Below are 141,752 nucleotides of genomic sequence, written 5' to 3'. Positions count from 1 at the left end.
AAAACTTAGCAATAATTAGTGGATAAATGGTTAACATTTTTGCGAAAAGTATTGAATACAAAGTTAAATCAGCTAATCCGAATGGATATACAGTTGAAACACTTTGCTAAAATTAATGGATAAATATTAGAAAAGACAGCTTAAAGAAATGGACAGACACTAAAAAATACTTGGCTAGAATGGTGTGTAAATAATTAAACAGTCCAGCTTCACTCTCAGTATCACTCCAAGTTAAGAAAAGAAAAACTTCACCAAACTGATTTAAAAATTAAATTCATTGTTGCCTCACCTAACGTCTACTTTAAAATCATGAGGGATGGTGTCAATGAAGGAATATTTTACTTTACGTCAGACATAAAAGGTTGGAAGAACTGTTTTAGATCATTTCTACTTTGAAGGATATTTCTGGCTCTATCACAAGTTGACTAATGGTGAGCGTACACGGCACATTTTGATCCGTGTGCAATAACACACCTCTGATTTTCAATTACGAATAAGACGTTGCATTAGGCGCAGAAACACTGAGGGTAATGGACTTTCTCTGTTGCTCACAAAGATGGACTTGTCCCTGGAGACCATGGTTTCCATTATTAAACCTCCAGCGCGTCGCCCACCTAGGTTGTTTCCATTACCTCTGCCCAAAGTGAAATTACCTGCATTTGAAACTCAAACATAGTAAAGAAGCAAGAGAGTGGTCAACCACAGCCTGAGCCTCCATTTCTGTCAGCTCGGGCTTTTCAGGTTCTTTGAGAATGCAAAACAGCATCTAGGCCTGACATCCCTCCTGTTTTCATATACAAAATATCCCAGGGTAATGTGCAGCAGCATGTGTGCAGGTACCTAATACATTCACTGGGCACTCTCACAGTATGGATCAGGAACTGGATGATGAATTACCATACTAGGGCCATAGGTAATACACAACAACAAAAAAGAAGGAGGGAACACCCCAGGATGAGTGTTTTGTGCCGCATTGTGCCGCAAAATCTTAGTATTCCTCAGGGGTGAGACTAAAGCGGCTTCTCCTATGATAACCCAACAATTCACAATACCATCTCCAGTCTGACAGCAACTTATGCAGATGTGCGCGGCTCAGCAGTGCTCCACTGAATTGGACGCCCCCTTAAAATGTGTTCAGCAAGCAGGTCACATTGTGGCGGATGAAGCGCTGAAACATTGTCCTTCCAAGATGCTCGGAGCCTTATCACTCACTTACCTGCCCTGTAACAGTGTGTGATGGATAGGGCCAGATTGAACCTGCAGTCGCCTAAACCCAGCCCATCTCATTCAGAGAGAAAATAGGGGATTTGCTTTCCCCCGGGGCTAGATCAATTTTTAAACACAAAAGCAGAGCCAAGTTAGTTGTTTGGGGTCCTATTTCCCGGCCCAGTCGAAGTTAATTGAAGAGTATCAGTCCCTACAGGTTTGATGTGCTCTACAGATATATGTAGGGGAAGACAACGTCACCCTCATCTGGAGGCAAGACAAGGCAGAGAGGTGAAATTGAAAATGTGAAAGTCTGGGTAGCAGCAGAGGAGGAGTGCTGCTGCAGATATAATACCAAATCTATAAAGGACAATTTCAGGCCCCAGACTCTGGAGACTCAGGCGCTCAATCATGAAGTGATTCACTCAGATTGATCAAGGAGCGTCGTAATCACATGGGAATGTTACATGTGGATGACTCGCAGAACTGTCAAGAGATTCAAAGCTGGATTTAATGGATTCGAGGTGATGTGCTTAGAAATCCTTATGGAAGGTGCAAATGGAAACCTCAAAGCATTTTACCAGCATTTAGCAGCTGTCCGGTGGAATTAATGTTTAGAACAGTGGAATTTGGACGAATAAAGACACCATCAGAGGAAGAGAGAGATGGAATTTCCTTTTTATTCTCACAGCAGAAATTCAAAGGACCCGGTTTTATGAAAAAAAGGGGTAATCGGAAATCTACTAATGAACCGCGCTGTTGATAACGGGCCCATATTAAGAAGAAAGTCTAAATGCACTTATAGATAACAAGGCTTTTATTTCAAGTGATTCTCTGTAAAAGCTGAGTGCTCCCTCAGAAATTGAAATAAATGCTGCAAATGTGACATTAAATATTCATAACCTTCAGCTGTCATACAGTTCCTTCCTGTAGAGATATATACAGGCAGTATTGAAAGTATGAATACGCAACAAAAAACTTCAATCCTAAATAATTATTAATAAATATATCATGGGTGAGTGAAATCTATGTGCAGCTCAATATCCCTGTCTGGTATAGATGCCGGGAGATAAACTGCTCTGTGAACCTCTGCTTATTTCCCTGTAATATGGGCTCATAGAACATTTTCATCTCTGTCACACCATTGTCTCTCGGAGCTTTTAATGCGTTCCATTAGACTGCAGACACCAGGACCATTGACATACACACCTTTGTGTGGGAAATCATAAACCTGCTCTTTGAAAACTTTGGATTGAAGTTGGCCTTGAAGCGGTTTGATCTAAAGTTGTGATCAAATTACATTTTACTTATTCTGAACTCTAAAGTTGCACAAACTGCAAAAACGTTCATATTTACTGCACTTGAAATGTGGAAAAAACATGGGTGCTACAAACAACATGTGTTGTGTTTATGTGTTTATATCATTTTCCAATATTTGCAGGATAAGTAAGGGCAAAGAAAAAGGATCAAGTGAGAGAATAAATACTTTAGATGCACGTTAAAAAAAAGAAACGGATTAGTTATAGGTGTTGGGTGCTGGTGAGAGAAAAACACAACATTTGACAAATTCACACTACTTTACTTTGTAATTGTAAGCACTAGCAGCCCGCCAACTCCTGTACCAGCATTTTTTCCAGAATATTTAGTTGTTTCATCTAAATTGTACGAATAATTCTTTACCCTAGAATGGCAGGTCCTCTCTACGAAGAGTGATCCGGCTGGACAAAATAAACATCCTTTGAGTTTTTGTGATAACTGATGATTATAACAGGATCTCTCTCATGTTTAGAAGGGGAGGGTGAAGTGAGGGGCGTTCAGCTGCAACATGCTACTTCACCACTAGATGTCACAAAATTCGACACGCTGAACCTTTAAGTTAGAGTTCTGGTAAGCTTACAGAGTCGAGAACAAATTTTTGAAATTGTTCCGACACCACATGAACATCTCAACGTGTTTGTGAAACTGCTGCATCTTATATCTTGATGCAATATGACACAATAATTTAATAAAACAAAACGAAGGGACTTCTCATTTCGAGAGACTCAATAAGGCTTTAAAGCACTTAATCCACCAGCATCTGGAGGATTTTGTAAATTTTCAGCTCAGCCTAACCTCCAAGCACGGGTTTTAAATTAATAAGTTAATAAGTTAAGTTAATTTAAATAAACAATTTGCCGTGAATCTTATCACGGATTTCAAAAAATAAAAAAATGTGAGAATGCAGCAGCCATGAGAAAAAAAACAAGTTAACATATTATTAAGCACTTACAGGGCGATGCAAAACATGTATAATAGCTAACATTAGCTAAGTGGTTCTCTTTACTTTAACCATTGGTTGTTCAGTAACAGAGTGAGGTACAAGTTGGAGAACTAGGCTTTAACTATAGACTGCAAGGGCACAGGACTCCTCCTTGTAAGTTCATGTCCCTTAAATGAAATAGTTTTGCTTAGATTATGAGATTGATCACTGAGCACAAAGTAAAAAGATAATCTTTCATTACTCTACACCCGTTGCTATAGAGTCTCTTAGACAAAGCTTATTATCATGGCAATGGCACGTAATAGCATGCTAAAGTTATAGAAAAATAGAGTTATAGGAAAATAGAACTGATGAGTTAATAAGATAGTAAATGTGTTGAAGCGTTTATTGAAGAGGATTTGATTTACTTTGTAGAATAACATTAGATTCCATCTGTTATTTCGGTTACAGTTTATTTTACTATCCTTCAGCAAGAGCCAATATGGCAGACTGGTTTTATTCCTTAATATTCGTGAGTTAATAAAAGCCCTATAGTGAAACTGCACACTCAGGAAACCTCAACTTTCTTGACCAGGGGTTTTATGATGCTTTTACTTGAAATGACAAAGCAATAAACACGCAATATAAACAGATCTCATCTCAACGTGCAGCAGTGCACATTGGCCAGAACAGGGCATAGGCCTAATTATACAGTTGCAGCATTTGGGTAGAGCAAGCCGAAGTCTCATGGGTTTCTCCAACAGATGGATCCTGTTAATGGCACGTCTTTGAAGGGGTTCGAATGCTTATTACTGCTGGGAGTTTTATGTCAGAGTACAAGACCCAGTGGTGCCTCTGATGAGAAGACTTTATGTGAAGTCTCAATCACGGCTTTCCTCTTTTCAATCAAACACAGAGCTGATTTTAAATAACTGCTGGAATATGAATTGATCTAAAGCCATTCGTAAATGTTAATGACCTGGACAGAACGGAAGAAAGTGACAAGACTCTGATCTGGGGTCGGAGTCGTTACTTCACTGGCTGAGACCGCAGCAGGTAAGCTGTCAGAGGAATCAGACATAGCTTGTTAAATAGAAAGAACACAGTGATGACACAGTAGTAATGTTTTAAAATAGAAAAACTGAAGGGGCAGAGCAAACTGAGCTCTTCATATTATGAGTGAGGATTGGTGGGAAAGGAGAGAAAAAGAAAAATCCCTCGATCATTTGCCACTTATATGTGTGAGCACAAGTCCCGTTTTCCTCGAATGAATGAGTCTGGTCTGAGAGCACCGACAGAGTCACTGAAACAGGGGAGTTACGGCTGACCAGAAAGCCTTAATAGATGTGTGCCAGTGCTCCCCCGCTGCTCCATGAGAAGCCTGCCATGATGCATGTACATGCATTTAGGCTTATTTACCTCAATCCTGCCAACAGTCTGACAGGCACGTCTCGCTGCTGGAGATGCACTGTCGTTGTCTGGCAACCCCTCGATCAAAGTGTTCTGCGGCGTGGCCGGCACATCGCAAAGGGTGACGCAGAGCACCACACTGCTAATGCAAGAGATAACAGGAAAACGCAGAGACACAGCATCTGCCTCCAATTATCATAGCCTGCCCTTCAGTGTTCATTACCTGGCCTTAAATAATTTAATCATCATTTTGATCTGCTGGTCTGTGGGGCCCTATGGCTCTGCTAGATACATGAATGCATTACTCCTCATCCTCAAATTGATGATGAAGGCAAGACAAAATATGCCACGAGCCACAAGACCTTTCTATTTCTGAATTTTTGGAAACAAATTGGGATCAGTGACATTGAAACGTCCAGTCCGGCTTTATTAATGGAGCTGAAAACTTCCCACCTCTCGGGTGTAAACTGTGATGATTGCAACAGGTGGAAATGAAACCACAGTTTTAACTAAATAACTTAATATGCTTTGGTTGAGTTATTAAATATTTACCTGCAGCTCTCCCACAAAACAGATCTCATCCTAGAGCATCAAATGGGAAAATTAGAGTGGATTTGTTCATGTTTGTCCCATTCAAAGGCTTCCTGTGATTTATTCCAATGGAGGGATCCCGATTGATCATTCCAGTATATTTGATTATTATAGATTGATCAGTTGAAATAGTGAAATTATCAGCCTGTTAATGTGACACCCTTCAGGCAAACCTGGACGTACAGCTGAACAGTACCATTTACGCATTTACCGAGCACAGATTGGCATTTATTTGAAACATCAACACACGGTACCAAGAGAAATACAAAAAAGCACTTTCAAATCAAAACACATTTGAACATCCAAAAAAGATACGAAATCAGGGAAACTGATTCTCTCGAAGTCTCCTGTTTGTCTTTGAATTTTTTAGAGTCTCTGCACAGCAAATCTTTACCCGTCGTTCTGAAACCAATCGCACAAGTCTAGTGTGCACTTTGGTGGTAGAGGGGCAGGTGTCAGGATTGTTGGATGACGCCACATGTCGACATGTTGAGGTTTTCACCTTCAAAGACAGCTGTGTGTGTTCTATACATTCTATTGTTTTATTGACCTCTGGTCCAATACATTGCTTATTAAAATACAGAGGCTATAAAAAATATGTTTTCACTAGTGAAGCATTAATGACCCCTATATTTGTATATACTCGTAAATAATTTAATACATAGATAAATAGATATTCTGTGTGTGGATTATAAACTTTTCATAAAAGCATTTTGTTCTGTAATGCAGGAGTGACTACAGTATAAATGCTGAATTGCTTGAGGGCTGCTGTCCGACCCTGATGTCCTGTAGACTGGGTGAAAGGCCGAGAGTTTACATGCGGACTGGCGCTGGTGATGTGGGCCGATGTCCTCTCTCAGCGTGCCAGTCTCTAGCTCCGCTGGCACTCGTTCTTACTGCAGGTGGCCTGACGCTCAATCTGCCATGTGCCCTCCTCGTATGTGCAGTAGCAGATTGTGCACTCATCAATCTTCACCTCTCGGCCGGCTGGTATGACTGCTGTGTCCGCGTAGCAGTTTGGTCCTGTGGGTGGTACAAGAGAAGACAGGAACATTTTCAGATTGACTTCATGTGCAGTACTTTTTGCATTGTGTCACATAATCGAGGTCAGGCTCTTCACACTGAAAACGCACGATTCGCTTTGGCCCTGTGATTTAATTTATTGCTCACATCCTCACACATCGTCGTCCGAAGGTACAAAGAAAAATCCTCTGTATGTTGTTGTAGAGGTAACAACCGTGTTATTGAGGCTGTACTCATCTGTGGTATTTCTCTGCTACTACGTCCACCAAGGTCGTTGTTCCGTGTGTGAAAAAGCAGTTAAAGGACTAAGCACACAATTCAAAGTCACATTTATTTGTGCCGCTCGAAGGATCCGGATCTGTTTAAAACTCCTTAAATTCACAGATAACCCTCGACAGTCTGGGCCCAGGTGATTATTAAAATATAACAACCTTCGAATCCTGCTGTTCTGTTGATAAGCAGTGACAGTGAATATCAGGATTAGTGGCATCAAAGCATTGACCGAGACTAACAGAGTATTATTGCAAACGCTCAATTTCACACTCACCAAGTGCCGCGGAATACTTTTTCCTTTATCTGCACTGATGTGACCTGCACCACAACCTTGATATTGCGGATAAAACATAAATGCACGGATCGAAGCCAACTAATCATGAGACAAGGTGACGTATGACAGAAGATAGATTCTGTCACTTACAAATGAAAAAATGACAATATTGCATTGTTATATAGCTTATAAAGGTAGATGTTTGCTGATGTCAGCATTAAAGATAATTTGTGATATAGTATAAAGAAGAATTACTGATAAAGAGTGTTTCTGGCTAGCAAGCATTAGTTAAACATATTCATGCCCTTGCTATTGACTTGTGAAGTATACCAATACCATTTATCAGCGAGCTTTAGTTAGCAATATAGACTGCCTCCAATTCCTCCTTATTTCCAGAAATAAAGCGAACCAATCACGAGTCTCAGTTGACATTTCCAGCCATTTCATCCCATTTTTACATTAATGTGATCAGAACAGAGAGTTTTTAGCTTGATCGATGTCCCGTTCCACTCATATGAAGGAGGCAAGGTTTATGACCTATCTCGACTGTTGAGATGCTTTGGTTTCACTTTTGGGGACTAGTCTTGTCGTCCATCTTTATAAACAGAGTATGGTTATCCTAAAGACCTACCAACTAGCCTACAAGCTAGTTAGCGACATTCACTGTTACCTGGTTTCGCCAAGAAGGTTATATGTTCACCCCTGTGTGATTGTTCGTTGGTTGGTTTGTGTGTGTGTGCGTGTGTGTCTGTGTGCGTGTGCGTGTGTGTGTGTTTGTTTGTTAGCTGGATTACACAATAAAACACTACCACAAAATAATACGGGGGGGGGGGGGTACAGCATATTTAGTGGACTAATATCTATGAGCGTGTGGAATTTGGTGCCGCTTAATTGAATTCAAATGGACTGTTTGCCCTTTGGGGAGGAATCCACTCCACTGAGTGCTAGTGTCTACTTTATAACGAGAGTATGTTCTCGGTATTCCAAACATTCATGTACAACAAGTGTAGTTATGTGACTCTGGTTATTGCCATCACACTGAGCACAGCCCCCTATTAAGACAAAAGTTATTTTAGCCTAAATTCCATGGTGAATTCTCTAGTTTCTTTTCTTGGTGTCTCTTCACAGTGGGCCTGTACTTGTCTTCATCTATATGAAAACGCATTGCGAAACAAAGGCCAACGGGACACGAAGCTAGTTAAAAGTAGGACATGACTCCAGTTATTGTTTTACTGCTACTTTTTAGATGCCACAACTGCTGTAATGACCAAATTTGCATATCGGGTTCAGTTAGACATCTCAGCTTGTTTCTTTAAGATAGTTTCACGACATCTCAGTCAGTCAGAAAAGAGAATGAACACGAGAGACCAACTGCGCTGCCCTTCATTTCATTTCTCTCAGAGGAAAATGGGGCCTCACATCTGGGCTTTCATCAATTCTTTCCCAAAATAGTCGTCTGGTTACGGGAATGTAGGAGGCACAGAAGAATAATAGATAAACAAGCATCAGGATTTATGACTTATGTTGTGTCGGTGGTCAGTTTTAACAGAATGAATGAAACCAACGCTGGTCACTTGATCACATGATGAATGTAATATATGAATAAAATATTTTTCAGAGGGGTTTATCAAAGGTGACATCTACCATGAATCTACTTTTTGCCTCATATCTGTTTTTAAAATCCCATTGGCTATTATTGGCATGCTCTTTAGACAACTGGATGACCACTCATGGTTTATGCAGAGGAGCATCTTTATTCACTAAGCCAAAAGCCAAGAGATGCATCCTGGGATTACAGTGATCACACTGAATTTTAAGGATCTGATCCAAATTATAATTATCCCTTCGATTTTTGTGATTCAAGACATGCAGACCAAACCTTTTTGTTTTAATTTGGACTCTGAGTATTTGATTCAGCTCGTTAATGATATTTTGTTTCACACTCCTTAAGGCTCTTATATACTACTACGAGTCCGTTTCTCGGAGAGGTCTCAGCGGGAGACAAAGAGTCTTTTTGATTTTTACTTCTCCGTCAGTCTACGTCCGGAAAAAATTCACCGCCAAACCCATAGGTGGCGCAACGGAAGACGAGCTCAGAGAAGCCTACCCCATTTGGGAAGAAGAAGTCCACGTGTCTCTGTTTACATGTTAGCTTGCGTCCCACACACTGAACCATGGCAACTAACAGAACTAAATAAAGTGACACCCAGCGGGTCAAAATGCTGATGTAATCGTTTCTTAGCGCAGCGGTTCCCCGGTCTTGTTTCCGAACTGTGTTGCTGATTCCACTGCTTGAATCTGCTTGAGGCTACATGTAGCTAGAAGCTACACGGAGCTAGCTCCCCCCCAGCTTCCACACACAGTCAGCCTGGACTCCCGACACTAACTACTACTATCCAGTGTTTGCTTCTAACCTGACGGTATTATAGAAACAGTGTCATGATAGAAGTGGAATTAAAGTCGTGACGGCGGGTTCTTGCACTGTTACCACCGCAGTTAGCATGGTGGCTAGCCTAGCCCGCTAGCCTAGCCCGCTAGCCTAGCCTGCTAGCGCCGTTTTGAAAGCTCGTTCTAACCGTATGTGACCGTGCACACATGTCGTCAGTGCTCGAACAAGCCACCGTCAGCCGGACAACTCCGCTGGCTTAACACACACATCACATTAATCGTAGAATCATAGTTGTGTTTGGGTTTGATGCTACATGGAAGTAAACAGGAAGTAAACAGGAAGTTTGAGGTCCGGAAATACGGAAATGACGTCATACGGAAACGATGTCGTTCGCGGACCAATCACAGCCAAGAGCGGTCCGTCGGGTCTCCAACATGAAGACGGATAGTTAGAAAAATCAGACGTGTACGAAAAGCTGTCCGACGCCCTCGGAGAGGACGTTTCACGACGGATAGGGCGGTCTTATCTGTCCGTAATAGAAAAAACGGAGAGGCATAAATTGGCCTTTAGACCAGCTATGAATTAGGTAGCGCATAAATCTCTCTGAAGGCGGCTCATCTCCATGTAATGTCAAGGTAGGAACGCACAGTGGAATTGTTCACAAAAAACAAATTAAGCACTGTTTTGCAGTGCTTTAATATAGTTTCTAAGTGCAGCCCAAGGGACTGTTCCCTTTTATTATTATTTTGGAGGAAATTGGCTCGCTAATGGAAATGTTGATGTTCGGTAGGAGTTGTTAAGAAGTGAGCAGTGGAAGCAGCCCAGAGATGTGCAAAAAAATGACTACCAGCACAACCTTATTTTGTTGCTCCCCACACTGTGTGCACTGAAGTCCTGTTGTCAACCCCCTTGGTACTATAGCATTGTGTGATGTTTTTGCTTTGTGAAGGAGGCTCTGTCCTCAACCAATGGCTGGAAAAAAGTCCTCATAAATCATCCATTATCTCTAAAGCTGCACGGCAAAATATAAACACAGAGGGAATTGCCTCCACAACATCAGGTATAGCATAACAATAGCTTTTTTCCTTGGACTAACAAGGTCTTGAGCCACTCTGTTGTATAATTAAGATGCTGATAAATGAGGAGTCTTCCAGCTGCAACCGGCGCGTTTCATTGGACGGCGGTAAGCAGAAGAAGCGAGTTGGCACATCAATCAATGTGAACAGTTTGCCGAGGCCTGTCAAAACGTCAACCCTAACACATTTATAAGTCTTCAGATGAACACGCACACACCCTCTCTGAATAACAACTCATCCTGTGGCCCAGACCGCTGTCGCTACTGATTCATCATCATTAGCAGCATTTAGAACACAGTGTGTCAAATAAAAGACGCATATGTCAAGGATACGCTGTGAGAGAAAATGTGAAAAATAATCATGCACTTTACAGAATAAATCAAAAGTACTTCCTCCTGGAGCCAGGATTAAACCCCGGCCTGTCAGCCAGTCATTCACGGTTGCCTCACACTCATTTGTGTTAATTAATGCATGGATTCGGCGCCACTGTGCTTACTCACTGCCATCAACCTATTATTCTGCCATTCATATCACGCCCACCTTTTTGTCGTCGCTTCATTAATATAATATAACCTCATCTCCCCACCACTCTCTGTGGCAGAAAGAGATTTTTATGGGCACACGGCTTCATAAGAGCTTTTCAATGACGCAGAGAGGCAGAGACAAATGGACTGTGCATGTGCATGAACAGTTGGACCCAAACTGTCACTACAGCGTGCCAGAAGTTGGCATGGGCAGCTTGTGAAAAGGATAGCCATTAGCACCTGTGGCTTTTGGCTCTCGAGCGGTGCCAGATAATGGACAGGGAAGCAAGGACACGTCCTGATCATCGTACCCTTTAATTCTGAAGTGTAAAAAACCTGCAGAGCTCCATTATAAGGTAATGGAAGGAAAAGAATGGCAGAAATCACTTACTTAATGCATTTCTTGAGTTCATCTGCATTATAAATGCCAAATAAAAACGACCTTGTGTGATAAAGACATGGAGGCAGGAGAACCTTGTGGGGAGAAACTCTGATTTAACAACAATGTGAATAGTTTGTTTCAGAGATGCTGGCGTGAAAAACATTCTGTCTTTCAAATATGAAAAGAAAATGTTTTTTTTCCAGATTGACACCTGATGTTTGTTTTCATATGTGCATATGTTGTCTCCAGCTCGTCTTCCCATGGATCATCACTGTGGCTGAACAACCCAGCTGCACACAAGCTGCACAACTGTCATAACCAATGTTCTTCACAGGGAAGAAACCACAACCCCTTTCCAGTCAGCTGTGCAGTGTGCAGGTGACAGGCCTTTTACTGGAATACCTTCATACACTTTAACTTCCTAAACACTGTATTTGAATATATAGATTCATATATTGTAAAAACATTTATATAATAATATAAAAAAAATTAGCTTTGATGCCAATCCTCTGCATCTGTATTGTGAAAAATTGATTTGAATGTCACATTGACAGTTGCTTTTATTAAGTTTAGAAAATAGCTCCTAATAAGCCAACCAGAGCTGAAAACCATTCAGTGACCCAGCAACACTATAATTGTAAGGACACAATGTGACTAACTGCCTTTATTCCAGTGACCTTTCTCTGCAATCAGAACATTGAACTTCATTGAAGGAAAATAGCCTCGAGATAATGAAACACGCCCGTGTGATTAAAGATAGAGATAAATAGAGAGAAAATTATTTGAACCTTTTTGGGAATTTTTCAGACGACATGAAATCTACTTTTTCTGCTTTTGTCCTACTTTTATCTAAGAGTTAAATCAGTGTATTCGTAAGTTATTTCTCCTGATTACATCACAGTAAGTGTGTAACATGTGTGTAACATGCAACAGTCTATACACTGTATTCATTAATTGTTATGTTTCTGATTGCCTGGAAATAACTAATAATTTAAAAGAGAAGCAATAACTCATTGATTATGAACTGTTTGCCTAACAAAGTGATCTCTAATAGCAGCTTAGTAACTGTCAAGTTTTGGTTTTATCTGCATGTTAGCAGTGTGAAAATGACTCTAATACGAACAATATTATCTATGAGTTTGGAAGATTGTGTGTTTTGTTCCTTTGATACCATCGTCCATAATCTCATATTACCATACAGGATGATGGAAACACAATTCCCAGACCACAACCGAAATTATTCACAAAATGTTATGTTATTATAGAAGTTATCCAGTTTCCTACTGGGACATGCACCTTGAACCTTTCTGTTTTTTACATAAAATAATTGATGCAAACACATAAAAGTGAGGTGACTTGGCAGAAGGACAGAGGGATGGAGGCAGGTGGTGTTTTTGCTTTTAAACCTGCGTCAGAGGGGAGAATGAAAGAGCAGCAGATAAAAACCAGGCGCGCTTGCTGATTACTCTGGTACATCAGTTAAGCCGATGATGTCACAAACACACACAACAAAACTGAACAAACAGTGCACACATAATTTTGCAAACAATTTCAGTTCTTTGGAGAGGCTAAGATCACTGCAGAAGGTTTATATCTGTTAATGGAAAGCAGTAATATGTCCCAACTTTGACTTATATCAGTCATTTCTCTCTTATTGTTTATTCTTTATCATCTTTCACATGAGTTGCCTCAAGTACCAGGTTCAACCTATCAGGACATTATTCAGTGACGACAGTTACATGGACCTCAGTATTCAGACTATTGTCCTTATTCTGAATATTCGGAGATACATTAATTGAATGAAAGTGTTTAAATGAGTCACATGAATAATCCATTTATATTCCAGTGTAGATGTAAGAGAGCATAATATGGTTACATCCGACTACTTGTTTACACTCGAACCCAGGACATGAGTCATCAAGCAGTTGGTAACTGTCATATGTCCATGATGCAAAATGCTGTGAATGAGTTGTTATAATCCAATTTAGATGGACACAGATCTAGATACTGCAAATAAGTCGTAAGACCCCACATGTTTTCATTTGATTATTGCTTATATAACCTTAACCATGTTAATCAATTAATTAAGAGTCTTAATATTGGAATATTGCTGTCCACGTAGATGTGTCTAATGATGGTTAATGTCTAAATGTTCTGCCTGAAGTCAGACTCTCACATATGGAACCACTGGGTTCTGTTGAGTGTTCACCTAACAGCAAGTATCTCTCAGTCTTAATATATTTCGCAGTACAACTCGACACCTTAAGTGATACCTGACTTTGAAGATGTCAGGTTTCTGATGCTCAGGAGATATGTCATAAAAATTCTGCCGGAGTCCCATATTGTTGTAAATTTGATCTCCTTGGTTAGATTTTTTGAAAGAGACCTTTATACGATCTGCTCTCCATTTTTTACTGAAACCATTTACAAAATAAAACATTTTATGATCTTATCTACTGAAACTCAAATGGCCACATGTTGAATACTGATCAGTCAGAGAGGAAGCAAAGAGTGAGACACAGTAAGAAACATCACAACTTGTTCACTAAATATCAATGGACATTAAGGAGATACAACTCGATTACAAATCAAATGGAAACAATATCTTAACAGTAACAATCTGTAACTTACATATATAATATCTTACTATTTAATGAGACTGAAGTGGTGAATAGTGAGTTCGAATACATCCATGTATTCATGTCTGCCATTGGCAAAAGAGAAGATTCTAACTGTATTAAGCTCTAGTCTTCAATCTGAACAAGTTAAAGGAATAAGCTGCTGATTCTCAGTTAGATCATGTTGAATGAGAAACTTTAGTTGTTCTCCAACAAGAGTAATTCATTTATTGATCATAACCAAACACAAAAAAGCTTGGCAGAATTATCTCAGACCTATGCATGTTTTAAATTAACTATAAGGATACAGACTGAAATAAAACAAAGCTGGATCACAAGACCTTGTTCATGTTCCTCCATTTCACCCTGTTATAGCTGCACACCACTAGAAGCTTTTCAAATTGTACTTAAGGTGATTGAATATTTTCCAGCGCCTACTGCAACAAATGAATATACTTTATAACACTCCTTTGATGCATGCCAGTTGCATTGAGGTTATACCATTACACCTTTATGAAGACAGACACAGATTCATGTCTCTGTTCACTAATGTGCAACTGGGGAGAAAGATTAATGTTATCTTCAGGAGGCTCTTTACTGGGAATAAGATATCAGGAAAAGTACTTTGACAAAGCTCATTGAGGAAATGTACTTAAACAATATTCCCCTGCAGTAATGACAGCTGCAGTCAAACGGGATATGGTAGCTATGGAACCAGCTATTGCAAATATAATAATGACTGAACTGGAACAGACAGAAATCATAAATCTGCAAAAGGAAGGCTCTATGCTGCTCTGCTGGTGATTCTCGTCGTGGTTGATTTAAAGTGAAAGCTCAGAGCTTGAGAAAAACTGCCACAGTCTGTCATTCTTTGGGATAACTTTACTCTGATGTGATGAATTATTAATGGACTTCATGGTTTATATAGACGTCATTCATATAGAAGACCAAGTTACAGGTTTTGTATTTCAAAATATATCAGTTTGAAACCTTAAAAGCTACATCCATACTATGAACACTCACATACACTGAGCATCATTGTTAAACTGCTGAATTTCACTGCACAAGAGCTGTTAAGATTTATTTTCCATATCAATAATGACATGGAACTGTAACTGAGTTGTTGCTGTAACGTTTTTTGCATTTTCCACTGGTTTTCATATTGTGAATGAACCAATCAGGAAGCGAAGGCAGGAGACTTCAGCAAATCCAAACATCTCTGTATTTGCACATCTATACTACAACACAGTCCTCATCTAAAACAAGGACAACACCATTTTCAAATTTCTCTGGTTCAAGTGCTCAAAAAGTCTGGAGTGGTGCGGATGCAGGAGTTGTCTCCGCACGTCGGCTCTCCACTATGATGGGGACCTATCCAAGGGACACGCCTCCTCTATTCCAAACTCAGTGGGATTTGCTCGAGAGAATAAGTGGCACACGTCACCAATGGAGGGTTGTGTGCCATGTCAGGGCAGAGAGCTTGACAGTCAGACGTATACCAGTAACTACCATCCTTGACCGAGACGAATGCTGACTCAGATTGACAAACCACATTATTCCAACGTCCTATTAACTAACAACTTGTTTTTACGTGTATTCCTTAGAAAAAAAAGGAAAAACCCTGCCACATTTTCAAAGGTCCTCTATGATTCATGCCTCTTTTAATTCAAATGAGTCTCCGTCCCTCTTGGCAACAGGCTACGATGTCTCGTGTTGCTCTACTTGAAGTGATTTTATCGCAACCCGCCCCCCCCCCCACTTCCCAGATTAGCATTGACCCTAATGTCTGAGTCTTGAAGAGCACCACTTGTTTTCTCATGCGTTGCCAAGGCGATCCCCCGCAAGAGCAAAGGACAAAGGGGAGGGAGCCACAGACGAGGTGCGGAGGAGAGAGGCTGCTCTTGCATTGATTTATTTTTTCCTCGGCATTCTTCAAAAGCACATGCTGCAAACGAGAGTAAACTTGTCGTACAATTCATAACAAACACTTCCGTGTAGCACTTCATACACATTTTCAGCAGGTAAATAAAAGCATTTATCGAGTGTTTTCCTTTGACTTGAATTGATGAGGTGTTCTTTGGCTGAATCGATATTGTTTAATTAAACTTTATTGAGGCTAGGCAAACGACGGTGACAAACTTTGGAGGGTATATGAAACTATTTAATGGCAGTGTGTTCGACTGCTTTAAGATAATGAGTAAAAAATGATGAGAACCTGGCTCCATTCACAGCTGTTCTTTGATATTCATGAACAACTGTCTGGGGCGGATGTTAGCGATACCTCTCACTTTCATCTTCCTCCCCTGGCTCTTCACCAAGTGTCCCCAGCACGCACACGGGCTGAATAACACATCTGAGACAGGGTGCCCCGCCATAAGCATTGATTCTGCATGCCTGAAAAGGCCACGATAATGCCTGTGCATAATTGATGCACTTATTGAAACACTGAAATACCTCATTGTGATTTATATCAATAGTGAAGGAAATAGTTAAGAGGAGGAGGCCTGTAAATGAGGGTGAAGATGGGAAATGGACGACTTGTTGAATGAGAAGAATTAAGCTCAATTTGTTCTTGTTATCTTTCAATATTTCACCTTATTTGTTCAGCTTTCTGCACTTTTACACTTTCATGTGCTCACTCTATAACTCCACGACACTCTTTCCTCTTGTGGCCGCATTTACACATCTGGATGATTAATTCGTCCCCATTAATGAGCCGAGCTTTGATGCCGACGTTCCTGGGAGGTCTTAACATCTGTCCTCACTTCAAACAACATCTGCAGACAAGACAAACAACAGAACCAGAGGAGGGAGCTCTCCGCCGACCTCCAGTAACCTTATTTTTCATCACCCGCGTTTCATCAGCGAGCGCCGTCTCGTATCGAGTGCTGTGTGATCAGTGGCGGCGAGCGGGGAGTTGACAATCATCGATCCTGGTCATTTAAATCAAGGCGTCTCTAATACCGGGCAAAGAAGCATCGTGGATAAAAGTCAAAGGGAAATTGAATGTATAATCATTTTGATGTTGATGCGAGCTGAAGGAAGATCAGTGGAGCCATTTAGTAGGGATTCTCATTTACCTCTTATTACACCTGCCCAAGATGAGATACCCCCTATGTACGTAACTTTTTCTTGGCATGCTTATTATATTTACTTTATGGTGTCAAGTCTTTTGAGTCAAGTCTTCTTATGGACTATCCCATAATGGATAACTCTATTTTCTCCAGCAGGTGGAAGGTGACAGGCGGTGTGCAGCATCTGACATCTTGCAGCCTTTCCTGCTTGTGGAGCTCGTTCACAGTTCCCACAGTCTACTCTGCATACTAACAGTTGGAGCTCTGATATTTACAGTTTCCTGAATGTGTGAAAAAGAAAACAGAGGGGGCGGAGATACAAGAAAGGGAGTCGTAATGATTGGCACATATTGAAAAATCTAATTATCTTCAACATAGGAATCTAGCTTTATAAATACGGTAGCCTGACTGCTGCACAAATAAGGGGGAAGTGCTGCCAATGGCGTTTTCTGCATCTTCACAAAAAAAAATACCACTGTGTGATTACTCTAAAACAGTGTGAGAGCGAGCTGTCGGAGGCTGCATGGCGATGTGGGAGCAGACTATTAATTAAAGCCTTGTGCCTGCAGGTGTATGTGAGGAAGCTAAAGGGGGTCCTTCTGCAATCTAGTATTTCACTTCCAGAAATCGACAGGGTTCACATGAGACAGAAATTATAACTAAGTCATCCTGACTTTCCAAAACAGCCGAATACAATTCCCACTATTTCGTGCTATTTTCACGGAGTAGGACACGGTCACACACATGGGAATGAAAGATAATCGCCTGCTGAGGTGAATTATGTAGCATTGCTTGCTGAATGCGAGCAGGGCAGAATGTAACGCACACATAAATCAGTTTCGTGGTCTAACGTCCGTTTGGGTTAGGGTCGTTGGACGAGTGGCTTCTAGGTTGCGAGAAAATGGACAGTGAAGATTAGAGGAATATACTAACTTTCATATGGAACATCATAAAGTCCTGGCTGGTTCCTCACAGCTCATATCCATCTTGACTCACAATGAAAACTTCAGCCAATAAATGACAAGGATTATGGAAGTAAGGGGATCTGAGGGGGGTGCAATTTTCTTTCATTTTAGAAGATTCAGTATATTACCTGTGTAGCCTGTCTGATGCAGAAAAGTAATATGACATCCTGTGTGACTTCTAATGAAGAATAAACCTGTATTCCAAGTGTGAACTGTCCAAAAGTGAATAGAAAAAACTGAACAATGCTGCTTTGACAAACCAGAAAGTTAGTTCATGCTCTGCTGAGCTGCATTAGAGATGATGTTGCTACTTAAAGTTTCTCTCAGCACCTCTGACTCTCACTGATCTGACCTGAAGCCGTGACCTCAGACACGACCTCTGGTTAAAATCCAGAGAATTGGCTAAGGACTTCACCCGCAGTTTTCCTTTCACACATACACAAAACAGTGGGAGGTTTTTGGGCCGAGACACGTTCACAACACCATCAAATCCTTGTTCAGGCGACAGGTGGAGCAGCCGGGTGCAGCAGACCGAGGCAGGAAGTGACGTATTAACTCCGCTGCGTATAGATCACGTGATCATGTTTACAACACCCAACACTGTTGTCGGCTCTTATCACCACAAACTCTTTATACGACGTAGTGTTTTTTTCATTTTTCATTTTTATCTTTGCATCTTTCGTGTGTTAGAAGCGTTATTTACCCCCCCCCCCCACACACACACACACACACTCGCTTGAGGTAAATCCAGCGGGAGATGCCCTTTCCCTGTGTTCACATATTGACTTCTCTTGGATTTCTACGGACTTTATTCTAGGATGCCAGGCGGAGAAAGTCTGTAGAAACTGTGGAGCCTCTCACTCAGACACATGCACCTCCTCAGGAACTATTACGGAGGAACTGCAGAGGTTAGCAGATGTGTGAAAGCAGCTTAAGTGTTAAATGACTAACTGTCAAAAGAACAAGCCTGTGTACATTAAAAAAAGGTGTTAAACACAATTCTCAAGGTGCATTTGACAAGAAAGATCAAGTCACCAAGCTCTTAATCCTGTGGTGCGCACCGACAACAGGAGTGGAAGTTCAAATTATGCTGCTGAGAAAACTTGCAAGGGTCTGGTTTTAAATTACTTTCTGAATGTTTGTATTCAGCGCCAATTTAATTAATTCTGAAACTACGGTCCTGCACTTTGTCCACAAACTCCCCAACAAAGCAGTTTTTTTTATTTGCTACCTTTTTGATGTGAGCCACCGCCTGGCTTTTCAAAGCTGGAGGCTATTTAAGTATTTAAAGCCAAACACATACAGAAAACTCATTATTTGTCAGAAACAAATGCGGATTCGTTCAAATTGATATTAAAAAAACATTAAAATGCTATATTTATTGTGACATTACTAGGGTTGCAAAATTCCGGAAATATTCAAAGTTGGAAACTTTCCATGGGAATTAACGGGAATTAACGGGAATAGACGGGAATTAACGGGAATAAACTGGAAATGTTGTGGGTAATTTATACTAACTATATTTACCTTGTCATATACAGAAATAAATATAAACATTTTGTTTTGTCATAGGCTTATTTGAGCCCTGAGGAAACTTTGAGCACTTGACTATATGCTTCGGCATCGTTGTGTCATTCTTAACATAGGTCTTTGCACAGTATTTGCAAATGTACACAGCCTTTCCTTCTACATTGGATGAGGTGAAATGCCTCCACACATAAAATAATGCACGTGTCAATGTTCTGTAGAATAAGATAAGAAAAAAGTTTGTAAAAAAACACTAATGCAACAATTGGAATCGTCTGTAAACATATTTTACAATTGATGGATAAATGAATGGAAATAGGCTAGATGAACTGATGAACAATCCTCAATCAGCATGCTAATATATTTTCCCCAGTAATATCGTCGAAACTTACCTGACTAGTCCTGCACACTACAGTAGGGAAGGATGCTGGGAATTATCTGTGCACGTGATGGAAGAATGCACAGTGGAGGGTTGAAACTCAACGTGCAGTGTGTGCTGCATTCCATACATCTTTAAAATAGAGTTTTGAATGATGTTTTTATTGCTCAGCGTTTAATTTACGTAGTTTTTTTTTTTTTTTAATTCCCAAAATTCCAGAGCTAAACTTCCCATGGAAAGTTCCCAGAATGTTTCCAGAAATATACCGGAAACTTTCAACCCTAGACATTACCCAGTAGACTCCAGGTACAGTGAGGATGTAATCAAAAAATAGAAATTTACAGTGAGGTAGAAATACTTCCAGAACCAGCAGCTGCTCTCACTTTGCTACTCTTATTAAACCCTGGCTGCCTGATAAAAGCAGACATATTTCAAACTGCATGCCCAGAGTTTACAGCACAGGTTTCCACAGCTCCTCCACAGCCAAATGCAGAAGACATTATGTAGGTGTTACAACACGCTGAGTAGTTTCCCTTGTGATGACTAAACTGATCTTAATGTATAAAATCGGCGCAGAGCCTCTTTTTACAAGAGAATCTCAAAGGACGACGATAAATCGAGCATCTCAGACTGTGCCGGCGTTAGCTGTGATCAGGTAACTGAGCTTCTTAGGCACTCTGAGCTCTGCTTATTGTATGGTAATGTGTGGTAATCTTATGGTAATGGGGACTGATACGATCCTTAAACCAAGAGTCCTTATCGGCTGAATGGGGCTATGCATTCGAGTGGGATTCTTCGGTACAGATGCATGCTCTCTCGCCGAGCCCGCCACATCTCATGCACATACTGTACTGCATCTACATCTGTCTCCTTGACGGATGTGCCTGCGACTGCAACCCAGCAAATCCTCTGGGCATTGCACAGGGGGAAAATATGGAGCACTGCCCAAAACTCTGCCCAAAGCACTCTCAGCATAATCAATATGTGCATATATAAAAAGTGGGTGAACAGCAGAAAAAAAAGGTGAACAAAGGAGCAGCGTGTATTCCCCAAGATTATAGGAGGCCAATATTAATAAAGTAAGTGACGCTCCATGACTGCCAATGTTTCCAACTCGTTAACTCCGGACGTCATGACACCGGCTTTTAATTTGAGTGGGACAACCTATGATTGATACTAAAATTATATATTAATTATCCTAATGTCATATTCTGAGCGCAGCCACAGTAAAGTAAGCAGATGGCAGTTTTATGCAGAATAAAGCCTTTTTTTTGACATTCTGTTTATTCCATCCAGATAAATTATTTTCTTGATATATATATTTTTTATTTATCTTCTAAGGAAATATTTTGATTTATCACTTGGACCATCTGTTATTTCTAATCATTTCATGTGCAAATGTGTACAGACATTTCAGAAAAATCTTGCTTGCAGTTTATTCTCAAAAACAACACACTGTCGTCCAATAAGTGGCTCCTACAGACGAAGCATTTTCATGTGGCGTGCGCTGTCTATCTTATTTCTCTAGCGCAGGGATTTATTTATGCACATTGCTTGCTTGCTCTTGTTTGTAACAGACAGCCTGCGCCACTTTAAGATTCCTCGTCAGAGATACATATCGCAACTCATCATTCTTTCTGCTGAAGGAGGCAATGTTGCTGACATTGCCATGTTGCATTAGAGTCACGCCAAGAAAACACGGGGACATAATCTAGGACATGCTGTCTGGAATCGTCCGAAACGACTTCAGATGATCGACTCTGAGCCGCCGCAATCTTCCTCCGACGGGCCGAGGGTCGCAAACCAACAGGATCATAAACTCGCAACCCCTAACACGTAAAGATGCAAGTGTACCTCACCTCTCTGTACCAGAAACAGTAGTGACAGATTTGGAACATACACCACAGCGTCCATCGGATATAGTGAAGAATTATTTGGCATTTGTAGTAAAAATGACATAAAACAGGCGACGACTGATTAACCACATTTTATCTGTGACGTCAGTGAAACAGACCTCATTGCTTCAAATATGCAGTCAGCTCTGGCAAAAGACTGCAAACACTGCAGTGCAGAGCGCCGCGTTGTTTGTGTCAGCGAAAAATGAGCATCAACGTGCTACCTTCGCCCTCATAACTCCTGCTGAGGTGCCCTTGAGCAAAATAATTTGAAGCTATTCTGCGGTGGTGTTACCCAGCAGCCACCGCAGGCAGAGTGGCTGTGCTGGAGCAGAGCGCCCGCCGCGATCTCCTCTCCACTCACCGGTCTTGCAGATGGGGCAGCACTGATCCGGCTCGTACTCCGGGTCCACGCACTCAGTCTGAGGGCAGGCGGCCACCGAGCACAACACCTCTCCACTCGGCTCACATCGGCACTTCTCACATGGAGACACCTGGATAACAGAGAAGGAAGAAGACAGAGAGCAATTAACATCGTCATAAACACAGTTGACAGGTACACATTCACACACACACACACGCACACAGACACACACACACATACATATATACAAGAATAGTCTTTTCCTCTTAATTAATTTCTTGCTATCTTTGTCCCTGGTTCTTTTGTTTGACTCTATGCCTGTCTCCTTCCATCATTCTCTCTATAGCAATCGCTACACACACGAGACACACACACACACACACACACACACGAGACACACACACACACGCTGGCCTGTCCGGCTTGTTTAAGACAGTGTGCGTTCAATGTCACAGAACTACATCTATAGGGAGGTGTTATCCTTCCCACCTTCATTGCCAATAAAAGGCTAATTTTAAGTTAAGCTCAGTTGAGAATTGAAACTCACTCCTCTCACTCTCTGAGGATATGGAGAAATCAATTGAAATGGGAAACAAAAGCAAGAAACTTCCATATTTTTTCTGCGTAAAGAGAAGTAGAGATGAATGACTTTGGTATCCATGGGTAAATATATGGATTCGAAATAGAACAATTTATGGGACAAAGGTAGAGCTGATGACATACCTTTGGAATTACACCGAGCTGCCCCTTACATTACTTCCCTGTGAGAGGCTTCATTTAGCAGCCGCTTGTTTAAAGCCGTGCACCTTTAGTGGTAACAATGGTGCAAAGGTTAATTCTACCACCGTCGCTGTAAATGGTGGAGGCCTGCGCCTCCGCATGGCACTCCACTGTGAAAAATGGAGCGAGGCAGCACTTAGCACAATGCTCCAGAACATAGCAATCAAGCATAAAAACCAGCCTGTTGCTTAGTTTCAAAGAACACCCCCCCTCACACACACACACACACACACACACACCCCTCCACACCCTTCAGCAGGCTGATGTATGCCGCTTGTGAAAGTGGAGCTTTCTGTAGATTTGCCAGAGCAGAGACTTGACATAGAGCTGTCGGTAACACAGCGAGTCAGAAGAAAAGAAGTAAACTCCCCATTAGGCTTAGACTCCTCCTGAGACAGTCGCCAACACAAAGAGACGATGATAAATGCTGCATCTAATAAGAGACGTAACACCAAGTCTGAGTCTCGCTGTTCAAAGACGTGACAGAAGATGAAACTCTTGACAACGTTGCCGGAGCTTTCTCTGCATCTCCTCACAAACAGCCACGTGTGGCCGCGTGCTTTGCAGAGCTGTAACATTACAATAACTCTGCTTCTATTCTGTATATCAACAAACCCGAAAATGAAAACACTCTGCTGAAGCTGCATCGCTAAAGTCAGCCTCTGGTGATATGCGTTGTGAGAGAAAATAAGACAAGTGCTGACCTTTGCCATAATAAATCTGCCTGCCTGCGTGCTTGCATGCTGTGAGGCAAGGTAACTAGTTTCTGTGTAGTGCCTGTGATAAACTCGATTGAGTCGCAAGGAGTGTTATGTCAGCACTTCTTTCAACTTTCAAGTCAAAAAAATGAGTGAATGCAGTTAATGGGCTCACCTTAAACTCCTCCAGGGAGGCGTAGATCTTGCCTCGGAACTCGCAGTAGTTCTTTTTCTCCTTGCACAGGGGGCAGCACTGGCTAGTGTCCACTTTAATGCATCGAGGATGAACCTTGGGACATTCTGGATTGGTGCACATAGGGCCCTCGTCTGTGCAGAGGCAAGGGCACGTGGAGGGGCCCGGCGTGAACTCCTCACCGATGGCGAACACAAAGCCGCTCTCGTCCATGCAGCCTTTCCCTCTGTAGTCTGGGTAGGCGTACTCGTCGATAGCATCCAGGGAGAGGGTGACGTCACTGGTGGGACCCTCGTCTACTTGGTTCAGGTTGTCCTGTTTCCACAGCTCCCGGGAGTTCCCGACCTTAGATCCTTGTGTCTGGATTTTGGGGTATGTGCTGGTGCGACTCACCGAAGTCTTGTTCAGGCTCAAATTATTGATTTCCCTCGGTCGCTGCTGAGCGCCATATCCCAGCGGCTCCTCCCGGGCCTGCTTGTCCTGATGTTTGTCCTCGCTGGCTTGGGTCAACACCCTTTCCAGACGTTCTCGGCTCACTGGCAAGGTCGCTATAGGATTAGACAGAGTGCTGCTCATCAGGAACCCAAGAACAAAGAGAACTTCTGCTGTCATGGCAACGGAGTGCAGCATCTCTCCCCACCACCAGCGAGGTGGGAAAACACCTTGGCTCACATAACACACTTCACATCTCAGGTGTGAGCCAGTCCATCTGGAAAGAGAAAATTAAACTGGGGTTATGTGCTCGGTGGTTTGTCACTTTCTATTCCAGGTGTTAGGTTTGTCTCATTTAGCCCTAGAAGTCTGCAAGAAACTCGGCAGACCTCAGAGCACTGCTCATCATGTCGAACAAACATCCTGCTGAGTGTGACGCAAGCCTGCAGCATCCGAGAATTGGCTCATCAGGACAGGGAGCATTCGTAGGGATGTGTTAGGAAATCGATGCTGCTTATACTGTAACATGTCCCTGCATCAATCACACCCAGCAGTGATGGACTAAGAGGAAAAGAACGCCGAAGAAGGACCGGAATCTAGCGCTCTGAAGCTCCTGCTCCTCTCACAGAACAAAGAATCAGAATCAATGTCGGCATTTTTTGAAACAAATCACAGTCGACTGTACAGAAGCATGAATTGATCTGTAAATAGAACATAATTCTAGTCTGGAAAGACGCATTTTACCAAAGTTGAGGAAAGTAGGCCCATCAGTATCAAATTGAAGCCATATCTGCTCCAGCCTTTACCAGAAACCAAATACTGTATGCACCACAACCTTTTTTTAAAGTAGCCCTCTAAATGTCTCATTGTACTGTTTTATTGTTAAAATTGCATCACTTAGTCTTTCAGTCTTCAGCCCTGTAAAGAGTCAATATTTAACAGCTCATGTCAAGTGGATCGACAGCAGACGTTGCAGAGGCTGTACATTTTTGAAAAGCTGTAGCCACTGTTTTTGAGTTTTTATCTCGTCCTTAACTTGATTTACTGCGGCATGCTGAAATTCAAATGGCTGCTACGACGCTTTGCCGCGTGCGGTGGCCTACTTCCATTCCTTTTCCCTCGTGCCGAACAGTCGAAGTCGCCGCCGAGCTCCGTTTAACGGGGCTGCGGACGTGCTGACATTTGTAGCTTATTATGAAAGGTGAGATTACACCGTATCGACTGACTCTCCAATTAACTGCAGAGTCCTGTCTGCTCTTGTTTAGGAATAATTCACCGTATTGATTCGTTTGTCAAACTCGATGAACACGGCTAATTGCCAACAGAGCTATTAGGGGGGCTAAACAGGAGGTGAAGCGGCGAAGCATTAAGCAAACAGTAAGCAATCACCACGGTATGTGGGAATACGTGGACAGAGCAGAGATACTGTCGGGACACGCGGCCACATTCATTCTGTCTGACTCCTCTCTGAACCCTATGAAGGTTCTCCACATACTATAAGTAATACATTTTGATATTCATGAATTCTGATCCTTTCTGAGGGTGAAGGGCTGAAGCTCACTGCCGACACGCCAGCGGTATTTGAGCGGTGTTTTAGCTGAATTGCTATGTTTGAGGCACAATCCTTGGAGCTGTTTTGGAACTGAAAGGAGGCAGAATGAGGTGCATACCGATAATGCTGCTGCAGCTGAGAGAGAGAGACAAGGAGAGAGAGAAAATGAGAGAGCGATATGGGACCGAGCCTCATTAGTAAAAAGGACCTCATTTGGCTTTTCTCAGCCTCACCTCAGCACCTTCACAGCTGTTAGCAGCAGTCACACAGATACGGCGTCAGGCTGAGCGCCGGCCGACTCTGGCCGCTCGACAAGTGGCTGCAAACTAAACACAGTGCCACCACGAGATCTATATTCTCTCATGGTCTACAGGTCTAATGAAAAGATCTTAACCAGTAAAGAACTGATCGTACTAAAATATAGCTGCGTATCTAAAGCCAGTTTCCTCCGTACCATAGAGCTCTGATGTTGTCCTAAACAACAAAACACACTCTGTGGAGTAGTTTAAGTCCAAATATGTCAAATGTTTACATTGTTGTTTGTGAAGTCAGCCCTCCTAGAAGTTCTTATAAATCCTAAATGTAACAGCAAATATGTTTGGAAAATCATTTGGATTACATTTTATGTTACCATAATGAAGAAGGTGGGTTATTTATGTTTTGCAAGTCACTTTTTTTTTTTAAATAATTTTGTGGTAGAAAAATAAATAATTTGTAGTGTTTACAGCATTAATAAAGATTATGTTCAGAAACTCACAGCATTTTGGTAAGACAAGATCAATTCTGGTCTGCTTTAATCCAGATATTTCTCATATATTCCTTTTCATCCAATCTTAAACAGCATTTTCGTTGACAAAACCTAACCTCAAACTGGAATCCTGGTGTAATAATCCTTCAACTTGTGAACCAATCCACCCCAACCACCTGGTGGTGGCCCTGTCTCTGCACATTGGAGCAAATCCATATCAAAATGTTAGTATTGTGACAATACTGGTGGAAACTAGTGGACCCTTCTGTAAAATGTCTGCAGAAGGTCTGGATTTGTTTTCTATGTCTGTTGATTGTAGACAGTTCCTGTTTACACACACAGTGTTTCACTTTTGTTGTATTTCACTGCTGTGTTAAATTATACCAACAGCACGGGAAAGCTTGTTTAAAGTGTTTAAGCCACAGTCAAAGCCAAAGTTATGTTTCATATATTTAAGGTTCAAGGAGAAGGATTTGGTCGTTGTGATAGTCTGACATATATGACCATGTATTTGTTATTTTATCTCTTATTCTGCCACTGTTCTTGTTTCTGACTTGTTTATAGTGTATTGTAAGCTCATGCATGCTGACTAGATTTTGGTGCTTGACACTTCAAAAAATAAATGTCTTACTACACTTACTACAATGGAAAAACTACTTGTAGAGCATTTCACGGAGCTACATTGGTTGTGTATCAAGAACTAGTTCACTCCTCTAACAAGCTAGTGTTGCTGCCTATGTTTGAACTTATGTTAAGAAAACAATTTAATTAGGATCCCAAGCAGAGGTACGTTATTTGACTATATCTTCTGTATGTTGTTTTTTTATTTTCACTGAACAATCAGTCCGCTTTATGGCAGTGTGGTAAATCAGTGTTGACGTTGCACACACATGTGTTGAGTCTGGCTGCTGTGTGGAAAAGACGAAAACTGAAAACAGCACCGGGGAGAATAAAGTTGTGTAAGAGTGCATCACTAACTAGCTGTTAGCCAGCTGTAAAAACTTGTTGATATATTTATTGCGTGCTGGGCGTTACTGGGCTCAGCTGAGCGGCACATATTTATATTCCGTTCCTTTCCACACAATAATAAGCACAGAAATAGCCGTGCTTCCAGTATTTCTCCACCTGACATGACACGATGCAGAGTCAAGGCGTCGCTAACAAGCCACTCACAGTGGTGTTGTATGGTGGGGGTGAACTGTAAACACTCAGTAAAGCACCCAAAGTGAACTAATCCATGGCTGTAAATAGTCCCCCTGCAGAATGTTCAGTTTACTTCTGTTTGAATAACTTCTGTTTCAAAGCGCAGTACCCAGCTGTTTAATAAGAACACAGAGATGTTTTTGAAAAAATAAATGATTATTTACAGCGACCTGTATATAAAGTTGTATATCTTCAGCGAGAATCAATGGGCTTGAAAAAGTAGGAGAGACAGTTTTGGTTTTGTAATTTTCAGTAGAAAAAATATACAGAATAACACCAGTTATAACTCATAGCATTATACTGTAAGGTTGAAAGTTGAGTATATTCATATGCTCAAAATGTGTTTACAATTTTTACAGTTAAGTTATTTACATACTTACACATTTGAGTATTTACATTGACAGTTGTAACGATGTGTTGAATCTGCCATTTGTAGTTCACTCACATGTACGTCTGAGGCCGTCTGCCTTCTTATTGGTTATTTGCAGTCACATGAGAGTCATATGCAGGATGTTGTTGTGAGATTGATGATCAGGTGTCGAGGACAGAAAAAATGCATTTTAAGAAAGTTCTCCATCCTGTTGTTTCTTCACATTAAAGGGAAAAATGAAAATGCACTCAATATCTACTCTCCACTATGCCGTTAGAGGCCTGGGTGTGTTTCAGTCCCCAAAACACTTCTGGAGTTATTGTAGTTCATTGCAGCCGCTTCTTCAAACGTAATAAAACAACAGAAGAAACACAACATGCCTCCGGTGTTTCAAGTCGATTATGAATGTCGGAGCTTGCGGACACTTGGATGACACCACACGAGCAGTATGGAGGCATGTTGTGTTTTTTTAGTTTTTTCATTACGTCTGAAGAAGTGGTCGCCTGGGCTAAAACACTGTTTACCCCTGAAACTCCAGAAGTGTTTTGTGGACTCAGCACTTCACCCACCCCTCCATCGGCATAGTGGTGAGTAGATGATGAGTGAATTTTCATTTTTTGATTAACTATCCCTTTAAGACTGATCCAACCATCCCATGAACCCTCATGTTACAACAACAATAATCTCCACGACCTCACGTCGATGATCTGCCAAATAAATCATGGATTGTATTCAGAACATCCTCATGCCATCTTAGCATCTTAAATATAAATCATTTATACATGTCTTTATTCTCAGTGAAAGAGCATAATGTCAAATTACTACAAAATATTTTAAAGATTCATTATAAAAACTTCTTCTTACCACTGAGGTTCAAGTGTTAGAAAACTTTCTTATATTTATAGTGTTGCATATAAGCCATTTGGTGAAAGGTCATGGATTTATCTATGCCCTACAGCCCTGCAGAGAATTCAGTGTTTCTTTTCTTTTCCTCTTTTTTTTTTTCTTTGCCTCACTGCTCTTACTTGAATACTTGCAAAGACATTCTGTCAGGAAAGAGAAAAAAACAAACAAACTATGAGCTGACGTCAAATGCCATTCGGTGTCTCTCTACACATCTCTGACGCACTGGGTAAAAGCTTGTGCTACGGCCTGTTACCCTGACAATTGATTTCTGTGTAATGAGCAGGTAATTTGTGACAAACTGCGAGCACTGTTCTGGGAAGTCTCTCTAAGAATCTGAACCTGATGTATGAGCCATCAGCACGGCGAGAGTAAGCCAGAGTCGCACTCCCAAGCCCTGCACAGGTGTGACCTGAAACAGCACCGCACTCCCTACAGCCTTGTACCAACTAACTGTTGGCAGCCACCAAAAGGCAGCATGCAAGAGTTTACATAAGCAAACATCACAGAGTTCGTTCACACTTCTGACACATTTGAACACCCACTTCACAGCAGAAATGTTCATCTCAGTAAGTGGAAAAAACAACTTTCAATTAACACTTGACAGCTCCAAACAAATATCTCTGGAAAGCAAACACTAATTTTTTTATTTCTCGCCCCTCACAGATAAGCGGTCATACAGTTTCCTTGTTGTTCGGCCGCAGTGACTCTGGTCTCTGCGTGGCTCCAAACACTGAAGAGGTCCCAGCAATTACCAAGTGACTTAAAGTGCAAAAAGAGCATAATAAGTGCAGCCACAATGGTCAATTAAAGAAAGAAATATATATACAAGCAAAACGTTAGAAGACAACACAGTGCAGTTGGTATTACACTGTAGACCATAACATACGGCAACATGACAGGGACCTCCTATGGTAAACAAGCATAATGATAACTTCTCAGCTTCACTGTTGAGTTCAACTGAAATCTAACGTCATTTAAAGCTGATCTTTAATCACTACATCATGGTGCGAGCAGAGGCTGTGAAAGTGAAGCGTGTGTAAACTGTCAAACAAGCTGGAAGTGAAATCTATGGGTCTGTTTGTATTACTCAAGCATCTCCGCTCATATCATCCAGGTTGAATGATCCATCTGTATGATAGGTTAAATGAACAGAGTTTAATTTTCTACATCCTCCACCACTGAGCGAACCTCAGCGCTCCGACCGTGGAGGTCAACCAGTGGCGGGGGGGGGACTTCCGCTGGAAACTCAACAGCAGTGCCACAGATCGATGCTTCATTGTGTGATAAATAAACATCACACACTAAAGATCTTAATATGCCTAAAACCTAAGTAAGTTTGTTCATAATAGGGACTCAGATATTAATATTGATCATGTCACCATAAGGTGCATTTCTTTGTTTGTGGAGGATTTTTGGCAAACAACTTGAATATATATGTATTCATACACAGCCCATATTATTTATGAAATCAATAATCTATCATATGGATTTAGGAATTAACAAGCCTGTATTTGATAATCTGGGACACTTGTATAAAAAAAACTTAATTACCTTGCTTTATGCTGCCAAGCTCATTACCATTTCTTAAAAAGGAATAATGTAAAAGGAGAGAAAGAAAAAGAATAAGAAAATGTACAGTTTTAATACAAATGTCATTAATTCATATATGCAAGTACTATTTACCCATTAAGAACCCTAGCTTATAAATAAAACAAAAAATAATTTAAAATAATATATTAAAGGTGTATAATTTTTATTTTTTGTTAAGAATGCTACTTCTGTGTTGAATTTCTATGTTGTGTATGTATGTGTCGACTTCACATCTTCATCGGAGAGAAAAGACATTTCAATCCGGTCATCGTCTTGTTCATATGCAGGATTGAATAAAACAAATATTTTTTCAACTACCGTGCATTTTTACCCAAAAACCCACCACCAAAATATATTTGCGTCTATGTTACTGTGGGATTTTTTCAAAAGGGATTCTTGTTTCTGCTGGGGAAACATTAAATAAGTAGGACATTTGAGTGTAAATGAGGTCAGTTCTACAGATTCTGATGCTGGCACAAAAAGCTGACACCACATCAGTAGTGGTCAGACTGCAATGTTAACAAGACCTAACTTAACAAACATTCAAAATGTCTCCCTCTCCTTAGTGACTGGGAGCTGATCCGGCGTCGGAAACATCCACAGCTTGATATTTTTAATCCTGCAGTGATTTAGTAATTATCACAAATACAGAAGTAGGCTGCAATTGTGACAATGCAGCAGCAGGAAATTATAGTTTTCTAATTTTACTACAATAATGTTGCTATGTGTTATTATGTTCTCCCACTAACAGTGCAAATTTAAATGGAGTTGCACTTACATTTAAATGCTTCCCTGACCATAGAGCAATGAACTCAACATCAGCAGCAGCCGCTTCAGTCATTATCGTCTCTGTAAAAATAAATCTGTCCATCAGAGGCCAGAGTTCTATTTACATCTCCTGCTTTTCACGACGGCCGGTCTGACCGCTGAGGTGCAGCAGCCATGATTAATCAAGCAAGGATTCAACCTGGCTTCTAGTTCACGGTTCGCTGATGCTTAACATCCCATTGATTTATGACTCATACATTATTGTCATTTTCATTACCCAGCAGAGTGAATAAGTCTTGACACAACAACCCGAGCTCAGAGGCACATTTAAGCTGTAGCTTGACTAACAGTGTATACATATTCATTCAGATTTAGGTGGCAGACCGTCACTAGTACAAAATGTTGGTGGTTGAGATGTGTCGAGGTTGACCTGCCTCTCGCTGTGGTCTCTGATGTCACTGAGGAAGGTTTCTTCCTGGGTGGTGGATAGCTGATTCGCTCGCACAATAATTCTATAAATAGGGCCAATTGTACTGAGGAAGCGCTCTCATCTCCAGGAATTTTCCACCTCCGAGCTAAGATGTTTTTGTCTGTTTGTTTCTAATTACTGGTCCTGATAAGAAGAAGCAGCATCTCAAATAAATTGGCACATTTGCAAATTTGATCTGACAGAAAATGTCAGCGACGGAGGAAACGATCCAGCAGCAGAAGTGAGCTTCACAGCATTCTCCTTGTTTTAATTTCAGTTTTGAGGCCATATACACAAAGTAATGACTGCGAGCCTCCAAAACAAGCAACCATCACTCTTACATTCCGGTACATCTGTAAAAACACACCGGGTGTCATTGAGAGGAAAACAATCTACTCAGGGCCAGAGAATAAACTCAGACAGACAACGTGCCCTCGAGGCGGCGTGCACTTTATTTATTGCACATTTCACATTCTCCTACTTTACACTATCATCCCAACATGCCATCGACGGCACATGGGGTCAAAGCAACCATTTACTTTTAGGTCTACTTCAATTTATGACAGAGCAGATCATGGGGGGGATGAGATGTGAAATGTTTAGACAGGGCAGGCTAGTGGGTTGCATCTGACAGCGATGAAGGAAGTATTGAATTAATGATGCCATGCTTTTAAAATTCATTTTTATACAGATAAACAGTGTGAAGTGATGAAATCCAATTAGAGCAATAAGGGACACATAGGCAGGATCCAGAAGTATTAAGCCATCTGCCAGCGAGCAAAGATGGCTGCAGGGCTGTCTAATTGAATTTGATCGTCTGACTTTAAATCGTACGAGTGACCCAAATCAAAAGAAAGTTTGCCTAAACATGCGATGCGAAACCATACGCCCTTGCAAAACTGTCATATAATCTTAGGATTATGTGCAGTGGAACAAGGTGAGAATTTGCTCATATGCAAACGGCTGCCAGGAAGAGTGTGCAGCAGGAAATATGTTATAGAGAGGAGTGTGAATCAGATTTTTATTTTATTTAAAGAAAAATAAAGATGATGGGGATGGCTTTTTGACACATGTCAAAGTGCTGTCATACCCAGATATCTATTGATATTTAATTAAGTATTTTAGAACTGTAAATAATTCCAATAACCACCCAAACAACAAGCTGCCAAAGATGCAAAGATTTTCTAAATTGTCCTCATGCAACCACCTGCTTTGCTATACAGGACTTTAGTGAATGCTGTGTGATGCTGTGTTGTGTGCTGGGCTGTTACATGAGCTGTGTTGACTCTTCGCTTCGTCCTGAAGTCTCTAAGCAGCCAGAGTCTCTGTGCAGCTGATGAAATCCCTATGATGCCTCTGAGAACATCCTGAGTCTCATTTCCATCAACACAGCTGATACCTACTGCATGCACAACCTCTACAGGTGCCTTTCTCTGCAGGTTCCAACAATCAAGCCCTGTCGCTTTCCCTCCTGGAGAATCATTTGCACATGCATGGGTTCAGTGACAGATACGTTTGGATTTGCAGCTGCAGGCTTTACTGTAACCCTCAGAGAGTGAAATCTCCCTCAGAGCCTGATATGAAACACCGGGCAGCTCTCTTCCAAAGTTGATGTGAAACCTGTGCATTCAAGCAGTTTGGTCTAACGTGCAATGAAACCTGAAAACACACACACATGCACACACACACACATGCACACGTATATCATAATTCACCTGTGATCCCCGGGAGTGCGTCCTCCTCCTCCGTCAGGACGCTGGGTCGGAGCCCAGTCCTCGGACAAATGATGTGTGGAGAGGAGATGGGAACTGACGCTCGTTAAACCAGTCAAATGCACTGTGTCCCCAAGAGGATGCTCGCAGGTCCTCGCACAACTTTGATCGGCGGAGGGACAGAGAGGGTGAGAGAGAGAGAGAGAGAGAGAGAGAGAGAGAGAGAGAGAGAGAGAGAGAGAGAGAGAGAGAGAGAGAGAGAGAAGAGAGAGAGAGGAGAGGAGGGCGACGATCCACCCGCCGCCTGTGTGCTCAGGAGCCGCTGCTGCTGCTGCTGCTGATGCCCCTGCTCTCTGCTGGCACTTTATTTTCTCACGGTGACAAAAATAAATAAATTATTAAATCAATGGACGGGGAGGGAGGGGAAGGGAAGGGAGTGGGGGTATGGCAGGGGAGAGGGAGAGAGAGAGAGAGAGAGAGAGAGAGAGAGAGAGAGAGAGAGAGAGAGAGAGAGAGAGAGAGAGAGAGAGAGAGAGAGTCACATTCAGTCGAGGGACCACTAGATGGAGCACCTCGAAATGACCGAGGAACAATAGGCAGTCAATTAACCCAATGGATGTTTCACAGGTCGTCTCTCTCTCTCTCTCTCTCTCTCTCTCTCTCTCTCTCTCTCTCTCTCTCTCTCTCACTCACACACACTCACACGCACGCACACACACACACATACATACACTCATATGCACGTCTGTCTATTGTAAGGACACTCATTTGACATAATCCATTGCCTTGCCCCTCATCCTCACCCTCACCCTCACCCTCACCCTAACCTTAACCTAATCCTAATCCTAAATATAAACCCAAATCTTAACCCTCAAACAGCTCATGGAGTTTGTGAGGACCAGCCAACTCTAAAAGCAAGTCTTTGGGCAGCAAACTCCTACACGGTCACAAATTACCAGACTGAAAAAAAGTTATTAACTTGGACCAATATTGGAAGAAGAGTGTCGCTTCTGCCACAGCTTAGGTACAGCAACCGTTTCAAAAGTGTCCATATAGCCCCGGTATCGATAAAGTCCCTAACCCATACCCAACTAAAAGTCTTCACCCTTAACCAGGGCTTTGTTGAAATGAGGATCAAGGCCCCTAACGTCTAGGCACAAAATGGTCCTCACAAGACATAGTATATATAGAAAGTATACATAGAAATTATGAAATGTATATAAAGTATATTCACGTACGCACACACACCACAGGTTTGCTAAGCTGTCCTTACTATGACTTTGCATTGATTTTCCTTCCCTGTCTACAGCAGCACCAAACTCCTTATCTCTATAACCTTAAACATGACCAATTCATGCCTAACCCTAACCCTAACCTGACCACTATTCACATCTCTTCACTAACCTTAACCAGGAGCTCAGAAATTATATTTGTCTCAGTATGAGCAAGCTTTGGTCCCCTTAAGGTGCACTGGTCAGTATCAAATGCTGGAAAAGGTCCTTCAAAGGTAACAAAAATGAGTACACACACACACACAGGTTTGCATTGACTTTCATTCATTGTACAGCAGCACCAAACTCCTTATCCCTATTACCTTAAACATGACCAATTCATGCCTAACCCTAATCTTAACCTGACCACTATTCACATCTCTTCACTGACCTTAACCAGGACCTCAGAAATTATATTTTGTCTCAGTATGAACAAGCTTTGGTCCCCTTAAGGTGCACTGGTCAGTATCAAATGCTGGAAAAGGTCCTACAAAGGTAATACAAATGGGCACACACACACACACACACACACACACACACACACACACACACACACCTCTGATTAACTTTACTTCATTATCTGGAATTAGAGAGTGGTTTCTGTGTCTCAGTTTGGTCCCTGGTTAATTTGTTGCTGAATGAGAAAAGACCACAGCACATTATACAAGCAGGGAATTAGACATGTAGATAACTGTCAGTGTTAATGCCTGAATAATGTAGGTACATCATTTGCTATTGTGCAGGGCGAGAGCTAAGATTTGAGAAACACTGGGCTCATGTTTTCCCCCAGTGATACAGCTGAGGCTGGTGCCATGATGGAATTACTTTAGTTTTCTTTCAAGGACTTTTAAAACCAAGGGCGTTTTCACACCTGCCTAGTTTGGTCCAGACCTTCTAACTTTCCAGTTAACTCGAAATAAAAAAAAAATATATAACAAAAATAATTAGTTCAAAATAACTAAAATAACAGGTGTGAAACGTGTCTCACATCAGGGCCCTGACCAACGGACCATAAGAGGTGAGCTTGGTCCAAAACAAACTGAGCAATGGATCGGATCGTTTAAATTGTGGAAACTCTATTTTGAATGTTTTGACTTTCAGACCAATTGCAGGAAGTTGAGAAAGCATTACACAATAAAAGAATAAAAAGAAGTGTTGTGATTATTTGTAGTCTTCACCTCAGACTGTTTTATGTTTGAAAAAAGTACTGTTTGAATGGAGAAATCTGATACCGGTTCACATTCATTAAGTTGCCAAATTAACATATGTTTTTCGCAGATGAATGCGTTTTACGATTCACGAACTTGAACTGTGCAGATAGTAAAACCATAATGATGTTACAGTGGCCAAGAAATTAATGAAGTGAACCGGTTCACACATTTTCTCCAATCAAACGGAAAGACTTTCAAATGCACTTTATTCAAAGAAATAAAATTATTGAAAAATTGGACAGACGTCTACAAACCAATCAATGTCAAGTAAAGGTGACGACAGCTGGTATGTATGTCATACAAAAGTCGTCCCTCAATTGAGTGTGAAACCAAAACTGACCAGCTTAAACTATGTCACAAAAGCATGAACCTTGGTCCATTCTTTAAATACAGAAAGCAATGCTCAGGACCTAACCTCAGCGTGCTTAAATTTCACACAGACATCATGCAGCAGGACTAATGAAGGACTTAACTGCTTCCAAAGAAACCTAATAGAGGCTAAATGAAAAGAAGACAACAAGAACTATTCACTTTATCTTTGAGAAGATCGTAGTAATACAGATTCTTTGAAGTATTATTAAACGTTATTGTTATAAAGTATTAAACATTATGATAACAACAGTGGCCAATAAAAATCCTGTGGAAAACTACTGAAAGAATACCAAAGACAAAGTAAAACATTAATTGAGAGGCTGAAGAATATATTTAGACTCTAAATGAGATTTTAGTAGCGATTGAGAACAGCCTTACCATCCAATTTACCCTCAGCGGTTATAACCCTAAAAATGTTTATTTATCTACTTATTTGCCCACGAATTGCTTTTCAAAACTGCGCGACGGCAGCATGCTCCAAACACGAGATGCTCAATCCTGCCTGTGTCAGGTTGAAAAGGGAAGTCATTAATTTAGCATTAGAAGCTGGCTGTGAACTCATAACTGCCCTGGGCACACATCGGCGTACACGCAGCACTGTTCTCTGCTGCTGCACCTTCCCTGAGGTTGAAATGTCATCCTTCACTGTCATTACATGTCTGCCCCATTAACTATTGATTATCTCCACTTCAGCATTCCGAGCCCTGCCGTGGAAATGGCCCACATGGCTCACAACTCCGGCACTCCACGGATTAGGAGCCGAAGTGCCCACCTCCTGCAGGGGGAAGGTGGTGAAGACAGATTTGCAGAAGGGATGTGGCAGAGAGAAACATGGAGCGTCTAGACTGTACCTGCCCATTAGCGGTATCCTTGAGTGGACAACCGGAGGTTTAGTTGTTCTTTTTCGGGACTCCTGAGAACGTTGCCGCAGCATGTGTTGAATATTTACTGTGAGGTTAGTCCATGTTTGTTGCTGTTTTTCAGCAGGGTGAAGGTGGAGAAAGTTTGTCTGTGCAGGAACTATACACACTCTGCTTCAACAAGCTGCATCCATCAGACAACGTGTTGGTTTGTGCAGGGTTCTCTTTATATACCAGCCAAAACTTCTGTGCATCTGTGTGCTGCAAACTGCTAATGGCTGCTGTTACTGCTCTGTATTGTTTTCTATATTTCAATATCACTGCTGTTTAATGTTTCACATGTGCAGGCTGCAGAGGCAGGTTTTCTCTGTGGAGAAAAACTATCAAAATGAAAAATATGTGTACGCTCTCACTTTCTGCTGTGTCTAGTGTTTGGGGTTTATACAGATCAGACATAAAGTTAGAGAAAAATATCACCCTCATGGATGTTCCTCTGGGTCATGATATTGTAAACAGAATATAAAATCAGATATGGCCCTGATGTAGTCTTCATTTCTATACATTTAAAGCATTTAAAGTAAATGCATCAACATTTTAGCCGTGGGACTGATAATAAACTCTTTTAGACGGAACAGGGTGGTTTTGTCACCGCAAACTGGTACTCAGAAGGTGTTTTTATCGTTATAATATAGCTTATTTTTAACAAATTGCAATATTATATGGGCAAGTAATTTTCCAACATATCTGTACAAAATATTTCTATATATATCTCTGTTTTTATATTAACATGTTACAAATATGTGCATTTGTTTTCAAAGTAACATTTTTAATGGTAAAATGTATCTTATTGTTTTAGATATGATTTTGACCTGCTGTTTGCAATGAAAATTCAGCTGCATTCATAGCATATATTCTTCCCACACGTATATATGTCCAATTTTGTTTTTCTTACTAATATATAACTGGTATTGAAGATTTTATGTTTTGTATTTATTCTTTTCTAGTTAAATTTTGGTGTGGTTTTCATATAACCCATTGCGGGTTTCTACCACACCGCAGACATATTTTTAACATTTCATTGTTGTGTTTCGTATTTATTTTGTATGAACTGAACTAAACTGATATTTCCGCAATGTTGATGTTTGTATTTGGGGGCATAGAGTATACAGTTTACTGCTTCAACAAGATTAGAACAAAACAACCAAATCTGCATTGTCGAAAGTCCCATTTATTTCAGTCATTTCAGCAAATAAAACAAATGTGCCCCGTTTGGGGGGTAGACCCGCACCAGAAACACATGCATAAAACATTTATTACAATAACTGCTCAATATTCACTCTAGACGCTGAAAGTTGAAACATTCCACTCATTTAGGTTGGAGAATAAACAGGAAATACTCTGGCGTACAGAAACAATTTAAATGAGTTAGTTAGGCCAGTCCCGCTCTACAGGATTACTGTGTAGAGTGAAATCCACTAGAATCCAATGTGGCTTTTAGGATAATCCCATCAGAACTGCAACAGTGCAGCGTTACTACAGAACACCCAAGCCTGTTAGCATTGATGAGAGCCTACAGTGAAGGAAAAGGGGGAAACATGACAGAAGAGTGGAGGAATCCTTGTGAAAAAGATACTTAACACACTGATTTCTATCGTACAAGACAAACATTTTAACAGCCTGCTGCCAACAAAGCACCACGTCTTATCATATTTTTATTGAGTCTCTAACAAAAACTGCTTGTAAACTAGTTACACATATAAAAAACTAAGTCAATCTTTGCATCATAGAAAACACACATGGTGTAAGACTTCATATAAAGCTCTGTAACATGACTCCATTTGAAAAATATCTTCTTCTAGGAAACTAATACAAGCCTGAGTTACCCAAAGTAATTGTTATGCATGTCCAAAAGATAATACTGAGTTCATATTCTCCTCTGCTGCCTGTTTTAATTACTGAGGACACGTTTGTTTTGATGCTACCATCCTCCCAGTGTGTTTTCAACATTCTCCTGATTTATGGAAAACAAGTGCTACTCTGGCAAAACTTATACTCCCTGGCGTAAGCTATTTTCAAGCCTTTACCCTTAATGTTAAATAATTTGACTGTACTGTATATTGATAATGTCTTTCCAGCCTGCTAACACTGACTGGACTTAAAAAGCAGACATCAATAGGGAGCAAACTTCTGGCGGTCAGATTTTTTGACACCGGGGTTCTGCATTTTTGCGGTGAAAGGGGATAAACCCTGTGCTAGGCTAGAAGCAGCTGCTGGGTGCATAGTCAGGACAGGCAGAGATTTCATGCCGAGAAGGCTGGAAACGGGTACGGCATAGTGTTGGTTTTGCATGGCTGATAAGGTGGAAGGAGAGTGGACGTTAATGGTGTTTTGGGCTTGGGTGTTGGCCGCCAGGACGGCCATAGAGGTAGCAGCAGCGGAGGCGGAAGGAGCGGACTGAGCGTAGCTCATGTTGAGGTCAACTGCAGCCGCTGCGGAAGCGGCCTGCATGGTGTATTTAGCCATCTCTAAGCTGCAGGTTGTGACATTAGGAGGAGGGACGGGGGAGGGACGGGGGAGGGAGGGGCGAGAACGGCGAGGGGTTTAGAGAAGGGAGTGAAAAATAAAGAAGGGGAGGATGGGTGAGACAAAAGAGAGGGGGGTGAGAGAGAGGAAAAAACACAAGAATCAAAGAAGGAAGTGTTAAAAAGCAGAGACAATAAGGAATTTAATGCAGTGAAGAGAACGGAGCAGTGAGCTGGAACAAATCCAGCGTCACCCTGAGCACAATAACTCTGACCTCATACAATAGCATTGTGTTTGGCTGTCTTATCATCGGACTGTGAAGTGAAGCCCTGTTGGACGTGGCCAACCTGCGTAATGTCTTACCTGGCGTTGATGAGGTACTGGGCCACGCTGATGCTGGCCAGCGAGCCGGTAATCGTGACTTGGCGCATGGCTGAGCCATCAGTGGCGCTGGCAATTTTGATGTGAGCTCCAGAGACCTGGCGAATCTCATTGATCTTGCTGCCTTGTCTTCCAATTATGCAGCCAATAAACTAGAAGGGGAGAAATGTGAATAACAAAACAGCTCATGTTTCCGTTTTATGCAGGAATTGGATTTCAAGGCAGCATTTGGAAGTAACCACTATGGTGACAGCAGCACAAACAGATCCAGATAGATTTCAACAGAGGGGAAACACATTTCTAGCTTTGGAATTGTGAAAGCACAAACATCTTCTTGAGGCGGTAGAGTAATATTACTAAAACAGCTTTCTATAATTGCAAGATTAAAAGGAATGTAATGATATTCAGAATAGCATCACTGGATCCTTAGCCATTCAATTCTATAAATTTGAAGGAACACTCAGATATTTTGTGTGATATTATATGGAGGCCTACTTGCTTTCCTGGCGACAACTTAATTAAAAGATATATATCACTCATATCTGTATCGTAGACTGTGTATAAATATGGACAACAAAGCATTTTGACCTGGTGGATGGCTGCAGTATAGGTCATAAATTCCATCTCCTCTATGTCAATGATTGACAGCTCAGACTGATTCATGATCTTAGCCTTATTTCAGGATAATGGGGAGAAGTGGAGAAGTGTCGTCCATCTTTATTTACAACTTTATTTACTTTAATTCTACAGAAATATAAAGCACAATTATCTAAGATATGTGTTACTACAATTCCTTAGAAACACTGATATATGGATATATGGATATATATATATATTTTCAGGATAACTGATAATATTAGCGGAACAACAATGTCTGCAATGGACTTATGTGGGAGACAGAGGATGTAATACTTTGTGCTCCTTTTACAGGAGGTGAAACCCTAGTGTCCAGACATTGCTCATTAGCCATCCTCCTGGGAAGTGTTGATGACAGTAGCATGAGGATTACCAGTGTGAGTTTTAGTGCTGCAGGAACACAAACAACGTGGCACTTACATCATTAGGTATTGCCAGCTCTTGTGAACTTGTGTGGGCAGATGCATCCAAACCTGCAAAGTAGGACAAGGAATGCTAACAACAGCATGGCACTAATGGCTTCCACTTTCATGGCATGACAAGTTGGCCTACTTTATCTAGGTTATCACAGTTACACTGCTAAATTAGGAACATTCCAATGGCATATGGCACAATGTTTTTTCTAGTTAGACACGTACATATTCAACACACATTCTATAAACACATTTCACACGACTACAATAAAATAAGCTAGTAAAACATTAAAAGTGAGCATGTGTTATAGGTTTTCATCAAACCAGTGCTGCCAGTTGTGGCAAAATATATGAGAACATGGGGTGGTACAGGTCAGGGATGGTTTGGCCAAGACAATGTTAGATTTGGGGGAGAAATGTTGCAGAGGTGAAGGATGGGTCAAGAGATTAGGATTTGATTTTTTTTTTTCGGACAGGGAGACAGGGCGAATGGAGCAGAAACTTTGGGAGGATATGAGAGATATTGAGAAATGATTAAATATTCACTCTACTGTAAATATTTCCTACCATTTTTCACATTTCACCCTCAGAGAACTCTCTTTTTTCTTGTTTTCTTGTTTTGTCTGCTTGAGTCTGTCACATACTCTTTTGGATTATACATATTTCCGGGACTGACTTTAAAGATTGTTGACAACCAACTACATTTTTGGCATTACCTTAAAACTTACAATTCTGTTTGCTATCCTTCCATCCTTTATTCTATCCTTTGGTACAAATAGATGCAAATTACCAATGTTTTTTTTTTTTTTTACATATATACATCTCTTTAAAGTCGCTTTCTACAAAAAAACCTGTGAGAAAGTCTGTAAACTCTGAAGGAATGGAGACATCCTTGATCCTCTCTGAGGTGACAGGGTTGTTTTAATGGTGTGATTCGTAGAGGAGTGAAGACAGAGGGATAGATGGACTTCCCTGGGGAGCCGTGGGTACGTACCAGGGAAGGTAGGGTTGCTCTGCCCAAGGGAAGGGAGGGGGATATGCTGCATAGCCAACTGGTGAAGCTTGGTCAACTGCAGGGTAGGAAGGAAGTTAGAGCTAACCAATCAAACTGGATTATTTCAGAGGAGCTGACAACTACAACAATCTGAAGTTCACAAACATCACAGACGGTGTCAGTACGAAGAGTTTAATTTTCCTTCAGAGAGCATGCTGGCTGATCTAGGCAGTCATCTGAAAAATGCAGTCACATCTCTGGCTACAAAGCTAAAGCTGATCATGAACTCTTTAAGATCTTCCATTTAATTTCAATCCGTGCATGCTGCTACCGTGTGTTAGAGTTAGTCATGTCAAGAGATCAGGGTTACTGAAGTTTCATTCTTCGCAGAGTAGGGCACGCAGAGGGCGTAGTGGTGGCTTGGAAGGAGTGGGCAGGAGTAGGTAATTACGGCACATGTCAGTCACCCAAACAAGCATACTTACATCTTGATGTGCAAAAGCATACTGCCCTGGAATTGCAAAGGCCTGGAAGGAATAAAAAGAAATGTTATGAAACACGTAAAACCATGGTTATGTGACTGAGAGGTACAGACGTGTTTCAACATGTCACCTCAAATGGGAATTTGTTATAGAGCATGAAAAGCATGCTCAGTGCAGTGGTTTCTGAAAAATCCATCCCTGACCTCTTTTCCTTTGCTCTAATGTGTATAGATTTGATGGAATTTCATCTAAATGTGATCTGCTGTCCCCCCCGCCACCATCCTCTTTTGAGCATGGCCAGAAATCAAATAACATAAACAGATGTTTGATAGGCCAGAAGAGACTGTGCCAAATTCAGGACAGTGGCTAGCCAGCTCTTAGAAAGCGTGCTTTAGTCACGACATTGTTCAGATTAGCCACGGCAGGGGAATTATTAATGTAAATGGCTGTTATTCAGCTCCGCCAAATACTATTCAAATAAGATCATTACTGCATCTTTCTGCTTACAGCATTACAATAGGAAGGGCTTATAGTTGAATAATTACACAGATGTGACCTTCACTTGGTAAAAACATTCTTTATCAGTGTGGCTCTGAGATCCCACATAATTAAGGGCCTATTTGCTAATGTTTTTCACAAAGAGGCTAATATCTGAGCTAAATATCCTGCAAATGGGTACTTACTTGTGCATGGTGCTGCGGCGCTAATACTGCATGAGCACCTGTAGGCATGGCCTTAGGACGGTAGGGAATAGTCGCTCCTTTAGGTGGAGACTAGAGACGCAGTCATGCCAACAGAAAAGGAGAGAGAAAATTATTCACTGCTACAGCTGAGAAAAGAATGCCACTGAGGCATTTTATATCCCTTTTTATATCACTCGATGAATCTTTTCATACCGCAGTCATTGCTTGGACGTGACATGAGACCTTGGGCTAAAGAGACCTATGATACAACTTTAAATAGACCTTTTATCCTGACGATTCAAAGTTGTCAAGTCAAGTCTGATCATAAATCTAAATTATTTTTCTATGATTAACAATGCATGAAGGAACCCATTTTTCCTATATTTTTAGGCTTATATAAATCACTATAAAAAGTGATAACACTATGCTGAAAATTGTATCAAGTATCTCCATGCTGACTGGGAGTATGTGGAGAGGTCAACAAGCCACCTCTTCCCAGCCGTACTAACTCAACACCATAAATCATAAATCCGATTTTGTTTCTAAAATAATACATCAACATCTTTGTGTTAGACAGGAAAATAAATAGAAAATGGAACCAAATGGTTTTAGAAACTAATAATGCTATAAAGCTGGATGTTTTTTTTTAACTTTGGGTCTTGCATTTGTTGATGCAATAGAAAGTGCATGAAAACAGAGAAGTTTAACTTAAATTACTCTGAGTTATGGATGATCACTTTTAACGGTATGTTAAAGGTCCAGTGTGTGAGAATAATTTGAAGGGAACTACTGGCAGAAATTGAATATAAAATAATAATTGTTTTCTTTACCCTAGAATTGGCCTTTTAGATTGAAATACTTTATATTTATATAAGGAGCGGGTCCTCCCTGCGGAAGCCACCATATTTTTTTACAGTAGCCAAGACTGGACATACTTAAAAATGTGTTTTTATGATAACTAAAGGCTACGACAGGTTCTCTCGCATGTTCGGAAGGTGAGGGAGAGGTGTGGCGTATTCAGCTGAAACATGCAACTTCACCACTAGATGTCACTACATCCTACACACTGAACCTTTAAGTAATACATAACAGTTTTAGTTGGATCAATAAATATAATGATAATTTATTGATATAAAGCACTTTTTTTAACATGCTATGAATTGCCTACAATGGAACGTGACAGAGTAGAGAAAATATAGTTATATATAGAATAGAATAGAAACTAATTATTCAGAAAATGAAAAAAATAATTTAGTTGATTATTTAATATAAATAAGAGTCAGTGCTTGTAAAAGCGTTGTATGATGTTTGTATGAAGAGTTGACAGGGTGAGATAAAAGCAACACATTGTTCTGACTGAAAATGTCCTAGATGTGCTACCGAGTATCTTTTACCGCAGCCTAAACAAATGAGACACACTTGACACCTAAACAGAGATGCAGAATGTGAAGATCATCTGCTGCCTGACAGTGCTTACCTCCAGCATGACAGAACAGATGTGTCTTACACACTGAGTGATGGCCTCTGGAGTGCCCGAGATTGTGACAGCCCTCTCTGTGGAGTCCGGCAGCATGTCTCCAGCCACCTGAACCTGGGCGCCTGTGGTCTTTAACACCGCCACACAACAGAAGAAACAAAGTCTATTTACTGCTGAAAAGAGCACCAGCATCACCCAAATTGAGATTCTGTTTCGAGCACCCTGCAAATTACCCCCGAAACCCATTTTGACATGCAGGGAGCAGCTGCAAGCCAAGTAGCGCATGGGTGTTCCAATATTTGTTGGAGGCATACACAAATATTGTCTATTCAAAACGAGCGTTCAGCCTCCGCTGATCTTTACAGGCATAATCAGTGGGATTTTCATGAGCAGCAAGCAAAAAAACTAGCACACATTTTAAGGCAGAAATATTCAAGAAAACTTTGACTGGAGTGTTTGATACTCTGTCACCATTTGGGTGCAGTCAAACAACTTCCTGATGGAGAGTAAGAAACGAAAAGGACTCCTACCTCTCTGATCTCTTTAATCTTTGAGCCTCCTTTGCCAATCAGTGAGCCACACTGGCTCCCTGGGAAAACCAGGCGAAGTGTCACAGGTGGCTTGCTTGTCACGTTGCTGTTTGTCATTGCTGCAGTGATGTCCTGAGGGAGAATTACAAAAATATATTGTTGAGGTTTTCTTCAGAGCATAAACTGTAAGAATGTCAGCTTTATTTGACAAGTCTTTTTGCTTTTGTGCAAGACTGAGGAAAAGGTGCCTTCACTGTGTTTCAGACTTCACACCAGGCTTTCAAAGAACCTCTCTTAAATCCTTGTGTAAAACAATATGATATTATTTCTGACAAGCAGAAATTTGCAAAGGAGTATGTTGTGTATTTGTTCTGGCGCACCTCTTCAAACTTCTGTGCGATCATGGAGAACGCTTTAAAGATGCCCTCTGTGGGTCCTGTGATGGTGACGATTCTCTCAGGAGAGGAGCCCTCTGATATGTTGATACGAGCACCACTCTGCCAAAAAAACATCCACAATTATAATCAATTAGCTCTAATTAATCTTAGGGACCCATTACATCATATATGTTTCCACAGTATGGATGTGAGAGTGACTTCTCACCTCCTCTCTCATTTTCTTTACGGTTTCTCCTTTCTGTTAGAAATTAAAGAAGAGGAGGCTTGATTAGTTTTGTAAGGCGAAGGAAACAAGACAAGCAAGCGAGAAACAAAGCAGTATGAATCAATGGATATTGAGAGATTGTAAAATAAATCTACCTTGCCAATTATGCTGCCAACTTCCTGTGGATTAAAAGATAACAACGAGTTGAACAAGTGGCAACACACAGGATTTTCTCTGAACAGCTTCTCACATTTAATCGGATGTAATCCTTTTAACGGCAATGACAGGCTATTACCCGAGCATTAGGCTTTTACTACAAAAACACACTAAATTACTGTAACTATTCCCACGTCAGCCCATTACCTTTCCATGCATCAGCAGCCTCAGCGTCAATGTAACATTCAGACTCCCGTCTGAAGCCATCTCCTCCTTGTCAGACATCCTCTGTGTTTTGCAAGCTTAAAAGTCAACACTCTGCAAGAAAAAAGAAATTGTCTGAGAAAGTTGTTGCCTGTCACCCGTGCTCCAATGTTTCAGGTGGTCCAAGACATTAAAGTCTATCAAATCCAAGTGTATTTTGATGAAACTTGTGCTACAGTTCCCGTTCAGTTGGGGTTCAAATACCAAATTAAAACAAAGCTTATTGGAAAAGTGTACATTTGGACATTCATTAGTGTGATAAAAACTACCTAAAATTGCAGGAATCATCTTTGGATGAACTGTACCTGTGCTTTTACTTTTCAGTTTGGTCGATATTACATCTACTAACATGGATGAGGTGGAATTTATTAACTGTACTGCAGCCAGCCACTAGGTGGGGATCAAGATGCTTTGGTTTTACTTTTTGGGATCCGTCATGTCGTCATCTTTATATACAGTCTGTAGTCTCTGTATATCGTGATACGCTGGCGACCTGGTGTACCCCACCTATCGCCCAGTGTCACCTGTTATTTTCTCCAGCCCTCCATCCCCCCACGACCTTCAAAGGATAAGCAGTATAGATGATGGGTGGAAATGGTACTTTATTTTGATTGATTTCAAATATATTTTTTCAATAAAACCCTCAGCCTCCCCTGTGTCTGTTGAGTTTGTGTGGTTATCATCACTGCTCCTCCTAACTGCCCTCTTCTTCTTCTGTGTATTTTACAATCAAACGGCTGCAGGAAACGTGAAATGTAACATATCCTGGGCTCAACAGATTTCTCTGGGAAAGAGCTCCCACATTCTACGTAAAAATCTTTCATGAGCCTGGTTAAAGTTGCGTCATCGTTGTAAAATCAGTCTGAAGCAGTGATTCAAAAAAAAACTATGCGGAATCTAAAGTAATTGGTTACTGCTCTGAAGTTGCTCAGCGGCTTTTACACTTCTAAAGGGAGCCAAATTCTCTCCTTTTTAATAAACTTTATCAGGGGACCGATGCTCTCTGAAGAGTTGTGGATCATTGTTGTTCGTCCTCTGATCGAGTTGTGAGCGGGGCGAAGATAAGCTTATCACTAGGTGCAATCTTCACATGGGACGGTGTCTTTCGTTCCGGCTAAATACAAGTTGTGTGACTCGCTGTGATTAGATTAGATACAAAGGAAGCCTCTTGTGCAGTGCAAGCCTGAGGATCGAGTGTGTGTGACTGTCTCTTAATATCACACTGACACCACACAATGTTGGCTCTGTCGTGGCTGCGTATCCAATTTGTTGTATTTGCAGAACAAATACAGAATGCCTTGACGCAGCATAGGCAGTTTATGGCATCACAACAGGCAGACAGACGTATCCTATATCTATAAAAGCAAAAGGTCATGTTGTTTATTAGATTATCATCGTTCTGAGAATGTCTTTATTGCATTTACTCATGCCAGGATTGACAAAGTGCAGTATTTGAGGCACTATGTCCAGACAACCGACTCAGCTTGTATTTATCTCGAATAAAATAAATAGATAAAATATTAATAACTAAACTAAAATACTAGATATAAATAGTTAAATAATCTAAATAAAAACTGCACTGTTACAATTACTGTTTTGATATTAGGCCCACTGATTAGCCGGTCACATGTCAAACTTAAAATCTAAACCTAAAATCTGTAGATTTACTCGCAGAGACAAGGGAGGAGGTAACATGGCGGCACGCTATTGGTGAGTGGGTGTGAGGCAGTTAATCCAAAGTTTAAATCAATCCATGGTTTTAACCCTACGACATTTTAAAGCAATGGTTCAACGAATTGGGGAAATACACTCATCCGCTCCCTGGCCGAGAGATTGAGTTTAAAAAAAGACAGAAAACTGTCTCTTGTTTGTATTGTAAAGTTAAGGCTATAGACAACTGTTAGCTTAGCATTGCACAAAGGCTGGAAACATGGGGTGTAAACGTATCCCTGCTGTGTCCAAAGATAATCCTCCCACAAAAATTAGTATGTTACAACTTCAGTTTTAATAGACACAGAGAGCAGCAGAAACTATCTTCTCTTCTAACCCTGAAAGAAACAAAGCCTATTTCCCAAAATGTTGAACATGACCTTTGACCCTCCTAAACGCTCAGGCTGAGATACTCACACAAACCAATAAATACAGAGCTTTCTGCCGCCATTCCACTCCTAAAAAGAAAAAAAGGAGTACGTTTGACTCTAGCATGCTTACTCTGGAGATAACACAAGAGGAATGTAGCAGCATCAGTGTGATAATAATAAAACAAGTCTCTCTGTGAGACGAGTTTACTATAAGATATTGTTCACACATTCCACTGTGGAGCTAAAACACTTAATTCAAACCATATCGTGAATAAGTGGAGGGGGTGTTTTCCTGTTAACAAGACTCAGGACGCTCCATGCATCATTATAAAGTTGCAGTGAACACATCAAATAAACAGCAACATATCTGTCTGATCCTATGGCCCGGGATTTGTTTAGTTAATGCTAAGACCCTTTTGACCCATTTCTGTCACCTCGAGCACGTCAGCACCCACTCAAGACTTTCAAACAAAACACTGGTGCACAACAGCACCCACATAGTGTACGTGATAAAATGCATAATATAAAGGAAGCCAGCACTCACAGCACTGACACACAGAGATGTGTCTCTGAGACAATCCAAAACAGGCCATTAATCCTGGAGGGAATTGAAGAACAATGTCTAAGTGGATTACTTGAGGAGACTTATTTGAAAATGTGTTCAAATTTGAGGCTAACACAAAGGATTCGGAAGATTGTGATGAAAAGATTATTGAAAGGAACATTATTACAAACAATAGTGATTGAGGAAAAACATACTTAAATAGATGTGTGTTTTTTTCAATGCCCACATTTTGACACAGAATGTTGGAAATAATTTATCTTTATCGACATAATTATTTTTTTTCTTCTAACACAGCAGTTACTGCTTATTCAATATCTAACTGAATGTTCTATTAATAACCATTTGTGAGCCTCTGCATATTAGATTAGAAGCACAGGGCCTTACAGCATGGCTTTCCTCCCTCAACACAAGGGTTACCGCTCTGCAGATTCATCACATGTCTGGTTCAATGTGATATTAATTACTGCTCAAACCGTCTCTCAATCTAAGATTTCAACAAAATGCACTATTACTGCAAAAGAGAGCACAGAAATAAGAATCAGCTGAAATTAACTCAACCTAATGTCAGTCAGGAGAGGTGTATTAAGAAAAAGCCTCATGTTCTTTAGTTTCCTTTAAATATATAGAAACTAAAAGGTAGAGGCAGAAATAAAAGGTACATTTCAACTTCATGTCTGGCCAGACCCAACATTACTGTAGACTACAACATGGTCACCAACACAAACTGAACTCTGAGCTTCTCCGTGTGGTTTGGAGAAAGGCCTGACATGTAATGCAACAAGAATGAATGGTATAAATCACTGACCTTAAATACCGAATACTTGCTCCTCTTCTTTACTTCCTCTATCTCCAAAATGAACGTTCTTTTACTTTGTAGTCCGTGTTCAATGTTTGCCCCCTTTGTTGGTTATCCAGTGGACAGATGGCTCCCTGTGCCCTCAGACCGGCTGGAGCGGAGGCTGGCTTTGCTATTAGTCCCTCAGCTTAGCCCAAGATAAGCCCCTACGCAGGGCAAGTGAACCCGCATCTCTTGCTTAATTCTCCCTGTCACAGCCACCAAAGAGGCGTTCCTCCGCACGGAGATCCACGAGCCGAGGAGGCCTGAGGGCAGGGCAAAGAGGCTCTACGCCTGGACACTGTCCAGCATGTAGAGCGAGCTGCACTTACATCCACCACAACAACAAAAAAACGAGGTCTAGCCTTTTGCAGGCATCAAAAACACACCGAGAGACACTGAAGAGACGCTTTGTTAACCAATGTTGCTCTGTGACTAACAACTCCGCATGACTGCTGTGTTCTTCATTCGATTTTCAGAGAGCTTCCTGGCTGCACAGGGCCAGATTTTCTCCAAAACTAAATCTCTCTGTATGAAATCTGTGCTTTGTACGGGGAACACGACTAATTGAGGGCTGGGAAGGACAATGTGGTGTTTGAGTTATTTAGTGATGTTAAGCACAATGTCTTGGTGGGGTGCTTCTCCCCCCCTCACTGCCTCTGCCCTCCCCCACACCAAGCCCCTCTGCCCTAGTAATGAGGCCATACTGGTAACAATACAGCCCTTCTGCACCGAGAAAAAAAATGTATTCAGCTGAGCTTCAAAATGTGAAGGAAATGAGTCAGTGAAGCATAAGTGGCATATTTAATTACTATTCAGTGCGTTGCACAGAGACAATGATGGCTGCTGTGAGCCTCATGGCCGTCTATCAGACATCTAAGCAGCTCCACATTACATTCACTCCTCAATACAACCTCTGAGTTATACTTCTATGATTAGAAGGACTGAATGTCTTCATGAGAACAGAAAGATGAAAATAATCCTTTAAATTACAAGTACATGTCTTTGTATCCTCACGTTTAAAGGCTTCTGCAGGGTTTAGTCTGTGTTAGGTTAGGATCTGAGGTTGTGGAACAAAGGTCAATAAAAGTCCACAGACGTGTAATAAAACTTTCAGAATAGCGTGGCTTTGTCTGTCCGAACTGCAAACACACTCAACCAGAACAAAGTCTTCAGAGCAGTCAAGGACACGACTCCTGACCAAGTGTGTGACAGTTATTTCAGATCAACGCAGAGCCCATGAGAAGATCAGGTATTTCATGCCAATCACTTGTGACTAATTTACTCCTTCATGTTGCTTGTGCTACAATGAGATTAAAGAGTCATGGATGACAAGTAATGGGATTACTGAGAAGTGTTGGAGTTATCAGTTACTGTTTCCGCAAGAGGGGTAGATTTCTAATTGGGAATAATCTGAAATATTAAACGAAATGGGGTCATGGTCTTACCTGAATTTAAAGAATAACTGTGATTGATTCTTTTATCATTATCTAACAACACAGCAGGTCTGCATAGCCCTACCGCCAAGTAATCATTACACTTGAATAATGTATCTAATCAATATTTTTTATCGGATTTTAAAAACCATTATTTATATGTGTTTACTCCTTCATGTGCCTTGTGTGTCAGTTAGTTGATGTAATCAGTTACCGTTGCAAAAAGAAGAGATTCCAAATGTCTTGGAAGGAACAGACTGTAGGTTACAGTTGCTATCATGCTAAATGGCTACTAAGTGTACTTCTTATACATGTTTCTCTTTCATCCATATATGTGCTCAATTTTAATGTCAATCAGACATCTGAAGACACATTACATTTACCTCTTGGGACTTTGCAATCATTTCTATGGTCTTTTATGATTTGAAATGAATCATATTTGAATTTATAGTGATAGTTATAACGTTTGTATAGTGTCATTAATAACTTTAGAATCATTCTTCAGAGTCAGGACCAGGATGATGAATAAAGATGGGGGAAAAAGTGTTTATAATGACTTCGGTTACTTAAAGCAGTGTACTGTAACTTTTCAGGTCGGAAATGGTGAATTAGACATATCAACATTTATAGAAATTACATATATTGTACAGTGTGTGTGTCACTGTTTGTCTTTTACCAATATTAATAATGTATGAGTCAGCATAAAATGCAGCATATGTTTCAAAAGATAGCAAAACGGGGTGTTTATGCATATGTCCATTTTTTACAGCAAATGTTTTTTAAATAAAAAGCTGTTGCAATATTAAACATTTCCCATATCCCACCCTTTGGTGTAAATTCCCGAAGAGCATATTTTATCTCTTTAAATAGAAATCATATTATAACAAAGACATGCAATTAATTCTCAAACATGTAGCAAAATACAAAAATTCACAATCCCTGATCATATTTAATTTGATTACATATTAATTTGAGTAATTATTTCATTATTAAGGTATATATTACACAGATTATATGTATACATATATAACAATGTGTACTGTAGACATAAACATAATTGTCTAAAGCCAATATATCAATTCAATTCACTTTTATTTGTATAGCACCAAATCACAACCCACACGATCTGAAGGTATTTTACAGAATAAGGTCGAGAGCCTATTATAGAGAGACGTAACAGTTCCCACAACCAGCAGACGCGTGGTGACTGTGTGCTACTATCAGCTGAGAGTTCAAACTGTCACAGTAAAATCAGCTTTAGTCATGGAGGAAGGAGGAAATCGGGACAAACCAGCTTGTCACATGACTGAAGAGCATTTATTACGCCACAGTTTCCACTATAATGTCCTCTGCGGGTCCGGTCAACTTTGTGGGAGTGACTCAAGTTACTGTGGTGTGTGTCAGCGGACTGGTTGAGAGGAGCAGGACTTCGGACAGAGCAGGAGAGTGTGATCCGGCAACTTGTCAATAAGTTTACAGACTGTGTGAGTCTGTGTGAGTGTGTGTGTGTGTTGACATGTGTGAACCCCCAGCTGTCCCACTGCCTGCTCTGTAGCTCTTCTCCCTCAGCAGACAGCGATCGATGGACTTCCACCAACTTTGCTCGTTTGAAACGTTCCTGCAGGTCTGCGGCCAGTACGGTTATGGTGGGGGGCTGGAGGAGGTGGTCGAGCAGGAGTTCGCTCGGATCAAAGGTAAAGATCGTGTGCAGACATAGTGAAAGTAACGGGAGAGCGCAGGCTGATCGCTGTAATGGCTCCCCCCCCCCAGGAACCACCTACCTGGATCATGCAGGAGCCACCCTGTACCCCGAGTCCCTGCTCAGGAACTATGGCCTGGACTTATCAAGGAATGTCTACGGTGAGGGAAGTGTTAATTTTTAATGTAGCCATTTTTTTTACTGTCAAACACACTGGTTCCAAAATTAAGGATATTTTATAAATGTCCAACGTCCATGCACAAGTCATAATCCTACCTGCTTTCAGACATGCACTGAACTCTAGAGGGGCTGTGTGTGAAAATGCAAATGTCCAACATAGAGGCTTCAGATTTTTTTGTGGATTTTCACTGGCCAGCCTCCTGGAATAAAGTCGTGAGGATGTCTGAGTGAGCCCATGTGAGAGCACAGCAGGGGGTCCTCCACAGGACTCCCCGATGATGTGGTTTGAAACACATGACAGAAGTGAAACTGGGAAAAAAAAAGGAAATCAAATATCTCTCTATCTATTTATCTTCTATATGTGTATATGCCATACAAACAGAAGAGAACATGTCGAGAGATCTTTTGGTGATAAGGGAAGATTCCAGTTTCCAAAACATGACATCCTCTACAGCGGAATTAGTCCCTTACTTCCTGCATCCGCCTGCTTGACCTCTGCTAACCTGAATCCTCTGGAGATTTCTGGGTTGTTTCTTGGATGCGTCTGAGCAGTTGAATATCCTGCTGTATTTTGCATTTTTGCATGTCTGAGCTCATGTCTGAAAACGGCTGCAGTAAGGTGCACAATCCTCATTCTTAGTTTACTGTTAGTTCTCTAACTTTCAGCAAAGCTCCACACAATTTAGTGTATTTTTCTCAATTGTTCTTTGTGTACTTCAAGAAAGCTTAGAAAAAAAATAAGTCATATTTATTGTTAGTATCAGGACAGGGGCCCTTCATGAACCAATCAGAATTGACCCACAAACCCACCCCTGGTTTCACCCTTGTGTCTAAGTTGTGTTTATCTCCTCAACAGGGAACCCTCACAGCCATAACCCCAGCAGCAGATTGACACATGACACCATAGAGAGGGTCAGATACAGGTAAAGTCTATTCACGCCCGTAATACGCCCTTATAACCGGGCCCTTGTGAGATCCTTGAATTAAAATTAAACTTTACTGGTTCAAATTAGTTGAAAAACAGAACATTTTCTTACAGGGTATTGCAGCATTTCAATGCCACCCCCGAGGAGTACTCTGTGATTTTCACTTCTGGTTGTACAGCCGCACTCAAATTAGTGGCAGAGAGCTTTCCCTGGAGGCCGCAGACTGCGAGCGAAGGAGCGGGGAGTCACTTCTGCTTCCTCAACGACAGCCATACCTCTGTAGTTGGCATAAGAGGGTTGACTTCTGTCCGGGGGGTGGTTACCCTGCCTGTCTCCCCACAGGACGTGGAAGACAGGGCAAAGGACGAGTCTCTGGGTGAAGATGATGTTTGCCAGACGCCGCACCTTTTCTGCTACCCAGCGCAGAGCAACTTCTCTGGGAGGAAGTATCCCCTTAGCCATGTGAAAGGCATCCAAGCCAGACGCCTCTACCCAGCGTGCGACCACCGAGGCCGCTGGTTTGTGCTCCTCGATGCCGCCTCTCATGTCAGCTGTTCCCCTCTAAACCTACAGGAGTGTCCCGCTGACTTCATTCCCGTCTCCTTCTACAAGATGTTTGGCTTCCCCACAGGGCTCGGGGCCCTTCTTGTCCGTAACGATGCAGCAGGCATACTAACAAAGTCTTATTTTGGAGGAGGCACAGCAGCAGCTTACCTTTCTGGAGAAGATTATTATGTGCATTCAGCAAACATTTCTGACAGGTAAAGTATTGCACGAGCCTGCCAAAACCTTGATATTCTCTGAGTTTACAGTTGTTTTGTATCCTTACTCTGAAATGCAATGTTTTCTGGCTCCCTGATACAGATTTGAAGATGGAACTGTCTCTTTCTTGGCCATTGTTGCTCTGAATCACAGCTTTGAAGCTCTTCACAAGATCACAGGTGCTGTAACAAACCGGGTTGATTCTTAGAAAAACATCTTAAACCTCTTTATATAGCAAAGTCCTAATAATGCATATGCAAGTTCTTCATATTGAGTAATTGCCTCAGGTTAACATCTGTCCCTCTCTTTTACCATTTTTTAAACTTTTTCCTTCAGGGGGCATGCATAACATCCAACAGCACACGTTCGGCTTGGCCCGCTACACTTACATGCTGCTGTCAAGTCTTTGCCATGGCAACGGGCAACCGGTGGCTTGGATTTACACCGAAGGCCAGTTTGAATGTCCGAGCACACAGGGTGCAATTATAAACTTTAACCTAATGGATTGTCATGGATCGATAATTGGGTATTCTAAGGTACATAACCAGGGAAATAGGACTTGTTTCTATTTTTATAACAGTTTCAATACGACATGTATGAATAGGTAGTACTTGGGCATATACTAAACTATTCCTCTGCTGTCCTCAGGTGGACAGAATGGCCAGTCTGTACAACATTCACGTGCGCACAGGCTGCTTCTGCAACACAGGGGCCTGTCAGTCCTTCCTGGGGATCACCGATCAGCAGATGAGGAGAAACCTGCAGGTAAGATCAGGCAATAGGAAAAATGTCAAAGTCTGTTAAGGGGATGAGTATGTAGAGTAAAACATTGTGCTTTTTGTCTTCCAGGCCGGCCACGTCTGTGGAGACGCCATCGACCTGGTGGACGGCCGGCCGACCGGATCGGTTCGCGTGTCCTTTGGTTACATGTCAACGTTTGAAGACTGTCAAAAGTTCCTTAACTTTGTTGCTGAGTGCTTTGTGGAGAAACCGGTCACAGTGGACCAAAAGAGACTTGAAAAGCTAAAAACAACCACAGCGACATCCCCGGGCTCAAATGAAGATCCGCCGACCAAAATTTCTAATGGAGAAATATATAAAGGAGATGAGAAGGAGCCCACAGAACCATCACTGAAGGGATTTGGACACAGAGACTCAGAAAGCCACGGGGAGGCTTATACTCTCACCAGCATCTACATATATCCCATCAAATCATGTGGAGCACATGAGGTCTGAGCGCAGCACCACCCAGTCTCTTTCATTCCTTTTATTTCTTTCTCTATCTCTCCTTATGTCTTTTCCTCTCTCTGTTTTGACTGGGCTGTTCTTCATGCAGGTGCACGACTGGCCGGTGGGACCACAGGGTTTACTCTACGACAGAGGCTGGATGGTTGTGAACGCAAACGGCGTGTTTCTGAGTCAGAAGAGAGAAACACGTTTATGCCTAATTCACCCACAAGTCCACATGCCTTCAAACAAATTGCTCCTGCAGGCTTCAGGTCCGACAGTCTGTCCGCGGCTCACTGAAAATAAACACACCATTTAGCCGAAGGAGATTTCACCTGCAGGTGAATAAGTGTAAGTTGATTAAAGGATTTTTTTGCTGTTGCCCTGCAGGAATGAACACCATTTCTGTTCCTTTGGAAAACAACGCTCCAAAGCAGACAAGCTATCAGGTGTGCCAGAACAAAGTTTGTGGTGACAGGTGAGTTGGCAAAGTTATAACATCTGAAAGCAGCCGCTGCAGGAAATACTGTCACACATATCATGTGCTCCATATCTTTCACTCATATCAATGCATTTCTCTCACTCCATCTTGACTCGAGCTCTCTACAGTGGATGGCATTATGAGGCCTCCCTCTCTCAGCTTCATATGAATTTCCTGTTTTTTGTTTTATCATTTGTAATGGAAAAACAAACAATGAGGAAGAGACGATATTAATTTTCTCAGACAGATACCTGCATGACGAGTCACTGGCTGAAAACAAAAGTTTTCATCCAATGATTCTTGGATTAGATTTAGCCGCAAATAGTAAGCAGCATCAAACTCTGTAGATTTCCCCCAGGGCCGACTGAATATAATCGTCCTCCCTCTTCCCCCCAGGGTGGAGACTGTCGACTGTGGGGATGAGGCTGCTTCGTGGCTTTCAGACTTTCTTGGACAGCCGTGCCGTCTGATAAGACAAAGTCCTTATTTCACCCGAGACATGAAGAAGAGCCCGAGCGGAGGTACACTATATAAGCATTTTACCTGTTCTGTACGGCTCTTCTTCCTGTGCTTCTTTTACAGGCTTATCTGTACAAGAGAAGTACAGTGTAGCTGAGATATTGCATTTCCTCCTGCTGCTTACTTGGAATATAGAAATGTCGTATTTTTCTGCTTTTGCAGGTTACTCTCTTTTGAAGCATTAGTTTAAAATGTAAAAGAAGATGAGAAATTCAGGCTGATGTTGGGTAATTTATTGATAAATGAGTCCCAATCAGGGTTCTTTTATTCCAGGTAGCTTTATAAAATCATCTTTAACACCTGAACACCACATGGTGTCACTGACATTAACATGGACCTTATTCTAAATGAGACCTCATTTCAATAATGATATTTACATGAGTTGCAAATAGAATATTGTATTTTAAATGTTTTGATTTGAGTATTGCTTGTTCAGAGTATATCCTTATTCAGGTTAAGGTAATCAGAAGATTCTGTTGACATGACAGAATCGCAGACTATTGCCTTTATCAGGTTAATATTGGCATATTGCTGTCAATGTAAACATAGTTATAGAGAATAGATGAAATAGATAGTAACTCCATATGGTAATAATAACAATGACTTGACCAAATGGACCCAAACGCTTGCACTTAAGTTGTGGGAGGAAAATGCAGCATAAATAATCTCCACTTTATCATATTCAGATGAACATGACAGGTGCTGCTGATGAATGTGACAAGGCTGGGAGGATATGTCAGACAGCAAAAGAGTGATGTATAGACCTAACATCAGACAATGTGAATTTCTACTACATCAGAGACTCTAATATTCAGAGGAGGCGATCAGCACCACTGTTTTATACCGGTAGTTTAGTGTTCATGTTACAATGAGCCAGTAAACTGAATAATGTCTTCTGGCTCTGAAGGAGCTGTCAAGTCCGGGAATATTACCATGATGATGTCATGAATATCAATTGATCCTCTACCATAGTTGCTATATCTCAATGTGCTGTATATTTATAGTAATTACTACTTCATGTAAGTATAAGTATTGATCGATATTGATAAATTTCGTTTTTTCCACGTTCTATATTACACTAGAACTGAATTCGCAGCCTCTTTGGGGATGCACATGGTTGAATCCAGAGATCTGAATGTTTTGCTGAAGATAAATCACTGGAGTAATATGAAGTCTTTCCTTTCTAGCTGCCACCTGCACATCCCTCTCCCTGGTGAATGAAGCTCAGTATCTCATGATCAACCGTGCCAGTGTGGAGCTCATTGAGAAACAAATGAGCCGCAGGTTTGAACACAGAAAGTGTTATTACAAATATGCAGTGAAAAACACAGGGACGCACGGACGCCCAAACATTTTTGCATTACAGTGGATAATTTACTGGGGGTGGAAATGTAACATGCAATTTCCGCTTCCCCTCTCCTCCTCAGTCGGGACTATTCCGAGGGCGATCAGCTCCTTGACACACAGAATGTCATTAGCCGCTTCCGAGCCAATTTAGTCATCACTGGAGTCCAACCATTTGAGGAAGATAATTGGTCACACTTGATTATTGGCAACACTCGATTCGTGGTGAGCTGACACTTTGAGATAAAGGTTGAAATCTTCACATGCATTAAAAGCGGATTCTTCGAAAATGAATGTGCTCCCTGTGTGATTAACCCGAAGGTGGCAGGGCAGTGCGGAAGGTGCCAGATGGTGGGAGTAGACCAGGAAACAGGAACCAAAACAAAAGAGCCGCTTATGTCTCTGTCTGCTTACCGCAGAGGGAAGGTCGGTCAAACTTATTCCCTCTCCAGTGTTATGTTTGTGCCAGCGTGTTTGTGCATGAAAGGTTCGATCACTCTGCCTGTTATTTTGTTGATTTTCAGGTGACTTTTGGTGTGTACCTGACCCATCAGCTACCCAAGGGCTCCCTCTCTGTTGGCTGCCTCATACACCCTGAGCCACTCACTTTGTGAAGAGGTCATCTGCATCAACAGCCTCTTTTATTTATTCTGGGGACATCTTTGGTCCTCACCACTCACGCCCTAGATCCCATGTCATACACTGTGAGAGCTTTCTGCAGATGGCGCTCTCTCAGTGGCATTTGTTCTCTGGAATGTCCTTGTCACACTCAAATTGCAGCCTATCCAAGTCTGATTTGATGGAGAATGTAATGAGATTTTGATTATGTTCTTTAAAGCATGTGTGGTAAAGTAGATTTGAAGTACTCATTGCATGACAAAATTACAATTTGGTTATGTTGCTGTTATTTTTGGCAAAAACAAGTCAGGCTTGATGCTTTAATCACAGCTCATGTTAACCTCCCAGACAGCTCTTCCACTGTTTTCACCCTAGGAGCTTTATATTGCTATTTATTCCAAACACAACACCACTCTTAATTGCTGCCAGAATTCAGAAACATGTTGCTCGCTTTAATGAAAAACCCTACCAGAAATCCAGTGCTCGGTACATACTCCCAAGTGGTGCTGAATTGGACATACTATTTTATGCCAGGACGTGTAATAATTTGAAAAGAGCAGTAAGGTTAGGTTTCATGGGCAGCAGACATTTTATTATCAGAGTATTATGCTTGAATATAAAGTATATACCTGCAGTACTGATCTGCCAATGTCTGGTAGTAAAACTGATCCTATGTTGCTCACCTATGGTGGAGTTAAAAAAATAGGTGGCTGCTGGGTATCCCAAGGTTTTATTAATGCTGAGAGCAAGTTTGCCAATGTGTGTGTGTATGTGTGTTTTCAATTGTATTTGTACAGCGGCAAATCATAATATACATTATCTCAAGGCACTGTACATAAAAGGTCCAGACCTTAAAATTAAGGTTAATTTATTAATTAATTAATTAATTAATTAATGTTTGAGTGTTTAAGTGTTTGGTGGTCCATTATTACTTATGTTTTGGGGACTAAAATCTGTTTACATCAGGTCAAAAATCAGGTCAAAAATGGGAATCTTTTATTTTCACTATAATTTCCTCCAAGTGACACACTGAGAGATTGTTAGATTAGATTAGATTAGATTCAACTTTATTGTCATTGCACAGTACAGGTACATATACAACGAAATGCAGTTTAGCGTCTAACCAGAAGTGCAAAAAAAGGCAGTAAAAAGATTGTATGTCTATTCCTGAATTTCATAAACTTCCTGTTATGAAAAAAAAAAAATTAAAAACCAAAAAGCCAGAAGGTCTACTTTGTGTCAGTAAAGGGATCAGAGCCACATTATGGGGACCCCTTAAGTCCCCATATGGTAAATCATTAATTTTATAGGGTGATCACATAGAGATTATGGTTAGCGTGAGGGTTAGGGTTAGGCCTAGTAACTAAGGTTAAGATAAATTCTGGTTAATCTCCAAGAAATCAATGTAAGTCAATGTAATGTTCTCTAAAGTCATGGCTGTGATTGTTTGTGTGTGTTTTTGTGAGTTTGTGTGTGTGACAATATTTAAAGCCTTTACAAACAAAAGCTGAATTAAATAAAGATGGATGACAGATTTTGGAACTGCCCATGTAAAGTGTCTTGATGATGGCGACTGGCACCGTCCAATACAAGTCACTCCAGAATATTTCAGTTTGGTTGAGATCTGGTGACTTCATAGGCCATCGGAAATGATTCACATCATTTCAACACTCGTCACCTCCTTCAGTGAGGCATTCACTCTGGTTCTGCCTTCAGTATGTCACTCATCTCTACCTCCTACTGGTGCACAGCCTGTACAGCAGTGTGTGCACCCTGGCAGTGACTGTAACTCAGAAGAATTGATTTTAATCTGCCCTGTTTTGTTTATTAAAAACAGACAATTAGGTGTGAAATAATTTAATCGATCAAAGAATATTTAAAATAGTTGTATAAGTATGGCACGTACTGTATATGTCCATACATAATGTCAGAGTATAATTTTAATATTAAACTATGTTTTTTAATCGCATTGCAAGAGTTTTTGTGTCAAGTCACTTTCAGTGCCATACCAGTACAAAGAATGTGTCAAATTGAATCATAAACCGTAAATAAACATTGATGACACATCTTCACTTCCTCTCTCTATTCAGAATCGAAGCCAATTATCCTGTTTACATACGCTGCCATTTTGAGCATTTGAAGCCAGAGTCTGTACAGTAGCGTAAGTCAGTCACAGCTGTCATCACAGCATTTGACCCAGTTTTTTTATCAGGATTCATATGCACAGAAAAAACAGGCGTCACACTGTAAAAGTCTTACTTTGCTCGTCCTCCTATTGCAACAGAAATAAGGATGAATCACAACACTAGTTTACTAATGAATATTATATATACAGTACAAACACACACACATACTCATGTGTATATATATACATGTATTTTGTACAAAAATCAGCAGCAGTGGAATCATAAAGCGAACAATATTCAATAGCTCACAAAGTGCATTGTGCATTATTGTTGCGTGTGTTATTGTTTTCTAAAGCTCGACAGTCACAGTGGTGGAAAGGAGCAGTGTGTGTTCCTGGGCCAGACGGCCTGTGGGTAGAAGCTGTTTGCCAGTGTTGTTGTTGTCCTGGACGTCAACACTTCTGCAGAGTGTGTGAAGAGGCGGTGTTGTGGATGTGTGCGACCCCTGATGATGTTGTGTGAACTTCTTATATCATCAAATAACTAATTACAACCAAACATACTGCAACAATTAACACTTGAACAAACACCAGTGTGGTACAATTACCATTATTTGTAAAAAGAATGTATATTATATTTTTGTGTGTGTATATGGGGGGGATCCATGTCCCTTCCACGAACATGGAAGAGGAATGATTTATTTTATGACCTGTACTGCAGCCAGCCGCCAGGTGGCGATGGAGACACATTACTTGAGGTAGCTGACCTCAGGGATAAAGTCAGGAACAGTGTACTGTGTATGTACTGTACTGTCCTTAAGGTGGCGTCGAGTGCAACATGTTTTGTGCTTTTTGATAACGTTATATAAAGCAGCGCTACCTTAACAAGCACTGGTTCCTCCCCTTCCTCGGGTTTTAAGTGAACTTTGATCAAACTTGTGATCGCTACTAATCAAGAGTCAGAGAACTGAAGTGAACATATATACACATATATACACATCTATCATATATATACATAATCGGTGTGACTGACGAGAAGACGCCATGAAGAGACGAGTGGTTCAAAAAACTCCTTCAGCTTCCGGAGTGGCAGCAGCTCAGAGAACTAAGCAGAGGAAAGGGGAGAAACAGTGAGTTCTCTAGAATCACCTCTCTAACTATTCACACATCTGTCAGTCACTGTGGATCACTGCTTTTTACTAGTTTGCATTTCAACGAAACAAGAGAAACCAGTTTAAAGGTTTTAAGTTGCAGCAGTTTAGTGACTTACATCATATTTCACCCAGTGACTTATGTACAGTTATATTTAGAATAAATAATGATTGACTCAGGATCCAAAGACCACAGTTCTTGTAAATTTGACACTGATCAGGTTAGTGAGATGTAACCAAGTACTTTTAACTGCATCTATCATGTATCTGTTCTTCTGATTTGTTTTCAGGTGCTTTATACTTCTACTCATTTAATCCATTACACATAAAAAACAAATATCTTTGCTTTCTAAACCGCAACGTCTTTACACTGCATTGTGCTTCTTATTCATGTTGTATCTGATTTAAAGTTAAAAGTTTAAAAGTTATCAATAAGAAAAGGGGAGTTGATCTAATCATGGCAGGCAGATAATAGTAGACCCCGCCTCCCGCAGCAACACATCTCAAATGGATTCAGAAGAGCCCTCCCACTGAGAGCCAGATATGATGTTGGAGGAGCATTTACTTTTAGTTTTAATATTTAAGTATATTTTAAAGGTAAGTGACCCAGCCCAAGCTTTCTATCATAACAAGTGTCTATGACTGTTTCACAGTTTCAATATTCCCACTCTGGTGAATCTAAAATCAATTTCAGGAGATGAGTAGCTACTTTGATCTGGAAAAGTTTCAATGCACAAAATTGTGCTATCTCATATAAAAGTATAATGTTTTTATATTTGGAATACTTGGAATTTTTGGACACTTTAGGAAAAGTCATCACATTTCAGGCTAAAGGAATCACAATAAGAGTGTATTTACTGCTGTTAGATCTAAATAAGTTATGTGTATAAGCATTAAAACTACATTTACAACACAATGTGCGAAACTGAATTTCTGGTGCATCCCTACAAAAACAGTTTGTCCAGAAGACATCACACTGCAGGTGTTTATTCATTAAAAAGTCTGATGTAAGCTCATTGCCAGCTTCAGAAAAAGATCTGAATATTAAAGTGAGCAACTGTGGACAGAAGATACCACAGTCTGATGGCTGCTGGAATAAACCAACTCCTCTGTGTTTCCCTCCGAGCTCTCAGGAGGAAGCAGTCTTGGACTAAAAGGGCTCCTCTGGCTGATGAGAGTGTTAATGGAGGGGGTGGGATGTATTGTCCATTAATTGGTAATAGTCTGAATAGCTTCCTCTTTTCTCAGTCGCTGGCTTCAGGGAGTCCAGTCCTGTCTCCAACGACCGCCTGCCCTCCTTAATAGATTATTCAATTACTCTCTTCTATATTAATGTTTCCATATTAATCTTGCAAGGTGAGACATGTGCGGAGCAGCTCTGTATATACCAGTGGGCGTAAGTGTGCGTCCTCATGGAGGTCTTTAACTGCTGCATCGGTTTCACCATCTCTTTAATGGCAGCTGCTAGTTAGAGGTAATTTTTCCTGAAGCTTTGCCTCAATGCAGCTACAGGTGCTTATTTCTTCACTGCTCACAACTTCACTTCACCCTGAGGCTCCTCTCCCCTTTACTGATGCACCTCACCATCCCTGAATCACCCCAAAGTCCCCCCTCTGCAGCTGAACTGAAACAGAGGTTGAGCTGAGTTCAGATGTAAAGTGGTTGAAGAAGAAAGTTGGGATTTAAAGATTAGTAATGTTGCCTGGAGATGATTTGGTGTCTCGGCACTTCAGATTGGATCGGTATTGATGAGAGAGTTTGAGCCGATCTAGTATTGAAGAGGGCATTTCAAATCATCATGTGGAATGACAAACAGAGGAGGCCAAGGCCAAACAGTCTCCTTAATTTCAAGCAAGCTGCAGAAAATCTCAGACACTCGTAGATATCAGTCCTCTAATCATAACATTATTCTTTGAGAAATTGGTGAAAATTAAAAAATGTAAAATAAAAGAACAGCCTAATCTCACAATGTTAAATCAAGTAATAAAAACCATCTGGAACTGCCACGTTTGCAGATCTGCATCAAAATATAAGGGTTTTTTTTAATGGTAAATGTCCGACCCTCAAAAAAGGAATATGCACAACCAGATCAACAAAATATAAATAAATAAAATGTCTGAAAAAGAGAAAATCCACACACCTAAAGCTCCTTATATTTGCAGGCTTCAAAAAATTTCTCTTGTGATTTCAGCAAAACAGAATCCATACATATCATAGTAGATATTGTAATAAATATATATAGGGGAAAAAATGCTCAAAATACAAACATGCAAAATGCATGATTGATAGTTGGTATTTCATAAGACATTCATAACAAGATAGAGTAGTTGTTGTTATAAATACTATCAGAAGTCTCTGTCCATGTCTTATTAAGTTTCATGGAAATCTGTCCAGTAGTTTTTGTGTAATCATGCTTGAAAACAAAGACACTAATGGACCTACCAGCGGACAGGGGTGAAAACATAACCACCTTGGTCAAGGTCAAATAATCAATAATAACTATTGTTAAATGAACAGATGCTGATCTGTACTTATTGACCCTATATGTTCTGGTCTTGTTTGGCTTAGTTATGAAACTACAACACAACAAATATTTGAGTTGGAGCAGACCACCTCTGAATGTGGTCGGTGGTGAGTGGTCAGTGTTCCACTTGTGATTGGATTATCAGATTTTATCACCAGGTGTGAATAGGGCCTCAGAGACACCTGGAGGCTCCTTAAGATAAAGCTTGGATGGTTTATAGTCTCTCTCTCTCTCTCTCTCTCTCTCTGTCTGTCTGTGTCCAGGTCCCGATGGTGGCTGAAAAGAGGCTTATTGGCCTTCTTTGTTGTCTTCATATTGGTGCCCACCTCGCTGAAAACACTCCCAGATTTAATTCAGCACTTTGTTTACACTCACAGAAGTAAGAGGAAAAAACCCCTGTCTGCCTCTAGCAAGCACTGTAAATCCTCCACTTGCTCACAGAACAGGAACCCACCTCTGTTCTTTTCCTTTTTTTAGTCAGGCTACCGTTCTTCCTTGACCTCCACCAACCTGCTGATTTCTCCCTTAATCACACAATCAACATGTACTTAACATCAGAGGAGGGAATCTCCCTCGGCGTATGGTGAGTACAAGCCAAGTTCGACCGTTTCTTCCTCGAGCATTGGTGTAAAAAGGCAAAAAGGACAATACCCGTTTTTTAATGATCTAATTATCAGTCATGTCGCTGAACCGATTTGTGGTTTCAAACTCTTCAAGGCACACTGTCCCTGAAAGTCGGTGGAAGGAGGCACAGGGGAAGGACTTGGCGTGGTACCAGAACACTTTAAGCGATGGAAGGCCAGTTTTCATATATCTTCATGGGAACACGAACACAAGGTATAATGAATAATGCATTTGTCCTATAGTTGGCTCCTGCAGAGGCAGAGAGAAGATGTTCCGCACCACTGAACATATTTTTTCTTTTCCTTTTTTTTCTCCAAAATCACCATTTTATTGGCACTTGTGTTGTGTCTGAATCATTCCAACAGGGCAGCCTCTCATCGGGTGGGAGTGGCAAAAGTGAGTGACCAACAACACAAACATATTATTTTTATGGCACTCTAATAAAAAGTATATAACGTCTCAGTAGCCATTATGATGATAAATAAGCCTTTTTATGTCAACAGATATTGAGTGCACTTGATTTCCACGTGCTGGTGGCTGACTACAGAGGTTGGTGCTGAGTCTTCTTTTAAACATGATTTCCATCTCTATGTTTCTTTCACTGATTTTAACACACAAGCTTCTCACATTGGTTTAATATATTCACGATCACCGTAGAGTCACTGTGCAGCTTGATCACCTGCTTGTTGTGAGACAGTTACCAGACAGTAGTTCAACTGAAGGTCAGCCCCTAGTGCAGGTTTCCCTCTGAGTGACTGCCACCTTGTGGCAGAGCGAGGCAGCTGCGTGATGTTTCAGTGAGCAGCAGCTGACAGAGAAACTCTTGCAGGGTTTGGAGACTCCACTGGGGAGCCGACTGAGGCCGGACTGACCACTGACGCCATCTACTTGTACAAGTGGGTCAAAGCTCGCAGTGGAAACAGCCTGGTTGTCTTCTGGGGACACTCTCTTGGCACCGGGTGAGATGGAAACAACTCAAAATATAAACACTGTTGTAGAACTTGTGAACTGTAAACTATTCTGATTACTTTTACTGAAAACTTGGGGTAACAGACTGTGAAGTTTACACTTTAATATAACTTATGTTATCCATTTCTATAACCCATTCATCTGTAGCATTTGGCCTGAGCCATAATGACTGAAGAGATAAAGAAAAAACCTCCACAAAAAAACACAAACCTTCAGAAAACTTAAATTTAGCACAAGAACCAAAGATCCAAAGATTTCTCTAAAATAGTGATTAGTTATACAATTGAGTATCTTAAATTATTTACCTAATGATTAATAATTGCTCATGATTGGAGCATGTGAAGGAGGGTGTTGAACGGGTTAGACCACATACCCAGTTAAGCTTAACAACTCACGCTTCAAATAGTCATTGCAGCAGCAAAACAGAGTTTGGCCTGTAGGCCTGACTGGAGATATGAATATAAAGGAACACAAAAAATTTCAAACACAGTGTAGCAGGTGGATCTTGATACAAACTGCAGAACAATCTCACCATCTTGAATTTACATTTACAAATAGTATAAACTGTAACTGACTATATATATATATTTGTTTACTAATCCTTTAATTTAAATTCATACCAAACAACTGATTTTCTGTAGGTAAAATACATCATACATTCATGAAGAAAGTAACTGAAATCAGGTCTCAGCCAAAATCAACCTGCCACCTTCAGAAGTAGAAGAAGAAACTGTTTGAATTATTGATAATAATAATAATTTTCTCTTATTGGGTTTACCTGTGTCTGATGAGGATGATGCAAAAACTGCTTACTTGATTTCAACCCAAACTTGAGGGAGGGATGGTGCCCGATAGAAACCAGTTACATTTCTTGGCAAATGGAGATTTACGGGCAGATCAAGGATTGTTTCATTTTTTTTTCCTTTTCTAAACTTCTTTGAGACCTGGACAATTCTGTGCAGGATTGTTTGTCCTTGGCGGAGGTTTTGCGCTTTAGTGAGCTTATTGTTGAAGTTATAGAAAAAATGTAGAAACTGAGGTTGTTGTTTTTCACGTCTCTGTGCAGTGTGGGCACCAACACTGCAGTGAAACTGATTGAGCAAGGTAAGTTATGCTACCAGTGAAGTTTGACAAATATAAATAAGTGGAAGTAACTTCTAAATTTAAAAATGACAACGACTTCTTGTTTTCAGGTGTAGTTCTTGACGGTGTCATCTTGGAGGGTGCATTTAATTCTGCTAGACAGCCGCTTACAGATCATCCATTTACTTGGGTAGCTAAATCTAAATTTTGATATTATATTTGTAAATATCATGTGCCCCTGCATTACACAAAACCCTGACATGTTAAATGTCTTCCTGTTTGAAGCATTACTGGAAAATTCCAGGCGCTAGATACTTTTTCCCGGAACCATGGGCACAAAACAAGATTATTTTCCCTACTGAAGAAAAGTAAGTTATCATGAACTCATGGTTAATGACAAATATGAGCTGATGCATGATATCAAACACTGATTAACAAATAATCTTGTTACTACCAGTAATATGTGTCTTTGTGATCCCGCAGTTTGAAGAAAATGAAAAGTCCAATACTTTTCCTTCATTCAGAGGACGATCACCTAGTTCCCATTTCGGTTGCTCAGCAGGTACTGCTGGCACAGAGAGCTTCTTTTCATCTAAGGCAACTGAGGCAGTGATTAGAGCTGGAACAGATAAAAGTGTCTTCTGTGGGATAATTTTTTAGTTTCGGAATTTAATTTGCCTTTCTGTCCCAGATGTACGAGGTGGCAGTGAGTGCCCAGAATGCAGAGCAAGTGAAGATAGTTTCATTCGATGGTTCTCTGGGGTACCTGCACAACGGCTTGTACCGAGACCCTGGTGTGCCTGACATCATTAAGTGAGAAAACATGTCACTGATAATGCTTCAAGTGGTTTTATTCTGGGATGTTTTATTTCTACCACATGTGTTTGTGTATCTCATCATGTCTCCACTGCTCCTCTGCAGGAACTTTGTGCTGTCGTTGTAATGAGGGCAAGACGATGGAAACCGAAAAACCACGCCACATTCCAGATGATTTCATTTCAATATTTTTAATTTGTCTTTACCGCTGCATATGAATAATATAAGATCCACAATGTTTGTGTTGAATACAAATACAATTGTTTAGGGGAATCAATAGCTGCAAATTAAATTTTTTAAGTTGCTATTTTTTTATTATATCTGTCAACAATAAATCATCCTGACCTAACAGAACTATGAACAATACTTTGATTGTAAATTATTAATAGGATAAGATGTTGCTACAGCAAGGGCCCTCTGTTGGGTGTGTTTGTGTGGTGATAACGTTAATCTTTAACACTCGGTAATCACTTTATTAATCCAAGGCTTCACATGTCTACGTTTATCAGTAACATTTCAGAATAAAACAAGGAGAAAAACGAAAAACATCTGACCCCTGACCTGGATCAGCAAAACACAATCTTAGTATTCTGACTGCTGTCAGTTCAACAATGTATTAATCTATTCATATACATTTAAATGATCTCAATGTTACAGCAGTTTATTCTAGCAGATTTGGTCTATTCTGTGAAACCAAAATATAAAGATGTATAAGTTAACCTGTGGTAATCACATAGAAATTACACTCACAAACGTGCCTATGCTTCAACAAATTTCAATATGTTTGAATTTCGCAGACCAGTTTTTTCTTTCCTATGTCATTTGTAATACACTACTGCAGCCTAATCTCTACAAATCAAACTCAGTGAGGAACATGGGGAGGTATCATTCAATAAGGTCCAGCACTGATATGTATATAAAACAAAATGTTGGTGCGGATCCAGGAATTTTTCTTTCTGCATGTGAGACAGGTTGTTGTTGATTTCAAGTAATTTGTGGATCTTGATTTAAATATCTGACATATTTAGGCTTGATATATAATTGTGAGCAATTGGGTGCAAATCCAAACAAAAACCTTGATCTAGTGAATTTACAAGTGGTTTCATAAGTGGACTGTTGGGCCTTGGTTTGTGTTTCACTGAGTCCTCTTCTAGTTTCATGTATGTTTCTACATTTTTTATTTGTTAAATAACATTTTAAAGCTCAGGAAGATGTTACCTGTCAAAGAAGACAGGATTGAACTACTATTGTCCCACTTTTTGAAGAGTGAAAGAGAAATTACCCTGAAATACTGCTGTAGATTGAGCATTGTGTTAAATAAAAAACTGCACTCTTGTTAAACTTGGCTGTTGTGGTTCTGATGAGTTAAACTAACTTTATCACAGAGTTGCAAAATGAAGCCTCTATAGTTTTCTGGTAGTGCGAGATTTAGTGTTTCTTAAAGCCTGTCTATTCCTGGACTTTTTTATATGTTTAACTCTGGTATAAGTTTCATGTGTTATCCTCAGGGGAGCATGACAATGACAAAGCTCACAGAAAATAGGTGGTGGCTGTTATGAACGCTTTAAACTCCACGGGGCCGGTGTGTGACAGGTGTGATATTACATTACATTTCATTTAACAATAAATGCATTCAAAATTACTTGAAATTGAAATTACTGAGCATTGCTTAAAGAGAGCCTGTGACCCAAGTATTTAATTGACAGTGACTGCTTCATGTTATCTCTGTGCATTTGACAATAAAAATCTTGAATCTTGAATCTTGAACCATGAGGGTACAAACCCAGAACAACAAGAATCAAGAAAGTACAATTCCTTCAAAAAAAAGCAAAACTACTAAGTGCAAAGTAAGTGCCGTTTAAGCAGTGGTGGGAAGTAACGAAGTAGAAATACTTGTACTTAAGTAGATTTTTCACATATCTGTACTTTACTTGAGTATTTATTTTCCTGACGACTTTTTACTTTTACTTGTTACATTTGAACAAAAATATGTGTACTTTCTACTTCTTACATTCTCAAACTGGCTCGTTACTTGTGCAGCGGAGGTTGGTTCTCTCTCTCTCTCTCTCTCTCTCTCTCTCTCTCTCTCTCTCTCTCTCTCTCTCTCTCTCTCTCTCTCTCTCTCTCTCTCTCTCTCTCTCTCTCATCTAGGGTTCAAAATTTGTAAAATTATACATTACATAAATTATATTCCTATTGTTGTTATAATTTTTCAGTCAGTTGAGATAAATCTTGAGGAGAAACATTTTGGATTGTTTTGTGTCTGTATAAGCCTACTATAAAAAGCACTTTGCATTTTTAATTTTGGTACTTGTACTTGTACTTTTGATACTTAAGTACATTTCAACACCAGATACTTTTGATACTTAAGTACTTTTAATATGTTAATATATTTTACTCAAGTCATTTTCTGACGGGTGACTTTCACTTTTACCGAAGTCACTTTCAGGTAAGATATCTGTACTTTTACTCAAGTATGGCTTTCAAGTACTTTATACACCACTGCATTTAAGTGCAACTAAATTGTTAGTTTTAAAAGTGTGATATTGTTCAGAGCAGTGCGCAGGCCTCAGGAGACGGTGCAGGCGGTGCATGGAGCCGGTTGCGTGGGGCTAGGATCGCGTTCCCTGCCGCAGATCCGTCAGTCGCAGCTCCAGCTCCGGTCCGGGCAGTCGGATGACGTGGCTGAAGGTTGCGGACGCTGCGCCGACACGGTTTCTTTACTCACCGCTGCTCGCACCTCTCCCGGCGCTGATTGGACGCTTCGAGCCACGTGTCTCCCCTCGGCCAATCAGACGCAAGTTCGCTGAGCGGTGGCGACGCGCTTACGCCATATGCGTACGAGAACATCCCCAAAAAAAAAAAAAAAAAAATCCGCCTCTGTCATACAACCAGGAAGAAGGTGGGATAGCCCCGCGAAGCTAACGTCCCCGATCTTTCTGCACACTTTCTCCCCCGATAGCGATGGGTTCCTCCCGGTGGAAGGTGGCGGCGGCGCTCCTCGCCATCGTGGGCTCGTTGTTAACGGTGGACGCGGACGAACACGAACACACGGTAAACCAGCGTCTCAGAGGCCGACGGAGAAAAAAAAAGGGGGAGCCTTGAAAATAATGGACGTTTGTGCTCTGTGGTGCAAGATGCTAACTGTAGCTGCGACGGCTAGCTGCTGGCCACAGAGAGGGGGGGATTCACAGACATGACACCGTGTTAGCTTTAGCCCGTCGGGTTATTTATCCCGGTTAGCTCTCCTGCAGAGACACTCGGTTAGCTCGCTAACTTGTCTCCACTTATCGGCCTATGTGCTTACGGCTAGCCTCTGCCTGCTAGCTTGTTAGCACCGTCTCCACACAAGCTTTTCCTTGAACACCGGCGGAAACTGCACTGAACTTAGACTCGTTAGCGTTGGTTAGTTGCTAAACAAAGTAAAAAAAAAACAATAACATAAAGAACACTTGAGCCGTGTAGCCTTGTGAGAATCTCTCTAGACTATTTTCTCCTGAAGCCATGGATGCTACTGTTGTGTTTTTTAACAGCTAACGTGTGACTGGAAGCAGGAACAGCGGTTCCACAGCGCCAGGGCCTGTCGGTGCTTCCTCACTTCCTCACTTTCCTCAGTTATTAACCTCAGGGTTATGAATTGTGTTTGAAAGCTGGTAAATTAGCTTAAACTGATAATACGAAGTCCTCCGTGTGTAAAGTGCATCGCTCATCATAGTGTTCAACTGAGACAGACCTGCAATGTGTTTTTGCATACATTTGAATGAGATGAGCTTCCTTCTACTCATCTGTATGAGAGATAATGTGATTAGAATTTTACTATTGAGACTTTAAAAGTATTTAAACCCAACGTTGCTGTGTTGTCATTAATAGGAGTGTGATTATGTGCTGAGTGAAGTCAAGATATTTCCCAGTGTAAGATCATCTGGCTGCAGAGAGAGGGAAACCAGCAGGACGAGCAGAGCTGGTGTAGCATTCCTGCTACACAAAACTAAGAGCCCTTGTGTTGTAATTGTTGCAGTACGTAGATAAGGAGGAGGTGGTTTTATGGATGAACACAGTGGGGCCTTACCACAACCGACAGGAGACGTACAAGTACTTCTCTTTGCCCTTCTGCGCGGGCAACAAGAAGACCATCAGTCACTACCATGAGACGCTGGGAGAGGCTCTGCAGGGAGTGGAGCTGGAATTCAGCGGCCTCGACATCAAGTTCAAAGGTAACTGTGCTCTTTCACCGGCTCTCACCTGCCGAGCTCATGCAAAGCGATGAGTGGGATGTTTTTTACAGCTAGTCTTCTAGTCCACACGCCATTGTGACATCTCTAACAGAGGTTATGTTGTGTTTTTGATCCGTGTAGATGAAGTCATGCAGACGACGTACTGTGAGATCGACCTGGATAAGGCCAAACGGGATGCCTTTGTCTATGCCATAAAGAATCACTACTGGTACCAAATGTACATCGATGACCTGCCCATCTGGGGTAAGAGATGCTCTAAAGAAATGGCCAAATAATGACTTGCATGCTTGTGTTGAGTTGCTCTGTGATTTTAAGTTTTATATTCATATTTCCTGGCTGTATCTTCCATTCTGTCTGGGTTACTTCTTGGCTTATTAACTGTTTAGCTAATTACAAAGGGTTCGGTACTGGTACATTCACAGGTAGGAAAGAGCTTCAGATGCCAGACCTGACAGTGAAGAGCTCAACTGTTGTTCTATACTAAGGAGGATATAAATGAGTCACTGTCATTAGACTCTTCTTAGAGATTTCACTCTCACAAGCTGTCAGTGTGGTAGCAGGTCGGACTACAGTGACACTCCCACCGCCGCTCAAACACAACTGTGTAATCTGATGTCGTAGGTTGTGGGTGGGTCCCTGACATGTGATCACACATTGTTGTATACTCAAAGAGAACAGACTTTGACCTCATGTCCGGTTTGCCGACGTGGAAAAGGAACCAGGGAGGTTCACGGTTCTTAACTCACACACTTTATAGCCTCAGCACACTTAAAGCACGTCTCACTACAGCTTGTTAAATCAGCCTCAGGTCACATGTGAGGTTAATGAACGAAGATACATTAACTTAAGAAAACTTGTATATATGATAATTATTGGGGATGTAATTTATGGTAAACTACACTGAAATACATATAGATGTGTTCTCTTATTTACCCTGCCCTTATTGATAATGGTGGGGTGTACAAAATAATAGAAACAGCTTGTTACCATGTAAAGCCAAAGAATACCAACTGCAACTTCCAGAATGACCATAAAGTGGACACAATAGCTCTTCAGAGCAATTTCAATAAAAACAGAACAGTGTGACCTTAAGGGCTGTTACATTTGTGCCGTTGTCATACCTGAGAGTGTCGACCACGGTCCAAACCATTGTTCATGTCTTTGTTGCACCTGATCTGGTTTGTTTTGTTTTCACATTGCAATTAGGGGAGTGGACGTACGAATATTGTATAACAATTGTACATCCTATCATCATCGCATCTACCTCAACCTAATTGAGATTGATGGGCATGTGGCTAATTTTGGAATGTTGTAAAATTGTCTTGTCTATTGTTTTCCCTAACTCTAAATGAAGTGCATAGAAAAAAGTTGTCTTTCTATTTGAATGGAGAAAATGAAAGTCCTCAACATTATATCGTCATAGGTAAAGACTGTGAGCAATTTCTTCTTCTTTTGTTTAACGCTGTCTCAATTTCCTGCAATTGATCCAAATTATCCACAAAAGAAAAATTCACACTATTAACGAACTGAACCATGTCTGGACTGTGATCTCAGGCACCTGTCACACTTGTGATTTTGGTTCAGACTAAACTGAAAAGTCAGAGGGCCCAGAGCCAAACAAGGAAGCTGGGAAGGCCCCTTACTGTCAGTGTTTAATAGACAGCCAACTTAGAATGTATCACATCAAATGCTTTACCTGGTATTTTACCCGAACAATGCCACAGTATGATGTGGTACTGTAGGAGAAGCAAAACTAGTGTATTATGGTACATTCTCCTAATTCATTCATTGACCTCACATCTTGATTACCTTTTGTTTTGGAGTGATTGTTCTGCATCACACTGATTTGCAAGATAAGATTGTTAACCGTTGCCAACAGGCACAAACTTTGACAATAGATGAACCCTTGAGATTTATAATCATGATGCTGTTGGAGAAGCTAACAAGCGGTGTAGCATGTGACCTTTATTTGGCATTTCCATATCCTGATTATTTATTTTATTAAACTGAAGGTCTGTCTATAAGACGAGATCTTAAATTCAATGTATATCAACTTCTTTCTAGGGATTGTTGGTGAGGCAGATGAAAACGGAGAAGATCATTATCTGTGGACGTACAAGAAACTGGAGATCGGCTACAATGGCAACAGAATTGTTGATGTAAACCTGACCAGCGAGGGGAAAGTCCGGCTCGTGCCCAACACACGGATCGGAATGTCTTATTCTGTGAGTTCAGACTGATCCCTTTTATCAGCTAAAGCTCATAGTACGTTTTTTAGTATCTTTGTGAAGAGAAGAATGAGAAAATGTAAGTCTTAATACATCTTTCTCATCACAGGTGAAGTGGAAGAAGTCAGATGTGAAATTTGAAGACAGATTCGACAAGTACCTGGACCCCTCCTTCTTCCAGCACAGGGTGAGTTGATCATCATGTTTATCATACCAGTCAGGAACATCCCTGACATGTTGTAACAGCACACAGTGTGTGCCCTTACAGTGAGTGTGAGTTGAACTTGTTCCACACTAGGTTCGATGTAACTGATCAACCTGGTAACTTTTGGCTGACTCTTAAACTGTTGCTGCCAGCGTGGCAGGGATCCAGCTGGTTTCTCTAAAAGGAAATTTGAGAGACTGAATTTTTGAATCCATCTGCTGCTAGAGTCTGAGAATGCTTTTTCCTGCTCAGACTTTTTATTATTCATTCATACAATTCCTGTTGTTGGTTTTTCAGATTCACTGGTTTTCCATCTTCAACTCCTTCATGATGGTCATTTTCCTGGTGGGTCTGGTGTCCATGATTCTGATGAGAACACTAAGAAAGGATTATGCCAGATACAGTAAAGAGGAGGAAATGGATGACATGGTGAGTTTTCAGTTTGCTTGTGAGCTCATATTTAGGTGATAAATGAAGAATTATAATGAAATTTATGTTTATTTTATTATATTCTTTTCTCTGGGTTTTCATAAATATTGGGTTTTGTCTTTCACCTGATCTTCTTCTCTCCTCATCGTCTCATTCTGTCACTGTGCACCAACAGGATAGGGACCTGGGAGATGAATACGGGTGGAAGCAGGTACATGGAGATGTGTTTCGGCCATCAAGCCACCCACTGATCTTCTCTTCACTCATTGGCTCTGGCTGCCAGATCTTCTCTGTCTCCCTCATCGTCATCATCGTCGCTATGGTTGAGGATCTGTACACAGAGTGAGTCACTGGCAGCTAACTGCTTAATTCTTATTTAGTTACAGGGTGGGGTCTGATATTTTATCACCCCTAAGTTGCTGTTTTGGCTAAGAGCAAATCATTTGGCTGAAACACAAATATGTAATCCATCAGGGAAAGACTCACTGAGTTTGTTTCCTGTCATAGAGTAATCTGTTGTGTGAAATTGCCCAAAACAAAACCTTAATTATCGATAATCACATTTAAGAGGATTCAAGTTTCAGGGTAAAAAAGTGAATCTTATGAAAATGTGTGGTTAAAAATGTGAAAGTTAAAACATGTTATTTCTCAACAAACGGAGAAACCACAGAATTGATGGGTACTTGGAGGAATGGTTTTCATTTAATTTTTTTTAATGAAGCAAACAAGTGATTGCATAATCTAACTCTGTGTGCATGTGGGTTTTCCTTTGGGTTCTATCAGTTAAAAATCAAGCTCTGTAGTTAAATTTTAAGTTTGGAAATATTAATAAGATGTTAGTTGGGTGAAAGACGTGAAATATTAAATCCTATCTTCTGAACTAGGCCAGTAGGAGAGAACACACCTCAGCAAATGCTAACGCCCTCACTCGTCATATTAAAGACAGTGAGAAATTAATCCTGGATCCAACATCTGCTCCCAAATGTAAACACTATCTACGCAATTGCGGATATAAAAATGAATTACTTAGTCCACAAGTCTCAAGGAAATCCGCTCAGTAGTTTATGAGTGATCCTGCTGACAGACAAACAAACAAATTGCCATGAAAAACAAAACCTCTTTGCATGAGATAATAAAGTCCAGACAGTGAGGGAGAAGAAAAATTCACAGGACCTGACTCGTTCCATATTTTTTCTCCACAGGAGAGGATCCATGCTGAGCACAGCCATTTTTGTCTATGCTGCCACCTCCCCTGTCAATGGCTACTTTGGGGGAAGCTTGTATGCAAAACAAGGAGGTGAGACAACGACTCATATTCTCTATGACTTATTTTTGGACATGGACTGTTGGATATAGTTATTTGTTAAGACTTTATTTCTGACACTATTTGATTTGTTTCAACAACACAGGCAGAAGATGGATAAAACAAATGTTCATCGGGGCCTTCTTGATCCCAGCGATGGTGTGTGGGACTGCCTTCTTCATCAACTTCATCGCTATGTACTACCACGCCTCCAGAGCCATCCCATTCGGCACCATGGTGGGTCTGACGCAGCAAACACGTCCCTAAAAACCACAGAGTTATGAACAACATCCTCAAATGTTTCCAGTTTATGTGTGTGATAAAAGTCTTATTATTCGTATAAGTTTGAAAATGCATTTATGAACCGGTCACTTAAAACACATTTTCGTGACTTATGCTTCATCACTTCGGAGCAGAATTTTTAATACTGAAAGTTTCCAAACGTTTTCAAAAAACCTTCCTACAGAACTCATACACACTCACACATATACACACACTCTTGCTTAAAAATGTCCTGACTCACGCCCAACTTTTTTTCTAATTACAAACAGCTGTTCGTTGGCTCGACACCACAATTCAGAGTTGTTATCGGCACAACATAGAATCAATCAGTTTTGAAATCTTACCATGAAGAAGCTTTATTCCAACTGTATCAGCCTAAACTCTGCAGTTTAACAGATCTGGAAAGATTCGGCAGCAGTTTTAATTTGTTCTGGCTGACCCTAAAAATCATCTGACAACAGCCACGAGTCTGTCTGTGTTTTAATTTCTTCAGATTTAGTGAGCATTGATGTTTTGTATCAGACTTTGAGCATTGGTGATACAAATCTGGGAACGAGGAGATCCATCAGCTTCTTTAAAAAACAGTTTCAACAGTTAATTAAATGTTATTGAATGGATAACAAAACATTAAGGAACATTAAAGATAAAAAAGAGGATCTGAAAACACTGGATGTTTCCTGTAAACACAGACAATTGACTATGAATGCATTTTTGGTCATTTGTCCCACAGGTTGCCGTTTGCTGTATCTGCTTCTTCGTCATCCTGCCGCTGAACCTCGTGGGAACAATTTTGGGGCGGAATCTGTCCGGGCAGCCAAACTTCCCCTGCCGAGTGAACGCTGTGCCCCGACCCATCCCAGAGAAGAAATGGTAGGTGTGGCCCAACTTAACAGGGCCGATTCATTCTGCATTACAGAAAACTGTAGCAACGTGCCGGAGACAGTTTATATTCTCATGGTACGTTTACATTGTACACAAAGAAATACAACATCCGTTTACTATTCTTAAAAATGATACAAGCCAAAATATTTTCAATGAAAAAGAAACGACATAAACATCAGAATGTCTAAAGCACATTTAGTGGTTATTCTCCAGTGTGCTTTCAAGCACCAGGGCATATGCTCTATTTATTGTTTCAGGGGGAAGTGTAATGAATGATCAGTGGGCAGCGAGTGGGCTGTTCTTAATGCATGAAATGAATCCAAAGTGTTGTAGGGCCTGTGTTCATGTGTTTGATGTCAGCTCAGAAGCAGAAAGTGGTTTTGCTGTCTGCACAAACTCTTTGGATAATGAAAAATAGCAAAGCAATAAGCTGCGAGCAGATTCACATTTACAAACCTCTGTCTGGCACTGGGGTCTGCTGCCAACAGGAAATGTTAGATGTGACTCTAGGCCACTGTCAGACTGTGCTTGAATTTCCAATCTGTGGCTACCTTTTCTTTTTTGCTTCTAAAAAAACAATAAGTCATGTATCCCTACGCCCCGGAGCGGGGAGTCTGACGTAAACACTCATATTTGATCCTGTGACCAGGTTCATGGAGCCCGCTGTCATCGTCTGCCTCGGAGGAATCCTTCCTTTCGGCTCCATTTTCATTGAAATGTAAGTTTCTGCAGTGATACCGACGGTTGTATGTGTTGTTAGCTGATCTACGCAGCTTCGGTGACTGTCCTCATTCTTCAGGTACTTCATCTTCACGTCTTTCTGGGCCTACAAAATCTACTACGTGTACGGATTCATGATGCTGGTCCTGGTCATCCTCTGCATTGTGACCGTGTGTGTCACCATCGTTTGCACGTACTTCCTGCTCAACGCTGAGGATTACAGATGGTGAGTGTTTTGGTGTTTTGCTGAATGCAATGAGGACATGTCCCCTGTAGATGTAACTAGGAGCCATGCAGTTAATGTATCATCATAGCACCAACTTTTTACTTTCTAAAGATGATTCTACAAGTTTAATTCCACAAAATAATCTTTTTCAGTTTAGTCCCATATCATGAGCTGAGAAATTTACTGATTAAAATATTAACTAGAATGACACTCAGTAGAGTTCATACCTCCGACAAGGCCCAACAGTCCCTTTATGAAACCTCATAAAAACTCACTGGATCTGGATTTGTATATGTATCTGCACCAGAGTGCACACACTCAGACATCAGTCCTCTAAACATGCCTGAAATATGTAAAATGTCAGGAAAATCCAATATATCTCAATGTAATAGAAATTGACAAAAAATCCTCAATCTGCCCATTTGTCCGGATCAGTGTCAAAATTATCTTTGGTCTTTCTTGACCCATGTTCCACCAAGATTTGTGGAAATCTGTTCAGTAGTATTTTGTGTATTGTTACTGACAAACTAAAAAACGGGGTGAAAACATAACCTCCTTGACAGCTGCAACAAAGAGTGAAAAGGTGAATTAAGTCACTGATTGATATAACACTTTTACTGACCATAGCTCTTTGCTTTCCTCTCATTTCCAGGCAATGGACAAGTTTCCTCTCGGCTGCATCCACTGCTGTTTATGTTTACATGTATTCCTTTTACTACTATTTCTTCAAAACTAAGTGAGTATCAGTATTTCTAAATCACATAACTCTGTTAAGTCCAGTTGACCTGTTTTTAAGCACTTGGTTATATCATGACCTGGATGAGTGAGAATATTCAGACATGACTTTGTTAAATAACCTGATTACAGGCTAAAATACTTTTTAAGATACTTCTTTCCTCCATGTTGTTAAAATATTCTGCTGATGTATTCCAGGATGTACGGGCTGTTCCAGACGTCCTTCTACTTCGGTTACATGGCTGTGTTCAGCACTTCTCTAGGAATCATGTGTGGTGAGTACTGGTTTGACTAAATACTGTGACACTGAACCACAGAAACTCCACAGAGGAATAATAGTCACATAATTTTGCCAATTCTTGTGATCAAAGTCTGTTGCAGTACAAGAGTCATGGAGTTTACTGCTAAATCTTAATCTGTCAGATTTGTCTTTATGATAGAATAATGTAGAAAGGCAGTTACTCGGTGAGATTAATAATCTGAGAGGTTAAATACTAAGGGGCTCTTGAATATTTTGTATTTGCATACTTGCAGATGCCCGACCTGACATTTCCAGCAGCATTGGAGGCATTTCAGATGCTGTATCGGTATCAGAACATCTCTAGTTCTATTGCAAGTGTTTGTGCACGGCACAGGCCATTGAAAATAATGTGTTACAAAGAGGAGCAGTGTTGCTGTCATGTTGTATCTAAAAGGGCTTTTAACTTCATCTCACACTCCTTCTTTATCTTGAAGAATGATAAGCCATAGCTGTCACTCGTGTATCTTTGTAAAACACCTTTAGTGGCGCAATCTCTTGTCTGCGGGAGCTACTACATGCTGCCTTCAGGGTCTGTTGGAGATCTGGCTGCTCAGTCTGTACCTTTCACCGCTCCCCTCTCCTGTCCTGTGATGGATTTACCTGCAGAGTGATCACGAGTTGTCAGTCCCTCCTTAAAAGAAACTCACTGACCACATTTGTGTTGCAGGTGCCGTTGGATACGTGGGAACAAGTGCCTTTGTGAGGAAGATCTACACAAATGTGAAAATCGACTAAGGGGCGTAGAAGCAACGCAGGGATATTAATGGATTTGCCTACGACGGCGGGCACAAGTCATCCTTTATTACTTTTCTTTCTTGCCGAGAGATTGTGAGAATCTCACTTCGTACAATGTAGTTTTTTCATTTTTCCTTTTTCCTTTTTTTCTGAATGATTTTCCACGCCCGCAAACTCGAAGCGAACAAGAGCAAACCTGTGGCGGAAATATCAAAACACCAGGTTTTTGTTTCCATCAGTTGAGTTCAAACAAACGTTGGGGCAAATGTTTAAGGCTGACATGGCTTCTCTTAAAAAACCCAGTCCCACCTGAGACCAGAGAACATAAATGTTTATCGATGGAATAGTGAAGCTCTCTTCAGTGAAGAGGCCTAAATGTATTGAAAGCCTTTCGTTCTGTGTGTCAGGATATTAGAGAGTTGGGTGGGTGCCCGTGTTCTGACTTGATTTCTATTTTGTATTCTTGCAGTCACTCGAAATATCATAACTACACAGTGCAGTCGTTTGCTCAGACCTACTTCCACTGCAAAATGAAGAGAACTCTGTCGACACTTGAGAATCATTCCCCCCATTTTTGCAGATTCTTAATTCCCTGTTACAGTAGCAGTCCACCCAGTCGATGATTTTAGTCCTGCTGTAGTTTACTGTACAGACGAGAGCAGAGGGACTGATCCATGGTTGAGGTACAGTAAATGAGACCAGATTTCTTTTTTAAATGGATGTTTGATGTGATCCCATTTCCCCGTTTAGTCTTGTTTTCTTAATGTTTGGGTTTGAATGAAGTCTACTTGTAAAGATAATATATGGATGGGGAGGGGGAGTGTATATAACCTTAAAAATGTACCTTTAGATGTAGATCCCAAATGTATTTTTCGTTGTACAGATTTACTACAGGGTGTTTTTTTTTTTTTTTAAAGAATCATTTTGTTTCTGTTTGGTGCTTGGGGTGGGGCTGGTGGCGCCGTTACATCTTGCCTGAAATTGCATGAAGTTTTTACCGAGCCATCGGATCATCAGATTTTCATTTCAGTCAGCGCTGTCGACTTCGGTTTGTCTCTCTCTCTCTCTCTCTCTGATCGTGAGCATCCTCTCAAAGTGGAAAGGTACATTTTGACGAGCTCTAGACTCGCTTGTGGACACTTCTTCTTTTGATTTCATGTTTATTATTTAAAGCTTTAAACAGGCTCTACACATTGGGTAAGCCATCGTCCCGTCATGTCCCTTTTGTTGCCCAACCTGAAGCATCATTTGTGAATGTCAAAATGGAATGAGGCAGTTGCTTTGTTTCCACAAACACTGTACAAAGTGAAGTTTATGTACACTTAAAAACTAGATGTTTTCATAGCCACACACACACACAGTGCTGCTGAGTGTTTCAACTGCTTCTTTTCCATTTTGTGTAAATACAGTATGTTCCCTACTTGTATGAGAAGGGGCAATGCCTTTTTTTTTCTAACTTCCAGTTCTCCCCCACTGAAGTTGACTTTGGCACCTCATGTTGTGTACCGATGTCTGATTAGACATTTTGAACCTGCATATTAACTTGCTGTAAAAAGAGAAAATAAACATGTTTATGTACAGGGGTTATTAAGTGTGGTTTGGATTCTGAGGGTAAATATTGTTTGAGCAGGTTTATTAGATAAGCTCATGCACACAGTAGAGGTGTGTTATATTATCACTGGTACACACAGTGATGCAGTTCAGTGCGTTTTCTGCAGCGTCTCATGGGGAAGCTCAGGTGATTATCTTCATCAGTCAGGGAAATAAGATCCATGAATAAAACTGAGGTTTCAGGTCACTTATCCAGAACCACTACACACAAATCCAAACAAAGATGTCAACTATAAAGAATATATTTATTAGTGCATTCAGCTGAACAGGACTAAATACAGCTTCACAAAGTCATTCATTTATTTATACATTTGTAACATTTAATGTTGTAGCTGAAAATGTTCCAAACTTTGTCAGTTGACTTTTTCAAAGTATTCCTTGGATCCCTCTGGTGTTGGTTTGATCTGAAACACAAAGACGTGGGATGAGTTTCATCTTACTATCCATTATGGATGTCTCACACATGACTGATGTACTTAAAGCATAATAGGTTCTCTTATTACATTTCTTCAATCAGGCTACAGTCACTTATGTGTTTTAGTGTGTTAAGTCTATTAGCTCAGTGTCAAATAATCTCCATCCACCCTAAAAAACCCTGAAAACACGAATCACATGACCACTCTTACATGGTCATGTGTGTGCTGGTGTTAACAGGAAGCAGAGTGTCGACATGGAATTACTGATGGTTACTTAGCAACGCTTTGCATTCACCACTTTTAGTCAAGCCGTTACTGATGAGACCCAAGAAGCGAACACAGGTAACACTGTCTCTGCCCATCCAGTCTAACAGCACAGCCCCAGAGTCTTTAACTGGACGCAGGGTGTAGATGAAACTTAAGGGAAACATTTAAAATCTGAAATGATCTAGTGTGGTTATGGCTTCACTCTCCCAATGAATAATTAATGTAAAAACCTGACTAGACTGGAACATTTATATCTTTATGTTGGATACATTGAAATGTCCAGAGGGTGAATGAACTCACTGTTGGGGACTCGGGGGTCCAGCTGGCCGGACACACTTCACCGTGCGTCTCTACGAACTGGAACGCCTTCACCAGACGAAGGGTCTCTTGGACACAGCGGCCCACCGGCAGGTCGTTGACACTCATGTGCCTCACCACACCGTGTGGATCAATGATGAACAAACCCCTGAATCACCACGACAACAAAAGGACAAAAATGATAAAAAATTGTCCATAAGTGGTTAGTGAAATAAATAGCTGCAAGTCAAGGCTGAATTCTGTAGACAAACCACTTCATCTAAAGCATCATGTTCTCTGAATTCAACGGCTGCATTGATCAAATCCTTCCAACTTTACTAACCACTGTTAATAGCAATATGCAATGTGTCTCTTTCACCTCGAGCACATCTGGATTTGATGCACAGACTGGTTTGAGAAATTAAGTTTGTAAAATGAGTCAGGACAATGGGCCTTTAAATCTTTTTTGCTATTTGACTCCAAAAGAGACCATTTTTCGCCTTCTATCGCAGAATACTGAAAGGTTGAGACCATAAACTCTATGAAACTGCCGACGTTACAACTCAAGTGAAGAGGATACTTTTGTCATAGACTTAAATGGAAACTGCCTTTTCTTGGCACCAGAAAAGTCACCCTCTACTGGTCATTTGAGAGAATGCAGGTTGAAGGCACTTCCCCAAAAATACTTCTTTCTCTGGTCTGTGGTGTATTTATTGCATCTCACCAGGAACTTCAAATAGCTTCATATCACAGGCAACTTTACCTGTAAATTGGATTCTAAGTTATTTTAAATTCCAGGCTACTTTAGAGGGGTCTGCAGACTGATATGCTCAACAGAGGACATGATGGACCAACCTGAGTGCAATGCCCGGACCCTCCAGCAGGACTCCATAGTCTCTAGACACCTGCTTGGTGAGGTCGGACAGCAGAGGGATGTGGATTTGGCCCAAACCTCCAGTCTGACAAAACAATCGTGGATTTATTTGAGCGTTACAAAGCACGGTCAACACAACACACATGTAGTACCTGCCGAGTAATGATTAAAAGTCTACCTTTCGTGGAGTGTTGATCCACGCCAAGTGGGTGAAGTGGGAGTCCACGGACACGCCCACCACCTCACAGTTGACGTCGTGGAACTCGTTGGCCTTGTCGCTGAAGGAGATGATCTCCGTTGGACAAACGAAGGTGCTGCAAACACACAAGAGACACATGGACGAGGAAAAGACTCCGTGAGTAAAATGGTCACAAAATAACCACAGTTCACCTGCAGAGGACTGAAGTACTTTCATTCACCCCTTCATCCTCAGAAGAGCTACTTAAAATGTGCTCGCATTGATGTGCATTCAAATGAGCGAGAGTCACTACTCACAAATCCAGTGGATAGAAGAAGAGAACCAGGTATTTGCCCTTGAAATCATCGAGGCTCATTTCCTTAAACTCCCCGTTGAGAACAGCTGTGGCCTTAAAAGCAGGAGCCGGCTGAGTGACAGCAGGAGCCCATCTGCAGGAGCCTGATAGAGACGTGTCCAGCACATTAATTCACACACTCTGTTTGCATGAGTCAACCGAGGCCATTCCCACAGTTCAGAGAACAAACTCTGAACAATTCTCTCAGGTTTTTATGCCTCTGTTGTCCCGTATCTTTGCACGATTACAGACATTTAGAACGCATTTTGGTCTGAGCTTCACAATCGATACATCCATAATATTCATGTATATTAATGAGGATAAACAGGATTTATATTGTGAAATCTGTTTGATCTCATTTGGGATTTGTACGTACTGGTGGAGAGACAGGCTCTCTGCAGTGCAGGAGCAGCGAGGGCCCGTGCAGCTCCAGAGACGCCATGTTGAGCTGCTGCTGCTGAGACGTTCAGACGTCCAGCTGCAAACCTCGCCTGAAAAAAAACAAAGCAGTTTATTGATCAGGCACGTGTGTTGAAAAAATGCCAGGTAATTTGAATTAGCAACTTGGCATTTTTAACGTTCAGTTCAGTCATGTGTGTGTAATAAAAACACTCTAAGACTTCGAGGGTGTTAATTCCCTCATGATCGAACCACTTGAGTTCATCCATGTTTGTTTTTTTCTTGCCACCACTTCAGAGTGTAGTGAACAGAGGTCGTGATAGTGAACATCATAAAGACATCTTTACAATGAGAGGTTGTGTAATGAGACTTTTTCCATCTGGCCTTCTAGTTTAAAGTCCGTAGAAATTCAGGAGAATTTGAAGTGTGAAAACTGCAGGTGATCCCCTGCTAGATTCACTGCAAGCGAGCGAGTGGGGGGGTAGATGACAACAAGCAATAATAAAGAAAAAAAAAAAAAAATAGCTCTAGGGGAAAAAGCGCAGACGTAGAAGAGGCTGTAGAACATGTCAAGAGAGTTTGTGGTGATAAGATCCGACCTCGGGTGTCTGTGTGTTGTCATGTGACCTCTGCAGCAGAGTTGATACGTCACTTCCTGCCTCTGCCTGCTGCAGCCGGCTGCTCCACCTCTCACCTGAATAATGTGGAGGATTTGTTGCTGTTGTGAACGTGCAGAGAAACTCCTGCTGTGTTGTGCATGTGTGAAAAGCAAACTGTGGGTAAACTCCCTATTCAACCCTTGGGACTTCACCCACAGGTCATGGCTGAAAACGGCTCGAGACAATAGACAGGGTTTCAACAGTTACAAAACTGAAAACTTCTCCAGGACAAACAACCCTCACCCTGATTATCTGAGCCATGATGGATGTTCACACCCTAATTTGCATAACGACTATTTTTATAGAGAAAACTTAATTTTCAATACTTGTCATATATATGTGTGTATTCCATCAAGGACCCTGCACACAAACTACAAACATTTATCACAGAGCACATTTTGACATTTAACCTAAAAGACACAGGTTTGGGTTATAAGACTTGGCTGCATTCCACTTGTAACTCTGACAGTTACAGGATTATGTTCCAATTCAAAAAGGAAACTATGTGTCACACAAAAGCTTCTAACATCCTCACACAGTCACACTACACAAACATAAAGACAATATGCAGCACATTTATTGTACTTGTTTTAAAGTCCAATATTCTGTGTATGTATTTTATTGTATATTGTTTTACAGTGTTTACAGTGTGTTTACTCTGCTTTTGAAGTTGTTCTATTTTTAACTATTTACATTAATTTGTAATATTTATCTCTACATTGTGAACTAGAAGCAATGACAATTTGTTCAAATGTGAATGTTTCTGCTTAAGTTTTGAATGATAGTAAAATTATTTTATGAAGTTGGCGTTAGAAACAAGATAAAACGAGTTGTGTGTCCTTGTGAACTGACTCTGCTTTTGATCAAGTTTTCATACAACAAAAATAATTGAATTAAAATTGTCTAAATGCACCGAATGGAACAAAGATCAACACATTAACAGCTACACAACATTTAAATTGTTATTTCATCAGTAATTTAACAATAAACTCATTCTAAGCTTTAAACAATATTGTTCTGCGCATGTGTCTCTGACCGCGGCCGTGGACCAGCGGTTGGTACCACAGTGTCCTGTGTCGGATCCCTGTTCAATCAATCACCACTACACCGGTTCGATACCCGTTCACTACTGATCTATAAAGAACCGAACCACAGGTACACGCTGGGTTGTGCGCAGTTTCACTCACAGAGGTCTGGAACAGGCTTCTGACGGTGGCTGCCATTTTGGATTATGACAGAGGACGGCGGCGGTTTGAGCAGGTTGTTGCGTCACTTACGTACGTGTTCGACGTAACTCCCCAAATGATCGATACATGAAATATGAACTCGATATAATGTGATCGTATGTTTGAGAATGAAACTTCCACAGTGGTTTAGTAGCGGGACGAATTATAAAATAAAACCCAGCTGCGATAATCCTCCGTGATGCTTTCACATGCTTAATGTGATATTTCAAATAAGATCAAATAAGAAAATTAATTAATTAATAGTAGTAAAACATTTATATACATTCTTTTTTTTTGTTTTTTTATATGATTGTGCAGCACTTTGGTCAACTCTGGTTGCTTATTCTACTTTATTCTACTTTATTCTATTTTATTTTATTATATTCTATTTCTTATATATTGTTTTTTTTTTTATATTGTTGTTTTATGTTCAGTGCACCAATGACACCAAGTCAATTTCCTATATGTGCAAACATACCTGGCAAATAAAAGAATTCTGATTCTGATTCTGATTTTAAATGTGCTTTGAAAATAAACTTGATTTTATTTAATTTTGGTTTTAGATTAATTCGTTTTAAACTTTTTTATCTATCGAGCACAATCAAAACACACAGAAAACACACACATAGAAACAACAGCAATACAAATGACGTCAGGCATGAAACAGAGAACACTATTTAGATGTAGTGGCTTTATAGTCTTGTAACCTCCGATACCTTTGATGCTCCTGAATGCAGCGCGACTCCGCCTACCGGTGAACACGTGGTTAGACGCGGAAGTAGAGCTTGACCTCAGACGCATGAGAAACCAGTGCATCAGTGTAGTTTTATATTGTTTATTTATATTTCATGTTTGAGTCGTGCATGCGGTATCTGCTGTGATGGATCCCAACCTGCTGTACTGGAAGAGCCAGGGTCAGGTCAGTGTGAGAACACGCAGCAGCAGCAGCAGCAGCAGCTCCTCTGAATGGAGGTGGGCTGGTTCCTCTGGTTTCTACTGACCTGCAGCTTGTTTCCTTCAGTCTGTCCTGAGCCGACTGCGGATCTGGTTCGAGCTGCTCGACCCGTCGCTGCTGCTCTGCTCTGATGTAAGTATGTCACAGTCTCCTGCTGGAGAACATGTCTGATGTTTAACCCTGATATGTTATGTTATTTTTATTTTGTAAAGCCCTTGCCTACCAGGTCAAAAGATCACAGGTCCCACTTACTACGTACTTACTACATATATATATTTATATATTTTTTGTTTTAATTTAATATTCCCCACTCCACCCGGTAAACATCTGCTTCATTTTAATATTTTTCTGCTTCATTTTAATATTTTAATATGTTATACGTTATATGTTATATGTTATATGTTATATGTTATATGTTATATGGTATGTCAAATCTTTTTCTAAATTTTTGTAAAGCCCGTCTACTGTGTAGATGCTGCCTGCATAGATGCTGCCTGCCATTTCCCAAGAATTTCACTGCTCCAATGACACTGTCATTGGTGCATGTGACAATAAACTTTGATTTGATTTGATTTGATTTGATCCTGCTGGAGAACATGTCTGATGTTTAACCCTGATGCTGCTGGAGAACATGTCTGATGTTTAACCCTGATGCTGCTGGAGAACATGTCTGAGGTTTAACCCTGATGCTGCTAGAGAACATGTCTGATGTTTAACCCTGATGCTGCTGGAGAACATGTCTGATGTTTAACCCTGATGCTGCTGGAGAACATGTCTGAGGTTTAACCCTGATGCTGCTGGAGAACATGTCTGATGTTTAACCCTGATGCTGCTGGAGAACATGTCTGATGTTTAACCCTGATGCTGCTCCTGCTGGAGAACATGTCTGATGTTTAACCCTGATCCTGCTGGAGAACATGTCTGATGTTTAACCCTGCTGCTGCTGGAGAACATGTCTGATGTTTAACCCTGATGCTGCTGGAGAACATGTCTGATGTTTAACCCTGATGCTGCTCCTGCTGGAGAACATGTCTGATGTTTAACCCTGATCCTGCTGGAGAACATGTCTGATGTTTAACCCTGATCCTGCTGGAGAACATGTCTGATGTTTAACCCTGATCCTGCTGGAGAACATGTCTGATGTTTAACCCTGCTGCTGCTGGAGAACATGTCTGATGTTTAACCCTGATGCTGCTGGAGAACATGTCTGATGTTTAACCCTGATGCTGCTCCTGCTGGAGAACATGTCTGATGTTTAACCCTGATCCTGCTGGAGAACATGTCTGATGTTTAACCCTGATCCTGCTGGAGAACATGTCTGATGTTTAACCCTGATCCTGCTGGAGAACATGTCTGATGTTTAACCCTGATGCTGCTCCTCCTCTTCCTCAGGCGGAGATCCAGAAGGCGCGCTCCCTCACCGGAGGAGAGGAGACCAGTGAAAAGGTCAGAGTGGGTTTTTCCTGTCACTGGTTTGTCGCTCACCTCCATGACCTCCCTCTCTCTGACTGGTGTAAACCATTTTGTTCCGTAGGATGCAGCTGCTCAGGCCCTCGCTCTGGTAAGTGTTCATAATAGATCAGTTCTTATTGGCACAAATGAGAAGAATTATTAAAGTTTTCCTTTCTTATATACTATTTACTTTAATTCTTATCATTATTATTAGTAGAAAGCTTTTCTTTCTCTGTTTATTCTTTTCCAACGGCCCCTGTCTGTGGTGGGTTGGTGGGACTGGCTTTATGGGATTACTTTAATATGTGAATTATTTTTCCCTTACCCGTGTGTTCCCGTGTAAACTGCTGTGTGTCTGAAAAATTCAATGAGAAAATTGTTTTTAAAAAATCAGAAGAATTCTTCATAGTCTGCTGAAAGTTTGAATTCATAACATCACCATTACAGTGTTTACCAAAGCTTTACCAGCACAGAGGGCTGTAATGACCGCTGCTGCTTTGGTAAAGTAAATTAACGTCATGTTTTTGGGACATTTGAGCCTCACACACATTTCAAATACTTGTGCTAACACAACTGAAGTCCATGTGTCCAGTGTGTTTGTGTCTTTAAATGTGTCCAGATGTTTTGTCTTCCCGGAGCTGTGGTGTCCAGATGTTTGATTAGAGTTTGAAAGTCATAATGGTTTCTCTCTTTGTTCCCAGTCGTCCGTCCACGCCGACTCTGGAGCCGTTCTTCCAATGGTTTTCCGTCCAGCAGGTAAGCAGAGTCCACACTTTAACTAGTCCATCTCCAGCCAGCATTCAAATCTCAAATAAAGTAATATAAAGGAGGTTTGGAATTCCATAGGTATTTCCATCTTTGTTTGTTTTTGTTAAATGCCCAGTAGCATTAAAACCAGTCTTTAAACACCTCACATTACATGTTTAAAACCTGCACTTCCTGTGTATTAGTACTTCTGAAAACACATGTTGATTCCCTCACTCCTCTCTTTTTCCTTCCAGCCTTGATGCCGATATCAGTCCCTTTGGTACGTCTGGCATCTCACTAATATTCTATAATTCTACAACTATTTCCTCCTTTGACACTTATCACTTATTTTATTGGCTTCTAAACAAACTTTATACTTTTTTTTCAGGCGATTGCCAGTTTCTTACCTCACAACAATGTAAAACAAGCTCTGTTTTGGCAGGTGAGGACACACAAGCACCATATTAATACCGATACATTACATGTGGCTGTAACATTAATGAGTCAAATGGATTCTTTCAGTTGCTGCTGCAGAGTTACAATGCTGGGTTCAACTATACACACAGGAATTCGTCATCAGAGCAGGTAATGAATCATTGAGTACTAGATATACAACAGATCCTCACATATGTTCCTGTGCTTTGTTTGAGTCCTTCATTAATCTCCAGTCTCCCTCCTCTGTCTCCAGCAGAGTAAGAAGGCGTCTCTGAAGCAGCTTCTGTTGATCGCTGGAACGGTGTCCTACGCCACGTGCGCGGGGGTGTGTACCACCTGATGTTCACTGTGAAGGTTCAAGTAAACTGTACAGCTCGGAAACAACAGTTCAGAATCCATCTTCTGTTTCAGGCTCTTCCTCAAATTTCCCTCAACCTTCTCGGTGTGAGGAGTGCTCCCATCCAGACGCTCTTCAGGTCCATATTACCGGTCCCACTCTCAGGTAACGTCTTCCTTATGAAACTCTGCCAAGGCCCACCAGTCCCTTTGAGTCACACCATCAGAGATACCAATTCCTTAAATGTGTCAGAGTTGTTTTCACCAAGTTCTCTGCACTATTTCTTAAGAAAAACACAAAAATGTGGACAAATCTTACATTAAAGAAAGTGAAAAATCTGCAGACAAATGTAATGTGTCCTAATGTGTCCTTCCACCAAGTGTCGGGGAATCATTTCAAATTTGGTACAAACATTCAGTCAGACTTTACGATTAACTTTTAAGAATTTGTTGGTAACAGGTCAAACATGCAGACTATGAACTGACTGTGACCTCATAGTCTGTAACTGAAGACAACATATTTACAACTGGCAATTATTAATGATAATCATACATGTCAGAGTGATGCGTCACATTTCACCAGAACTACACTGAAGAGCTTTTGTTAAATTTCACATATTATGAGTCTGGAAAGTAAATGAAACTGAACTGTTTGGTGGAGGCAAACAGCCACAGGGCTTTAATTCTAGTTCTTCATGGTTAAATAATAACTCAGCCATGGGTGCTTGGATTTTTATACTAACATGTGCGTATCTCTCCAGCTGCTCTGGCCTTCTTCAGTGTCTCCACCATCAGAATTGAGGAGACGGAAACAATATAAAAATATCAATATTTAGCACCTACATTTAGAGCCGAAAACATTTAATTTGTCAATTATTGATCACCAGAAAATGAATCACAACTTGGACCAACATCCAGTCGTTTAAGAAATTTTCAAGCTAAAATTATGATAAATAACCTGTTCTGGTTTTGAGTATTGCTCACACGTCATACAAGATATTTCTAAATAGTTATGTTGTTTTTCCGTAACTGACAATTTAAAGACAAAACATTCAATCAATCACAAAAAGAATCTGTTAGTAAAACGATAATTAAAATAATTGCAAAATAACCACATTAACATGAAGCCCCTGCTTACTTAAATGTATTTAAGGATGCAACTAAGGCTGTTTTTTATTCATCAATGAGTCTGCTAACTAATTTATCAATGAATGTGACATTTTGAGAGTCATGAGGAATAGTTGTATTTTTTACACGAACATGTGCGTGTCTCTCCAGCTGCTCTGGCCTTCTTCAGTGTCTCCACCATCAGAATTGAGGAGACGGAAACAGGGATCCAAGTGTTTGATTCTCACGGAAGTCCTGTGGGCATCTCGAAAGCAGCAGGAGAGAAGGTTTGAAAAATGGTGCATATTGACAAAAAGAAGCCTCATTTCAGACTTCCTAATCGTTTCTTTTTGCTCAGGCTGTGAGGGAAACTGCTTTGTCAAGAGCAGCTCTGTTTGGAACGACCGCTGCTGTTCCTAACTTGCTCATTTTCCTTCTGAACAGGTGAGTGACTGTCAGCTGTCGCTCTGTTTACCTGGAGCAAGTCACACATGTTAGTAAAACTTCACCAGAGCACTTTCTTTTCCCAGAACGAGATTTTTCAAGAAGAACTCTCTGCTCGTCAGTCCTCTCCGTCAGTTCAACATCGCACTGGTTCTGGCCCTGATGATCCCAGTGTCGTTCAGTCTCTTTCCACAGCTTGGAACGGTAAGAAAAGAAGAGAAAATGACCTAATATAGATAAGAGAAACATCATTTTAATTAAGTGCCATAGTCAGTTTGCCCTATTGACTGTGATGTTTTCTTCGGGATGAACTCGGCCGACACTGACCTTGTTTTACAGATAAAGAAGGAAACGCTGGAGGAGGAACTACAGGCTGCAGCTGCCGACGGACACTTATTCTATCACAGAGGACTCTGAGCTGCAGTTACACACAACAGATACTGAATGAACCACAATTAGCTCGACAGCGTGAAAATATATATTTTAGTATTTCATCCATGCAACAGACGGGACAATGAAGTGCAGCTTTTCCTCAGATTCATGTGGAATATTCTGCTAAAAAAACAAACAGACGATCTATTCTCATAGTAATTTTATTTAGTTAGAATATTCAATATTTTTAATCGATAGGAAATGTTACATGAATACAGTACATGAAAATACATTTTGTTTTCAAACCTACATAAGCTCTTTTATGTATTGCACTCTGAGTCCTATCTGAAATACTGAGGCACAAAAACCATCCTTTTGGCCACGTGGAAGAACAGTTATACATCAGTTATTGTACAGTAATTTAAAAATAAAAAGGAATGTGAACAAACCGTGTGATATAAATCACTGTGGAAATGGAAGCATCGTCATTATTAGCTCAGCTGCAGTGTTGAGGAACACGTCATTTTCTTTCTATTTTATAAAACACTCTTGGAAAAAGCCTCACAACACAAACTTCTTCTCTTTCAGTTGTGACAAGAAGTGTGATGTTTGAGTCCAGATGTGCACTGTGGTAGCAAACATCTGGAAAGCTCGATCAGAAGTACTGACTGAAAAACTACCAGACACTTATTTGTGTCATTGTGACATTTGAGACAAATACTGTGGCTCCTTATTGTCCATAGCTACCAATATTAAAATAACTGTTATATTTATCTCTTAATCAACAAATACCATGAAAAGACCAGAATCCACTTTATGTACGTAACGACTTCAACACACTGAAATGTCTCTGATTCCTTTAAAAACAATTCACAAATACATCATTACATAATTTGTCATGGATAAGATATAATCAATTAGATCTAATCAGACTTTAAATTTTGGATTTGGTCTTTTCATGGGATTTGTTGGCAGGAAGAAAATAAAATATTGTTAAAAGACTGTTGAGTCGCGACTCGTATCTCATATTAGCAACAGTGCGAGTTCAGATTTTATGCTATCGACACTTTCCTACCTCACACGCAGGTTCCTGTCATAAACGTCTGGTGCAAACTCATGATAACGGCAGAAGTCTGTACAAGCCTTTTAGAAAACAGTATTTATCCCAACATGTACAAAAGATTTGAGCCAGAGTCAAAGCTGACGACAGTATCGTGATTCTGCAGCGCCTGAAAACAGGTTTATATCCTTAAGAGTTGCTCAGCCGCTGCCAAATGAAAGAGGAAGTTCTCTGTTGCTGGAGGGAAGTGATGCTGCTTCAAACCCTCCAGAGTGATTTTAGAGTCTTCACACTCGTCTGCCAGGGCGACCAGGTTCGCCAGGATCTCTTTGGTCTTCACTGAGATGTCCTGGGAAGTAGAGCGGGATTCAACACAACATTTCTCACAGTGTAAAGTCAGACATGTTGGTGTGGTGTGTGTGTGTGTTCTCACCTTGATCACCTGACTGTCTGACCTCTCGCTGTCCTCCGCTGATTGGACGATGAGGAGACCAACCTCCTTGTGTAACTTCCCCATGGTCATGGCGTCTGTGGAGGGACACTGCTGCTGTTACTCTGTATCTCTCTCAGGAATCTCTCGCAGACAAGCATCACTTTAAACTTCCTGTACCTTTGGCATTCTGGGAAACTGTGATGACGCTGTCGGGGAGGTTCACGTACACATCAAACAAGTCCGATCTGTTGCTCACTTCCGGATCCAGAAATCCTGCAACGTAACCTGTGAAGAAAACACACATTAACAACACATCTCTCCACCATGAGGTCACAGCGATCGCAGGGCAAATGGTGGCATAATCAGAATCAGAATTATTTTATTTGCCAAGTCTATTTGCACATATAGGAAATTGCCTTGGTGAGAGTAAATAAACCTGGAGCAGCCTCACCGGGACATTTCTTTAAATCCTCTAGCTCAGGATCGGTCAGGTGCACGTACGGGTGCAGGATGGACCAGTCCTTCCTGTGCCACGTCAGAGCCGGAAGAACTCTGAAGGGGAAAGGATTTGTATTCATTATATTTACACTTTTGACCCAGACATTTTTTATTTAAGCCTCTGATTCACCTTGTAAACTCCAACAACGCTTCAATACGAGGGTGATGGACGACGATCCTCTTCTTCAGCATGAGAGCGGTGTACAGGATGATCGTCTCCAAACCAAACTGAGACACCACATCTGAGGACGAGTGGAGAGAGAGGAACACTGGATGAATCCCTCTAATCTCTGAGGAAATCTGGGTTGTGTTTCTAATACAGTTGTATGAATCACTTTAAAATTTTAGTTTTTCGGCTGGATGATAAAATCACCAACATCACAGGCAGCAAGGACCAGGGACTTCCTGGTTTCATTTTCTACTTCATATTACAAAATAAAATGTCAAATCAGCTACAGGCTGTTGACTGAACTCCATTTTCTATTCAATATTTAGCACCTACATTTAGAGCCGAAAACATTTAATTTGTCAATTATTGATCACCAGAAAACTTGAACCAACATCCGGTTATTTAAGCAATTTTCAAGCAAAAATTATGATAAATAAACTGCCTCCAGTTTGAAAGTTACTTAAATATCTTGTTGTATTTTTGAGTATTGCTCTCACGTGATACAGGATATTTTTAAATAGTTATGTTGTTTTTCTGTAACTGACAATTTAAAGACAAAATATTCAATCTATCACAAATATAATCTGTTAGTAAAATGATAATTAAAATAATTGCAGCTCCAAATACATTAACATGTAACCCCGGCTTACTTAAATGTATTTAAGGATGCAACTAAAGCTGTTTTTTATTCATCAATGAATCTGCTAACTAATTAATCAATGAATGTGACGTTTTGAGAGTCATGAGGAATCAAACAGACAAAACATTAATTGTATCTGAGAAGTACTTGTACCTGTTTGGTTTCAATTTCCAAAATAGCTGAATATTTTTATATTGATCAATAAATCAAAATCTTGGATAGAACCATAAATGCACTTAAGTGAAGTGAAATCAGACAATTGTGTCCAAAAACCCTGATTCCTGACCTTTGATGGAACCAGCCAGGTACGCCTTCCGCACGTCGTAGTCCTTAATGAGGAACGAGCCATTTTCATCACTCTGACAGATTCCTTTAGTAAGAACAGTGAGGTACGCCTCCATCATCTTCACTGGGCTGCCATACTTGATGTACATCCTGGATAACAGATATAAACACACCATTCTACTGATTAAAAACTGTACAGATGATCATGTGAAATACCCTGAGAACTTCACACACAATTACCTGCAGAGGATTCTACTGAGAGCAGCATACTTCTCCGGGTTGAAGTCTTTTGCTGTAACAACTATTGAAAAATGAGTGACCTGGAGGCAAAGAATAGAGTCAACGGAGAATGAATGTGTTATCTACTTAACTAATGAAGTCATTTAATAAAGACAGAGACAAACACCTGCTGGTTCCAGTTTCTTAAATGGGAGGTTTTGCTGCTTCTCTCAACTCAACATCATTGTAAATGTAATATATTTGTGAATACGGCTGTTGGATTAAACTAAAGATATGAAAACTTCACCTCTCTGTTATAATACAAAATAAAAATTCTCCCACAATGTACAACGTTCTCAGTTTATATATATCATACTAATGAAAGTGTATATATATATATGTACATACATATACAAAGTGATTTATGGACCAATGTGTAATAATGGACAATATACATAAAAACATTTAAACAAAGGTGTATTTTTGCATCAACAAATAAGTCATGACTTGCTGCTTGTAATATTTATGTATTTTATGGTTGATTTCAAAAACATATAGATACAATTTGTGACAGATCTTGAGCACGCTGCTCTTGTCCCAACATATGTTTTATAATACAAATGGCTGCCCAATATATAAAGAAATAAAAATACATAAAAAACAATAGTCCAGTTCAGCAGCAGATTCATTGTCCCTAGTTGAGAGTGAGTGGGTGATGATGCTCTACCTTCTTTAGAGCGGTGGGCTCCTGCACCTCCACGGTGGTGATGTAGTACCACACCTGATGGAGCTGACCGAACACAAAGGGGTGGAGGTCCCGGCCATGCTGCGTCAGACAGCACTTACTGAGCAGGACTTGTCTCACGCCCGGGTCCACGGAGGGGAAGCACCACACCCACAGTGTGTCTCCATTCACATCTTTCTCTGTGCACAGAATATAGTAGAATGTTGTGTTAGAAGATGGACAGAGAACCGAACAGGCTGAGCAGGACCTGCAGCGTGTGGGAGCTCAGACAAGAAACAGACAAAACAAAAAAAGAGACTGTATGATCATGGTAATTCCATCTCATCTATGTATTTATCACCTTACTTTTTTTAAAATTTATTTGAACTTCCTAAGTGAGCGACATGTTCAATTCTTCATCGTATAAAATGTAACCCTTTACCAGAAGTATGTTTCTGTGTGCCATAACCACTGTTATTGTTACTACTTTATTCATCCCCGAAGGGAAATTAAGTCGTCATAGCAGCCGGTATATTTGAATACAATAAAATGCAATACAATAAAATAAAAAATATTGAGGTAAATAGGTAGATAAGGTGCAGTGGCAAGATGATGGCAACAGTACTAATGATATGATGGTAATGTTATTGTTATTGTAAGACAGTATATAAAAATAGTGCAGTATATATAGTATATAATATAACATAATATATATTTATGATAGTAATTATACCAATATAATAGCAGTATATAGTAATAATGGCAGCAACAGTATATATAATAATAATAGTAATATAATAATAGTAATTATAATTATAACATGTATAAATATGTGTATATAGAATGATATATACAAATAATATACAGAGAGCATGATATAATATATGATATAAAGTGGAGGTATACATATAAGTATTTGACTATACAATAGATAATATACTATGAGTGTAAGAATAGAGTCAAACCCAGTGTGATTCTCTTAGAATATACTTCATACAGTATCTGTGCAGTATTTAACTGCATCAATAGTAATACAGCGCAGTGTCAGCCTATATAACTTACTACGATAACCAGATGAATTCATTATTCTTGCCATCTTCTGCAACATGAACATGTGATGTGTTTGTTTATTATGTATTTCCCAGGACTTCCACACAGCAGGTCAGCAGGGACCAGTACAGATCATTTTAAATGTAGTGCAGTGAACTGATGAGTGGGGGCGTGGAGCTCTGCTGGTGGGACACTGGGATCACACTGGTATCATGTGACCCCCCCCCCCTTCATGCACAGAGACTGACACACCAGCTCCTCTTTGGAAAACACTGCTGAACTGAGACTCACCGATCAACCCGACGCTTAACAGAAGCTGTGGTTCAGTTGTGGCCATGTTCCATCCCTGAGAGAGAGAGCAGTCCCAGAGTTAACAGGAGAGAGAGAGAAAGAGAGAGAGAGAGAGAGAGAGAGAGAGAGAGAGAGAGAGAGAGAGAGAGAGAGAGAGAGGAGAGAGAGAGAAGTCCCAGAGTTAACAGAGAGAGAGAGAGAGAGAGAGAGAGAGCAGTCCCAGAGTTAACAGAGGAGAGAGAGAGAGAGAGAGAGAGAGAGAGTAGTCCCAGGGTTAACAGGAGAGAGAGAGAGAGAGAGAGAGAGAGAGAGAGAGAGAGAGAGAGAGAGTAGTCCCAGAGTTAACAGGAGAGAGAGAGAGAGCGAGAGCAGGAATCAGCTGACACACACACACACACACACACACACACACACACACACACACACACACACACACACACACACACACACACACACACACACACACACACACACACACACACACACACACACACACACACACACCTACCTACCTACCTACCTTGTGGGCTCCTGCTGAGTCCGGACACCAACACCCAACCCGGGACAGATGAAGAGAGAGAAGAGCACTTGGACTTAGATCTTGTTTCCGCTGTTGACACACTTTCTTCTCCTCCCTCTATGAAACCTCTTCCTCCTTCCGGGACTGGAGGAAGCGACACGCCGCTCGCAGCCAATCACAGCGGGCGTTTCTCCAGGGCTGATGGTGCGTTCACGGTACGGGAATGGGGAAGTGATAGCAGCAGGTTTCCTAAACGCGTGAAATGCCAATTGATCGAGTTATAGTAAATGTGTTTAACATGTTTGTGTCCTTGTGTTTATTTTTACTACATCTCGGGGCCGGTTGGATGACGAGTTGATTTACAAAATACTTCCTTCTTCATGGCGAATCAGTAGGTGGCGCTATGACCCTGAGGCAATTTTGACACATAGAGCTGTTCAGGCTTGGACTCATGAGACAGACGTTTGGTGGTGATAGGACAATGCACAGTGGAGTTATGACAACATCGTGTCCTTTGGCGAAGGATGAACCTTCACCATACGTCAATGTTTACACAGGAAATGGAAATGAGTAAATGTCCCAATTCTGACAGAGAGAAAGAGAGAGAGAGAGATGTCACTATTGCAAGACATCAAAGATTCCTTTCATCTATGACCACTGAAGGTGTCACTGCAGGAGTGGAGTTGTCTGTTGATGGTTCAGCATCGAAGGATTCATGGTCCATGTATGTCCGAAATACAGAACATCGTAATTTGATGGCTTGTAATCAAACTTTGACGCCACGGCACGGTCACACCGTGTGACAAAAAATTGATCTTTGAGTAAGTATTTATCTCCATCTTGTTGAGATGAAAGGAATCTTTGAAGTGACATTGATCTGATGAAAGCCCTTGGACACGATAGTCAGGGTAAAAATGTGAAAAATGGCCACTAAATGGCCAATAAATGCAAAATGGCTGGCTCCCTGTTACGTTTTTCATGATGGCCTTGAGACTTTTTTGTTTGTCTGGTCATGACACACCTGTGCGTCGATTTTTGTGAAGATCGGTCAATGTGAACGCGTTCCAGGGGGCTCGGGGGGAGCTATTAAGCCATTTTGCCACGCCCATTTAAAATTACTCCAGAATACGTACATTTTCACCACTAATTTTCTGCAAACTTTGGTAACAATTTGAGCATGTTAAAGCCCTCAAAAAGCCACTTCATTTTCCTGAAAAAAAAATAATCCTTACAATTTCAATAGGGCCTCCCACTGTGTCCAACTTTTCGGTGCTTGGGCCCTAATAATAAAAGTTGAGTGGTGTCATATCTGTATCCTGCAGCTGTGGAGTCATAGACACCTGCAGAGTGAGCTATAATAAGCTATATAGAACACGTTATGGGAAATAGTATTTTAGTGTGATGCCTATGAAGAAGAGGTTTAAATTACTTATCTTTGTTTCCATTGCGAAAAACTATATTCCCCCAAGTTTTAGAGCTTTAAAAGTCTAAACCTACCAAATACCACTGAATGTATTACTGGTAATTTGAGGGTAGATGTATTTCTCACGTTCTAAGTCAAGACCACTGCAAACAGGGTATAAACTTTAACGGTAAAAATGTGATTAATGTTGCTTCAGTAGGGTTTTGGTGTGATCTTGCAGTTACACATAAATTAAGCATGAAATTGACACTTTACGTTGGTTACCTGAATGCATCACCAACAGTGCTCATACGGGAACTTTAGACACCAAGAGCTGCCAGGTTGGATGAAACCCCCCATTTGGGAAGCCTTAGTTTTGGGGAATGCGTGATAATTTCATGAAGTTTCAATATAGGGTCAAACATTTATTCAGGACTATCCTCTAGGATATGACTTCTCAGAATAGTCATCAATATCTAATTTACCACAAACTTTATTTATTGATAGGATTTCAATCAACCAACCATGATCACAGTATCTGAGTTACAGATACTGTTATAAGCAAAGATGAATAATAATACATGTGTGTATTATAAAGCTCAGGATTATCCATAATACAGATGTGACCATTCACCAGTGGCTGTTGTGAGGTACAAAAGTCTGTAGCTGAGTGCAGTAAAGTATGTGCTTATGGATTTGTTTATGTGTAGCAAATAGGGCTGGACGATAAGGCCAGGATATACAATTTCATATCAGTCAATATTGATAAAATTTAAAGGGCTGATATTTGCTCCGGAGTGGGGGTTGTGGTTTTAAACTCTTCTATAGGAGCACAGAATGAAAAACACTTGCTCCAGTCTATATCTACAAAGATAATTTATGTGCTATTACTCCTCACTGTTATCGACTTTTGTCATGTTTGACATTCTGTACCTGATACAAATGATATTGCAGTAATTATTGATATTGAATTATTGCCCAGTTCTGGAAGCAAATATCGATAAGAAACATCAACAACTTTAGGAACAACCAGGTTAAGATACGATTTGTAATTTGAAATCACCAACAAAAACAGCGATGCCAAAGTTGACAAGTGTGCATGTTGAGCTTTTATTACAAATGAATAAACAACACAACCTCATGTAAACTCCTCTGAACTGCAATAACTCCATCAAACTAGCACCCTGGCATATCTACATATTTGCACCAGCACCGTAATAAGCATATCTGAATATTTGCACTACTGCACAAATTGAACTGTTGTTTTATTTTCTCCTCATCTGTAAAGATATATATTTAGATATATATATTTTATTTTCGATTTAAAATTTTTGATATGGTATTTTATTCTATTTTATTGATATTCTATTTTAATCTATTTTATACTATTTCTATTTTTGCATATTGCACATCCCCATTTCTCTCCTGCTTTGCATTTTACTTTTTATTTAACTTTTTATATCTTGTATATATCTGTTTTTGCATATTACTCTTTATTTAACTTTTATGTCTTGTATATATATTTGGTTTATATACAGTTATTTCTTTCTTATGGGAAGTACTTATTGTGTTTTTATGCTTTATGTTAAATGTATGCACCTTTTCACCAAAGAAAATTCCAGGTAGGTGTAAACCTACTTGGCAATAAATCCTTTCTGATTTCAGATTTTTCTGATTTTATTTTATTATTTATTTGTTGCAACTACTGAGCATTGCTTAAAGAGAGCCTGTGACCCAAGTATTTCAATGCCAGCGACTGCTTCATGTTATCTCTCTGCATTTGACTGAATCTTGGCTCATGAACTTCTTTTTCCTGAAATTCCTGAAATCCTGAAAAAGTTCCTCAGACCGAGCCACACTTCTCCAGCTCCTGATAGGGGGACAGCGAGCCACGCATCTGGCAACCCTAGCCGGGCCGTTCACGAGGTTCTTCCTTTCTCAGCCAGCGCCGTTGAGGGGAGTGAGTGCGTGGCCTGGATGGCTCGGTGAAATCGGTCCAAATACTCGAGTCAGTCCCTTTGGAGTTCCACTAGAACGCCGCAAACATGCCGGCCTACTTCCAGCGGCCGGAGAACGCTCTCAAGCGAGCCAACGGTAAGCGGAGAGGCGGCCTGGTGGTCCACGGAGATCACACACTCATGCTAACTCAAGCTAGCCACCGTTAGCCGGGTTCACCTCTCTTAATGCCTCGTCGCTGTATGGCTGCGGCGTAGCAGGCTAGGCTAACTGCTAATGCTACTGCTAGCCTCAATGGCGGGGGAAGCCATGTCTCTTTCATGCAGCTAGCCTCGGTTTTAAGCTAGCCGGCGTGGCCGTCTGTGTAGCTTCGACTGATCTTATCAACCATACGCGTTGGACACACATGTTTCTATGATAGCATTAACACTAATGTCCACTCTGAACATGACTGATTGTTACCATGTGTCAAATAAGCAGCACATTGAACAACGAGCATCACCACAAGGCCCGACCGTCAACCACCGGGTTGGGTCTGCACCATATGTCAGAGGCGTTTTTTACATTACATGTTATTTAGCTGACATTTTTAGTACACTCAACATTTATGAGGGGCCATTTAGGGGTTCAGTATCTGGCCAGGACACTTCCGCATGCAGATTGGGAGAGTGGGGATTGAACCGGCAACCTTCTTGTTGGAGAACACCCACTATACCCCCTAGGCCACACCGCTACGTCACTGACATTTTGATCTGTTTCTCCAGAGTTTCTCGAGGTTGGCAAGAAGCAGCCAGCCTTGGATGTTCTCTACGATGTCATCAAGAGCAAGAAACATCGAACATGGCAGAAGATCCACGAGCCCATCATGCTCAAGTACCTGGAGCTCTGCGTGGATCTGCGCAAGAGCCACCTGGCCAAAGAGGGTCTCTACCAGTACAAGAACATCTGCCAGCAGGTGTGTGTGTGATGGTTGTACAGGTTGGGTAGTTTCACGCACCAGAGTCGTTCAGGGTTGAAGTGGAATCTTTCTTTCTTTGCCTTCAGGTGAACATCAAGTCTCTGGAGGATGTGGTCAGGGCTTACCTGAAGCTGGCGGAGGAGAAGACCGAGACTGCGAAGGGGGAGTCCCAGCAGATGGTCCTGGACATTGAGGATCTGGACAACATCCAGACCCCAGAGAGGTGAGGGTCGGGTCGTACAGGAATCGGGCAGCCACTGGTGTCTCCACTCGGGTTGCTTAGACAGATTTCTACTTTAGAATTGTCCGATGACAGTTTGTTGATCTCACCAGATCTTGAGGGTTGTGTTAAAGCTATGGTGTGTTATTAAAGTTGAATGTGCTTTGACTTCAGTGTGCTGCTGAGCGCTGTGAGCGGAGAGGACACTCAGGATCGTACTGATCGCCTGCTGCTCACCCCCTGGGTGAAGTTTCTGTGGGAGTCGTACCGCCAGTGCCTGGACCTGCTCCGAAATAATTCCAAGGTGGAGAGGCTGTACCATGACATCGCCCAGCAAGGTAGCGACACAAACTGAACATGTCACCAATTACATTTAGCTATAATTTAAACTCGTATTGTCTAGGTGTAGCGTAAAGTTGCATAAAAGATTCTGTCTACAAAATGTTTTATAGTTTTTGGGGCCATTTCTATAAATGTTACTGAATGGCTAAAATATCTGCAGTACATGGAAGTGGCCTCATGTTTAAAATGATCAACACTATCCCCTCGGTCGGAAAGAAGAGAATTCATCTTTGTTATTGTCCAATCAGCAAATTCAATGTAAATGTGCCTTTTTTGTATTCATTTTATTTTGACGGTCAAGATTATATCAATTAATTAATTATAACTAATAACTTGCTGAATGTTGCATTCCAAATGTTGTTAACAATATCTGGTCCTCTTCTCTGCAGCGTTCAAGTTCTGCCTTCAGTACACCCGCAAAGCAGAGTTTCGCAAGCTGTGTGACAACCTGCGGATGCATCTGGGGCAGATCCAGCGCCATCACAACCAGAGCACTGCCATCAACCTGAACAACCCTGAGAGCCAGTCCATGCACCTGGAGACACGCCTGGTGCAGCTGGACAGTGCCATAAGCATGGAACTCTGGCAGGTCTGTCCTAACACTGAGACCTTAAATGGGTTACACAAACTGTCCATACGTAATTATGTTTAATAATGCAAAACATGTAGTGTATGACTTAAAGAATAACTAAAAACATGTGATCTACTCCGCTGTACTAAAATTGGTGTTAACTGGGAAATGTGATATTTGTACTGATACAATGTTGTTTCTGTTTCCAGGAAGCCTTCAAGGCTGTTGAAGACATCCATGGCCTGTTTGCTCTTTCCAAGAAGCCTCCCAAGCCTCAGCTGATGGCCAACTACTACAACAAGGTGTCAACTGTGTTCTGGAAATCTGGAAATGCTCTTTTCCACGCCTGCACCCTTCACCGCCTCTATCACCTGTCCAGGGAGATGCGTAAAAATCTGACCCCAGATGAGATGCAGAGGTACCTCATCATTCTCTTTAGAGAGGTGCACAGGTTTACTGTTTACAGATCAAATGGTTAATAAAACTTTCCACCTTCAGGATGTCCACCAGAGTCCTCCTGGCCACACTGTCCATCCCCATCACCCCTGAGCGCACTGATATTGCTCGGCTCTTGGACATGGACGGCATCATTGTTGAGAAACAGCGCAGGTTGGCCACGCTCCTGGGTCTCCAGTCTCCACCAACCCGCCAGAGTCTCATCAATGACATGGTACACTATGTGATTTAGGTTCTGTGGGTTAGTGCAGCTAATAAATATGTTATTATAGATGTTAAACAAATGTCTCTTTTTATCTTTTCATACTAGGTGAGATTTAACTTGATGCAGTACATCGTACCTGATGTGAAGGAACTTTACAACTGGCTGGAGGTGGACTTTCATCCTCTGAAATTGAGTGGAAGAGTCACCAAGGTAAATAATACAGCAGCATCTGTCACATAAGTCTGTAAATTAAGAAAATATACTGCCCAGCTTTTTAGTTAAGGTTGCCGTTTACATGGTCATTAAACTGAATGTAATGTAGCTACTTGTTTCCTCATAATTTAACACTGACTGTCCCACTAGGTATTGAACTGGGTGAAAGACCAGGCTGAGAAGGAGGCTGATCTGCAACAGTATGTTCCTCACCTGCAGAACAACACCATCCTCAGGCTCCTGCAGCAGGTATTTATCCTTTTATTTTATTTTTCATTAATTCTAGAATGCACCTGGTAACATCTACATTTCAATGAGAGTAATCGCTCATTATTCTGCATCCATTGTTTTAGGTTGCACAGATCTATCAAAGCATTGAGTTCAGCCGTCTGGCCACCCTGGTTCCGTTTGTGGACGCCTTTCAGCTGGAGCGCTCCATTGTTGATGCTGCTCGCCACTGTGATCTGCAGGTAAGGTCAACATCAGGAAACACTAAGGCATTTTGTAACTATTAATACTATTTGTAGACCAGCGAAAGTGTTATTACAAAGAATGAGCATGGAGGTTATGACTTAATAATGATGATCAATTTCTTATCTAACTAATCTAATGTTATGTTTTGTGTCTCAGGTTCGAATAGACCACACCTCTCGAACTCTGAGCTTTGGGTCAGACCTTAACTACTCAACCAAAGAAGACGCTCCTGTTGGCCCGTTCCTGCAGAACATGCCCTCAGCGCAGATCAGGAACCAGCTGACAGCCATGTCTTCTTCTCTGGCCAAGGCCATCCAGGTCATTAAGCCTGCCTCCCTCCTGGTAAGTTTGCCTCTTATACCCTTTACACTAAATATTCATGTATGCAAGTTTTTTTTTAGATGCAGGTAACTCCAAAAGACTAATTTCCACTTGCCAGTATTTTGACTTTAAGGCTTTTCTGTGTTGCATTTAAAGTCACAAATGTGTCATTGGTAAATAATTAGGGTTAGAAAGCAGCATGGAGGCATGGTTGCTTTTTAAAAATATATTTTACTTCAGTCCCTTAAAGCTTATCGCAGACTGAGCAATGTTCAAGTGCTGCTGGAAATTAGATGCATGGAATTCATGGCTAATAGGACGTAGAATTTATGACCTTTATAATGCACGTCAAAGCATCATGCAGGAATGTGGGCATTCCAAAGCTGCTGGGTGTATTGATCCATCAGAGCTGATCAGTCTACTGCAAAGTCATGAGACCTAAGAATTAATGTAATTTGTACCATTACCCACAGAAGACAAAGCCAGATGTTAGTGGGTCTTCCAGTGTGAAAGGGGCTTTTACTGACCTCATGTATAGATGCACAGTGACTAGTCAGTGTCCAACATTAACTTTAAACATGTAGTGCACATGCACATGTAGTATTAAGTCCCTTTTTTAGTACAGTACCATGGGATTATTCTTGTTTTTTGTCCTTTTCAGCAAGAGCGTGAGGACAACAGCCAGCTGGCAATCGCTGCTTACCTGAAAAATGGACGTAAGGATCACCAGCGCATCCTGGCTCGCAGACAGACCATTGAAGAGCGTAAGGAGAAGCTGGAGAGCCTGAACATCCAGCGTGAAAAGGAGGAGCTGGAACAGCGGGAAGCTGAGCTGCAGAAGGTCCGAAAGGCTGAAGAGGAGCGTCTCCGCCAGGAGGCCAAAGAGAGGGAGAAGGAGCGCATCATGCAGGAGCATGAGCAGATCAAGAAGAAAACTGTCCGTGAACGACTGGAGCAGATCAAGAAGACTGAACTTGGGGCCAAGGCCTTCAAAGACATTGATATTGAGGTAAAACGTAGTGAAAGTATACTAAATTAAGATGAACTCCATGTGTCAGAAATGGGTCAATTTGATATTAAATTTAAATCAAGAGAATAACAAATCTGTTTTACAGGACCTGGAGGAGCTGGATCCCGACTTCATCATGGCAAAACAGGTGGAGCAGCTGGAGAAGGAGAAGAGGGAACTCCAAGAGCGCCTGAAGAACCAGGAGAAGAAGGTAACTGAGTGAGAGATCACTCAATCACAGGTGACGAGTATCTCATGTTAACTCATTTAGTGAATTTGAAACTTTTCCCTCCAGATTGACTACTTTGAGAGGGCAAAACGCCTCGAGGAGATTCCTCTCATCAAACAAGCTTATGAGGAGCAGCGCATCAAGGACATGGAACTGTGGGAGCTCCAAGAGGAGGAGAGGGTAGGTTAAAATTCCTTCTACAAATTTGAATCTAGGAAATTCAGCACTTTCAGATTAATATCCAGAATGTAATCATTTTGCCTCTTGTTGTAGATCAGTAACATGAAAGTTGAACGGGAGAAGGCTCTGGAGCACAAAAATCGCATGTCCAGGATGATGGAGGACAAAGAGAGCTTTTTGTCTAAAATCACTGATGCCAGGAGCTTCATTTATGAGGTAATTCAATTTAACTTTATTTTTGTATTTTCAAATCAGAACTTCCATTATCCTAAGGCCCTTTAGAGTGAGGTGCAGACCCAACATTATAGAGATAACCCCAAGAGCCAAATACAGCTTTGACCAGTTGGGTTGAGAGGAGAAACCATTCAGTCATTTCACAAGGCTATGCTGACAACTTGTGATTTAAGCAGTGCTCTAATGTTCACTTCTGTCTTTCAAGGAAAAACTGGAAACCTTCCAGGAGCGTTTGGTGGAGGAGAGGAAGAAGCGTCTGGAAGAGAGGAAGAGGCAGCGCAAAGAGGACAGGCGTAATACTTACTACCGCGACAAAGAGGAAGAGGAACAGCGTATCCACGAGGAGTCTCTCAAAAAAGGTAAAACATCTCTGTTTGCACGTGTGCATGGGGACAAGGAAAGTTGTCACAAAAAAGGAATGGTAGCGTTGCATGGTTCACAGCAAACGGACGCTTACAAAGAGAAGGAAACTGCTAGAAGTGGGCAATTGGTTGTATTGAGTTTTTGCCCAACATAACATTTCCATTTTGCCAGTGACATAGCAACTGAAGTCGTCATAACAAAGTGTATAAATAGACTAAGATAAAGGTTTCAATCAGGAAATTATTGGTCAACTTGAATCATTAGTTGCTTTCAGACATGCACTGATTGCGGAGGGCTTCCTGAGTTTCTGCTGGGGTTTTTCCTGACCTCATAGCATAAAGTCTGCAGAAACCCAAGAGGAGCTGATATGAGAACACAGGAGGAGATCCTTAGCAGAATTCAGGATTTGTTGTTGCTGCTGTGAATCCGTCTGAATGGAGTCTCCCGCGACGTTTTGTATATGTGAAAGGAAAACTCAGAGACAGTCCTGACCCAGTTCCTCCACAGGTCATGTTTTAAAACGGCTTTTGAGAAAATGTTCTGATTGTGCGAGCAAGTGTGGCACCCTACTTTTTAATATCTGCAAAAAGCGTACAAGTAAATGAAGTTTGAGCAAGCCTCAATTTATTTTTCTGTTAATGTTACAGAGCGAGAAGAACGTGAACGCGTGGAAAATGAGGCGCGAGAGGAGGAGGACAGGGAGTACCAGGAGAAACTGCGCAAGCTGGAAGAGCAGGAACGTAAGCAGCGTGCTCGTCAGCAGGAGATCGAGGAGCGGGAGCGCCTTCGTGACGAGGGGAAAAAGGCTCCAACAGAGGAGAGAACCAAGGTACAAATGAGCTTTATTTTTACCTGACGGGTGAGCTGACAGTTGGATGCAAATATGTTGTAGTTAGTTGAAAATCACAATGATTTGTTTTTTCTGCATTCTGAAATACTAAACCAGATATAGGATGAATTACCAGATTAACAAGATACTCAAATGTCCACGGAATAGTAAGGTTGCACATTTATCTGAGTGATGTGTAAGAGTTCCTTGTCTGATGAGCATAAATTAAGGCCGATATATACTTCTCCGTTTTTGACGGACACGGACAGATAGGACCGCCGTGGAACGCCCTCTCCGAGCGCCTCGGACAGCTTTTCGTGCACTTCTGATTTTTCTAACTGTCCGTGTTTATTTCGGATAGCCTACGGACAGCCCTTGGCTGTGATTTGTCCGTTAACGACATTATTGCCTTACGACGTCATCTCCGGACCTCAAACTTCCTGCTTCGTTCCCTGTATCACAAACACAAACACAACTATGATTCTACGATTAATGTGACGTGTGTGTTAAGCCAGCGGAGTTGTCCGGCTGACGGTGGCTCGTTAGAGCACTGACGGCATGTGTGCACGGTCACATACGGTTATAACGAGCTTTCAAAAAGGCGCTAGCGGGCTAGCAGCCATGCTAACTGCGGTGGTAACAGTTCAAAAACCCGCTGTCACGACTTTAATTCCACTTCTATCATTACACTGTTTCTACAATACCGTCAGGTTAGAAGCAAACACTGGATAGTAGTAGTTAGTGTCAGGAGTCCCTGCTGACTGTGTGTGGAAGCTGGGGCGGAAGCTAGCTAGCTCCGTGTAGCTTCAAGCTGTGGAATTAGCAACACAGTTCGGAAACCAGACCGGGGAACGGCTGCGCTAAGAAACGATTACATCAGCATTTATGTTATTTAGTTGCCATTGTAGCCTACACTGTGTGTGAGGGAAGTGGGGAGTAAGTAAATAAACAGCGTGGACTTCTTCTGATAACTCGTGAGGTAGGCTCCTCCAAGCTTGTCTTCCTATGCGCCGCCTACTGTTCTGGGGGTGAATTGTTTTCACGGACAACTATAAATGAAAAAGTGTCCGTCCGTAACGGATTCGGGTAGCATAATGGAGCCTTTAGGTTGAAGAAGCAGTTTGAGTGTTCCTGATGTGACAACACAATGCGTCTTTATGTTTTGCTCACAGGATTGGGGTGGTGAAAAGGAGGAGGGATGGAGGAGGCGCGGAGAAGGAGGTGACTCAGAATGGCGCCGTGCTGTCCCTGACAGGTTTGTGTTGGCAACTCATCTTATTTCAAATTGTTTCCATATAACCAAGAAGAGCTTCACTAACATTACCTCTCCTCACTCTTCCTCTAGGGAACGGACACAGGAAGGCCAAGAGGAAGAGGGCGAGGACAAGCGAGTTGAAGCTCCCCGCAGGATTGGAGATGAGAGGCCACCCCGTCGTGATGAGGATCGTCCTGTACGCAGAGGCTTTGATGAGGATCGTCCTGCACGCAGAGGCTTTGATGATGATCGTCCCGTACGCAGAGGCTTTGATGAAGATCGTCCTGCACGCAGAGGCTTTGATGATGATCGTCCCGTACGCAGAGGCTTTGATGACGACCGTCCTGCACGCAGAGCTTTCGACGATGATCGTCCTGTACGCAGAGGTTTCGAGGATGACCGTGGGGGCAGGCGTGGCTTTGACGATGATCGCGGTCCTAGGCGTGGCTTTGATGATGATAGAGGTCCTCGCAGAGGCATGGAGGACTCCAGGGCTCCCAGGCGTGGGGCTGATGATGATTGGGGCCGCAGAGGAGGAGGAGGAGATGAGGATGAGGGGCCACGTCGCGGTGGTGAAGATCCCAAAGCATGGAAACCCCTAGCTAGAGCTGGTAAGCCTGCAGCTTAGAAGTGATTAATGTGCTTCATTGATCAGTAAGGGTGTTTCGATCCGGATTTTTGATCACAGGCTCTATGGCCCAGTTTACGCCTGATTAACATGCGTCTTGGGTGATCCAAATGACCACTTATGATCCGATTTCTCTTCCCTGCTCTATATGCAAATTAGCACTACAGAGCTGAATCCCACTTCAAATTTAGTTTTTTTTTGTTTTATTCAGCGCCACATTAAGCTCCCGTACCAGCCTGTGTCTCTGTCACGTATTCCACCTGCGCTGTCAGCAACTGCTGGAGTGACGCTCTGGTGAATTTTTATTACTGAACTAAATGAGTAGAACACACACTTTAACCGTCTCTGACTGTGGGAAAATTTGATGTTTTCACATCACAGATAGATGACGAGGAAAGCCATTAATACCAGAGAAAAAATAAATGCGTTCTGTTAGCACCACACAGCATCTGTCATGCTAGAATTCCCAGTCCAATATACAAATGAACTAATTTGCACCCTGGTTGCAAAGAAGAAATGTTAAGGGTAAAAAAAGGCAAAATACGTTTTAATCAACACTACTGTGCCAACATGCATAGTCACATACCTAACCTGATCAGCTCCTCTGATAAGCGTTTATAGAGCTTGGCAATAAGAGGGAATATCAGCCGATCCCGATCTGTGGCCGATCAATCGGACCACCCTTATTTATCAGTGGCACTAATCAGCAAATGTGTTTAGATGTAATGTTTACCAGGATATTGTACCAATGTCTCAGCGGCAGGTGGATGGCGTGAGAGGGAGAAGGCCCGAGAGGACAGCTGGGGACCCCCCCGTGATGAGGCCCAAGGTGAAGGAAAAGAGGCCAAAGAAGAGGAAAGCTCCAAAGAACGTCCTCCTCCACAAAGGTGGGCCTGACAGAAAACCTGTGTTGATAATATTTAAAAAAACATTTCATGCGTTTCTTTTCAGTGAGCTGTTGGTGATGTGTCACTGTATTTACAGAGAGGAAAGTGTCTGGAGGAGACCAGGTAGTGAGGAGGGAGGAGGAGGAGGCGGCGGCGGCGGAGGCGGCGGCTGGAGAGACTCTCGAAAGGAGGACACCGGCCGGGTTGAACGTGTTGAACGGGTCGACCGCGTTGAACGTGTTGAACGTGTTGAGCGGGTCGAACGCGTTGAAAGGGTCGAACGTGTTGAACGTGTTGAACGGGTGGTTGATCGCGACCGCCAGGATGACCGCGAACAAAAAGCCCCACCATCCAGCCAGGATGAAGGTAAACAGCCCGATTGAGGGATACAAAATGGTAGAATGCTTCATAGTTTTGCTTAAAGAAGTGCTGTTATATAAAATCTATCGACAATACTGCTAAGCTGAAATGTTTGTGGCTGAACAAACCCGAAGCCTCTTAACTTGTCATTATCCTGATTGCCTCCAAATAGATTCATCAGGTTATCAAATAGAAGAAACTCCCTTAAGTGGATGGTTCCTTTTATTTAGCACTCCTGTCTAACAAAAATAACGTGGTACCCTGTAGTGATGTATTCAGCCAGCAGGGGTCGATGTTGATGCACGTACCCATTCTAACACCAAACTGGACTAATGCACATTTTCTAACTCCTGTTATATTCAGACACCAACATGAACTAATGATTAGAGATGAGCCGGATACTCGGCTGAAACGAGTATCCGGTACGGATAAAGCACTTTTGCCGATCACGAGTATAATACGAGTAATCGGAGTCATTATCTGTGCTCAGACTGAATGAAAATCCTCACACAGCGTCACAGCGCTCCTCCCGTCACACACGGCTCTGCTCACTCACTCACAGAACAGCTCTGTCTCTCAGTCACTCAGGTTCACTGCGCATCGGGACTGTTCCATAGGCTCAGTCAAGGAAGCAGAAATGATTCGTTCATTTCCCGACTGGGTCTTCGGGTACGAGTCTTTGGATCATTTTTCACGAGACTTGCATTGGCTCAGTAGAGGAGCGCTGGAGATGCGAGGGACGTTCACTGTCTCCCGGAGAAATGAACACTCTGTGTTTTTAGTATGGAAAGACGTGAATTGTATTTGTTCACGGGTCATGGTGACTGGTTTTGTTATTTTCACTTTACATTTACACTTACTTTACAGTAAAGTAAACCTCTATTAAATACAGTACAACATGACAGTTTGTATGGTTTGAAATTGTCATTTATTATCACACTGGCATTTAATTATCACGGCAAACAATTACACTGCACTAAACTTTAAGTGTTATTGTAAAGTGAAAATAACAGAACCAGTCTGTATGACTTGTGAACGAATATAATTCACGTCTTTCTATACTAAAAACACAGAGTGTTCATTTCTCCGGGAGACAGTGAACGTCCCTCGCATCTCACTCACACACACACTCTCTCACACACACACACACCTACACCTGGTGTGGAAATAAATTTAAAAAAAAATAAAAATAAAAAAATCATAAAAAAATGTCAAAGTTAAAAAAGAAAGTTATGTTGAACCAGCCCACTTCCGGGTTAAATCACACCCACTTCCGGGTTAGGCCCGGCCAACTTCGAGTACGGATACGGATAATTCATATGGTTAACAGATACAGATACAGATAATGCTGTACTCGCTCATCCCTACTAATGATCATCTTCGTTTCTTCAGGAAGCTCATGGCGTCGTGGAGGTGAAGAGAAGAAGGAGGAGAGGGACCGTCCCACAGAGGACCAAGAGCCAGAGCCTGGTGATGCTGACAAAGAAATCCCTCGTCGCATCAAGAATGAGACAGATGATGATGGGTGGACCACTGTCCGCCGCTGAGCAACAGTTTTTCCATCTCTTTGCCTCATATCATAATAAATTGGTTTTGGAAAAAAAATTGAATTACCCAGTTATAGCCACAGTGGTGAATCAGCGGCTACAAGCTTCTGATATTCATGTGTGTTATTCCATTGGATGAAATATTTGTAGACAGTAGTTTTCCCGGGAATTGTTTTCTTTTATTTTGAATTTCAGCTGTTCTGACACAGAGGCTCTCCACCATGTCAAAAACATCAGCTAATGAACTTCTGTGCACTTAGGCCTCATGCATTTATATCTAAACATGACTGCCCCTAGTGGTTAGGAGTGTTATTACCTAATGAGAAGAGAAGCTGATGCAACTGAAAAACTATTTTCAACTTCCAATGCAAACTCAGTCTATCACCAAATGCCTCTTTTAAACAACTAACCTTTGCGTAAACATTATGACAAAGTTACAACACTTAAATATACTAACAGTAATCAGCCTCACTGATATCTCATGTTTCAGATGCTTCTTTATGACCTAGCGGAATTTCCCATTTAGATGCGTTTGCTTCAGTTTAATTGGTCTCGCTCAATATCCTGCGTGTGCTTCTATCTTGCTGCAATTGATAACAAACCAGGTTGCATGTGTACAGATGAAGCCTTTATTAATAAAGATGTTTGCTCACCACATACAGTTTGTGTTCATTTTGTCTGATAAATGCTTTGTACATTAGATATATATTTACCTGCTTGAAACAGTGAGGTCACAAACATTGTCCGGTGTGAGGGAATCACTGACTGATATTACTATTTTACATTATACTATTTATTCTAAACATAACTACTAACTGTTGCCGCTATAAGTAGTAGCATAATTACATCTGTGGGTATCACTATTATTATCTTCATTATAACAACCAGTCTGACAGAGCTTAATAATGAAAGTTAAACTGTTCCTGGTGGCTCTCTGTCTCTTCTCTCCCCTCTTTTCCACCCACCTCTCCTCTCTACCCCATTTCCCTCACTCCAACCAGTAGAGGCAGACACCCACATGGAGTCGGGTTCTATTTTACTCTATGTAAAGTGCCTGGAGATAATATATTGATAAACCTGTGTCAGTTATTTGGATATGAACCCAAGAAAGAAGAAAGAAGCTCTTTCCACAAACTTTACTAGTGCTGTGGATGAATTATAGAGTATTAATAGTGGACCATTGAAGAGAGGAAGACTTGTCACTGAAACAGTCTGAGATCCTGTGCCTTCTCTAACGTCTACATTGTGCAACCACCAGTGAAAGTCAGCTGTTGTTCGTTTTGTTGGAAACCTGCTGGATCTCTGCTCTCCAGCTACTCAAGGCTTCATGGCGCTACCAGGTTGCAACCACTAGAGGTCCTTCCAGCACCGTGGAGACGCCTCTGACGCCTCCGTGTCACAGCGTGGTGCTTCGTGTCTGTGACCAGCAATGAAGACAATGTCAAACTACACAAAATATGAACACGCAGCCAGAAGTCATGTGCGGGGACCGTTTACAAACCAGCATCATACTGTTGGATAATAAGGATAACACTAATATCACACAGGCAAAATTATTTCCCCTTTGAAAAACGTGTATGGTTTAAATTCAACTTCTGTGGCTGACTTACAGACACGCAGAACTATAATGTATAATACAAATAATAAAACAACAGTGTAAATCATGGCAAGACACGGAGATATTGCAATTAGACAATATTACACAATAATAGCTCTGTTTTAGTTGACATATTAAGCAAGTTAAAATAAAACTCCCACTGATTCCTCTCAGTGTTGATAACTTTTTTAAATGTCAGATCGGTAGAGCTGCGTGTTGTACAGCTGCTGATGCTCCGGCTGCTTCACTGTTTGGTTTCTATTTTATTTTCTAGAGCTCAAACAATTCAATGTAGAGCCTTAAACCACCCGTAGAAATTAAGCCTAGTGGAGCGCGCATTGACAAATATACAAACTGCATTACACGTAAGCGACAGTAGCAACTATGTCATAAAAATATAAATGATGATAATAATAATAATAATAATAATAATAATAATAATAATAATAATAATAATAATCCTACAGTTGCATAAATATTTGTATTAATTTGCATAAATCTTCTATTTCGATTTTGTGTCCCTATAAATAAGAAAATGTAGTTCCCTGCGCCATGGAGTTATAATCACCTCATATGAAATATTCCCTCAAATCAAAAAAAGGTTCATAAATAAATGTGAGTATTAATAGTAATTGAAGGTAACATATAGGTGGACAGCTCGGTTGATTTGCAAGCCGCCTCTTGACGGTTGAGCTCGGCGTGCGGTCAGTGAGCAGTGTGTTTCCAGGCCCTCGGTGCAGATCTGTGCTGCTGCTCTCTCCACACACACCAGCACAGAGAGGTGACAGCTCCTCTAAACACAGGAGCATTTATCCATGAATAACTGTGACACGGAGCGACTCATCGGCTGGAAGGTGTTTAGTAGATCCTGAACCCCTCTGTCAGTCTTCAGCCCTCTAACATCAGCTGACAACAAGCTCTTAAACCTCGCTCACGCTTGTTTGTGTCTCCGGTGTCTCCCAGACATCCAGTCCGACATGCATGGGCTCAATGTGAACCTCATCCTGCAAGAACCTGGAGACTGACTGGTGGACACCACCTCTCCTCAGGAGATCCAGAGGAAGAATCCAGATGCATGGCGACATCTGGGGAGTCAGTGAGGGGCCTTGTAATGTGCCACCTGGTGATATAAACCTGGGAAATAGACTAGTGCTGATGTGATAGTTTGCGCCACATTGTTGTGCGAAATTTAAAAAGAATCACTCCCACGCTAAAAAATAGAATAAGTTTGAACCCGTCACAAGGCCTCACACACACACACACACACACACACACGAATAACCAGGGCTATACCTTCAGCTTGTCTCCCTGGCTCACTTGAGTGTGTTAAATGTCCTGGAGAGATATGTGCGTGTGTGTGAGCATGTGTGTGTGTGTGTGTGTGTGTGTGTGTGTGTGTGTGTGTGTGTGTGTGTGTGTGTGTGTGTGCGTGTGTGTGTGCAGGAGGGTGGGGGGGGGCTCCTCTTCCGGACGAATCCGTTCCGTGGTGCGCGCCTGGAGTCCGCCTCTCCGCGCCCCTGCTCTTCCCCATTGACGCACTTTTTGAAGCGTCGTCCCCCTCTCTCTCTCTCTCTCTCTCTCCACCTTAAGGGCGAGCAGCAGCGAGGGCGACCAATCACCATGCCATCACAGCCTTCAGAGGAAGCTGTTTATGGGACTGCAGCGCTAATTAGGCTCATGAACTAACAAATCTGCCTGCACGAACCCGGCGAGGAAAACGATCACATCCATGGATTAGTCCGGGAGTAAGCCGAGCACTTTTTATTTTCTGGCTTCCTCTGTGCGCTGCTGCATCCCCTTTTTCCTCTTCTCCAACTTATTTTTTTTGTACTGCGCAGAAAACTTTCCCCTTTTCTTTGGGGTGTGGAGTATTTTTTAAAGCGAGAGCGCCGCGTACGACTTCGACTTAAACTGGGGAACCCGGACTATCAGACCATGTTTCAACCTACACCCAAGAGGTGTTTCACTATAGAGTCTTTAGTGGCGAAGGATAATCCTGTACCGGCGTCCCGCTCCGAGGAGCCCATCAGGCCGGCGGCTCTCAGCTATGCAAACTCCGGACAGATGAACCCCTTTCTGAACGGCTTCCACTCCGGCGGCCGGGGCGTCTACTCGAACCAGGACTTGGTGTTCGCCGAGGCGGTCTCGCATCAGCAGAACTCCGGCGTCCCGGTGCACCAGGTGGCCCCGCCGCACTCGCTGGCCGGTCATCCGCTTTCCTCGTCACACAGTCCGCACCCTCTTTTCGCCAGCCAGCAAAGGGACCCTTCAACTTTCTACCCGTGGTTATTACACAGATATAGGTACTTGGGTCACAGGTTTCAAGGTGAGTGAGCAGAGAGCATGCTTCGGGGTTTTGGGTTCACTTTTACACACGCCGAGCGGCTGGAGAGAGCAGGCACATTATTTCCCTCTCTCTCTCTCTCCCTCTCTCTCTCTCTCTCTCTCTCTCTCTCTCTCTCTCTCTCTCTCCATCAGTGGCCACACAGAGCAGGGTGGAATTAAAAACGTGTGGATGTGTAGCTGCCCAGCTTTAAAGCAAACCAGCTTCAATCCTCCAGGCCCAAACAGACACTTCTTTAAAGATTTGTTTTCTTAAAGTGGTCCTGTGATGATTTCCTCAATTATAATAGAAAGCAGAATAATGTGGCTTTAGGAAATAATTGTTGCCTTGGTTTATTCTGCAGCTGTCTGCTGCTGGAAGTGTCTGCTCTGTGTTTAAAAAAAGAGCACTGGAGATTCTGACATGTTTGTACACTGTAAGTCTGCAGGTTATATATAGCATATGATTTATCATCATGCGTAAAACCAACAGAAAGTATTTGACTGCTGGCGGTTTAGTTTTTAAAATATCGATTTAATTAACACTAACTGCAAAAATACATTTTTGTTTTCAAAGAGAAAATATTCTAACAATGTGGCTGGTAATTGAGGAGGAGCCTGCTGCTAATTTTTCTAGAGCTGACATGTGTCAAATTTGCGGTTATTTTTAATTAAATTAAAAAAACGAACTTGCCCTGCTCGGTGGGAGAAAATTCGATTATTATTTGTTGCCTCTTGTTACTCATTTTAAGGTATTTCCATTGTTATTATTTATATATTTTTCTGGACAAATTAAAGCTAATATGTCATATTGCAGGAAATTATTCTAAATTAAATTCTAACGTGTTTTTTTGGCTCCTGCTTATTCAAACGTGTTCATGCTGTTTGCATTTTACCTGCGATTTTGTTTACAAAGGCTATTTTGGAGCTAATTTAATTAGGCCCAGGATTATACCTCCGCTTTGTTTTGTTTCCCTCTGTCCTTTATATGCGGTGGCCTCACAAATGAACACAGACTAATACACAGTTATTGAAATACACGTTTTTTTGATAAATGATCCGCTTTTATTGACGGATGTCGAGCTTCTCCTCAGACATTATCATTATGACATATTTCCAGTCTTGCCCTCGGTGCGCTATTGTTCCACAGTCGTGCGCACATGCAGGCCCGCTGCTTGTTCTGTGGTGTTAATATTTTGTAAGAGATATATTCTAATAATGAGGTGAAAAGGCAGATGATGACACACGCTGGTTTTGTTGCTCGTCTGCAGGTAATGAAACGAGTCCAGAGAGCTTCCTTTTGCACAACGCGTTGGCCAGAAAGCCCAAAAGAATCCGGACAGCGTTTTCACCCTCGCAACTCCTGCGGCTCGAACACGCGTTTGAGAAAAACCATTACGTGGTGGGAGCAGAAAGAAAACAGCTCGCCCACAGCCTTAGCCTCACAGAAACTCAGGTAAGAAACACCTGCTTTACTTTCCCTTTTGACTTCACATTGTTTTTGAATCTCTCCTGCGAGCAAAATGTTATTGTTGGATTGTTATTTCGATGCTGCTGTCCAGTGTGCTGTGTGATGTTTGGACTTAACCAGCCCACTTGCATTTTATAGCCATTTTTATTGTCGCCATAAAATTATATTTCTCACATTATGACTGAAGGTGTTGTTTTAGTGTTTTTTTTTTTTACCTCTTTCTGGACGTGGCACCGTGCGTCGAGCGCCTTTATAAAAATAGGACCATTCATTCACGCATAAAAATAAAGAGGCGCAGTATCTCTTAAAACACAACCATTTTAAAATAATCAGCCAGCTAATTGTTCCTTTATACACGCCATGTTGTCAATGGAAGACAGAGGCTTTCTGTTGGATCCAATCCACCGTCATTGTATAGGCCTAACCTCATTTCAGGAGGGGTTGAATTACTTTGTTTTGGGGGGAGAATGTTGCCTTTCAAAATGGAGGGCAAATTAACCAGTTAACCATTTTATGGGATAGGGCGATACAAAGAGCAGAGGCGGGTTCAGTGAATTCCCCCTGCCATATTTAAGATGCCGTTTGAGCCCATCAGCCGGTCGCCTTTTGTCCGCCGCGTCTCCCTCGGACGGCCGCGGCCTGTGTGGAGGAGCTGAAGGGAGAACTGAACCGTCACCTACTTCAATTAGTCCACTGAAGGCTTATTAAACGCACCTCGGCTGCCATTTAGGAGCTAAAAGAGAGAGGCCGCCGAGTGACAAAGCAGGAGCAGACAATTTATCGATTTAGATGTTGTTAATCCCCAGCGGTACCTTTCATTCTCAGAGCTGAGTCGGTTTAGAGGAGTGTGTGAAAATATATGTTAAATTAATGACCTGGGTGGGATTCCCTTATTTATCCTACATTTAGTCTGCAGGCTGACATACTACTTAACCTATTATTATTATTATTGTGTAAAAAAAATATCATGACCTACTTTAGGTGAAGCGTAAAAAGTTTTTCCAGAATCATGTTTTGTTCACCTATAAATAAAATAGGTTTTAGTTTAATCCAGCTTTTTACCTTTACCCTTTTCACTTTTTATTTTGAAGTGAATATTGTGGTGATAACATTTTATTTATAAACAGAATTGACGGATTCGTTATAGTCTGACTTAACGCTCTGTGCCATAAATTAATATTATATATTAGGATAACAATTATAATTTGATTATTTAAATGCGTGGATTTATGCTACAATGAGAATAGTATTGACATGTGTTTATTGTGATGGTTGTTTGTTTTATAACTGTCCAGCACAGTTTACATTTTGACTCCCACTGTCTGCCTGTATTTAGCCCTGGTGTCCAAACAATGCGTCCCTTTTACGCGTGGTTTTTACGCACTGGCCAATCGCGGTTTATCTCCTGAAACTGATCCCTGTTTTTTCCCCCCTTCCTTTTCTTCTCCTTTCTCCTTTTCCTCCTCCTCAGGTAAAAGTGTGGTTTCAGAACCGGAGGACGAAGTTCAAGCGACAGAAGTTGGAGGAGGAAGGCTCGGAGTCTCAGCAGAAGAAGAAAGGTTCGCATCACATAAACCGGTGGAGAATGGCGACGAAACAGGGGAGCCCAGAGGAAATTGATGTCACTTCGGACGATTAAAAAAAAAAAAAAACTCAAGACAGACAATATGATCGTTCGCGTGAAGGAGGAGGACATGGATACAGGATGTCGTGTAGAGACAATGAGAGGGTAACAAGCCAATGTCACATTTCAGATCTCCGGGGATCGGGCAGCTGAGGGTGAGAGAAACCCGGCTGGTGGCACTGCTGTCACCGGGTGGGTCCGTCCATCCACTTGAGCCGGGGACAGGTGACTGACGGTGTCTCAGTCCACCCACCTGCACCCTTCCAACGCACCGACCACCACCACTACCACCCCCACACCATCCACCACCTCCAATTCTTTCTTTTTCTCCAATTCATTTTGGACGTTTGCACTTCAGAAGTTGTTTTTTTTTAATTACAAGAAAAAAACAAAACACATTTCCACTCAAGATACCAAAACACCAAACTGCTTTTGTAAAACTTGAATTGCATGGTATAGTTTTTTTTTTCCTGCTAGCTGTTTTTAATTTGACACAAAGTTTTTCTCAAAACCGAGAAGAAGAAAAAAAAAAAAAAAAGATCAATTTTGTTTTTAACTCTATTTTCAAACGGAGAGATGTCGTGCTTCTTCCTTTTTACAAAGTGTGCAGTCTTTAATTAATGATTCTCGTGTAAAAGTGATTGTGAAAACATATGAAGTAGCGGTGCTGCGTTATAGTGTTTTTTTTTCCTTTAAAGAAAAGAGAGCAGAAAGTGAATTTCGATTTATATCAAAAAAAAAGAAGTGAATCAGACCACAGACAAACGTATAGGCTACTTAAAGGGAAGGTATCAGGACATTCCTTTAACATAAAGCTTTACCAATGTGTCGCTGCAGTGCATGGCCCCACGCACGCAGCCTTTCTGTCAGGACTTGACCCTCCAGTGAAAGTTGCCAAGAAGGACTAAATGCAAGAATTGAGGAGAATTAAAAAAAAAGCACTGAGCGTATTCCATGTACAGAAATGCTAAAAGTTAATGTTTCTGTTGAACCCTCTTTTACAGAATGTAAATAATTTTTGTGTTTGTGTTAAGTTTGCTACAATTTTAACACAAAGTATACTTCCAAGAAGTATGTAATTGTCAATATTTTGTCAATAAAGTTTTATCAATATGTGGCGCGCAGTAAAATATAAAGGCTTTTGATTGTGTAGCGCAGCAGAGCGGAGGGCCTCTGACAAAATAGGGCGATGATCTTTATTCTTATTCTGGAGGAGAATAACGTGGGTGCTGCTCTGTGAGGTCTGTGGAGTTGGATTTTTTTTTTTTAAAGACACAGAGAGGAAAATGCTGCAGCCTGTAATCTGCTGTCCACTGTCCCTCAGTGTGTGGAAGGGACCAGGTTAGGCGCTTTTTATTTGAGAGGCGCTGCTGAAGCCTGGGCTCCGCTGCAGCTACAAAGACTCTGCACAAGCTTTTGTGAAGGTGCAAATCAGTTTGGGCAATTATCATGCGAGTAATATGAGGGGTGTGTGAGGGGGGGGGGGGGGGAGAAGGGGGAGAAGAGGGGATGCATTGCCCAGTGGTCCACTTTAATCTCTTAATCCACGGATCCAAGGGGGCTTGGTTGGACATAATTTAGCACAATCTGACTACCCCTCACGACGCGATAAGGGAAGGTTGCAGTGTGCCCGCAAAATGGGATCTTTGTTTCAAATCTTGTCTTGTAGGCTCCACCATGCTGCTGCTGCTGTGGACTGAGCGGGGACATTAGACAGGACTTCTTTATGGCAGCCTTTAGGCGAAACGAAAAAAAAGAGAGAGACGCTATTTACAGCAAGGAAACGATTCCCTATTTACACTTAAACAAACTAACAGCAAAACAATGCACGGCTCTGTTTTAAATCAAAACTGGATTATGATTCTCCTTTTTTTCTCCCCCAACAAGCCCAACTTGAGTGTTTTCTGGTGCAAGGTGCATGTTTTTTGTTTTATTGTTTCATAAAGCATTAAAAAACAAACTGCTGTTTATGTGGTTTGGGTTGAGGAGGGGAATTCGTAATCGGCCCATAGATTATAACAGCAATAAAAATCTTTAGAGAATACCATTAGCTTTGAGAAAAAAAAAAGGAAAAACCTAAAAGCTTTATTACAAACCCAGCTTTGAAATAGGGGGGATTAGAGGACTGAAAGGGTCCCACAATAGTTAGAAGAAAAGGTTTCATGCTAATGAGGTTAATGCCCTTTGTATCTCCGGACTCCACAACTTCATTACTCCTATCTCGGGCAACACGGAGCGGCTCAGAGCTCCACAATCCACTCGAGCTTTTCCCTTCCCTGCCTATAAAGAAGGATTTGATAGCAGTCCTGTTCAAACTAGATAATTATATCTTTTCAAGTTGGAATTAAGATAAAGAAAGTGCAGTGGAGGCGGTGAGCCTTGATCCGCCGCAAACAAATTTGGCGCATTCTCCCCCCTGTGTCCCCCCCCCCCCAGCCTCACCCTCTGTGCGCGCCTGTATGGACACACAGGAGACATGGCTGCTCATTAGGGACAGACACCGGCTGATTGGATTTAGCCCGGAAATATTTCTTTAAAATAATTGTTTATGAGGGAACATTTTAAAAAAACATAAAAAGAGAATTTATTAGTTTAAAATAAAATGTTTCATACTATTATTTACGAGAATAAAAGCCCAGTCTATTATCCAACTGTCTTTGTTCTAATCATATTAATTAAGTTGCAATACGTCTTATTGTAAAGGCACCGATCGAAAAGGATAACATTTGCAAAATTGTAATTTTATATTTATATTTTGCATTTTTGTGCAGCAGGTTTCGGTAAAAAATTGGGTCAATATTTTTTAAATTATAGGGTAAATAATTGCATTGCGCTTGTAGGTTTGTAAACCACACATTTGCAATTTTTTCATGAATTTCTTTGCGTCTTAAAAAATTCTTCTGCTCAGATCCTATTAAAGGACGATCAAGCGCAATTTGAGACTAAGGTCCCATGAATTTAATTGGTTTGGACAGAATTCAAACAGCGTGTGCGTGTGTGTGTGTGTGTGTGTGTGTGTGTAGGGAGAGGGGGGCTCACACTCACCCACACGCACACACACCACATCCTTCTTCTTCCACACTCTCTCCACACTGTGCGTAAAGGGCCACACGGCTGTGCGGGACCTTTGCTGACCCGCTTATCTAAACTTAAGCTGCCTGCGTCCTGCTCAGGGGCCAAACTCTCCATAAACCCCCCCCCCCCCCCCAGCTGCCGAACACCCCCCGGTTCCTCACCACCCGAACCCGGGTTCTTATTTTTTTGGGACATTTTTGGACCGGATCCCTCGCTGCATTAAACATTTAGCCTGCAACGTGAAATGATTATCCGTCGCTGAAAAGAGTAGTCGCTCCTATCAAGTGACCCCACTGACCCAAAACCTCTAATCTGCAATTAGTAGCCATAATTACGTCGGCTGACACCACTAATGTGAATGGTGGCAGAGGAGGGGGGGGGCAGGCCTCGCATTAGCTCTGAAAGTCAATAATTGATCGGGAGAAGTGTTTTGTGAAAGGATGGCTTTGGGTAGATTGTCAACACGTTGTCCGCTGGCTCTCCGCCGCTGGTTGGATTCCAAGCGTGTGCACAGGCTGAAATGAATGAAAAGCCTGAGAGGTGGTGGCACCTGTAGGCCGGGATCCGACCTGCACGACTCACCCGATCTGTCCTGTTGCACAAATTGCCTCTGAAATTGATCCTTGAAACGAGAGAATCGAGCCCACGCAGCTCCCTTGGCCTTGACATAAGGTACAGCGATAAATATACAGGACTAATGAGCAATTACCATACAATCAGCCTTCAATTAGTTGACATAATAATAAATTAAACATCGCGCCCGGGATCCAGTTTCTCTCTTTATTATTAATAACCAGGGAGGAGCAGCCATGATGATGATGCGCTCTGATGATTATGTTTTCCAAATGCAGCAATTTCCAGTTCGGCATAGAACTGCAGTCAGTCAGATGTACGTGTTGACTCGGACTGACTCAATGAAACTGCCGCTGACTTCCTGTAGAATTAAGTGCGCAGGCGCAGAGAATAACTTTGAAACGCACGTTACTTTTTATTCTTATGGATTTGAAAAGATTTCTGATTTAGGTTTTTGAAGGAGATGATGCACACACACACACACACACACACACACACACACACACACACACACACACACACACACACACACACACACACACACACACACACAGCATGCATCACCCTGCTGATTATATTACATAAACCAAGTCTAAACTCTCAAATCAATAGGCCTTATGACAATGACTCCTAGTCAATACATCGTCTAAATTACACTACAATGATTCAATGCTGTTTTCGATTTAAAAAAAGTAGCAACATGTAAAGTTACATTTGGATACAACAATTTATTTTGCTGTCACAAGAAATTCAGAGCAGGGTTACACACTTTAAGAGCCTTGCAGCGAAATGTAATTATTAATAGATGAACAAAGCCAACAACCACATTACAAGCTGCTCAGGCACACCCAGCTCTGCAGCTTGTTTTGCTGCCCATGTTCAGTGAGGTCACCCACACAGATGTCACAGACCTCCGAGTGACAAACGACCATCTCACGGTGAAATATTCATCGTGTCCTGCGATTCAGAAACACTAAACTATTTTTCCACCTGCACAGACGCCTCTTTCTCCGTCCTCTCCAGGCTTCTTCTTGGCCTCGGTCCCATAATGCCCCTCGCAGACTCCACAGACAACTCCAGCATCTGCCTGAACTCAGCCCGCTCCGTGCCGTAACCACGCTGCACAGGCACGGCTCAGTGAGAGGAAGCCGCAGACAGTTTACAGCCTAGCTGTTTTTACCTCCTATTATTTTCATTGGGTTTAGCAGTAAACACCTTCTTTGGACTCCATTAATATTCAGCTGAAATGCCATAGATTCCTCACATTTATTTTCTTTGATGATAGGGGGGGGAGGGAGTTTGGCCTGTAATGCAGCGCAGTTTCATTTGCATATAAGTGTTTTCCCACTTATCCACCAGCTATGAGGAGAGCAAATGTCGACCCCCTGTCCTCTGAAGTTCCAAACTGCAAACATTTTATAGGTTGTATCTGCAACCAGCAATCCCCTCTGCACACTAATGCCTAACATATGGCGGACTGTACACCTGATAAAATACCTCAGGGGCCCTGCAGTTTGGAAAATCCTCAATTCGCTCCCTAAATAAAACAAACAATGGCCTCACTAAATATATCACATGTGCCTGCTGAACTTTTCTGTGTCTCTTGACCTGCGAGTCCCCTCCCACCCCATCAGCAGGTCTGTGTGCTCGCCGGCTGGTGCCATGGCAGGTACCTTTTGAAAATAACACCACAGATTTCCACAGCCTCCTCCTGCTGTAGGCCCACTGCAGCTCACTGGAGCTACATTGCTCTGATGTCCAACCCACGTGAAGGCTGCTGATTCCTCTGCCTGTGTTTTGTTTCTTTCTGTGACAGGATATGATCACGTCCAATGAAACAAGCTCACATCTAAAACCGGTGTCTCTGTCCACTTTTCTTCTCCGGTTTCAGCTCGGTGACAGTGCTGCAAAAATGTGGCTACAATTAGAGGTGAAATGGAATATAGCTGCTGGTGTGTGGGTTACTGAGCAGGCAGGTGAAATTGTGGGCACCTGTTCTTCTGTCCCTGCCTTGGCACCCATCTGAACCTCGCTATGTCTCCCCCTCTTGGTAGCTGGGAGGGAGACAAATCTGCCCCCCAAAAAACACACCAAAAGATCAGGTTTCCGTTGGCTACGTCTGACAGCAGTTGAGTGCTTAGTGTCTGGAAAGTGAGGCGGTATGAAATACTAGTGGTGGACTTTTTGGACGGGGGCCTGTGTGCACTCGGATAATGGATGGTGCATCGCTTTGCCTTATTCTTTTACAACGTGAGAGTCGACTGAACTTGTGACACATTTCAAATGTAATTTCAGAGCATTGGATTTTTCATTGAGTACTTTAAAATAGGTTGGTGTTGAAAGAGTGAAGCATTAAACTAAAACAAACCTCACCAGTAAATAATATTTATCTCATGGCCTTAGCTATTCAGATTATTTTTGTTCGTACATGTGCTTTTGACAAGCTGTAACAAATTTGAAGAGAAGTTATTGTAAGAATCATCAACTAGAGAAACTGTATCATGTGTACAGGTTTTTGTCTAGTTGATTACAAATTACTATAACATCCGCTGTAAAGACAAAAATAAGCAAAGACTGGTTAGACAACATTTATAACCAAACTAAAATCCCAACTAAAAAGCAAAACAAAAACTTTTTCATCAATTGTTGTGTTATTATGCCATTTAAACTCCTCAAACACTTCATTGTGAAACAATAAAATTTATAATTATATAATAATTAGGGCTGGGCAAGTTAACTCGTTTTAATCGAGTTAACTCAAGTGATGAGTTAACTCGATTGTTTATCCGCCAATTATTTTCTTTTTTCCTGTTCTGCAGCAGTCAGCAACAGACTTTCACAAAATAAAAGCCTGACTTTCACAATAAAACAATAAATAATCAAACCTGAGTTAATGCGAGATAAAATAATTAATCGAGTTAACTCATCACTTGAGTTAACTCGATTGAAACGAGTTAACTTGCCCAGCCCTAATAATAATTAAAACATATTGTTTACGTTGATCTGTGTTTTGAAGGGGGAAAAATGTTAAAGCCTAAGACACATTTTTAAATGTAACAATTTAAAAGAACAACAACACAGGTTTAAAGTATTAACCAGCACTTTAAGTAATTTTCTTCTCTCCTTTGAGACGTAGGTTTTTTTCCCTCCTCAAAATTCTCCCAGGATAAACACGAGAGTGAAATGTAACTCTATAACAAACAACAATCCATAACAGCGAGGATTTTTTGCACATTTATGGCAAATCCTTAAATTTCAGCTGCTCCACAGCGTCTTTGTGAACGCTGACCAAACACTTAACGCCAGCTCTCATTAGCTTTTATACGACACTGAAGTTATTTGTGGCATCGATGCAAAGCTCTGCCAATTCTCTGGTCAGTGCTGACATAATACCCTCATCCACCCTGCTTGACAGACGCTTGAAGTTGGTTTTAACTTGACTAACATGCACAAACAATATTTTCAGCGTGGGTGTGTGTGTGTCTCCATATGGATTTGTGGTGGGTATCTCTGGATTCTTTGCTATTCCTAGTGGGGGAAAAAAAATGATACACTGTCCTGAAGCATAAGTTGCAAAGCATGGAAGCAATATAAAGTATATGGGGCAGAAGTTCTTGAGTTCCCTGTTGTAAAAAAAAAGCACGGCCATATGTTCGAAATGTGTTACAGGGTAAAATACAACGTGCTGATGTGTGTGACATCCAAGCACTGACGTGTTTAAGCAAAGTAGAAAGAGAAGAAAAGGTGTTTAGCCATTTGTCCTGAGCATAACTGTGAAGGTTTCCGTACGACTCCTCAGAGAGCTGGAGCTTTCCTTGACAGGCGGTGTAAATGATTGGTGGTAGTAATTCAGGTTGTGACATCTATTACGGGCCAATGAACACCTTAGCACCTCCACGGAGAAACAAACCTAAATTATACATGCTAATCATTCACTCTCGTGCACTCACAGTGTTCTTGCTGCACATTGCAGAGCTTAGCCATTGAAGGAGAGGGATGCTAACGTTGTCTAACGATTTCAAGTGCAGTTTCTGAGAGCTTCTAATTAATAACAAGCATAACTTCTTGGGTTTCTGTAAGCTTAAGGTGAAACGATTACTTCTCCACATGCAGTGGGGGCTACCATATAATGGCATGCTGCATGAACATGTGAACTCTAAACCCGACAGAAATAAGTGGCAGGTGACTGTGAAGCCATGTGATGTGCGATAATCCATGCGAACATCTCAAATTAATGATTTTGGATGATAAAACGGCAGTCAGAAGAAACAACGCTGACTGTAGAATATATGAAACAAGGTAATGGTAATATACTTCTTTTCAAGTCCAACTACTGAAAAGGCAAAGCCATTGTGCACGGTCTTGATGCAGCTTTTGCCCCCCCCTCCCTTCCCCTACGGGCTGTCCTATGTGTTTATAAGCGAGGTATAATGGCAGGAGGGTGTGTAAGTGCTGCAGGTTATTTTGTATTTGGAGGTGAGGACATGGCGAATAAGACCACTTCACACATGAAAGGCAGCAGTAGGTCCATTTAATTCTCTGTGCCTCTCTTACCCTGGATCTCACTGTCCTTTTAGGGGGGGACTCCAGAGGCTAGTTAAAAGGTGTCTGATTCTCACCATGAATCTAATTAGATCTCTGACTGAGGTCTTAACATCTCCTTTGGAAAAAAAAAGAGAAGAACCACATGGAGGAATAAGGTGCTAAAGCACCTACGCTTTACCTCCTCCTGCACCTTGGCCTGAGCGGTCCCCTGCTCCCTCCTTTTCTGGAGAAAAACAAAGTCCTGCAGGCTAATGAAGTTTGTAATTAAGGAGATTCTGTCAGGCTGAATGAGTAATTAGGACGTGGTTCCTCAGGGGTGTTAATGGTGGTCAGGCTCAGCGGAGCACGGGCTGCATGTATGGCTAAAGAGAGCACCCTTTATTAGCTCAGCAGTAAATGAAAGAGAGAGAGAGAGGAGTGCTTGCTTCTCGCTCATTATCAGGGAAGAAGCTTCTTCTTGTTTGCTGCACTTACTATTATAGAATGTAAAAGTAAAAGGGTTGCAGTGTCATTTTAGAAACACATAATATGAATATGTCCTTCTCGCTTATTTCCTCCAGATGATAATGTTTACATGTGTCTATGGGAAACATTACTGCATATGTTGGCCCACTCATTTCCTATAGATTTCTGATGTGTTGTGAAATCAGATATAATTTGAGGGAAATGGCTTCGGGACAGGACCGCGCTCTGTTCTCGGTGAAGACATCTCCGTTCTAATTATCGCATTTACTCCAGATTGGTTGACTGTGCTGCTGATAAAGAAAGTTCACCTGGCCTCAATTAACTATATTTATCTCAGATTATCCCTCCATGAGATTTCTGCTCTGGCAAAAAGATTAGCATTATTAAGAGTCGCGTATGCAGGATGAATACATTTTCAGACAAAGTGACATCTCTTAAGGATGAGAAATTAAATCAATGAAATGAAGAATCAAAAGGAGGCAGCTGCATGTTCTTGGGTTTCTCTCAGGCACTGCACGTCTTTTTCCCCCCCGAGTGATATAAAATCACAGTTTATATCAACTGACATGCTCTTTCATTTGGATAAATATAATTTAAAACTACATTTGATAAGTGTTTACAGTGTAAACTGTCAGTGTTATGAATTTGATCAACTTGTGTACTTTCCCCTTTTTGTTATCTAGACTGTGGCGGCCTGCATTATTCTTATTTGTCCCACTGCAATTTTATAATGAATTTTTTTTTTTCACCTCATAAGAGATCTTTAACTTGCTTTGTTTAAGATAATTTGCCGACAGTTTCAGCTGCAGTTGTGTACGTACCAGCAAGTGGCATGAAATGCAGATCTCTCCCTCACGTGATGGAACTTCCCTTTCAATTTGCAGTCTGTGTGCCTGTCAATCAGAATTTGTAGCGTATTATTTGTACGCTTGCACCCCCACTACCTCTACAGATCAAATTAATTCTAGGGGAAATGCTGTGCTTACATTATTCTAAATGTTTCTAACAATTTTCAAACCCATTCTCAATTATATTCAAGCTACTGGGAGATTTCGTTTTTGTAGCGTTTGGATTTCATTGTAGTCCGTCTCTGCTGTAGCTTTGGGGGCAAACAACATATGTTTTGTTTTTGCCTTCCAGTGTTTTTGTCACCCATAACGGATCATGATTATTCATTGATGTTTTCTGCGTAGCGTGAATAAAACGGATGCATTACATCACCCAAGTCTGAGTCACGTCAGGTAGATTTCCATCAATAACGCTGGTGAAGACAACAACTCCCTCCCATGATCCCGTGCTGCTCCACAACACCATCAAACTAGGTCTTTTGTTATTGTTTTGATTGAGAGACCCGATAGTGGCCAAAGTTACATGTTGCATGAATCCAACTCGTTCATCAACACATGGTAGACAGTGGTGGGATTGGTTTTAATTTGATATTTGCTCTGATCTGGCAAATGGGAAAACAGCTGGTGTGATACAAAAATAAGTGACGACACCAAATAACCACACACCATTGCACACACACACACCCACACACACACACACACACCAGATTGGAACAGATCAGTGTGTTTACAAAACCGATGTCCTTGACAGATACAGTAGAACGATTTTCTTCAGTGGTGGCTCTGTTTGATCTCGGGTTAACCTCTACATTCTCTAAAATCATTTACACTGTTTAGACTGGGAAGTGTCCTGCTGCAAGGCACAACACCTGGGCTTTGAACCCGTGACCTCACATCTGAGTGCTCTGGCTGAAGCCCCTGCTGCCTCCCGGTTAGCTGGAGGATCAGCGTGGACAGACAGGCCCAAAACTCTTCATTTCCTGTTTCGCCTGCAACCAACCTTTCCCAAACTAAAAAAAAAAAAATGCTACCTGTGTTTCAGATAATATAATCAACATAACCAAGGTATGACCTTTATGAGGACAAGACATGTTTTCACTGCAAAGTCACAAACCAGAGAAGCCAGAGGAGTTATAGTAAATGAGGCGCTTTTAAGTAGTGCTAAATTTTTGATGTGGTCATTCATTTTTTTTAAATATATATAATCATCAAAAAAAAGAATATTTTAAATTAGCATTCTTCTAGATTTGTCCCGTCCATCGACACTTTTGTTTTCTTAGGCCGGCTGTCACAGACCAGAAGAGCGATTGGAGTTGCAGACTCATTACAGGTTAAGTAGAACAGGTGTTTGTCAGCTCCAGGCAGACCTACGTGGATGAGACCTTTTCATGTCGGCTACTTCCTCACACATTAGTCTTCAGCCAAATTGCTCTGAGTGGAGGCTTCGCCCCGCCCCTCCCTCCCCGTCCATCGTGACCTCTCTCCCCTCCGCGCTCCAGGCAGGGCTGCAGATAAAAAAAAAGCTGAAAAACGGCTCTAGGAATCCTAAATATTAGTGGTTGTAAATCAGCCCCCAGTGGCCTATGAATAGCAATTATCTTTTTCACACTAATAAATCCCCCCAGTCACAGATAAGATGGTTTCCCTTCCTAAGCTGCAGTAAAAACAGCTAAGTACTGAGCAAGCAAAAATAGGAGGGGTGCAGCAAATAAATGAGGGCTCTTTAGCGGTGGATTACTCTTAGTCATAAGAGAAAATATGTGTTTTTTTGTGTCCTGGTGTGCGTTGTGTATCATGTATGAACTGAGAAGGAAACGACACGATCACAAGACTTTGGGAATACAGATGATATCGAGAAGCAAGGTAGAGCTCTTATCGGCCTTATCAATACCTGCTAAACATGATTCCCTTCAGTGCACAGCGACTTACAGCTGGTAGAGGTGCTGAGGCTTCTTGAAAATGTCACCGGTGGGGGGGTGGGCAGATGTTGTATTGATGTGATAGGAACAGTCTTTGATTTTTATCTGCAACAGATCAGCATGGACAAAGTTTAGCCAGTGTAGAGCGCCACTCTCAGCTGATTAAATTGACGGTCCTTCAACCAGAACCACAAACTCACTTCCTGTCGTCTCCTCTGCTTTAGTGTTACCATGTGAACAAGTTCAGTCTACCTCTGCCCTCCACTGGGATCTACCAGACTTTATGTGTGTGTAGGAGGAAAACACAGCGGCAGTGGGCCTTTTTTTATTTTCCACTATAAGGTGACTGAACCCTTATTCCGTGTAAAGACTTAAGTTAACCTCATTAAGTTCGCTCATACACTAGATACATAATTGTCCCTGAGAGGATAGCCAGTGCTAATACAAATTAGAAAGATAATTAAGCTACTGAGACTGGCCAGTGCATCTCCCAGTGCACTGGACCCATAGAGCCATTATGGTGAATTAGAGCTTTTGTTTACAGCCACAACAAGAGCCTTTTACCACGGGCCTTGTTTGTCAGAAGCCCCACGCAGCCTGGATCGAAGTTTTACTGCACGATACGACTGGGAACATACCAGGTGTTTGAGTTACAACTGCAGGAGAAACACGAGGTAATGTGAATTCCTCTCTTAGTGTCAGGCTTGAGGACTTCACGACGCCTTACCTCGCTGAAAGCAAAGAACCTCGGGTCTGTTTTGAGAGAAGTGCCTTCGGGTGCTCATAAAAATTCAATCTAAATGACAATTCACCTCTGTAGTGTGCAATGCAACCGGCCCTCTCCGTCACAAGGCAGTTTAGGGCCCTGCCCTGCTTACAGCTACTTCAAAGATGCCTTAAATGCCTCCTCAAGCTAGAGAAAACATTTCTCTCTCTTTTTCTTTGCAAACGCTCAGTCAAACAGGAACAATAAATCTGGCTGATTTTGACATTCCTTTTGAGATCATCTGATACCTGAACAGCAGAGTAAAAACTCAAACTGCTCGCAGCCTGCCGTGCACAACAAACATGTATGTGAGCTGCTCGGCCCGGGCTCGCTGCAGCGTCACGATTAGATCAGGGCCGGATTTTATGGTGAAAATATGTCAAGAGAGAAGGATAAGTACAGCCAGCTGGAGGCATTTTAGAGAGCAATTCCCTTTTGTCATAGGACGAGCACATGCTGTGTTAGGGCCCAAATGTAAATGCATTTTAGTGCACCACACCAATTGTGAAGAGAATCATTGCACAGACTTGCGCTTCAAAACGTTTTTGGCCTTGCACAGAAGCGAGTTTCCTTTTTTCTTTGCTTCCACGGCGAGGGGAGTACGGAGGAGAGGAGCACACGGCTGGTTGTGTGCCAGCTCTGCCTCCTGTGGTTTCACGCATAACAACCTTGCATGTGCACAGCTCTCAGTAAAGCATTGATTTAAGAGGGTACTTCTTCTTTCCACAGCTTTAGCAAAACAAGCCCCTATGTTTGGATAGACCCAGTAAGCAGCTCACTGACCTGAGCAGTGGGTCAGATTAAGTCAGACCCCTCCTTCACCCCTGCCTCCCACCCTCCCTCCCTCTCTCCCTCCCTCCCTCCCTCCCTCCCTCCCTCCCTCATGGCCCGACGCAGAACGAGGAAAAGGAAAGTGCTTTTCGGGGCAGGCGGGCCTGCCAGCCAGGTCAGGGGAGTTGCTCAAGAAAACAGGAAACTGACAAGAGAGACAAATGATAGGGCTCACCCAACCACAGGCGTTTAAGCACTTTGCCACAAAGGTTGATCATCCATAATTACTGCAAGAGTCATACTTAAGAGAGGTTTTTTAAATAATACACATCTTGTGAGATTCAGTTGAAAAAAAATTAACAGCTTTCCTCGAGCAATCAGCACGGCCCTGTCTGTGTGGAGATGGGCAACCACAGTGTGATCGGAGTGATCCCATTCCTGGTTAATCTGTTACCACTGAAGCCTGTCTGGGATGAAGCAAGGATAATCACCTATAAAGGAGCTCCTACAGTTGAGTCATAAACACAGCAAACCGTCTGTTTTAATCCACAATTAAAAGAAACATTAACTTTGAGTGAGTTTTTCTAGTAAAACCACAAAGCAAACATTGTGACATGGCAACAGTCTGAGCTGATATTATCTATTGACCCGGCTGAGACTGTTCACAATAAGTTAGTTACATATTTTCTCTGGACAGGCTGGAGGGAGGATTGTGTGTGTGCATGTGTGTGTATTTGTGAGTGTGTGTGATAGAAAGGGGAGGTGGGTTCAGAGTAGTGAAGCTGCTTTTGGCCAAAGGCAAAGATAAGCGAAGAGGAGTGGTGGGGGGGGACGACACAATGGATTGAGCCAAGCAATCAGTGAGCGATCTGGGGCGGTGTTTAGTGGTGCTGTAAGATCTGCTAAACTAGCCCTAATTTCCCCTGTTGTAGGAGATGTGTGAGTTGAGGTGGAAAGGGGCAGGAGGAGGGGAGGCCTTTGGTCTGTCAGAGTGGAGTTAATCTGAACCTGAGGCATCACGTTCACTTTTGATGGAGGCCAGAGATAGGACGGCGAGGAGGAGGAGGAGGAGGGCTGGAAGGATGAAAGATCACCCACACCTGCAAGGGGCTGCTGAAAGTTACAACTCACTCAAAGAGGCCTTTCTATCGCTGCTCCATTTGTCAAAGATGATGGGGGCAACTGCAGCGAGAGCACTTCACTCCATGTCTGTTTCCACTGGTGGCTCACCGGGCGCTGCGGGATAGAGATCATATTGATTTGTCTCTCACACCAGGAAGTGTTTCCCAAATGCAGATTAATGGCATATTTTCAAGCAGAGAAAACACTGATACTCAACAGGACAGACACCAGATAAAAAAAATATAAATAGTATTAATTATCCACTACTCTTTATAGGATTCACCATGGCCTCCTTTTGGTTTTGAGAAGTGTCTTTGTACAAAATCCCCCATAATCCTCTTGGAGAGAAATATGAAGCACCGCCCCTCGAGGTTAGCCCTCCTTGGCCCTTCGTCTCCCTTTCATGCACCGAAAGATTCGTCAAGAGCTTTCCTTTAACTTATAACTGCAGAATGATTTGAGCTGCTTGCTGCCTTTCAGTCGGTCTCAGCAAATCACGCAATCGTTAACAATAACTCATAAACAATTATTTACTGCTGTCAGGGTTTATCACAGAATTTCATTCACTTTAAAATAACGGTGAACATGCTAAACTCAGTAATTGTGTCAAATGCAACTCCATTAAACAGCTGTGAGATTAATCTTCCGTGTGTTCCAACGCTCATTATTAAAGCCAATTTGTCAGTGCATTTGTTAATGGGTCTGTTCCACTGTATGTGGCCAGTAGTCACAGATGCAGGTCCCCAATAAAAATGGTCAGTGAGCATTAATCCCCCCCCTCTGTCTGTTTCATCTGGCCTTTCTGCTCTTTGCCAGGGTAATGCTCTTCTGCTCAGCTGGCAGCTCAGACCACGCCGGGAGCACAGCACATCTGGATCAGAGGGCTGAAGGAAGGATTGTGTGAGTGTGTGTGTGTGTGTGTTATGTGTGTACGGATGACGAGCGCTTGTGTGTGTGTGTGTGTGTGCGTGTGTGTATTGGGCAGGTGGGCAACACGACATGTATGGGCATATCCTCTCAACTATGAAGAAAATGCCCACTTTGTCCCGACATGATGGGGTGAATTCCCAGGCAGAGGTAGCTGCTCATAAACAAAAACATATGGAGGGGTAGAGAATCATAAAGATTTTGTTTCCGTTGCCCTGGAGTCCCTCTGAGACCAAAGTATCAACTTAAAGTCAAAGAATGAGTGTATACTGTGAGACAGCAAAGCTGTAAATTATTATCCAGACATGGCGAATAAGCATCTCTCCTAGAGAAACAAGACAAGCTCGCAGCTGGGAATGAATTTGATCGTGTTCTACATGTGTATATTTTAAATGAGTCATGTTAATTATGAACTCGTGCTAACATATTGAAATGTTTTACCAGTGCTTGGTGCAAGACACGTTAGCTCTCAGGATCTGCGCTGCCTCTCGTCGAGACCTCCAGACTCATACATGGAATGTTTTTGTGGATTGTGGTTTGGATTTTCATGCTTTTGAGTTTCACTTGCAAATCAATTTCCACATGTTGGCCTGCGCTTTGCAACGACGAGGACTAAGAGTGAGATTTGTGCGTGTGGTGAGCACTGCCATAAATTCATGTTCTCCCTCTGAGCTATTCTAATGAGAATCTGTTCAAATATAGACAGGGGAATTGCTGGTGTCGTATATAAACAAAGCGAAATCATTGTGTTTGACGAGTGGGCTAACGGAGGCCTGTATACGCACATCGCTGGAGTTAGCTGCGGCTCCAGGCTCTTGTTGAATAGATGTGAGGGAAAACGTGGGACAGAATTCCAGGCGAAGCTGACAGGTCAGGAACTTTTCACTTTATAATGGTTCAGTGTTGTGAAAAACAAGGGAACCAGCAGCTCACAGATCACATTTCACGCTCATGGCCAATTGCTTTAAAGAGCATCAAGAGCATGTGAACATGACCATAGGTTAGTGATGGTCTGTCTTAACCCTTAACGCTACTTCAGTGGGATAATTCGTTTTTCATAGAGTGTAACACACCTAAGGGTCCTGAGTAGTGTAGTAATTCTCTTTGACAGGAGCATGTAACATGGTTACACAATCTCTTTGCTTCATTTCACTTTTTACTTCACTTTTTATATCTTTTATATATTTATATAGATATGTTTATGATATATAGATATGTCTAAATAAATGTTATAGATGTTATAAAAGTAAATAGTGAGTAAATATATATATATTTTCAATTGTTTTTCTTATGTGTGTTGTATTTATTGTGTTTTTATGTTTCTATAGTCATTGTAAGCAATAATAATAATTAGAGCAAATTCCAGGTCGGTGTAAACCTACTTGGCAATAAATACCTTCTGATTATGATTCTGATTCTTCTGATTCTGATTGTGGTACCTCGGATGGTTACAATCAAAAATGTCTATTCACAAAATGAATGGATTTGTACTTCCTGAACCACTCTGTTGACAGAGGGTAGATCTTTGCACCATCAAACCACATCCTTTAAAGTGGATGGAGTGGCAGTGTTCGCTTGAACTAACAATCAAAAAACTTATGTTACAGAGACACTCACCTGTAACAGGCAGCTTGTCTTTTTCTTTTGTCAGTGTTCTTGAAATCCTACCTAGAGTGTGAGCAGCTAACTGGGGATGCTGGGTGTGAGAAAGTGTTGTTTCGCCACATGGAGGGCAGTGTAATTGTGTGTACAGTGCCGTCTCTGCAGGGATTAGCGGTGCCATTAAGTGGCGATGAGTTGCGGTGGGGGGCCGCATCCCCTGCTCCCTCATTAAATTGCTGGCAGCTGCCCTTTCTCACAGCTCCTCTACTGTACCATCAGCACCCGCGCAGCAACCAGGGTGCCAGTTTAGGACCCTTGACCATCATGAACTCTCTTTTGACAGCGTGAAGAAGGTTTAATTGCCTGCATGTTTTGATCATAGGAGAAGAAGGGCAGGGATTATAATAACTGAGAAATCTGCAAAGTATAGATGGTGCAAAATTCTGCAAAATTCTTTTAAAACCTTTTTCTTCACACAATATGCTCACAGATATATATATATATATTTTTTGATTTTGTCTGAGACTGAGCTGGGCAATTAAGCCATGATAATTACAATATAATTTTTTAACAATGGCTAAGGTTAAAATCTGTTCAATATACTTATACATTGTGGCAGCACAGTGAGAAGCTAAAACACATAATTGGTGTTATTGGTTCTACCTCAGATTTGTAAAAAGTTTAACTGTTTATTTATTATTTGTCTTTCTCCATTAAGAGTTTAAAACAAAAACCTTCACTCAGCAGCAAAAATCTGTCTTAAAACCCCAAAAAAAACTATAAGGTGACAATTTTCGTAATAAATATTGATATCAACTAAAAATAATTATCTTGACAACATTTTGGTCATATCATCCAGCCCTAGTCTGGGATGTTACCTGGTGGTGAGGATGGTGACCAACGACTCAGTGGGTGTGAGGACATGGAGACAGGGATTGATTTGTTCTGTTCATGAAAACGACCTGACAGTGATCATCACAGCATTCAGCTTTTCCAAGAACATCCTTTTCTCTTATAGACACAGCTCTCTCATGGCGCTTTAATCCATTACAAAAATTAATCCACCGACTTGTGTTTTAAGTGTGAATGATGGAGAAATAATACCCTCCACTCTCCTGCATGTGTGTGTGTGTCAGTGTTTGTGTGTTCCACACCACAATGCATGCAACAATATCAAAAGACATCCATAAATATTCCCTGGATCTAAACAGCTTTTGAGCGGAAGAGGTGTGTTCAAACACTACCCAGAATGCCGTGCCTGAAGCCTTGGCCGGGGGGCATAGGTTTGGGACAGAGGGGGAAATAATAGGTGGGAGAGGCAATAATGACAAGCCTGCCATGTCTTTCCGAAACGCCCACTTTTGTGAAGTTTGTCATTTCCTGAAGGCATAATTGATTTCTGGAATCATCAGGCCCTCTATTTAAACACAGTGTTTCCTGACTCAATGTATTTTAGACTTCACACAAAATAAAACATCTCTTGATACGTATGCAATCTGTAAATGGAGGATCTTTCTCTCCAAAGAAGAAATCTGTGAAGATTCTCAGTCATCCAGGTCATGGTATTTACCTCTGCTTCTTTTCCAAGCAGAAGTGAAATGTCTTCAAGTGAGTCCAGTTTCCTTCGAACGGCACTTAGAAACACAAAAGCACTTCAACAGTTCCACTCTAATTCTTGATAAGTACCGTAATAAAGAGACAAGGAGCGAGTCCAAGGCAGTTTAGTTTCAGTAGTTCCAGTGTTACAGAGCACAGCAGCCCTGAACCAGCCTCGGCCCCTTAGGCGATGGAGCCGAGGTGAGGTCCCAGAAATACAATCATACACACATGGATTTGGGGAAATTAGAGTTTCACGTAAATGTAAGCATTTACAGGTGGTAAATATCCTGTTGGATTTCACAAATGTAAAAGCTTAAGCATGACGCCCACAGGCTACGGAGCAGACGCAGGCACACACACGCACACATTTATGTGGGAAATGATTTAGTATTCAAAGTTTAGCAATTCTGATGTATATGTTTTTTTCACACCTTTGCTTTGTTAAGTAAAGTAATACATTTTGACACAAACACAATTTCAGTGATACGGTGGATGAGAATACAAGCTGTTATATACAATCTGTGGCAATCACCAACACAACTGCTGGATAAACAACGGAAATCTCTAACCTGTGTCATTTTCTCATATCTGCAGCATGGAATATGAGTCTAATTTCAAGGTAATTAAGATGATCTCTTTCCTATTTATTTTTTCAATTTACGTGCCTTTTCACTCATATCGTCTCCCATACATCAACCCTGGAAATAGTTAAATCAAATTTGTAACCCTTCGATTGAGTATATCACAAACCTGATTGCATCTGCAAATCCACCTGTTTTCCAGGGTTTGACTTTAGTCATGCTTTGTGTAATTACATCGCAGACGATGGCCACGACGCTCGAGACAACCGAATTACATCGATACACGGCCGAGGTTAACGCTCATCCCAGTTTCCACCGCTGCCTGAAGTTTGCGACTCTTTCATTGAGGCGGAAAGAGAGATTGTAAAGACGATTGCTGCCGCTCAGCCCCTCCAATTTGTTACTGAGTGTGTTGCCATTACCTGGAGAGCCGCTGCAGTTAAAAGAGAATAACAGCTATAATGGAGATCTCTATCCAAGGTTACATATCTGATCGAGGGGCTTTAAAGATCAAACAGGTTGGCCAAACATTTGGCATTCCTCGCAGAGTCCGCTTTGATGTTGTGGACCGCCTCTCTTCAAAGGTGTTGTCTTCATATCACCATGAAGATGTGAACATTTTTACTGTTAATCCATTCGGCCATATTGTGTTTGCTTTCAGGGCAGAGCCATATTTGTGCTATGCAGAAAGGCTCAGATGACCAACGATTCGTAACATTGTTAAAAAAGGAAAACTTGTAAAATATGTAGAATTCGCACAAGCACATACTCATTTGCTTTACTAGAGCTTTTATTGGAAGTATATCCAGGAAAAAGTTTTGCATTTCCTAACTTGTAATACTTACAGTTCAGTCTGCAAATAAAAAGTTCCAGTCCCTTTTAGTTTGAGATATCCTGCAGACATTTTTACTAATTATTATATAGATGGTAGCTTATCACAATAGTCACACTATTACTTAACCGCTCCTAAAATAAGATTAATTCTACACAAATGCTAAATGAAAAAAATGGCAATCATTTACATTTTGACAGAAATATCTTTTGGCTTGCATCACCTTTATTCTGCACAGATGGACCTATTATCTGGCAAAGATGTCTGAAAAGTGGAGAATATTAATGATGACTGTCACGCAGGCCCAATCACTTCCCCGGAAGAAAAAAAATATAGCGGATTATTTCTGAAAGGCAGAAAAACATGACGCTTATTAAATCATGTCTCATCCCCCCTTCTTCATGCTTTTCATGGGTGGTCAACAGTAATCAGTTTACCGTCTGGCTCTTTCAGGGTGTTAAGACATCCACTTTTCATTTGCACAAACAGTATGATAGTTTCAAGCACCCATTTATATTAATCCCCTTTAAAGTTTTGTGCTGTCCCTCTAGAAAAAAACACAAACCTCCCACTTTTAATCTGAAACCTATGGGTTTTTTCAGGAAAAAGGATTTACCCATAATTCTCACTGCCTGCATCCCTTCCCCCCATATGCAGGAAACACATTTGCGCTCTTTTCGAGCAAACGCATGCAGACCCACACACACACACACACCCACACACACACACACACACACACACACACACAAACACACACAGACTGACGCCACACACAAACACACACTGTATAATTTATAAAGCCTAAGCTCTTTCAATACTCCAAAATGCCAGATAAACTTTTCTCATTTGCTCCTAATTTGGTCACGCAAGATAATGCCAACATCTGAAGGCTTTTTAAACTGCTTTTTAAAATGCATTCCTGAAAGGAGCTGGCACTGGCACCTCTGCACCTTGTCAGCTCCAATAATTATTTCCAATCCGGAGCTAGCCCTTAATGTGCTGATTAATCCAGGCCTCTCCTTGCTGTGAGATGCATTCAGCTCCATTAATTTTTCAAAAAGGCCTCACTCTCTTTAGCTGGGAGCCCTGCAGATGTCAGGGCTGTGACAGAGAAAGCCATTAGAAGTTAACACCTCCCACTCCCCTGAGACTGGCATGGACTTCACCCTCCCTCATTCTAATGCCAAACAGCCGTATTAAGGACGTCAGCTGCCAGGCCTGGCATTCCCTGAACTTGGACATCACCATCTAAGCAGCACCCCACCCCGACCCCAAAAAGAAAACAGCTCTAACAAGAGAGGTTTAAAGAAACCAACATAATGAGGAACAAGGGTATGGCGCACTCAGCCTCTCACAAGCAGTGTCAACATCTTCTCTTTCGGTTTTTTTCTGGGAATATTCAGGATTCGTGAGGATTCTCATGTCGTGTGTCACTGTTCTTATCCAAACTCCCGGCTCAGAGATTCCCAGCCAGGTTTGAGATCAGCCTCTGTGAAAATGTCCTTTAGAAACAACTCGCTAGCCAGTGTGTTCAAATTCAAAGCGATTTGAAATCTGTGCTCCAACCTCTTCTCACTCCGGAGCTTTGTGCAGCTCCCCCCTTATGCAGACTGGTTACAAGCTGTCTCAATTGAGGAACCCCCACCCCCCCCTTCACCCAGCTTTTATCTGCCGATAGGTAGGTGAATGGTGGAAATTAGGATTCCTGGAGAGACTTGGGATG

At 41.5% G+C, this 141,752-nt stretch overlaps 10 protein-coding genes across 11 annotated transcripts; 6 read left to right on the top strand and 4 right to left on the bottom strand.

Annotated features, from left to right (window-relative positions):
* Positions 1 to 6,317: 6,317 nt before the first annotated feature.
* On the bottom strand, positions 6,318 to 24,510 carry vwc2 (von Willebrand factor C domain containing 2). The gene is made up of 3 exons (XM_061087891.1): positions 23,863 to 24,510; positions 22,210 to 22,339; positions 6,318 to 6,469 (listed from the first exon to the last, which is right to left on the bottom strand). Exons 1-3 carry the CDS (start codon positions 24,508 to 24,510, stop codon positions 6,318 to 6,320), a joined length of 930 nt encoding a protein of 309 aa, XP_060943874.1.
* Positions 24,511 to 38,877: 14,367 nt separating this feature from the next.
* On the bottom strand, positions 38,878 to 46,558 carry zgc:110045 (uncharacterized protein LOC664755 homolog). 2 transcript variants are annotated; one of them, XM_061087410.1, is made up of 12 exons: positions 46,430 to 46,507; positions 46,222 to 46,245; positions 46,067 to 46,099; positions 45,844 to 45,960; positions 45,464 to 45,595; positions 44,934 to 45,062; positions 43,457 to 43,546; positions 42,777 to 42,818; positions 42,292 to 42,367; positions 41,305 to 41,357; positions 40,231 to 40,400; positions 38,878 to 38,914 (listed from the first exon to the last, which is right to left on the bottom strand). In XM_061087410.1, the coding sequence occupies exons 1-12, from the start codon at positions 46,505 to 46,507 to the stop codon at positions 38,878 to 38,880; spliced, it is 981 nt and encodes a 326-aa protein (XP_060943393.1). The 2 variants fall into 2 exon arrangements, with proteins under 2 accessions (XP_060943393.1, XP_060943394.1); XM_061087411.1 differs by lacking the exon at positions 38,878 to 38,914 and adding an exon at positions 39,514 to 39,874 and having other exon boundaries at positions 46,430 to 46,558.
* A 6,191-nt stretch (positions 46,559 to 52,749) lies between these two features.
* mocos (molybdenum cofactor sulfurase) lies at positions 52,750 to 60,701 on the top strand. The gene is made up of 15 exons (XM_061087079.1): positions 52,750 to 53,097; positions 53,174 to 53,263; positions 54,139 to 54,205; positions 54,322 to 54,969; positions 55,073 to 55,149; positions 55,307 to 55,506; positions 55,619 to 55,735; positions 55,820 to 56,200; positions 56,307 to 56,469; positions 56,588 to 56,675; positions 57,075 to 57,199; positions 58,385 to 58,481; positions 58,625 to 58,766; positions 58,863 to 58,967; positions 59,066 to 60,701. The coding sequence occupies exons 1-15, from the start codon at positions 52,986 to 52,988 to the stop codon at positions 59,153 to 59,155; spliced, it is 2,502 nt and encodes an 833-aa protein (XP_060943062.1). The 5' UTR covers positions 52,750 to 52,985; the 3' UTR covers positions 59,156 to 60,701.
* Positions 60,702 to 62,203: 1,502 nt separating this feature from the next.
* On the top strand, positions 62,204 to 69,792 carry si:ch211-117n7.7 (Monoacylglycerol lipase ABHD12-like). The gene is made up of 13 exons (XM_061086985.1): positions 62,204 to 62,414; positions 65,223 to 65,338; positions 65,437 to 65,542; positions 65,677 to 65,796; positions 65,949 to 65,979; positions 66,087 to 66,132; positions 66,413 to 66,542; positions 67,619 to 67,656; positions 67,746 to 67,825; positions 67,921 to 68,003; positions 68,119 to 68,197; positions 68,327 to 68,448; positions 68,557 to 69,792. The coding sequence occupies exons 1-13, from the start codon at positions 62,329 to 62,331 to the stop codon at positions 68,576 to 68,578; spliced, it is 1,059 nt and encodes a 352-aa protein (XP_060942968.1). The 5' UTR covers positions 62,204 to 62,328; the 3' UTR covers positions 68,579 to 69,792.
* A 1,543-nt stretch (positions 69,793 to 71,335) lies between these two features.
* On the top strand, positions 71,336 to 82,315 carry tm9sf3 (transmembrane 9 superfamily member 3). The gene is made up of 15 exons (XM_061086715.1): positions 71,336 to 71,505; positions 72,470 to 72,665; positions 72,807 to 72,929; positions 74,751 to 74,911; positions 75,024 to 75,101; positions 75,417 to 75,548; positions 75,724 to 75,890; positions 76,751 to 76,845; positions 76,958 to 77,088; positions 77,864 to 78,003; positions 78,665 to 78,733; positions 78,815 to 78,961; positions 79,614 to 79,697; positions 79,895 to 79,971; positions 80,665 to 82,315. Exons 1-15 carry the CDS (start codon positions 71,416 to 71,418, stop codon positions 80,730 to 80,732), a joined length of 1,758 nt encoding a protein of 585 aa, XP_060942698.1. The 5' UTR covers positions 71,336 to 71,415; the 3' UTR covers positions 80,733 to 82,315.
* Positions 82,316 to 82,569: 254 nt separating this feature from the next.
* Positions 82,570 to 87,037, bottom strand: prdx3 (peroxiredoxin 3). Its single transcript, XM_061086716.1, has 7 exons — positions 86,976 to 87,037; positions 85,107 to 85,221; positions 84,693 to 84,834; positions 84,376 to 84,511; positions 84,179 to 84,282; positions 83,327 to 83,492; positions 82,570 to 82,747 (listed from the first exon to the last, which is right to left on the bottom strand). The coding sequence occupies exons 1-7, from the start codon at positions 87,009 to 87,011 to the stop codon at positions 82,697 to 82,699; spliced, it is 750 nt and encodes a 249-aa protein (XP_060942699.1). The 5' UTR covers positions 87,012 to 87,037; the 3' UTR covers positions 82,570 to 82,696.
* A 765-nt stretch (positions 87,038 to 87,802) lies between these two features.
* sfxn4 (sideroflexin 4) lies at positions 87,803 to 93,557 on the top strand. Its single transcript, XM_061087056.1, has 14 exons — positions 87,803 to 87,933; positions 88,036 to 88,101; positions 89,362 to 89,415; positions 89,504 to 89,530; positions 90,123 to 90,177; positions 90,423 to 90,448; positions 90,557 to 90,610; positions 90,691 to 90,753; positions 90,857 to 90,928; positions 91,015 to 91,105; positions 92,218 to 92,333; positions 92,405 to 92,490; positions 92,577 to 92,694; positions 92,830 to 93,557. The coding sequence occupies exons 1-14, from the start codon at positions 87,895 to 87,897 to the stop codon at positions 92,905 to 92,907; spliced, it is 945 nt and encodes a 314-aa protein (XP_060943039.1). The 5' UTR covers positions 87,803 to 87,894; the 3' UTR covers positions 92,908 to 93,557.
* Positions 93,076 to 98,878, bottom strand: dennd10 (DENN domain containing 10). The gene is made up of 10 exons (XM_061087055.1): positions 98,752 to 98,878; positions 98,232 to 98,286; positions 96,894 to 97,090; positions 96,188 to 96,267; positions 95,949 to 96,097; positions 94,984 to 95,095; positions 94,807 to 94,907; positions 94,533 to 94,640; positions 94,356 to 94,450; positions 93,076 to 94,271 (listed from the first exon to the last, which is right to left on the bottom strand). Exons 2-10 carry the CDS (start codon positions 98,275 to 98,277, stop codon positions 94,104 to 94,106), a joined length of 1,056 nt encoding a protein of 351 aa, XP_060943038.1. The 5' UTR covers positions 98,278 to 98,286; positions 98,752 to 98,878; the 3' UTR covers positions 93,076 to 94,103.
* A 3,203-nt stretch (positions 98,879 to 102,081) lies between these two features.
* Positions 102,082 to 114,047, top strand: eif3s10 (eukaryotic translation initiation factor 3, subunit 10 (theta)). Its single transcript, XM_061087916.1, has 22 exons — positions 102,082 to 102,247; positions 102,874 to 103,064; positions 103,154 to 103,290; positions 103,462 to 103,625; positions 104,019 to 104,218; positions 104,410 to 104,618; positions 104,699 to 104,870; positions 104,967 to 105,071; positions 105,225 to 105,323; positions 105,428 to 105,544; positions 105,705 to 105,890; positions 106,531 to 106,878; positions 106,985 to 107,089; positions 107,174 to 107,287; positions 107,381 to 107,503; positions 107,727 to 107,880; positions 108,532 to 108,713; positions 109,886 to 109,968; positions 110,059 to 110,579; positions 111,354 to 111,483; positions 111,581 to 111,849; positions 113,236 to 114,047. Exons 1-22 carry the CDS (start codon positions 102,199 to 102,201, stop codon positions 113,388 to 113,390), a joined length of 3,813 nt encoding a protein of 1,270 aa, XP_060943899.1. The 5' UTR covers positions 102,082 to 102,198; the 3' UTR covers positions 113,391 to 114,047.
* Positions 114,048 to 116,922: 2,875 nt separating this feature from the next.
* Positions 116,923 to 120,419, top strand: emx2 (empty spiracles homeobox 2). The gene is made up of 3 exons (XM_061087700.1): positions 116,923 to 117,313; positions 118,581 to 118,765; positions 120,252 to 120,419. Exons 1-3 carry the CDS (start codon positions 116,923 to 116,925, stop codon positions 120,417 to 120,419), a joined length of 744 nt encoding a protein of 247 aa, XP_060943683.1.
* Positions 120,420 to 141,752: the final 21,333 nt, after the last annotated feature.

The sequence above is a fragment of the Limanda limanda genome, chromosome 15 (genome assembly GCF_963576545.1).
Source record: "Limanda limanda chromosome 15, fLimLim1.1, whole genome shotgun sequence".
In the NCBI taxonomy this organism is placed as follows: domain Eukaryota; kingdom Metazoa; phylum Chordata; class Actinopteri; order Pleuronectiformes; family Pleuronectidae; genus Limanda; species Limanda limanda.
Note: the sequence above shows the minus strand (reverse complement) of the source record. Positions and strands in the feature narration are given on the sequence as shown.

What these genes read in the sequence shown, in the direction of transcription:
- vwc2 (XM_061087891.1), bottom strand. Translation starts at nt 24,510, where the DNA reads ATGCTGCACTCCGTTGCCATGACAGCAGAAGTTCTCTTTGTTCTTGGG. An exon ending in CCTCCCTGGAGGAGTTTAAG is followed by an intron (nt 22,340 to 23,862) that starts GTGAGCCCATTA and finishes TCTGTTATCCAG; the next exon opens with GTGTCTCCATGTGAGAAGTG. An exon ending in CTGCCCCATCTGCAAGACCG is followed by an intron (nt 6,470 to 22,209) that starts GTGAGTGGAGAG and finishes TACCACCCACAG; the next exon opens with GACCAAACTGCTACGCGGAC.
- zgc:110045 (XM_061087411.1), bottom strand. Translation starts at nt 46,507, where the DNA reads ATGTCTGACAAGGAGGAGATGGCTTCAGACGGGAGTCTGAATGTTACA. An exon ending in TTGGCAGCATAATTGGCAAG is followed by an intron (nt 46,100 to 46,221) that starts GTAGATTTATTT and finishes AATTTCTAACAG; the next exon opens with AAAGGAGAAACCGTAAAGAA. An exon ending in TCGCACAGAAGTTTGAAGAG is followed by an intron (nt 45,596 to 45,843) that starts GTGCGCCAGAAC and finishes ATTCTCCCTCAG; the next exon opens with GACATCACTGCAGCAATGAC.
- mocos (XM_061087079.1), top strand. Translation starts at nt 52,986, where the DNA reads ATGGACTTCCACCAACTTTGCTCGTTTGAAACGTTCCTGCAGGTCTGC. An exon ending in ATTGCTCCTGCAGGCTTCAG is followed by an intron (nt 56,470 to 56,587) that starts GTCCGACAGTCT and finishes GTTGCCCTGCAG; the next exon opens with GAATGAACACCATTTCTGTT. An exon ending in AACAAAGTTTGTGGTGACAG is followed by an intron (nt 56,676 to 57,074) that starts GTGAGTTGGCAA and finishes TCTTCCCCCCAG; the next exon opens with GGTGGAGACTGTCGACTGTG.
- si:ch211-117n7.7 (XM_061086985.1), top strand. Translation starts at nt 62,329, where the DNA reads ATGAAGAGACGAGTGGTTCAAAAAACTCCTTCAGCTTCCGGAGTGGCA. An exon ending in GGAATCTCCCTCGGCGTATG is followed by an intron (nt 65,543 to 65,676) that starts GTGAGTACAAGC and finishes AAACTCTTCAAG; the next exon opens with GCACACTGTCCCTGAAAGTC. An exon ending in CCATTTCGGTTGCTCAGCAG is followed by an intron (nt 68,198 to 68,326) that starts GTACTGCTGGCA and finishes TTTCTGTCCCAG; the next exon opens with ATGTACGAGGTGGCAGTGAG.
- tm9sf3 (XM_061086715.1), top strand. Translation starts at nt 71,416, where the DNA reads ATGGGTTCCTCCCGGTGGAAGGTGGCGGCGGCGCTCCTCGCCATCGTG. An exon ending in AGGAGGAAATGGATGACATG is followed by an intron (nt 75,549 to 75,723) that starts GTGAGTTTTCAG and finishes GTGCACCAACAG; the next exon opens with GATAGGGACCTGGGAGATGA. An exon ending in GTTGAGGATCTGTACACAGA is followed by an intron (nt 75,891 to 76,750) that starts GTGAGTCACTGG and finishes TTTTCTCCACAG; the next exon opens with GAGAGGATCCATGCTGAGCA.
- prdx3 (XM_061086716.1), bottom strand. Translation starts at nt 87,011, where the DNA reads ATGGCAGCCACCGTCAGAAGCCTGTTCCAGACCTCT. An exon ending in TTCTTCTATCCACTGGATTT is followed by an intron (nt 84,512 to 84,692) that starts GTGAGTAGTGAC and finishes GTGTGTTTGCAG; the next exon opens with CACCTTCGTTTGTCCAACGG. An exon ending in GGACCCCCGAGTCCCCAACA is followed by an intron (nt 82,748 to 83,326) that starts GTGAGTTCATTC and finishes TTTGTGTTTCAG; the next exon opens with ATCAAACCAACACCAGAGGG.
- sfxn4 (XM_061087056.1), top strand. Translation starts at nt 87,895, where the DNA reads ATGGATCCCAACCTGCTGTACTGGAAGAGCCAGGGTCAG. An exon ending in GGAATTCGTCATCAGAGCAG is followed by an intron (nt 90,754 to 90,856) that starts GTAATGAATCAT and finishes CTCTGTCTCCAG; the next exon opens with CAGAGTAAGAAGGCGTCTCT. An exon ending in ATTACCGGTCCCACTCTCAG is followed by an intron (nt 91,106 to 92,217) that starts GTAACGTCTTCC and finishes GTGTCTCTCCAG; the next exon opens with CTGCTCTGGCCTTCTTCAGT.
- dennd10 (XM_061087055.1), bottom strand. Translation starts at nt 98,277, where the DNA reads ATGGCCACAACTGAACCACAGCTTCTGTTAAGCGTCGGGTTGATCG. An exon ending in CCTGGCTGGTTCCATCAAAG is followed by an intron (nt 95,096 to 95,948) that starts GTCAGGAATCAG and finishes ACTCGTCCTCAG; the next exon opens with ATGTGGTGTCTCAGTTTGGT. An exon ending in AGTTTCCCAGAATGCCAAAG is followed by an intron (nt 94,451 to 94,532) that starts GTACAGGAAGTT and finishes GTCCCTCCACAG; the next exon opens with ACGCCATGACCATGGGGAAG.
- eif3s10 (XM_061087916.1), top strand. Translation starts at nt 102,199, where the DNA reads ATGCCGGCCTACTTCCAGCGGCCGGAGAACGCTCTCAAGCGAGCCAAC. An exon ending in CTCGCCACTGTGATCTGCAG is followed by an intron (nt 105,545 to 105,704) that starts GTAAGGTCAACA and finishes TTTGTGTCTCAG; the next exon opens with GTTCGAATAGACCACACCTC. An exon ending in CGCCGTGCTGTCCCTGACAG is followed by an intron (nt 109,969 to 110,058) that starts GTTTGTGTTGGC and finishes CTCTTCCTCTAG; the next exon opens with GGAACGGACACAGGAAGGCC.
- emx2 (XM_061087700.1), top strand. Translation starts at nt 116,923, where the DNA reads ATGTTTCAACCTACACCCAAGAGGTGTTTCACTATAGAGTCTTTAGTG. An exon ending in CTTGGGTCACAGGTTTCAAG is followed by an intron (nt 117,314 to 118,580) that starts GTGAGTGAGCAG and finishes GCTCGTCTGCAG; the next exon opens with GTAATGAAACGAGTCCAGAG. An exon ending in TTAGCCTCACAGAAACTCAG is followed by an intron (nt 118,766 to 120,251) that starts GTAAGAAACACC and finishes CCTCCTCCTCAG; the next exon opens with GTAAAAGTGTGGTTTCAGAA.